The sequence below is a fragment of the Agelaius tricolor genome, unplaced genomic scaffold, assembly GCF_023055355.1.
Source record: "Agelaius tricolor isolate 1412-34295 unplaced genomic scaffold, bAgeTri1.0.p SCAF_2, whole genome shotgun sequence".
NCBI classification, from domain to species: Eukaryota; Metazoa; Chordata; class Aves; order Passeriformes; family Icteridae; genus Agelaius; species Agelaius tricolor.
This window is the reverse complement of record NW_027269262.1, coordinates 14,436,744-14,568,822: the sequence shown is the minus strand read 5'-3', so window position 1 is coordinate 14,568,822 and position 132,079 is coordinate 14,436,744. Positions and strand designations below refer to the sequence as shown.

The 132,079-nt window shown below is 38.7% G+C and overlaps 2 protein-coding genes across 2 annotated transcripts; one reads left to right on the top strand and one right to left on the bottom strand.

The window, feature by feature from the left end:
* Positions 1–10,955: 10,955 nt before the first annotated feature.
* Positions 10,956–85,207, bottom strand: DROSHA (drosha ribonuclease III). The gene is made up of 33 exons (XM_071453586.1): positions 85,144–85,207; positions 83,420–83,539; positions 81,428–82,285; positions 78,936–79,028; positions 77,770–78,001; positions 77,075–77,216; positions 74,512–74,666; positions 71,045–71,125; positions 69,280–69,366; positions 69,086–69,172; positions 66,161–66,232; positions 64,533–64,614; positions 63,290–63,364; positions 59,830–59,999; positions 55,142–55,266; positions 51,347–51,446; positions 48,325–48,432; positions 43,400–43,507; positions 40,919–41,057; positions 40,173–40,233; positions 38,210–38,269; positions 36,168–36,267; positions 33,797–33,899; positions 30,791–30,861; positions 29,674–29,718; positions 26,746–26,903; positions 25,081–25,186; positions 21,392–21,533; positions 20,339–20,421; positions 20,122–20,225; positions 18,033–18,125; positions 17,190–17,236; positions 10,956–14,248 (listed from the first exon to the last, which is right to left on the bottom strand). The coding sequence occupies exons 3-33, from the start codon at positions 82,276–82,278 to the stop codon at positions 14,118–14,120; spliced, it is 4,011 nt and encodes a 1,336-aa protein (XP_071309687.1). The 5' UTR covers positions 82,279–82,285; positions 83,420–83,539; positions 85,144–85,207; the 3' UTR covers positions 10,956–14,117.
* CUNH5orf22 (chromosome unknown C5orf22 homolog) lies at positions 85,208–98,285 on the top strand. Its single transcript, XM_071453602.1, has 9 exons — positions 85,208–85,364; positions 87,792–87,937; positions 89,806–89,955; positions 91,884–92,343; positions 92,964–93,026; positions 94,020–94,141; positions 95,036–95,102; positions 95,691–95,830; positions 97,017–98,285. Exons 1-9 carry the CDS (start codon positions 85,260–85,262, stop codon positions 97,147–97,149), a joined length of 1,386 nt encoding a protein of 461 aa, XP_071309703.1. The 5' UTR covers positions 85,208–85,259; the 3' UTR covers positions 97,150–98,285.
* Positions 98,286–132,079: the final 33,794 nt, after the last annotated feature.

The window sequence follows — 132,079 nt, the reverse complement described above, 5'->3', positions numbered from 1 at the left end:
TATTAGAAGAAATGAGTCTGCCAGGCATAAAGACACACTTTATGCCTCAGACATATTGATAATGCTGTTGAGACTTAATGTGAATTTGTATTTTGAGCTTATTTAGCTCTGGCTGAGTTGAAAGACTTGGTCCTTATTTAAAGTGGTTATTTATTTTCAAAATCATTTTAGTCACTCTAAAGAAAACTTCCATAAGGGAAGCGCTATCAGTCTTTTTAACTAAAGTGGCACAAATAGTATCTTTTTAATGTGGTGCCTATTGTACTTAAGGCTTGAGCTACAATAAGCACAATGCTCTTTCCAATTCCCCATCTAAAAGAAAGGTGATTTTCTTTATTCAAACCTCTTGATCCAAGAAAGAAAGGGAGAGGAGATAAATACAGCTCTTTGTAGTACTGCTTAGAAGTAAAGGTTAATCATGAAGTGCAGAGCTGTTTTTAGATGTTTCAAAATGTAAAACAGATGAATTCACACCTTCCTCATAAATGGGCTGCTCTAGTTAAAACTTTGAGAAATGAATTTCTGGCTCTGCTTCTTTTTACAGAGAAAAATAACATAGTGGCCTTCTGGGGCAAGATCTTATAAAGATTTTCGATGAGATGTATGTGGCAGAAAGAGCTCTCAGAGACAAATCGATATAACTAAGTACAGCGCTCTCATACAATCACGCTGATCAGGAAAACTGGCTGCATCATCACAGGGCTGTCATTTTCTCACTTGCACTGTGTGAGATTGCCTAAGGTTTCTTACAACGTTGAAATCAAACCCTCCAGCTGACAGCAGCCAGTGACAGCAGGGGGTTCAGGGCAAAGGAACTGTATCTTCTTGAGCTTGTGCCTTGTTAAACACATTTCTTTTTCTGACAGACTCGAGATTCCCATTCCTTGGCACCATATTACCTGCACAGACACACTCTCAGGTGGCATCCCTCTATTAGATATTTTTTATACACAAATGTGAGGCCAAAGATTTCAAGGAAAAATACATTCCAACATTTTTTACACATCCAACACCTTTCTTTGTGGTATTTTTAATCAGTCTGTTTGCAAAGAACAGAAAGACAGTACCTCATCTTAAAGTGCTAGGATATTTCTGATCCTCATTTCTTCACTCCCTCATCATCAGATGAACCTGTTCTGTGGTGTTTATTTACTTGGCTCCTTCTAGTTCCATGCTAATTCCCACTGTATGTACCTGGGGCACTGCTGTGGTTTTGCTTTGCTGCTGTTTGGTACAGTCATGTTGGTGCTGCTGAGGAACTGGTCACAGCAGGGCTCGGCTGTTCTCAGTACTGCAAGGAGAAAATGGCAGTTCCCACCCCTACAGCAAACTATAGGTAGCAAACATATGAAGGAATTCAGGTGTAAACTAGTAAAATCAGGAAATGAGGAGCTCAGCCTGCCTAGTCACTTCTGAAAACCCTGTTAGACGTCTACATGCAGGTCTTATATACACTTACATACTGTAAGTATGCAAACCTGTAAACCTGGACTGGCATTCCAGAAGCATCTGAAGGAGGACAGTCCCACTGAATGCCATTCCAGTCTTTCCTAGCTGAGCACAGACTCTGCTTGTTTAAATGCATGCACCAGTCTCACATATGTACACAAGTTATGCAGAACCTGTGCAGGTCTGGGCAGTTTGAATATAAGATATGCACCAGTGAGCTGTTAAAGAAATGGGAACAGAAAGTCCTACTTGCAAAAAATGAAGGCTAAAGATATTTATTTGTGTATGTGTGTGTAACTGTGGCTTAACAATTCAAGCTTGCCACTGATGGACATTAAAAGAAGCAGCGTGAAAAAGAGACACTATCCAGTATATTTTATGGAAATGTCCCTCACAGATTTTTAAGGTCAGTTCTGCTACTTAGCTATTAATCTTAAATACATGAAGAAAAAAAAAATCACATGAAAAATTAGTCAAAATGTTAGCTGTACTGGTAATAAGAGGTGGAGAGCATACAAATTAGGGAGAGAGAAGGAAGAAGAAAGGAACTGAGGGGATCGACACAGGGGAAAAGAGAAACCTAAAGAAGAAAATGAACATTCCCTGTAAATATCTTCAAGGTAACAATGTAAATGAAGGAAGGAAATTACACCAAGTCTCAGAAGACAACAGAAAAAGAAGTAATGGCCATAAGCAAAGAAAGAAAAAGTTCAGCCTAAACATGAGCAAAACTCTAAGAGTAATTAGGCTAGTGAAAAATTCAAAGGTAGCTGAGGTGCAATTAATGCACATATTCAAGAAGGCTGGACTAAAAATAAAAATATGAAGAGAACACATCCATTAAAGTTGAGAGGAAACAAATTTAAACAATTTAAGTTTTGAGAGGAAACAAAGAAGAAAGTGCTCTCTGGCACTCTGTTGGTGATTTTTCTCCACAATGACCTGGTAAACTTCAGATTGGCACAGTGATTAAATTGTGTTGCTTGCATACCTGTTTTGTCATGGTGCCTGCTTGTTCATTATTTCATATTTTCTTTTTCTTTTTTTTTTTTTTTTTTGTGACAACTGACATCAGTGCTATTCTTTTTTTTTTCTTATTTGACTTCTCAGCAGTTTTAATTCAGCCGTAGCATCTCCTCCTCTCATCATTTTGTTCCCTTTCCATCCAGCTCCTTCAATCATTCTGCAGACACAGATGCTGCTTTTGCAGTGAGCACTGAATGCTTGCTCCTTCAGTTGCACTTGCCTCAAATGTTTTGAATTCTGCCTTGTCCTTGTTCTGGGAGAGCCTGTAGCTGTTCAGGGGTGGGTGACTGTTAAAAGCTGTGCAACTGGATGACCGTAGTTCAACATGGCTCTCAACAGGAATTTTCCTCCTAGAGATGTCTGTGTTTCACTAAGCACATTATGATTTAGTTCGTAGCATAGATGCTGTTTCATCAGCAGTATCTCCTTGATGTTTTGTCAAACTGTAAATTCATGCTTTTAAAATCTCACTTACCTGGATGCCAAGGTTTCATTTCAAGGTTCGACTTTCAGCTCAATATAGATGCTCATTAAAGTCAAGGGAAGAACCCTACTGACTCAGATGAGTTAAGAAAGAGACCTTATACTTCTATTCAAGCTTAAGTAACCCTGAACATAAATTTGCTATTTGGATCCTTCACTGTGCAGTCAGTACAACAGCTTCCACTTCTGCTGTCACAGATGGTATTCCAATTCCACGGTCTGCTTTAAGTCCTCACACAACTCTCCATACCTTTGTATGTGAGTGCTCAAACACCCATAACAGACTTACCCTTCCAATTCCCAAAGTCAAGAAGTGCTTCTTTCTGCCTTTCCAGATGGGTGATAGATTCTCATTTAAAAAAGGAGTTGGGCAGCTACATAGCTTTGGTGACCTGTGCCAAAAGAACTTTGTGGTGTCCTAGAAGCTCTTGAGTTTTTCCTGGAAAAAGCACTTGAACCAGAGTTTCCTACAGTGTGGCTGTAGCAAAGAGAAAGAAGGACAGAGCCATAGGCCTGCTATGGATGCAAGGGCAGGCTGGCTAGGCAGTAAGGAGCTCGTGCTTGCCCAGGGACACTGACAGGAGACAAAGGGGAGAGAAAGGAAAGACAAAGTTCATAATCCCTTAACATTTTTCTCCTTATTTTGCCATTCTAAAGTTGCCCTTGCTGGGGTTAATTAACAACTATGAATGCCAGTGCTACAGGAACAAAGTAGATTGCAGTTTTTACCCCTCTCCCACATTTTCCATTGCTGTGACTGGACCTCAGGATGTGACCTCCGTAAATGCTCTCTCATTACTTTTCTACTAATTAGTCTCATTTCATTTATGAGTTATATTAGCTGGGGAACTTATATGGTTTAACACATTAAAAAATAAAGCTTCTTGACATTTGAAAATACTCTCACTTTGGAGAAACTGTCAGTCCTCTTCGCATCTGCACATAAGGGGATGGTTGAAAGAGTCATCTGGGGATAAAGAAGAGTTCTCCTCACAGCAATGGCTATGCAAAGTGTTAAGAAGGCCATGCCATGCTGGCTTAATGTGAGCACTTGTGTCTTATAGCTATATGCCACAAATGTTTAAAACCTAGACTCAACTCATATAACTATGGGCGTTAGACTGTTCAGAAAGATAAAAGAGGTGTCACCCTTTGGTTCTCAGACAAGAAGGGGTGATTCATCCTGCCTAAGCCATGAACTAGTCTCTGGAGACGTGGCTTTCTCTCTGCACTTATCACAGCAGCGGCCTAGGGGGGCCATAGCTATGACTTCAGTGTCTGCTGCTGGTAGGATGTGATTCAGCCTCAGAGTTTAGTGTGATAAAAGAACTTACTAGAAGTTCTTGATTTTGGAACATTCTGTTTTTCTACAGGTGCAACTGACTGCGAGTTCTAGCTTCAGACATGGCCTCTAACAGCTGGTTGTGCTCTCCACCCCTCTGTGTGCATACATGCATGTAAACTGAGGGAAAATGCCACTGAAAATTCAGCCTAGAGCAGCAGAACCCAAATCAGCACATTGCCTCCCCTATGTTGGCTAAAGCACTTAAAAAACCCAAGGCCATTCTGAAGAGCCAAGTACACTCACAGCTTGCTGGCGTTCACCTTTAGCAGAATAACAGCCTTCCATCTGTTCTCCAGGATCACCTCCTCAGAAATTTGACTGGGATTAAGAAGGATTAAACTTCTGATAGAGCCATGCCAGAAGTCAAAAGAGGAGCTTCTTTGTCTCTGTTCACTGGATCCTCTTCTGAAGGGGTGTCTCCTTCAGACTTGCCTTCTCTACACATGCCTCCTTGTACAGAAAAATTGCTGAACAAAAGAAACTGAGTTAAGGTGAACAACTTCAGTTGTATTACAAGTTTTAAGACATAAGGATGTGATCTATTCTGAAAGTCCCTGATGATTTATTTAGTGGGAATATTTCTACATTGTTTCCTTTAACATCAGAGAAAATGTGCCTTTGGAGAGGCACAGCTTTTATCTCATCCCTTTTAAAATCACACCACTGATCTCAAAAGAAAGGCTATGCCATGTCAGAATTTAAAACATTCACCTTATGGCTGTCACCCAAAGTAGATGAAATATATGCCGTTGAGTTTTAAATGACTGCTTATGCTGCCAGTCACAGTCAGATCCTGAACTGAATCATGTAAATTTCCTCTGTTTCCCTGAAAGTGATGAAGCTGAATCTTTTTATACCAGAAAAGGACCTGGCCTTTAAGTTTCAGTGTCTTCCAAATCCAAAGTAATTTTATCCACTTGAATAATTTATCATCATAACCTATTTTTCATTAATTTGACTATGCTCTTGTTCCTCTCAGGCTTGGTACTTACAGCATAGCTCTACTGCGAAAAACAACAATGTGAAATTAGCACTTTCTTACTCAGCAGAACCCTTTCCTGTGAGAAGTCAGAAAGAGAGCTGCTTAACTTACCATGAAAAGTACTAAAATCTCTCTTTTGCCCCTTCCCTGCTTTCCTCCCAAAAGGACCAGTGGAGCCAGGGGGGAGCAAACAGGTCAGAATTTTTGGCTCTTGTATTTATGTGACAGTCAACGAAGCTCCAGGGCCACCTGAGCAGCCTGTGGGTCTCTGGGTTGTGACCAGCATGACCCTCCTGCTGCTGGCAGTGAAGCTGTAGCTGCCAGCAGAGCTTGCAGAGCTGCTGCCACTGATGGCAAGTGAAAACAACATGATTTCCCACTTCCAGCTGATGTGCTCAGCTTAACAGACACAGAAAGTCATGTGTTTAAAATTAATCTTAGGCATAAGGATTGCAGGACAATGACCACACTGGTCAACACTGCACACTGGAAAACAGATGAAGCTGCTGGTTGATGTGCTGTAAAACAAACAACTCACGTGTGAACACTTCTGTACTAATCCTGAGGAATTTGTTTAAATAAAATAGATTCTGGAATCAGATTGGGGGGCCCAAAATCAAGTAAGATTTGGAGACAATTTCTGAAGAAACTGGTTGTTCATACAGAGACCAATAAAGTAACATTGGCATAAGATCTCTCAAGGAAGAGAATACATTTTGAGGCAATATTCCCCCCAATGTATCCATTTTTTTTTTCTACTTTTCCAGGTAAGTCCTTTCTAAAACTAACACTGAAAATTCAAGATTAGTATTCCACAAGAAAGCATATCAATACATTGTAAAAATAGGAACTTTCAAAAGAACTTTGAATTTTTCTTTGCCACAGGACATCATTTATTATAAGGATGCTCTTCAAATTTAGACAGTCTCTAACATATGACTAAGTCTGAAGTCACTTTGTCTGTCAAAAGGTAAAGGGCAAATGAGTTATCAGGGCAGCTGGGTCATCAGAATTCATTTTCTTAGGACCCAATGTAGTAAAAAATATCCTCAGTCTTCCAAACAACTGAAGTCCCAAAAGGCCACAAATCCTAGCCTTGCAACAGGCCAACTTATCCAACACAAAGGTCAACATCATTAAACAGAATAAACAAGCCAATCTGAGAGCCAGATATGACAGATCTGCCTGGGAGGGGAAGGAGTCATGCAGCTGTCTCTCTGGGCCTCCTTCATCTCCACACTTGCACAGTCCCAAACTTCTTTGCACACACCCACACACCCACACAGTTGCCCTCCTGTGTTTCACTCCATACACACATGTGCACACATATGCCTGTACAATGGATGCACGCATAGAACCAGACAAAAATCCCCTCAAAACATGGGAATTCATGAGACAGGCCATTACCAAACAGTATGGAAACAGCATCTGATGAAACTGATCCCTTCTGATCATGTACAGACCTCTGGCCCTCCAGCCTTACTCCTCACTGCCTTGCAGGAAATAGTGTTTTGGTCAGGGGTCAACAACAGATGTAGAGTGGAGAACCTGTTTCTACTTCCAGCTTTCACTACCATCTCACCAGTTTCTGCCAGTCATGGCCAGGATATAAAATCCATTCTCATTTTTCTGCTTGCCTTCTCACCAGCTGAAAAGGCACAGGATGTGTTCCCACCAGCCCTGGTACTGGCACACAACACTCCCAGCCCAGGATCATGCTCCAGCCCACACCTCCACCTTCCATTGCTGCCCTGGAGCCAGCAGCCACCAATCCTCCTGCAGCAACCAGCACACATGGCAGCTCGAGACTAAGAGGGGATGCTTCTCTCTTTTTGTGATGTTTACTCACAGCTCCCTCTACCTATCTATAACACAAAAATCTCTCAAACAATTAATTTTCAAGGAACCAAGGAAATAACTTAGGCACTTTGCAGCCAAGTACTTTTCACAGATGAGAGCACAGCTGTTTGCATGCTTATTTCCTTCTGTCACCACGCTGGAAATGTATCCTGTGCTTAGAGTCATACTAACCTCTAATGAATTTGGTGAGGAGAGACTTAAAAAACTACAGGCATTAGCAGCAGGCTGTGAATCCAGAAGGGAGACCTGCTTTCTCCTGTGTGTATGTATAACAGGGCCACACCTCAGCTCCAACCCAATGTGACAAGGCTGCTGTTCCCACACGAGTGACGCCTGTCACACGCTGTCCCGAGGTGCTGAGCAGTGGCCTTGGAGCTACGAGCTCGAGCTGCCACAGCAGGAGCTCAACAGCAAATGTGAGCATGCTGGCTGTGGAGAGAAGCTCCCACCATGCAGGACCTGGGTTTTCTTTCACTTATTTCAAAATTGCTTTTATAAGCTTTCAGCATGAAGGAGATTAAGTAAAGCCCCATTCAGGGTGCTGTGCATGAAATTTAAAATACCCATATTAATGCAGAAATAAACCAACTACAACATCTAAAGCTAAATGCTGTAAATAAGTGTGCAGTACGAGGAGAGGACAAATCTCAGCTGGGACTTGACAGATTCAGGTTTTGTTCTCATTTCTACCCTTGACCTCTTTGGTGATTTGAGTAAGTCATTGCTTCCTTTCTATTTCTTTCTGGGTCAGGGACTGCCTGTCATTTTGTGTTCATAGCAGCTGGCATGAAAAGCCCCAGTCTCAGTGAAGATCTCTGGACACTACTTCAATAAAACCAATATCTAAATACCTGTTAAAAATAGACCACAGGGAAGCCTTTTTCTGTCCTTGGTAAAAAGGTGTCATGTTGCAATGAGTGAAAATTTCAGATGTATCATTAACTAAATAAATATATACATGCATAACTGCATTTACACCAAACACACACACATTCAACTATGTTCCTAATTAAAATCTAGAAAACTATCACAACTTTACTAGATCACCTCTGTATCTCTAAGATACTAAAGTTTTAGTGTCTCACTTCTAATAGATTTGCTATATCTTACCAATAAGATTTATTTTCTAGCTTTGCATAAAACTCCACTCTGAATGCATTTTTTAAAGCCATCATTATCCCAAGCACACGACACAGAATTGTATTTATGTTACAATGAAACCTCATATTTTTCAGTCTGTATTTGAAAGTAGTTAACATTTTTCAATCCAAATCAATCTGCTTCTCAGCAGTCAGTGCTGAAATAAGCTTTTTTTCTAGTGTTTTCAGCATCTGTTCTGCCTTTTCTTACCTCTCCCTCCTCACTTACACATATAAATGTCCATTTATAAGCTTCCAGCTGAAATAGATGCCAAACTTAATCCAATTGCATAAATTCACAACATAAGCTGCAAAAAGTACATCACTGCATGCCTCAAGAATTCACTGCCTCTCTTAAAACATCTGACAGAATCCCTGAAATTGTACTGGAAAGATTCAGTACTTTGTTTCCACGGATGTGCAGCAAGGTTTTTGCTCTTGCTGTGGGCACTTGATTTCTGATATAAGTGTTGAGGTGTGACTTGCAAGAGCAAAGAGTTCAAGGTCATTTATTTTCTAGTCTCAGCGAGCAAGGCATTGATCTGCTAAGCAGAAGTAAGGGTCAAGGAACCTTGAAATAGAAGATAGTAGTGCTACAGATCACATTAAGAACAAATAAACAATGAAAACATTGAAAAATAATAATAATTAAAATAAAAGTAATCACAGAATCACAGAATTTCTAGGTTGGGAGAGACCTTCAGGATCATTGAGTCCAACCCCTGTTCTAACACCTCAGCTAGATCATGGCAGCAAGTGCCACATCCAGTCTTTTTTTAAACACATCGAGGGATGGTGATTCCACCACCTCCCTGGGTAGATGATTCCAGTATTTGACCACTCTTTCTGTGAAAAATTTCCCCCTTAATTCTAGCCTGTATCTCCCTTGGCGCAGCTTGAGACTGTGTCCTCTTGTTCTGTCTGTTCTTGCCCGGAGAAAGAGACCGACCCCCAGCTCACCAGAGTCACCCTTCAGGAAGCTGAAGAGAGTGATAAGGTCACCCCTGAGTCTCCTTTTCTCCAGCCTGAGCAATGGGAGCTAAGGTAATGGGAAGCTTTGAAAACCTGTTTTGGGCTAAAGCCATTGAGTTCTCTGAAAGCTTGAGGTCTTGTAAGGTAGGAAGTGTCACACTATTTTGGATGTCTAGTCAAGCCCTGGTTGAAAAACTGAGAAAGCAATAACCTACAGATTGATTTTGATTGTTAATGTACACACATCAACTGAGATGGGATATCGGTTGTAAAATCTGACACACTCTGACAGGTAGAACATACATTTAAAATGTTTGGGTTTTGGAAGGAAGCAGACAGCAACACTGAATGACAGAAATTTTAAACATCAAGGATAAAGAATTTTTTTTTCAGATGGTATATTTAATTTTTCTTAATGATAAAGTTTAAAGACACATGTATTTTGACAATGTTTTTCATCACAAGAACAAAAGGTAAGAGTAACAATTTAGAATTATTCAATGAGATCATTAAAAATTCTTACCTTACAGAATTTTAATTTTTTTTATTATAATAAAGAAATTTATAATTGGATACAGAATAGTATTAGCATTTTCAAATGCTGCTGGATGGAGAGATGGCTGCTTTTTGTTTGTCAGTTCAAGTATCCCTCTGGAAACAGCTGCAATACTTGAATTGTAATTCTAGTTGGCAGCAAAAACTGGTCACCATGTCAGAACTGTTCTGACAGAGTAAATGACTGAAGGAAGAAACCTGCAGGGAAGTAACTTTATTTTTTTTTTTAGAAAGAAGTAACTTTATTTTCTTTTTCTAGAAATGTTGGCTGAGCTTGCATCAGTGGGGTCCCATGGGCTCCCCTGACCACCATCCCCATCTTTAAATAAGTAACAAAGCTACCTCCAGTGACAAACACCCACCCATCACTGCAGCAGCACTTCTGGACCACTGATGCTTCTGTCACCAGTGAAAGTTCACAATTTGTCAGCTCAAGAGCCTGTCCCTTGCTAATGGATGACTTTTGAAATGTCTGCTCAAAGTGGAAGGTTTTATTTATTTATTTATTTATTTATTTATTCTAAAGAGGTGTACAAGCAACACACCATTTGGACTCTGGTTTCTTATACTAGAGTCTCCAGTCTTCTTGATAGTTGCTTTCCAAGTCTCCCCAGGAAAAGGCAATGAGGGTGTCAGTGCCCAGCCTGCACAACCAAGTTCTTTTTTCTCCCTTAAAGACCCTCTCAGGCGTGGCAAGAGAATTATAGAAGGCTTGCAAGGAAAATACTAAATCCACAGACTAAGTCATACACTGGATGAGGCATCACTGCCCTCCCACAGACATATTGATCCCTGGCCCCCAGTGACAATTTCATCCTTTTCAACTCTTAGTAACAGAATAGTCCCTCCACAAAGGTGCTGTGAAGAGCAACAAAACGACACGACTGACAATTCCAGGTACAATTGTTGCAACACCATCCTCATCGAAGACAACGCACAGTGGTAAATGATGCAGATGAACAACTCCATGAGCTCTTACAGGGCTTTACAAACTTCCACCAAAAAAAGTTGTTACAAGTGAACCACTTATTTCATTTAAATATGTAGCCTGTATAATCAGAGTCTTTGAAGTAGGGAGACAGATGATCAGGATTTGCCTTTTGATCTTTCCAAATTGTTTTAGCAAGTAACAACTATGCCTGAAGTCTTTTCTGGGAAACTTTATTAGCAACAATGTTTACAACAATCTTAGAGACCAAGGTTCTCTTAGTACTGCTGTTAAATAATCTTCCAGAAACTGAAATCTTACAAAGCAAACTTAGAGTCTACAAATAACATCATGAATTTTATGTTAATTCGATTGAAATCTCCAATCAAATAAGCTACAATTCTATTCAATGCTCTGTCCATATTCACAATAAAAATATTCTTTTGGATTCACACAGATCCCAGTCTTGTTCTCTATTCATCTACCTGTACCCAGCTCGTCAATTGATCTTGCAAGAAAACCTCTAGCTCAGAGAACAGGCTCTGAAGCAAAAAAGGACTGATTTTATCAGTAAACCAGAGACCCCCTCACACCTACAAAGGAGCAGCACAAGCTGCCTAGTTATAAGCTACAGCTGTTCCACTGATCAGCATGAGTGCAATGATAATTTTTACCAAGGCAACTTGAAGAGGCTTCCCCTCCTTGGTGGCTGCTGTAAAGGACTGTGCTCCTATTACACATTCTACACAACTCCTGAAATCAACAGGAACATTCACAGCCACTGCTGTTAGACAGGCCACACACAGAAAGACACTGCGGTTTGAAGAAAGGAAACAGGATTTTTTTTTTTTACTTTTTTGGTCTGAAGACAAGGAAAACAAAACTGCTTCAGGCAATCTTCCTAGCCCACACTTACACAGCAAAAAAGGGAAAATAGCCCACTTGTAAAAACACAGTTATCACCAACACTTTATTGAGGAAAGCCTAAAACTCATTAACTGCAGCAACTGGAATGCAGGAATTATTTTGTTTTTTCCAAGCAATTTCTGGGTCAAAAAAGAAAAAAAGAACAGTCCTAGGTTCCTCCCCCTATCTGATAAATTCAATCTAATTTAATGAAAATATTTATGAATAAGACTGCAGTCTTCTTACAGCTGAAAAGTGGTATTGTATATAGGAATAATGAAAGTAACGTTAAAACTATGAACTAGCAATTCCACCGGGGTTCTTTGGTGATGTCAAATACAATGAAATTTGCTAAGCCATCATACACCTGAAAATGAAGCAATTTTCTATTCATGAAACATGAAACTGGTCACAGTTAAGAGGGAAAAATAAAATAATGGTTTACACAATTACACTTGACCCTCTAGCACCGCACCATTTCATCTTAGTGCTAGAAGCAGATGGGCAATTATACAAAAGAATTTGAAATACAAAAGTCTCGTAGACAGGGGACTTGCTGGTGCTTTTCAAGCTTCCTACTCTTCAGAAGCATTTCAGCTTTTTATTTACCGACTGAAGCTAAAAGAAGTTACAACCACTTCTCAAAAGTCAAATGGCAGCAGCATTCAGCAGAGAGCAGCTCCTTGCCTTTACCATGTTTTTATTCCCTCCATTATTATCACTCTCTAAATTAGAGAATGTGCTTGTTTTTTTTCTTTTCTCTCATCCGCTGAAATGGATTTTAAGCATCAATCCATTAGGAAAAGGCAAATCAGAGCGCTGGAAGAAGTGAGGTAGTGGGCTCAAGTGTAAAAACTCCCCCTTATTTAAGTGCATCTCACATTGCAAGTGTAGAAAGGTATGCTTCTGAAAATACACATATTGATTAGCTCAGAAGTGAAACTTTGGGAAGACATTTGTGCAGCCTGAATTTTTCAGCTTCATTTGGTGTCTACTTTGGCACTTTTGCAATGAAGTGCTTCTCTTGATGTCCACCCCACACCTACAGAGAGGTGTTTCAGACATTCACTGAAGAAGCTGCTTGGTGCAGAGTGGCCATCAGGCAGAAGTTTTCTTCCTTGAGTTGGCACAAATTCCTTGGGCCAAACTCATGCATCCATGCTGCCCCATACTTGAACAAATACAGCTGTGGGATATGTGGGACATGCTTAAATGACTGGCCAAAAAGGATCTTTACTTCTTTCAGGAAGAAAACGCACGGCAAAGGAAAATAAGGGTTCAATCTGTTTCACTTATCAGAAAAGAAAGATGAAAAATGACTCCACAATACCTACCAAGGGACTGTATTAACTGAGAACCAGCTTAATGGAAATGAATGGCTTGAAGCAGCAAAATTAAAAGAACAAACAACACTGATAACCAGTGGGAAAAAATACCAACAGACACAGTGGATTTTTAATTTCTGGTGCTGTTCAGAGCTTTTATAGAAGAAACATGTCTGTCTAATACAAGCCACAGACACCAAAGAAACCCAAGGAAACTGGGTGACTTAAAACTGCACACCACTTTGGGGATAAATTCTGCCCTTCTTTTAACAAAAACTGTTTTCAATCAATGTCTCTGGAACAGCACCCATATAGAGTTTCTAATATACCATTTCACAGTAATGGCCACACTGGTATCTTCCTGTCAAAGAAATCCATTAAATTAGACACCAGCCTGACAGAACAAGAAGCTCAGAAAGAAACTAAACTTGTTAATGTAAACTACATGTACATTCTCTACAAAAACTGCCATTCTCTTGCTTCATAATTATCTTCTCCTTCAAGTTTATAACAGTGATTTAAAAAAAAAACTATCTTCTACACACATCTGCGCCACATTTCAGATGTGACATCCATTGTTCAAAGCAAAACTGAGTATCTCCTTTTAATTACTGCACCATTTTCTGTAAAAAGGGCCTGAACTTTAAAGCTCTGGTTTAGCAGACTCAAGAAATAAATTTAGCTGCAAAACTTAAGTAAGGTACATGCTTAAGTGCTCAGCTGAATCAGTTTTTCATAATACTTTCATCCCCCTTACAGCGGAGTTCATGCAATAACTTGGCTGATCACTGACAACACAGCACTTAGACATAGGAGACAGTTGTTAAACAGCCTTTCCTCCTATTAGCTTTGGAAATTAATACTTTATTACTTCATACAAGACAGTAAAAAGAATAAAAATAATCAACAACTTTTCATAAAAATTAAAAGGATTTAAACCCAAACCTTATTAAAAAGCCAAACTTAAAACCAAACTAAAGAAATACTATATTTGCACACACTTTTAAAGGAAGATATTACAATTTTTTTTTTTTTTTTATTTTAACAGGCACTCTTCATTCATCTGCAAGAAACTAGGTTAGGTCTCCATAGGCCACAGTCAGAGTTATTAAGTAAGTAAATATGCCACTGCTTCTGTGCCCTCCTTTTATTTCCTTGCTTCTTCAGTCTCCTCTGACTCTCTCTCTTGATGCTCTCTTTCCCACCTCAATTCTTTCAACTCTTGTCTGTACTTCCGTTCAATGAACCGTTTCTGATGGGCCATCTGGGGAAAGTTATCTGACACAAGGAGAAATATTTTACATTAATAAACAAACTGGTAACAGAGAAAGCCTCAACTCGTTTTGTTTTAAACTTTGATGTTATTAGAGGTAGGGGGGGAACAATGTTGTTCCCATTTTCACTCATTTATTTCTTATAATACATAGTAAACCAGGACTGTTTCATAAGACTTTGGTTTCTTCATGATTTCTTTACATCTGTTTCTCCTGCTACAAAGCACCGCCAAATCTAATATACTCACAAAAACAAAATATAAAATCCTGGAATAGCAACATGGCCAGGTATTACTTGGATTTTACATTCTGTTCCCTTAGCAACAGGTGGTTGATACTGAAAAATGAATGTGAAACTACTGTCAATGCTGTCAGGGTTTTTTGTCTTGCTCCCACTCCGAAAAGTATGAGCCACTGGTTTCAAGCATAGCACAGATGTTTCCATTATTTTTATTATTGTTTTAGACCATGCAGAATCAACTACATGCCCCACACTATGGCAGGGATCCTAATGGGAAAGTAATAGTGTAGCAAGATGGAATGCAGTTGAGTCTGCTCCTGAAAAAGTTAATGCTTGGCTATGTACCAGAAGGCAGCCTTAGCGTAGTCTAAGAGCATGGATGAGTGAAGACTGCCTGAAACAGACTGGACAAGGCTGAGGTGATGGAGAAGTAGCTGAGGAGATGGATGCTTCTGCTTTCAGGCATTTGTCCACTGGCTGATGTGTAGGTACACATTAGTACTGAGACTGCAAAAACAGCTTATGTAAGTGAACAGAATTGCTCTCACTTTAGTGCACGGCTCACAGAATGTGATGTTTTCTGCATGACCAGGGTGCTGACATCCACATGTGTCTGTGCTGTGGAGACCTGCACCCTCCAGCCAGCCAGAAAGCAAAGGGGTGGCAGAGTATGTGACAGACTGCAGCTGATGGTGAATCCTGCCAGGATCACACAGAGCTCTGGGATCAGCACTGGCTACCTGATCAGTCTGAGATAAATGCAAAAGGTTACTACACTGATCTTAAAAGCCATAAATTTGGTAGATGTCTCAGCAAAGGACTGCTCTCTCTCTTGCTGGCTATTGAGAGAGAATTCAGCTGAGGCTTCTCAGGGAGGAGTACCATGGCACCAAGCTTTTTCCTCTTTTTCCTGGGTCCCAGGCAGCACGGATTCTCAGCTAGAGAATGCAGTGCAGAAGGCCACATAAACTGCAGGAGTTTGTGGTAGAGTAGAATAACTTTCTACTGCTTTGTTTTATTGGCCAGTGAAATTTGTGCCCTTTACTATACATACTACAGGAATAAAAGGTTTATTCATCAGTTATTTACAACTTGAGCATAGGAGAGTATATTTATTTAAACCAGAAAGCAATCTAAACAAATTGGTTTTAAATTGCTGTTGTTTTTAAAAGCACTAGTGCTTTGTTTAATGGAGTTCTGGGATATTTTGTAGCTCATGTGCCCCATAAAATGAAAATCAGATTTTCAGCACCTCCTGTAACATGATTCTTTAAGAACTCAGCTTGGTAGCAACTTATTCTTATATGTTTAGAATGGTAAGAAAGAAACTCATATAATAAATTCATCAGGGCTATCATATAAATAGGCATATGGAAACCACTTTCACTTGAAGTTAACTACTTATGCATTAAAAAACCCAACAAACAAACCAAACCAAACAACTCTATTGCACCACCATATACATAATACAACAGGGCCCTTAAGGGGCCCTTAAGGGTTGTGTAACCTCCATCCGAAAGACAATTAAAACTTGACTGGCAAGGCACAGAGAAACTAACTTGAAAGATCTGTTTGCCCAAATATCTTACATTTTTCAAGTGCTGTTTTGAACTGAAGGGCAGCAGGAGCACAGTCCTCTAGAGTTCTATGGTATTTAAACAAATATATATGTCAGAAGATAGCTGTGAAGTCCTTGGATTGATAGGCCATGAAACTCAGAGCTCTCTTGAGTGGTGATACTGTCACAAGAAAACTCACTCAAAGAAAACTTCACTAACATCTTGCAGATACTCAGCAGAGAAGGGAAGTTACATTTTTCTACTTGTCAAATTTACTGGTGGTGAGAAGTATATGCTTAGCAGATGGATATAAAAACATATCTGAACTACACAGATTCATTGCTTTCTGAAATATTTAAGCCTTTGAATTTCCAGATGCAGAGATAACAGATTAAAAACCTTTGACATCTGAGGAACTGCATGGGTTTCCTTCGAATGAAATGCAAAAAATGGACTTCCCATGTTCTTCTCTATAGAGAATTTCTGCTGCACAAAATGCTTGTAATCTATTTGCTTGCAGGTCACCCACACCTGGCACGTTAACCCAACTGACCAAAGTTATTTAATATAAGAAGCTTGCCCGCACTCATTCATATCTGAGACTACATTTCAATGAAGGACTGCTCCCATGCTGGCTATGCAGCATACAATTTAGAGAGATGTATACACAGATCCCTGGATCTGCAGCTGATATTAACCCTTCCTGACAGATAAATATCCATTTAAATTGCTGGAGACCTGCCTCTTAGATTTTAACCTAGTCTACTGATATCTGGGATCAAATTTTATTTTCTAAGGTCACACTTGGCTCCCCCCGAAATAAAGGACAAGCATCAGAGACTACGCAGTCTTATCTCACTGAATGCATAAGCACGGAAAACCTCAATGAAACTTTACTGCACAGGGTTCCCTTGAAGTTGCCTCCCCTGTAGCTGATCAGCTCCCGTTAACAAATACCTGTTGGGATCCTGTTAACTTCAACCACTACAAAACTGTCTTGAAAGTACTAAGAGAAAATCCTGCTGCTTAGAAGCTGACAGCACTTAACATATGTGTTCTGTTCAAAACTCATCCCCCACAAAATCTGCACCTCACTAAAGAACAAGGAGATAAACTATGAATTCTCTGTTGCCCAAATATCTTACATTTTTCAAGTGCGTCCATTGCAGCTCCCATTTCTGCTTGCTGAATACTGTGAAAGCCAAACAAAAACATGTTACATGGGATCTAAGCTGTACAGAATAAACTAAAGTTCCTGACAAAGTGGACCACTAGTTACGCTTCTGTAATGAAACTTATTTGGAAAACCAGCAGCTTGTAAGTCCCAGAGTGTATGATATATCAGCCATTCCATAAATGTGTGAGCAATAGTACTACAGCTCCAGTAGAGTATTTTTAACTTAGACCATTAATATTAACAAAATATTCCAGTCCACTCTTCACTAAAGCATTTGCTTTTACTTGAGCGAAAAAAAGGAACAAAATCACAGATGCATGAATGTTAAAAAATGCAATGATATTTTTATAACCACCACCAGATTTGGCAGCATAAAATTAGGGTTTTGGGGTGCATGGTTGAATCTTTGAACTCTTAGAACCATTCTAAAATGCCTAGAAGTAGTTACCTCAGGAAAAAAAAAAGCATAATAGGCTGGCACTCTTAACTTGCCAGTGTAAATTGCATAGTAATCCAATAGCAAATACCAAGATAAAGACACTATTTCCTGGAAGCTGTTCTGCAGTTGCTACTCCAGGAGCCACAAACAGTTCGCATTGCCAGCCACCTGGAAGGCAAATTCACCAAAAAAAGCTTAAGATCCAGAATTATACCGACATTGAACCCTTCAGGTATTCCTAAAGCAGAGAAGTTTGAAGAAGACTCTACAGCTTTCCTTTCCTACAGCAGACCATAGAACAGTCTATCTCCATGGCTAGTAATTTTGGACACTGCCACACTCTAACACCATGTGAAGAATTTTTTACTATACCTTGGACCTTTACCACATCCTATTCTTTCCCCTTTGAAGTAGACAGCTACTGTGTATGTCCTGGCATGAGAAGGTCCCACTGTCTGCAGGGTCCTGAAAGAAGAAATATTTAATTCAAGCAGGGAGGATTAAAACACAGAATCTGTTTGTGGCACATAGCTCACCAAGCTTTCAGTCTGGTCAATACATACAGTACAATTAATGCAAAACACAGGGCAAGGGTTGAAGGATGTCTGTATAGATCACATTAACCCAGAGATTACCAGAACAGTATTTATATCAATCACGTTTATTACTCCAGGCTCACTCAGGAGCACCACATGAAAACTAAAACTTTACTTAACCTAAAGGCAAAAATGCAAACTGTAACATGAAGTGTTCAAACACTGTGAAAATACTTGTAATAAAGTAATAAATTATGCATAGCTGTGCAATTGCAAGTAAACACACCCATACAATTATGTGTGCACTAGAAGTTTAGTCTCTGAGAGTTTTGCAGTAGCAAGGTTTTATAAGGACTTTGTATTAGACATGGTATTTCTCTACACTGAATTATCACAGTACAAAGAAATTTTCCATCAGCTTTGAAAAGTTAGTTTTTCACAAAACAAATTTCCATTTGACCTGAAGCCTAGGACATACATCAACAACCATCAGAAAGGGAAAAGGTAATTCCCTAGACGTGCAATAAATTGCTTCTTTTGCAGTTTCTTACTGCTGTCCCAAAGCTCTCCCCACTTTCAGATCAAGTTCTGTCTGCTACCTTATTTCTTTTCAGAAAGAGCACAAATTTCACATCAATTTTTAAAGTATCTAACTAAAGCACTCTATCTCTCCATGCACTGTGACAAGAGCAAATAAAACCTACCCTAAATTTAAAAGCAATAGTACTGACTGCAGTGAAAGAGATAACCCCAAGAAAAGGAATTAACAAGATAATAGGAAGATAACAGCGTAATACTAGGTCTGAGCTGTACTATAAAAATCAATTTATCATCACAGCAAAACAAAACAAACATTTGGTACTTGATATTAAGTGGTTTTTACAAAAATGGGAAATTGTTTTTTATTGAATTCATTCCCCTCAGCCAAGACAAAGCCCTGAACCCTCACACAGAGAGACAGAAGAGTCAGACCTGCAGAGCACTGGCTGCAGTGTTAAGGGGATGGCACTTTTAAGCGCACTGTGTGTCACTGTCACTAAACTGCTACACTGCATTGGAAACCTTACTTCAGTACCTGTGACAGGTGCACTTATACTTTCATTCTTCATATCTTTTTGATCTAATAATCCCAACAACACAAACCTTGAATTTTCATAGCCTTTATCTCTTCTTTGGGGGCTAACATTGCACACTTTCCTACAGTAATTGAATGGATATGGATGCAATATACAGCCTAAGGTTTATTATTTATTATCTTTTTGAAGCAGCTATTATACTATTTAGCAACTGGAAGTAAAAAGGGAGATCTATTCCGTCCAGTTTCAGGTAGCTAAGTGAGGTGTACAAGTTAGAAGGTTCACTGCCCTGAGCTCTTTGTCATTGAACACAGGAAAATTTGTCAGCTGAACCACACAGCAAAAATGTCCAAAACTTGTGCTGCCCTTCAGTGCCTGACTGTGAATGAGAAACAGTGCCTATAATCAGCAAGTGTAACAGAAGGCATTATTATTATTTTTGTATAATAATATCAAGAAACTTCATCTGTTAGTGAAAATGGAGATATCTTGACCTCATAACAAAACAGCCATTTCTTTAACTCTTTCCATTTAATACTGCCATTCCTTACATTAAAAGAAAAACAAATAAAGAATTATGCCAATTAAATACTCCACTCCAAAATAAAAACTCTATTTTTCCCTTACAACTGTACAGGTTAAATGCTCAGTAACCCTTCCTTGTAATGACTTAAACACCTAAGGCTTAGAAAAGGGTATTTTCCATCTTCAGACAAAGACAGACTATAGGGCTTGGGTAATGACAAGAAAAGCAAACTATGGGGAAAATGTAGAGTGACTGATCACATCTTACTCCATATACAAAGAAGATTTATAATTAGCTGGTGTCCATAAGGAGCCTGTTCTTACTTGTAGAGAGGAATGTCCGGCTCTTTTCCTTCTGTCCTGAGAGTCAAGCAGCACTGCTGAAGCTGAGATTTAGGATCATTCCAATCTTGATTTAAAATAAACTCCTGTAGGAAGTCCACAAAGATGCTTTTATGATTGAGAGATTGCAATAAGGGTTTCAAATGCCACAATGTGTTAAAATATAGTGGCAGGAAAGGAGGAAATCGACTGATCTTACCTTTAGCCGTGGAAAAAAGCAAACATTCATGAAAGTGTGAACGTATTCCAAATCTTTATCAATGTACAGGGCAGCAATAAAGGCTGGGGAGAAAAAAAGGTACTGTCACTCTTCCAAGGAGAGCATTATTGGCTTGCACTTTTAGAAACAAGTATCACTGAGTACTTTAAAGCCATATTCAATTACGTTTCAGAGCAGTGATCTGTTGAGGGTATTATCCTGCATACTTGGGGGAAAAAAAAAATAAAGTTGACCAAGAGATTAAGTGATTTACCCAAATCCACCCAGTCATTTAAAGTGCTGGAAACAACACTGCTTCTAATCTCACATTTTAACCAGGAGACCATGAATACTTACAAATAAATCACTACTGGGTTCCATAAAATAATTTAGATATAAATCACTCCTGTTTGTGTGCTATTTCCATTTGTTTATGGGATTTTGCAAAAGCCAAGTGGTCTGAATGGCTTGCAAAACACATCAAAATATACAAGACAGGGATTAACTTTCTTTGCAGAATATTTATCACTGTTTCCATTTCATGGGAAAGAAGGCAGCATAAACTTCCAAAAATTGACTAAAAATAATTTCATTTCCATGTAAGCCTTTCCTCTTGTGGAGTGACCATTTCAAAACCTCCTCAAATGCAGACAAATGAACCACAGAACTATTCACCTGCTTAAGGAACTATTTTGTCTTCCAACAGTGTCAAGAACATACTAATTAAACACTGAAACTGCTGTTAAATAGCTCAACTCAGAGTGTAAGCTTTAACTTTGAACACATGCTTTTGACCTGGTCATCTTGAACCCTCAATTTCTAAGCCTTCAAATTTCTATCTGCAATTATGTCTCCTTCATGCTTTTATACAGACTTCAAAAATCTAGGTTAGTCTTCAAAGATCTGGCTTCCAGAGGTATAGGCATAAATCATTTGGAAACCTGAACATACATTTTTAATAGCGATTTAGGGGATTTCTGATGGCTTTCTTAAACAAGCCCCAAGGAAAAGGAAGTCATTAAGTACGAAGTTATTATAACCAAATTAACTCACATTCCAAGAGATCAGCCAAAGTCTTAGTTCGAAGAGTTACAGGTCTTTTTGTCTTGTCGTTAGTGATGGCAAACTCTTGCATGCCCAGCTCTTCTGCCACCTTGGCCTGTGTCCTGTTGTTCACCAAAGAACTTCTCAACAGCTGCAAAAGAAAGAAGTTCTATTCCTTAGTAACAATTACCCATAATAAACTACAAAACCTAGGAGAGCTGGGGAGAAAAAGTTACTTTTATCCTGGAGGTTTCTCACTTCTCTCAGTTCACTGACATTTAGATTCAGGGCATCTCAAGTGATTTATATAGACACACACTCTGTCACTCTTTCTACTGGAGATTTTTCTTTCTGTTTCAATTCTTCTCACCAATCTTTACTTGTTCTATGGACACATTACTTCAGTATAGATGTCATGCATTTAAAATGCTTCCTTGTGAGCTTCCTTGCAACTATGTACCATGTCTTCATGAGGCCTGTACTTTCTCAGCTAATCTGCAGTTTTCTAGTTTAAGTAATACACAGTTGTGTACATTTTCCCACATAAAGAGTAAGTAAACAATATTCTGGAGTTCATGGAACAGCCCCCAGTGTCCACCAAATAATAAATAAATAAATAGGTGGTGACTCAAACAAATACACATTAAAGCAAGACAGTTCAGTATTTCAGAATGAGCAGATGAGGAAGCTGCTCCATTCCTTTGGCCAAAGAAAAAACACACAGATGGACAGCCTGTATGCACTATTTGCTCTGCTAGAAGGCAGCACAGCTGAGCTGATGCATCCTGGACACAGGTCTGCCCTAAAGTGTTCCACATATGACAAGGTCAAGGATGTGTCATGAAAATACTTAACTTTGGCTCCAGACACATTACTTAAACATAGAGCTCTAACAAAGACATAGAGCTCCCACACAGCTTAAAGGAGTATTTTGGAATTTTAGGGAGAATTTCTGAACCTTTGGAGAGGTCAGAATTTTTCCTGCTTTTTTGCTTTAAATGGAACAGCATTAAAGAAGTTACATCTACTACAGGAGGTAGGAGTGAGAAGTAAAGAATGTCCCCCTTTTCCACAGTTTATGTGCAATCTAGAGTTGAGATGCTGCACACACATTTTTTTCCTTTTTTTGTCTTCCATATCACATTTGCTCAGCTTATTAGATACAAGTTATATGCTACCTGGCTCCAGCATGTCAACTGAGCTTATGAAAAATCAGGATTTATTTGCTGCACTTGATACTTCATCTCTCACAACAGATAAACAAGTAACAGTATGTTCATAATTTGTTTGTCAATGATGTATGAAGCAGATACTCATAACCTGATCTTCGTAAACTAGGCAAACTGTAGATAGTATTATTACCTCTCTCCCTAACCTTTGTTTAAACTCATTTACTACTTATTCCTTATCAAAATTCTTTCCTTTTATGTCCTTAAGATAAATAAACTCTACTTTCTCCAACAATATATAAGTACAGTATCCTAATATGTAACCTATGAGACAGAAGTGCAGTGTCCCATGACAAAAATCTGTTTCTTGTAATGGGAGAAGAAGGATTTCTTTTGTTTTGTTTGCAGACTATTTATTTTTATGGGATCCATAATCATGATTAGTAGTATCATAAAACAAAGAGCAACACATACACTACCCAGTGAATTAGAGATAGAAAAAAAAGCCCAGTTATCCTCTTAGCACTGTGGTTATCAATTTGCTCTATATTAGAATTTGCCTCCTCTAAAAGTGTGATCAGGCAAGAAACTCAATTCCTTTTAATGACACAGAGAAGACACAGTCCCTGTGACTTTCCAACAGCTTTTTTAGAGTTAGTCTCTACACTGGTAACACACAGCCTGCATCACTGCAGATGCTGTGATACATGATATGCTCAACTGGAGCCTGGCTTTAATTACAAAGCAGTTTTTTTCCTAATTCTTCCATCTTCACCCAACATACTACTACTCACGACTGTACCAAAGAATGGATCCATAACTCAGCACTGGAGAAGCTGTATCTTCCAACATTCAACAAAATGTAAACTTCTCTTCTGGTACATTATTTGGCTATCTCCAAGTATGTAGATGAGACTATGTTCTCCTTTCTTTTTCTTAAACATAATTATTTTACAGACAAGCAATCACTCCATACTGGGAAGCCACTGCATTGCCAGTCAAGTAGAGTCCTTGACCAAAATTGCCCTCAACACACCAGACACCATTTAGTTGATGTTCTATTATTACTTCAAATTTAAGTATGTCCCCAGATGACAGGAGAAAGAGCTTAGTGTTTGCAGTTCTCCTCAGATTCTACTTTATCAGCCTCCTTTCTCAGATGTCTCATTTCATTTGTCATCAAATTTAAAAACATTTTAAGATCATTTTCTCTACACATGAACACATCTCCACAGTTCAATTTTATTTTAGGCATTGCCCGCTTCTTTGTATTTTTATGTGTTTTCAGCATTCACTCCACTCTTAACTTTGCAGTTTTGCCTAAAAGCTGAAGTGTGCAACTTGTACTTTCCAACTCACTAATCATTACACTGAGCAACAAAAAGACATTCTAATCACTGTTCTGAGCATTTACACCCATTAACAGCAACATCCCATATTCTTCTGGCCAAATAGTTCTTGCAAGAGTTATAAGAGCACAGATGCCTACATTCTTAAAAGTCATGTAGAAAGCAAAAAACACCACCATATCCTGTCTCCTCAATGGTGCAGAAGAATCCATACAAATATAACTGAAACTTAAGAAATGGTAAAGAAAAACTCAAGTAATTTTTAGTCACAGCATGTCCTTTTTTCTTCCTCTTGTAAACAGCTTTAGCCCAAAAGATTCAAGAATCATATTCTTGATAACACATTGCCTGCTAGAGACTTAGCATTGTCATGCCTTTATTGATCTGAGGGAACCACTCTAAAATTAGGCTACTTGCTACCTCCTAACTTTACCCAGAAAACTTGACTAACATTCCTGATATATGTACAAGTAAACTAACAGGTTGATCAAGTAAACTAAGAAAATTTAGTAAGCCAAAGAAAATCTGTTACTTTCAGAGAAAGCCACAACTCGCCAGCTGCAGAGCTAATCAGGAAAAATCTACTTATACTATCATGCTGTGGTTAAAATAAATTGTTGAAAGGTCTTCAAACTTAGTTGTTCAAAGTCCAGATAAGAGAGGCTAAAAGGCTATAGCAATCAACAGATGACTATAACTATATTAAAATTAAATTCAAAAGCTACCTCAGGAAGTTCAGATTGAAGACAAGAGGAAAAGCAGACTAAAATAAATTGTAAATCTTTTTTATCATGATGTATAATCCTGCCTGTATGCATGTTCAACAGACTAGAAGACAGGAATAAAAAAATGTCACATGATACATCTATTTAAATAAATGGTTTAAGACACACATCTTTAAACAAGAACTAGTCTTGGCCCTCAATTTTATCACTGACATCTTTAAAATTTTTGATCAATTTCACAGACTGAACAGAAATTATTGCAGTGGAGTCATAAATCACCATTTTCTATTCATTGCAGTGCTCATGACTTAAAATTAACAAAGCCTTATTAAGAGCAGTGGTTGCTGAGGCTTCTTCTATTAATCAAGCTCAGAACAATTCACTGGTTGCTCCGATAATTTCGGTCTCCATCCCACTCTTGCTCTTATGGAGAATATGATTGATGGCAGTCTTACCGTTAAGTGCCCTTCATGATGATCAGGGAAATGTATGAATAAATACTCTGTGGCTACCAACTGCATTATGGAGTCACCCAGGAATTCCATCCTCTGGTTGTGGCCTCTGAAAAATGAGACATCAGTGCAGCAAAATCAATAAGCACTCATGAGGAAAAAACCAAAACCAGCATGCACACACAAATTAAAATGAAGAGTGATCTGAAAGTGAGCCTTGCTCATTTCCAAACACATTTAAGACAATTTTTCAGTGTTAATCAGGTGAGATGGAAACACAGCTCATTACAGTAGTAACACCAACTTAGGCAAAAAGCAAAGTGGGATAGCTACAAATAAATGCAATCATTAGATTACAGATCACAGAGAAAATGAAGGAGAAAAGCAGTTAACATCAAATCTGTATTGGGATAAGATCTCTATCTCAAACTTGTTTTAAGAAAATGAACTAATGAATGCAATACTTCAACAGAGAAAAATGTCCATTCACAAGAAAGAAAAGGATCAGGTTTAAACTCATACAAGATCCTGGAGAGGGTAAGCACTGATATGAAGTTTAACAAGGGCAAGTGCCAGATTCTCTGTCTAGGACAACCCCAGTTGTGGGTATAAAGTGGAGAATGAGATGTTGGAGAGCTGCACTGTGGAAATGGACCTGGGGGACCTGGTCAATGGCAATTTGAACATGAGTCAGCAGTGCCCTGGCAGCCAGGAGGGCCAAGTGTGTCCTGGGGGCATCAGGCACAGCATGGCCAGCTGGGAAAGGGAGGGGATTGTCCTGCTCTGCTCTGGAGCAGCCTCACCTCAAGTGCTGGGGCCAGTTTTGGGTGCCACAGTATAAAGACAACATTAAGCTGTTAGAGAGTGTCCAAATGTGAGCAACTGTGATAGTGAAAGGTCTTGAGGTAAAGCTGTTTGAGGAGCAGCTGAGGTCACTTTGTTCAGCTCGGGGGGACTAGGGGAGACCTCACTGCAGAGGGGAATGGAGGGGCGGGTGCTGTTCTCTTCAGGGAACAGGGAGACAGGGCTCAAGGAAACAGCATGGAGCTGAGTCAGGAGAGGTTTAGGCTGGATATCAGAAAGAGGTTTTTCACCCAGAGGGTGGTTTAACACCGGAAAGGCTCCCCAGGGAAGTGGTCACAGCACCAAGCCTGTCTGAGTTCAGAAGTGTGTGGACAACACTCTCAGGCACAGGGTGTAATTCCAGGGGGGGCTCTATGCAGGGCCAGGAGTTGGACTTGATGATCCCAATGGGTTCCTTCCAACTCAGCATATTCTGTAATACTGTTTGCTTGAAAACAGGGCCTGGAAGCTTTGCAAGCAACAGAACACAAGGGCTGTGCTTGGATCAAAGAGTGTAATTTTACTTCTTTTCTCTGCCCAAACGTACCTCCAGGTATGTTTTGCTAAGATCTCAGGAGTGAAGTACAAGTATCAGTCATGCAAAAAGCTCAAAATAAACACCAGGATAGGTCTCTAACACCTTCTACAGTCTTTCCCAAGATATTTGCTACTGATTACTGTCAGAGGTGGCACACTGAGCCAGGTGGGCTGGCTGCTCTATTTCAGGAAATAAATGTAACATAGTTTGTTTACAAACTAGGCAATCTGAAATACTCTAACAGAAGGGCCAACAGAGCTACATGAGGACTCTTGTCATGTACTCACAGAGTCAGATGGTTAAAGCCTACTGTCCTCAGAGTGAATGCACGTGCTAGAAGTCGAACGTGAGTAAAGATGACTCCAATTGCCTCCTCAAACTCCGTAAGCTTTTGAAGAACTGGAGAGGTCTCAATGAGTTGCCTGTCAGTATTGGACTCCTGCAGCTGCAAGAAAAATGAAGTGTAAGTAATGACAAACTCAGACTGCTGCAGAAATTTTCAGAGAAAAGCAAGCATTCTTTAAATCAAGGGCAAAGAATACAATGAACAAGTTCCATGGACAGCTGAACTGAGAAAACCACATTTCCTCTGCCTTTTGGTCTTGAGTAATTACAAGCCAAGGAAAAGATGAGCTCTGATGTATGCTTCTTTAACAGCTGAGGCATTTAAGCCCATCACTTGCATGTCTCTACATGTGGATGCATTGTAGCATAATACAAACTTTCACAAAATATGTACAATTGTATATTTATTTTCTAACATTATCACATTGTTTGCAACTGAGCAACACATTCAAAAATTATTAGAATAGGGCTGGCAGACTGACAGCATGTCAAGATGAGACAAAATCCCAATCAATTTCTTCTACTTCCCTTAAGTATCAAAAATCAAGAATAAATACTTTAAATATGAAATTTAAAAGGGCACACTAACACAAGAAAGTTAAAATTATTGCTTTGGGTCAATATCTTTTTTTATCAGTTTCTTGTCTGATGTCCTTATTGTGATGACACTGTTAAATGCCTTTGTGGAGCTGGGAAATGGCTTAAGCATTTCCTCTACCCATTCTGACCATCTCTTTGGTATAGTAATGTTTTAGAGAAAGAATTACCAGAAGGATGCCTAAAAGAAAACTAAGAATAACAACAGATTTTTAAACTGGCATCGAAATAATTTTTGGTTTGTTGTCTGCCCCTTCTCTATTAATTGATTACATTCAATTTGCCTTTTTTCTGTACAGAGCGTTCAGTTCACACTTTCATAGAGCTACATACCCTTGCACCAAAATTCCACACCTGGGTGATAATTGTCATTTTGGAGTTCAGCTGCATGTGGAGCTGAGACTTTTTGCTTCATCATGCACAGCCCCTTCTATTTACCTACACTGCTTTTTAAAACTCCACAGTGAGTCACCCTTGCATTCTCACAACCAGAGTGCAATTCTGCAGTCTGCTGTTGTCCCTGCTACTTGAAATAATTTGGTACTGTCAACAAACTGCCACCTCACTGCTCATCCTGTTCCCTAGGCTGTCAATGAGAACAGCCTGTACTTGAGCAAAGATCCCGAGGGAAATCTGCCAGTGATCACCATTCCTTGCAAGATGTGGTCATTTCACTCCTGTTCTCCCTTTCTTATGTTTCAGCCATTCCTTTTAATCTGGTAGGGACTGACATTTTTCATTGAAGTTGCTTTTTTTTACTGCTTCTTAAAAAAAAGATAAAATTTTAAAAGCCTTTCCTGACTGTCTTTCCAACAGCCTCTCAGGAAACCCAGCAGACAGAATCATCTGCATTATCATTGCTGTTTTGTCTCCTAAAACTTCCCATACATCTGTGAGGCAGGACTTGTCTTTACATGTTGATTCTTTCTGAGTCCATATGTATCCAGATGACCACTAATTATTTTTTAGACCATTTCTACAGACTTGGCTACTGCCAAATACACAGAACTGAAGACCTATAACTCTGTTATCTTACCTAGGGTTGTTTTTTTTTTTTTAATTGATTGGGATCTCATTAGGCATATTGTTACGCTGATTTTTAGTAGTTTTTAAAAACACCGTTTTTCAGACTAGCTGTGCCAAAAGGCAAGCCCAAGTTGCCTGTGTTTCACCTACTGGCAAAACCCCCTAAGATGGTTTTGGGATGTGGAAGAAAACAATTTTCATCACACAAGTCAAGGTAGTAGTAAGAAATTATATGCTTCCTACACTGACTTGCTAATTTCTAAGCAGAGCGCAAGTCTATGTGAAAGCAGGGATGAAAAGGTTAAAATTAAGTAAGAGAAAAGAAAGAAATTCACAGTAAGAACAATCTTCTTTGGAGCTGTGTGCCACCACGCAGGACAGCTAGTGCCGAATCTCGAAATGTTATCTTCCATTAAGAGTATTTTGTATTTATACCCAGAGGGAAGTGATTGTAAAAATTCTTCACATGCACTGCTTTGTTACTGAAGATTTTGCATGTGCATTCACTGCTCTTTTTGCAGCAACCTTGCACACTCCTGCTTGCACTGAAGACAAGGAGGCACAGTGCAGAGAGGCTCTGAGACTTGCTCTATGTCTGCCCAAGAATTCAGTAAGGGAGAATGGACTGGGACATCAATCTCCCAACTTCCAGCCTCAAACTGACAGCTTGTGAACCTGTATCCTTCGATACATGGAGGATAAGTTAGCCTTCAGACACCTTCGTAATTTTAGCATTTACATGGTATTAAAGTTACTGGAATCACTGAAACAACCACACTATCATTGCATGGGCACAAACACACAAAATCAAAATAGAATCAAATCAAAACTTTTATGGCATTCAATTAATATGCCTTCCTACTATTAAGGTTTCAGTCCTAATTTTAGGTTAAGAAAAAATGTTCATAGATTGTTCTTGCACCCTTTTCCTCCACTTTTGAGAAAACAAACAAGAAGCTGTCAAAACACTACCTCTCATTTGATTTACTGTACAGGCACAGTTATACAACAAACATGAGCCAATGAAAGGTGAATGATTAATTCTCAGCAAGGCAAAAACTCACTACTTATTTAAAAAAAGCAACCAAACAAATCACAAGCCAAACATGAAGGAAAACATATATATATTCCTTTGGCTACTCTTTAGCACAATTTCTGAGATGTCATCACAATGGAAACCTATGGAAAAGCATCCCTGAAAAAAAAAGCAGAACAGCAAAATTTATTACAGAAAGGGATACACTTACTTGGAGTGGGTGTAATGGATAATTAAGCCATACATCCCGCAGGTCCTGCAAACAATGAGAGATGCCTTTAATGCTCAAGGGAGTCATTTAACAAATTCCACAGTACTAAATAAAATGTCATTACTTGAAATACTGAACTATTTCAGATGCTGACTCTGCTTATTGCAAATTCAATAGTGCTGGCAAACTAATTTTTAAAATTGTGTATTTGCTGTTCAAACTGCCTGTAGTCCTCCCAATTAGCTTGTGTCAAAGAGGTGGAAAAATCCTTGAACCACATAAAAAGTGGTTAAAGGAAGAAAAAGATTTGTTTAAGCCTCAGGACTAACTTTATTTGCAAGTACTCCTCAGTAGCAAGTTTGACTTCTCCAAAGGAAAGGACTGAAAAAGAAAAAAAAAAAAATCTCACTTATTTTCTTCTATTTCATAAAGGCTTCTTTCACTACAGCCACCAAGCAGCAAATAAACAGTGACTTACAATAGGCTTCGAAATACTTTTATTTCTAATAAGCTTTGTCATTTCACTGACTTAAAGGAAGGAAAATAATACACAATTCATCCTCTCACCACTGCCATGTGTGTTGTCCCAGCAGTGGGTACTTTCCTTCACCTTTATACAGAACATGTTCTAACTAACAGCCATCTAAGATACAGCCTGATCTATTCTTGCACACTGTAATTGTGCAATTGGCTAAATGCTGAATGAAACACCCTCCTTTTTTTTTTCTCTCCAAACATATGTTTAAAGCTTTTAGGGAAGGATGATTTAATTGATGAAACGGAATAGTTGCTCGACAAGTGCATCATTCCCTCAGAGCCAAACACCTGGATCTGCAGCACCCATTCATGTTTTCAGAGCAGCACTCTGAATAGAAGCTGTCAGGTTTCCCACACCAGCCACCCTTTCCCTACCCAAGTCAAGCAACCCAAAGCACACCTGAGAAAATACCATAATTTTTTTGCCTGGATCAGTAGGGCTTGCTGTTTTAATTCAATTTCCAGGAACTGCATAAAACAGTATTTCTGTTCAGTTGTGATCCTTAAGTAAAACAATGGAGACAAAAGCACATCAAGTTCTTTTTGAACTGGAAATCAAATCATGTAAGTACATAAATACCTTTTCATTGAAGAGCAAACGTCCAAATAATTGTTTTGCTTCTTCTAGGCTTCCCTCTAGATAAACAGCTCCTACATGAGGGGACCAATATGTCAAAGGTCAATAATGCAATTAGCACTCAGAAAATTACTAAGCATGAGAAAGTCAAAGATCTTGGACTTCTTCATCTCCAACACATTCATTTTTAAAAGCATGCTTTCTGTAGCAACACCTGTTTTCTGGAAAAATTTAAAGCACATTAAACACCAGTGTAAATCAACAGTCATAAAATGCAAAGAAAAACCTGATATAATTATATCAGTGATAGAAAATTATACATCCAAAGAGCAAAGTTTATACAAATTAACCTATATTTCCAGAAGTACTTTCCAGTAAACAGCTAACTAGACAATTGTGCTGGTTTAAGCTAGCACAGTGCTCATTTTCTTCACAGTGACTGTACAGGGATACATTTTCCATTTTTGCTGGACAGAGGTTGATAAAACAGAGATGCTTTTGTTATTGCTGAGTAGGGTTCACACAGAGTCAAGGCCTTTTTTGCTTTTGGTATTGCCACACTGGAGAGGATACTAAGGGGTGCTTGGGACATTGGGAAGAAACAGTCAGGACAAACTGACCAAAGGGATATTCCAGACTGTATGACATCATGCTCAGTATATAAACTGCAGGGAAGAAGGAGGAAAGGGTTGTGTTGGGAGTGATGGTGTTTGTCTTCCCAAGTCACCATTATGTGTGACAGGGCCCTGCTTTCCTGGAATGGCTGAACAGCTGCCTGCCTATAGGAAGCAGTGAAATGATTTCTTCTTTTGCTTTGCTTGTTTTCCCCGTGAAACCATCTTTATCTCAACCCATGACTTTTCCAGCTTTTATCCTTTTGATTTTCTCCTCAATCCCACTGGTGGAGGAGTGAGTGAGCACTGCGTGGGGCTTGGCTGCTGGCTGGGGATAAACCACAACAACATTTGCAGATAGGGAAACCCATGAAATGAATTTCAATAACTAACAAACAATTACCATTTATTCTATACTTGCAATAAGATTACATTGCATATAAATGATGTGTTGGGACTATTGCAAAGCTCAAGGTCTTCCTTGAGCCTGCTTCCTTACTGGTACCACAATAATTTATTGTCTGAGCTGGAAAGGGCATCTCTGCATGTCTCAGTTTCTGAAGATCATGTTTGTTTTTTTTTTAAACTTCACACACAGCTCTCTCCACATGTCCATCAGTAACAAGCTCTGCAAAACTTCACATATTTTCCTGTGTACCCTATATACTCTATATCTGCACAGGCACTTCTTAAATTAGTATCAACATTTTGTCCTCTAATGTGTTTTACAGGAGAACTTCTGAAAATCTCAAACTTGTTATTGTAAGCATAAAAGCAAATGGAATACACAGCTACATCAAGAACACAGAGAAAGAACGTGATTTGCCTTGCCTTTCCCTTCCCCTTTGATTCCTCATTAGGCCAACTACTTTCTTTGGACTCTTCAAAGAACAGTTTGGGGGTTTATAAGACTAATCTGGAAGAAGAATATTATGAGAGCACAAAATTTTAAACAATTCCTAGGCAGCCTGCTCATACTTCTGTTTTTTATGTTCATCACAGGGACTTCGTGATGAAGCACCAGACTTTGTAGAAGAGCCTCAAAGTAGGAGCTCCAGACCCTACATGTACTTTTATAGTCCCTTAACAAGCTCCCACATTTTAGCTACAGCACTGAAAAAATCTTATTGCTCAATTAACTTGCTGAATAGCTTTGTATTAGAGGTTAAATAGCAAGCCTGCTCTCTCAGCAAATCTCAATGCTTGCCAAATAGTTCTCATCACTACATCCTAGACAAGCTGAAGCCTATGAACAAAGACACAGATACATATCTAGTGTTCCTCTTCTGTTTGCTTTTTATTTTTAAATTAAAGATCAAAGCATTCATGGAAAGCAAAACAGAGTTAAAAAGAAAACTCTTATTTCTTGATAAGAGGAAATGCAATCTGGCCCAAGGCAGAATTCACAGAACTATTGACAACTCAGCCAGCTATGATCTATTTTTCAAAGCAGGACAAAATACTTCAGGAGCTCGTGTAGTGCATAAAGACCGGTAACAGGGCTAAACCATTCCCACAGCTAGTAACTTGTACAGTACATCTTGATGAATATGAAGTCAAACCAGTAAGACTAACTTGCTTTGTGTACTCAAGCAAGTAAAGGTTCATAAAAATTTGCTATTTAAAATAGAGCTTGTGCAGATGTAACCAATGAGATTTTCACCCTCCTGGCTTGGTAACTGTGGTCAGGCCCTGATTTCCTCTGCAATATAAACCTATAAACCAATGCAGCCAGTCATTAATCTGCATCTTAGTGCCCAACAGCAAATTTGACACGACTCTCCTTCACCCTCTACCAGGTAGAGGGTAGCTTTTTTTACACCAGCCATATTGCCATGCTTTTTACCTGTAAGAAAAATGCAAAGACTAAAAGGTATTTCCTCTGCAAATTCACAGAAGGCTAGCAGGGCACAGATAAAGTAGTCTGGTGACTCAGTTGGGAGTGCCTGGTGCATTCAGAGAGCAAGCTGCTGCTAAAATTCAGGGCTGAGGCTGCAGGTCTGTTCAAGCACTACTGGAAGCAGTGAATCTGCTTATCTTCTGCCAGGCCACAGTGACTGAACTGCTCCCCTGCTCCCACAGGGGGCAGGTGTCAGGCCACGCTGGCACAGGAGAGGTGGAGTTCTGCAGTGACATGAGACAGCTTCACCTTCAGTGTGTGGAAGCCAGGACATGGAAGGTGAGATTTTCATGGTTGTACTACACACTCAATGTGTTTATACATGTGGCATACGTGCAGGAGAGGGGAAGGGACAAAGATGATCCAACAAGCCTTACTATTGCCTACACCTACTGGCACTGCTCAACAGGCCCACATCTCCTCCATCACAGTCAACATGGCACACAGACAGGTATAAAATGTACCTGCCCACACACACAAATGCAAATATCTTACCTATGAGGGCTTCAAAGCAGTTTGCCATAGCATGGCGGAGATCTGACTCCCTGCAAAGGTCTGGACCATGAGCATAGAGCATGAATCGTTCCAGTTCCAGCTTCTGCAAAACACGTAGAAAGAGTGAAAACCATGGCTTTAGAAGTACAAGAGTACCAGTTTAGTCATTCAAGTTCAATTACACTGTCATCATGCAGCTACTAGGTTTGAAGGAACTATGAAGCTTTTCTCCAAAGTTTCAGTTTAGACACAGGCTAAAATTAAAAAAAATTCCTTGTTTATGAGAGGTAAAAACTGGAGTGTGATACCATGGTAAAACTAGAATTATCAAACCAAAAGAAACTGAAGCAGAACAGTGAGGAATAGGAACTCTGGTAGATACAATCCATTGAACATCTGGCTTTTTCCTCAAAGACCATCAACAGGTGGTAGCCTCTGGGAACTGCAAGAGAAGGCTCATATTTTAATCTGCAGTGCCACCTAGCTTCCTTTGTCCTTTCAAAAGTGCATCATTAACACTCTTCTGTTGCCTGAACTATAGTTCTGCTTGCTAGTCAAAATCTCAGACAGTAAGCCAGATATTTTCTATAATGTATGATAATTCTGCTATAGAAATGCAGGCAAGAGCCCCTAGATTCTCTTTACATATCTGTCTTTTTGACACAAAACCACGATTGGAATTTTTAAAGAAGAGATTTATGCATCTTGCAAAGTTTGTATGAGAACAGGCTCTTCCCAGCTGGGTATTAAGTTTCTACTGATTAATTTCTTGTTAACTTTTAACTTCATCCTCCCAGAGTATGTTTGAGAGGTAAAGCTGGAGACTAAGTTGTTTGAGATGCATGGTTTAGACATGTTTCAATTGCCAAAAAGAGTTTTCCATTTTCAATGAATGGCAGCCTGTTCACTGCTCCAGAATACTGTGAATTACAACTGACAGTGTTCCATCACACTTCATAATGCACAGCCACACTTGCTAGAGTCAACATAAGAGTAGAATATTAATTGTTTTATATAAAATTTCAGCTTCTTATACTCATCACTTGCTTCTTAGTTATGAACAGCATTCCACAAGTTCAAGAGAAATTGAGAGGCTGAGAAATATATTAAGAGAACTGAATGCAATATGACACTGCAGGGGAAGAAACCAGGAACATCATACAAGACACATGAGAGGAAAATTTGGAATTTACAGATATCTAATATTTACAGCTGCACCTACAGTTTTAAAAATATTGCAATAAAATTTTTCAAAAATTGTTCTTGTACAATGATAAAGGCTGTGAACAGACTTGAAGAATATATGAGTTTTCCTGATGCAGGTTTAAAAATAGTATCATTAATTCAAATGTCAGGCAATACCATATTTGTAAACAAGGCCCTGATATGAAATGTTTCAATCAATTCATGCTTACCTAAATTAATAAAAAAAGACGTGGAAGAAAATGATTCTGTTCATTGCCTACCCTGTGACTCTCCTGAGAGCTGAGCAAAAAGATGATATGTTAGAAATCCTGCAGTTTTTGCCAAAATCCCAAGATTGGATAAGGTTGTTTAGGGAACTGTGTGATTACAGAGAGGAAAGATTGAAAACTTGAAAACTATCAGCAGCACACAGTGGACACTGTGTGCACATGTGTGGCATAATCAATTACATCAGAAAGTCTCAGACTGTTTCTTAAAAAAAACTAACAAAATCAAGAATGAATAAGGGAATATCTACATATTTATGAATAGATTGAATCAAGTTTATGTATCATATTACCATGCACCAGTATCATATACAGAAATATAAAAAGCTCCATCGTTCACAGAACTAAATTAAATAAAATTCTGAGGCATCTTAATTTTTCCTAGGAGGTAACACAACTCTTCTCCAAAACCTTGTTTAATATACTGCTGACTATTCTGACAGTCTACAGTGGACCTGAAAATGACTGCATAGGTTTTGGAGCAGATGCCATTTTCCCCCCCATATTTTCTAGCTTCTGTTGCCACGTTCTCCCTACACAGTCTATCAGAAATTATAAACAACATGTTTATAAGTTTGATTCTTTTTCTTCACTGAAGTTCTACTGTCAGCTTCATTACTTGTGCAAATTAAAGGCAAGTACAGGCACACCTTCAACAAAGGCTAAAAACTCATCTCTATGCCTGCAAAAATCACTTTTCCCAAAAGCATGCTTTGGAGAAAACAAAGTTTTCCATTATCTTTAAAATCTACTTTCAAACTGAAAAGGGTTCCTGCATCCCCAATCTTGTACACAAAACACAGCAAAGAAAACTGCCTGTCAAAGCAGGTGGTTCCCTCAAGAAGCAGTGCAGACACTCATAGCATGGGTGTCCAACACAGAGGCCCAGAGAGCTGTACCTTAGCCAGCATGGCCAGGTGCTGATTCTGTACGATGGCAGTGCGGTACGTAGCTAATCCTCCTTCCTCCAGAGTGGGAAACAGGTAGTATAAGTGGACACTGGCAAAACAAAAAGCAAACCACATGCTGTTAGTATGTGATTAAAGATGAACCACATACACCTGTAGAGAACTGTGCCCTTCCCTCAGACCCTAGTGGCTAATACGGGTGGTCCCTTCCCAAAGTGGAACTCAGCTTTAAGTAAGGTAAAGATAAAACATCCAAACAATGCCCAATCCTCTCTGATGGGATAGCACTGGCAGCAGAGCAGGAAGAGTGCTGCTTCTGTGCTGGGCAGCACATAATGGCTAAATCCCTGCAGTTCCCTCATCTCAGGTTTCTGTCTAGCAGCAGAGGGCTCTGCACAGCTGACACCTAGAGGATGCTGAGGAATAAAGCACAAGGGAAGCCTCAGCCTTGAGAAACGCCATGCTGTGGGTACACAGCGCTTTCAGGTGCTGCTGCTGCTGCCAACAGGACACCTATCTGTTTATACATGTTTCTTAAAGTACTTTAACAAATGCTAATGGAAACAAAGAACAGAACTCAACAGCCTGGATTTATCAAATGTGTGAAGTCATTATTCCACAACCAAAAAAAAAAAAAAAAAAAAGAAGTAAAAATCACAAGCTTTTAACAGCCTTTAATGGTATTTGTCATCATGCTAGCAAGGTTCTTCATAAAACAGAAACAAAACGAAAGTAATTCACTGATCCCATCAAGATCTGTGTAATGAATAAATGATTTTGGATACTTTCATCTATGACTATCTAACCCATGTCAAAAAAAGTTAACACATAGAGGATTTTCAACATTCTCTAATTAAAGCACTGTATGGCAATAATTATTAAAATATTTTATTAAGCTAGTACACAGGGAGAAAAATGCAGATGGATGCAAGATTATTTAAGGACAAAAACTGCCATAAAACTCAAGGCAATCCAATCAAGCATCATAATTCACAACAGCAGACACCTGAAGTTAAGAGAGGTAGAAAAAAAATCAGATTTAAATAGGTGCTTACATGCTCTATTGAACAAAAATAGAGCTCATTTTTTTTCTGAATCGAGACAAAAGTTAGCTCAGAAAGTGAACTGATGGTTGATGAACAATGACAATGAAAAATGCAAGACATTTTAATCAGCAAGTCTTCCATCTTATTAGCCTGTACTGTTGTATGAGAGAAAAGGCCATGAGTTTTAAGGGCAGTGGAGACCTTTATAGGCTAATAGTTTTTAATATCACGTAGCTAATGGCTAGTAGAGAACAGAGATATAAAGGCAGTTTTGTTGTTCATGTAACAAACTGGCTTAAAGAGCAAATTAGCAGTAAACAAGACTACACCCCTATTTGAAACAGTAGAACAAAGCAGGTGAAAATAGATTATAATCTTTACATTGTGCAACCTGTTTGCCTCTAGTAAGGTGAGGGAGAACAATGGAGGTAACTAATAATATGCTTGTATTGTTCACTGACTTCAGAATACTCAGGCCAGAACTGGAGAAATTTTTGATGAACCATGGAGGTTTTTTCATTACTTTTGAATAGACTGCATTTGTGCTTAACTATTTAAGTTGTTATGGCAGCTACAGCCCTAATTACTGGAAATACAAGGACTGCAACACATTCAACATTACCCATAAATGTTTCTCCCTTGCAACTAGACCAAAAGAACCCATGGAAACAAAATAGCATGCTAGGAAAAAGATCTTTCCTTTAAAAAAAGGGTAAAAAGTTCAACTTGTCTACAGCTGAATAATCTCTAACCCAAACCAACTGCACTCCATGAAAGAGAAACTCTAACTTTCTATTTTGTAATCTTTCTTGTTTTATCATGACCACTGGAAGAATTATCAAGAGAGTTGTCTTCAGGTGAGCAGGTCTAAATATCAGGCAGGACTGCAAACATTCATAGTGAAAGTAGACACTGGAAAGTTCAATGAACACAACACTCTAATAATAACATACAAAGGTGAGAACTGTTGAAGAATTCCCCATTTACCTTGTTAAGAACTCCACCACAGCATCTCCCAGAAATTCTAAACGCTCATTGTGGTTAATCCTGAAAAAGGCATTTTAAAGTTCACCATAACCTAAGTAACACATACTGGTTATTTACACAACACAGTTAAAACAGAAAAAAAATCAGAGTTGATTGCTAATCAGTCAGGATGCTAATTTTTGCAGCCTCCCACACCCTCTCTGGATTACAATCCTTTCCAAAACAGAGTAATAACTATGTGAATCATGAAACTCAGGACTGACACCACCACCTTCAAAATTTCCATATGTTCTGTTCTGAGCTATTGTCAAAGCTTCACAAAATGGGAAAAGGAAGCAGGACTGCTACCTGGCACTGAGGTCAGGTTTCTCTGTCCATCAGAGGGCACCAGATGATTGAAACAAAAAGCCTGTTCCAAGCCTTGTGCATGACGCTAGGGAGCTCTACGTAATTAACTTTAACACCTGCAGGGCAGGACGACCCTGTAGCAGATCGTTGCTACGGCAGAGGGAATAGCAACTTGGATTTCTCTAGCACCTTTAAATGCCTTGTTTTCTGTAACTTCCTCTGAGCTCAAAAGAAAGAATGGCTGCACCAGGAGATGCATCCAAAGATGCCATTAACTTATTAGAATCTTTTATTTCCTGTTTTCTTTCATCACTGCTCCTGATTTACCTTTGTTTTCCATAAAGTTTCATTTCCTTCAAGCCGTCTGCCTGCTTATATTCAAAGGACTAATAAGGGCAAGCAGCTGAAAAAGAATGTGAGCTTGTCTTTGAATACATACAAATTTCTGCTCCAGACACCAAAGCAAGTAAGCAGCACCATTTTTGATTTCACATATGATTGTAACAGAATCAAGGCAATTGCCACAGGATTTTTTTTTTTAATTCAGAAGATTCTTGTCAAGTATTTGGCAGCTTTTATTGTAATATTCACTCCTCCAACAATTATATAATTAGTGTAATTTCTGAAATAGCAGGCCTTTGTTATGGGCTGAAAGAATTCAAGCACTTCTGCTGTATAAAACAGTAGTGTGTGAGCAAATCTACAACACCTCTGTGTGGCAACATAACTGAAAACACACATGTCTCAGAAATGTGACTTTACATTTTTGTGTTATTTCATAAGAATTAATGCAATTTAGCCTTATGTTACCTTTAGAGGATTCAAATAAGCTTGAAAAGGGCATAGTCTAGATGAAACAGCATTTAGGGAACAGTGCCACAATAATTTACGCAGAATTAAATTTCTCCTATTCCCAAGCTTCTTTCAAAATGATGGCTCTTGAGTCCAGCTAGAACACTAGCTGACTAAAATACACACTGCCATCTAGCTCATGCATTTAAGAGATTTCACATGCAACTGCTTCTTGCATTAGCTTTGTGAGCTTTGTGTATTCAACTTCAGCTCAATATGGTGCCTGTGGCTGTAAACCACATCTTAAACTATATTTATACTCACAAAATTCTTAGTGGTCATTTACAGATTATTGCATTAAAACATTAATGGGTTTTGCATCTGTCTTTAAATTGGAATAGTAAATCAGCAAAGCCCATGCTCAGCACCACACTCCTGTTAACAAGGTGCCATGCCAGGAAGGTGCTACTGTGAGAAAACATGATGAAGAATCCAATTTATAGCACTGATAACAACAACAACAAATCTTTATTCTGCAGAAAGCAAAAAGGTAGCCTTTTAGTCCTCCTCATTTCAAGGATCAACAAAAATGATAGAATTATCTGTTAAAACCTTCCTCAGAGATTTTCTGCAGGCATGACCAAACATTTACTATGTCACTGCTAATGGAGGCTCAGCACACCTTCATAATATAAAAGTCAATTCAAAATTACTTTTCACTTCAACTATTTGCCAAAGCTGCTGCCGACAGTAAGTTGGTTGTTTCTATTAAATATCTCCCACTGCAGCAGCTTCCCTATTTGCAAACAACTATTTTCATTACCTGGAAGGAGCTGGATCATCCTGTCCCAAACGGGACATAATATTTATCAGGGTGTTTATCCCTAAAAACATAAACAATGCACTATTAAGTAAACAGACACTAATTCACTTTGAATAAATGTAGAAAACAATTACTCAAAATGTTACTTTGTAATTGCTGTACACAAGATTATCCTGTTATTTACAGGGCTCATTACATAAAGTATAATCCTTACCAATGCTCTCTGCCTAACTGACCACAGTCCCATAACAACATTATTGAATTTCTGCACTCAGGCAGCCAGATAAATACCACCTTTGCATGAAAAGGACATTCTAAACATTACATAAGCAACAAATAATTTACTTCATTATCACTGAATATACTTTAAAAAGGGGTGAGGAATATTTTGCAGCAGACAGACCACACATTCACATTAGTAAGAAACATTTACAAAATATATTCCAGTTTGTTCACCATGTTAAGCAGCAAATTAAGAAAACTGTACTTGCCAAAAATCTAAGCAAATACATCCTCCCATTTATTACCCTTGCTTGTTCTCAGCTCTTTACTTGCTGACTAATTTGCAAAATCCAGTCTTTTAGAAAGACCTCACCAGTGTCTGCATATAATCATTGAAATCTTCTACTAAAGGCATCTCTCAAAAGAAAAATGGCCAAGGAAATGATAATGGAACAAAGGGTGTTCTTACTGATTAAATGTGAGGTAAGAGAAAAATTAAAATGTAAGTGGTGTAAATAGCATACCTTTTTTTCTCATGTGTATATGGTGAACTTTTCTATCTCCATACTTGGGCTGTCGAATCCCACAGTTGGATAAGGAATTTCTGGCATGATCCGGATTCATCCCAAAATTTAAATGATGGCTTGGGTGAGTCATGGCAAGCTATAGTGTAACACATACAGGAAAAAAAAAGGGTTAAATGTATTTTTGCAAATGAAAGAAAAACATTATCTTAGACCAGTAGCTAGTAATAGTTATTTTTCAGTTTGAAGAAAGGTTACAAAGTGATGCAGTCAATCAGAAACTTGGTTCCAGCAATTTAAATGTAGGGTGAGCTATTTCAGATGTCAGAAAGAAGCAACATTTCTGCTCAATCATCAATTTAACTAATTAACTTTCATCATTTTTTTCTTTAAAGAAAAATTAGTTTAGAAGAGAAAAAGCATGAATTGTCAATTTGCTTTAAGGCTTTTGCTTACCAGCTTTGCTGACCTGATTTCAATACATTTGCTTATTTAAAAATATATTCACTCTAACACTGAACTATAAATATTCATATTAAAAAAATAAGTAATTAAAGGAGCTTCTCAACCATCCATATTTACATTACTTAAGTATCTATAAAACTCTCCTAGCTCAAGGAATGAAACAACAACAAGTACATTATTCTTGGCAGAGTTAATCACAGAAGAACTCTTTCCCTCATGACTATAGAGGACTCATTCTTCAAATGGAAGAGGAATGACAGGATTGGTCCTATTTTACCTATGTACCACCAAAGATTACCAAAAGCTTACTCTGCTGCTGACATCACAACTGCAGAAATAGCAGCAGTAAATAGAACTACAGCTTGTTTTTCAGAACTCCATCCTGCAAACTCACAGATTTTCTCCTTCTTTACACATACACAGATCAAAATATTGTGCATGTATAAAAGTATGTGCACACAAAACTTGCGTATAAAAAAGAGAGAACACTGGAAAATGCAAGCTGCAGAAAGTTACTTCTGACATGCATGCAGGACTGGTGCTGCAGACTGAGCAAAGACATTCAGTAATTCATTCAAACATTGTCTGTTGCTTTCTAAGCACAAAACTTAAAGAGCAAAATTATATTTAATCAACAATAAGAATTTCTCCAAGTCCTTTTTAATTCCTTGATAGTATTACTAAATTTGTTGTAATCACACGTTCTGAAATTCGGCTCCATCTGGACTAGATGACACATTACAGCTTTTCTGAATAGATAATTCAGTGTAATCTTTTTTTAACCTGCCTGTACTTTAAAAAGAATATACCATGATAAAATAGGTAACAATCAATGCAGAATTATACATCAAACATTGCCTATGCCCAAGCAAATTACTGATACTATATACATTTTTAAAAAGCTCTTCCTGCTATGGAAAATGTTTTTAGGTTTTAAATAAATGAGTGTAGGGACAACGCATTAAAAAGCACATTTGTTACAACCAAACATGATTAACACTTTATTTTTATGCTCTCATCTCTTTTTGATTAAATTTACTTGTTGGTTTGTGTGTTTGGCCTCAACATTCTGAAAGTTTTCATCAATGCATTTTTATCTTTGACATTAAAACAAAGACAACCTGCCAACAACCAAATCCTAGAAAATGCTCAATGTTTAATGTAACTTGCAGTAGAAAAAAGGCCTGGAAAACAAATCCTAGAAACCAGAGAAGCTGTGAGAAAAGACATTTCCTTAAAATAATTCAGGAGTAAAATCTGTAAAGAAAGACAAAAACTGCCATGTTTAGAAGTTAGTCCACTCGTTGGAGAGAGATGATGCTTACTTTAGAAGGAAGCTCTGAACAGAAGTCCCCATTTTCCTTCAGTAAACTCAGAAAAAAGTCTAAGAGGAAAGGGGCCACCATGCAAAGAACCAGCCTCCAGACGTAATCAGTTTCAAATATGCACTAACATAAAAGGCTGCTTATGTGACATGGATGCATCTAAAACAAGTAAGAACTTCTCCTCTCCAGATCCTGCTCTTGCTTCTTAATAAAAAAAATTTCATCATGTGCTTGCAAAAATCAAGAGCTAAACAGAAGTTTGCAAATTTCTATTCACTAGCTACAAATGAAAAAAAGGGCAATGTTTTAACTATTCTCTTTTGGAACAACTGGCTCTAAACACAAGAAGCAGGGCACATCCACTCATCTGCAGAATAACGTTGTATTCTCTATAAATACCTGGAAAAAGGAACTTACCCAGAAATGAGTACTTGACAGTCTTTTTAGTAACTGCATTTGTCTTGCTACACATTACAAGCAAATCCAGATCTACCATGGGAGCAAAGGTAGGTGAAATATCTATGTGAACAACAGATATCTCTAGAAGTCTCTTGGGAAAACTGCAACTTTCGGAAGATCTGCAGTACAAGCAATCAGGTCCATCCAAGCTGTGACAATGCCATGCACTTCATGAGCTCGGTAATATGGAGAGAAACCAGCAAGATGTTGGGGTTTTCTTTTCCTATCTTACCTGCAGCAAGCACCTATCTCGAAAAGTGTAGCCTATCAATTTGTCCAAGTGCATCAGACACTGATGGTAGCGGACATGGTGGGTGAGGACAGGAAGCATCATTGCATGCTGAAAAAACAAATGCAATAAGCAAAATCATTCAAATTTACTGTACAGAAAATTCAGCTGACTGAGCTAAAAATACAAACACTTCCCAATTGTTACAATTCTAGTTTACTGTTTTGGTTTAAATAAGAAAAAAAAAATCATAGTTTCCCATACTTCACTTACTAAAGCACTTAATCATTTGTTTTTATCTCCACAGCCCCACTCAGACTAAAGAAATAAATATATAAATCCAGTCTTCTACTTAAGCAACTTCAATGAGGTAAAAAAATGTCTTTTTTTACCTGGTCACCTGTCACAGACATCTTTTATGAAAAATCCTTTCCTTAGGATTTTTCCTCCTGAGAAGCTGAGAGGCCTCAGGAACAAAATGTAAACAATGATTATCTGCTGCTGTGGAATGCAACAGGTGGATCTGTGATTGGTCTCGTGGTTGTTTCTAATTAATGGCCAATCACAGTGAGCTGGGTCAGACAGAGAGTCCAAGCCACAAGCTTTTGTTACAATTCCTTCTTTTTCTATTCTTAGCTAGTCTTCTGATGAAATCCTTTCTTCTATTCTTTGAGTATAGTTTTAATATAATATATATCATAAAATAATAAACCAAGCCTTCTGAAACAGAGTCAGATCCTCGTCTCTTCCCTCATCCTCGGACCCCTGTGAACATCGTCACAGTCACCAGTAACAGCAAATTTCAAGAAGCTATGACTGAATCCAACACTGTATTTGTACCTTTTCATTTAACACCCTGCTTCAAAAATGAAGAAACACTGCTTCCCTTCTGCCTCATTACATTAAGGAAGAAACACTTTACACCACTTTAGCCAGCTTTCACCAAACAACAGTAGGTACTCAATTTTCAAGTACAGTTGTGCCCCTTGCTTCACTTCCTTTTGAGGAAGAATTATGGGATTTTTGAAATGCTGTAGTCTGGCACATTTAATGTGCTAAAAAAATATCAGAAAGGTTGCTGTTCATCTAAGAAACAGACAATGTTCTCCTGTTGGGGAAAATATCAATAAAATTGAAAAAAACAACAACTCTATTTTGTAACAATGGCAGTCCCCCTCTCTGAGTGTTTCTAAGGAATTCTCCACTAATATTGACTTTGGATGCATCTGGGTTGAAATAAGCAATTAGTATAGTTTATGAGTAGAGTACTATAGCAAGTAGGATATCAACATCACAATTCTTGCATAAGAATGAAGAGACAAACAGGAGAAATGCAGGATTTGAAGACTTTTATGCATGTGACCATTTGTGAACTAGTTTTTTCTACTTGTTCCTATTACTGACATAACATGAATATATTCAAAATAAAGGTGTGTTTTAAGGGCATTAAAATCTGAGGGCTGTCATAATTAATTCAGAAGAAGGACCATGTATGATTAGAGGAAATGAGTATAGCATGGAGAGAAGCAAGAAAAACAAGCATATGAAGTAGATGACGTATAATTTACAGAATAAATGCTGTTAGAGATTTCTGCAGGTCACTAATGACAGAACAGCAGAAAATACAAACTGTTGAATGTTACAAGATCAAAAATTAAGACTAACTAATGGCAAGACTTTCTGTTTAAGAAAAAGACCATGAAATTCCTGAGAACTAAACACAGGGCTGGAAGGTAATGATAGAATCATTCAGTTTGGAAAAGACCCTTAAGATGATTGAGTCCAACTGCTGAAGTAAACTCCACCAACTAAACCATGCTCCACAGACCTTTATAAATACCCTCAGGGATGGTGACTTCACCACTTTCCTGGGCAACCTGTTACAATGCTTGATAACCATATCTGCAAAGAAATTATTCCTAATATCCAATCTTAAACCCCCTGGGTACAACTTGAGACCATTTCCTTTTGTCCTGTCACATGCTGCCTGGGAGAACACACCATCTCCCACCTGACTACAAACTTCTCTCAGGCACCTGTAGAGAGTGATAAGGTCTCCCCAGAGCCTCCTTTTCTCCCAGCTCCTTCAGCCACTTCCCATCAGACTTGTGCTCCAGACCCTTCACCGGACACGCTTCAGGTCCCTCCATGTCCTTCTTGCTGTGAGGGGCCCAGAACTGGACACAGGGTTCAAGGTGCAGCCTCACCAGTGCTGAGTATAGAGGACAATCCCTGCGTTGCTCCTGTTGGCAACATTATTGCTGATACAGGCCAGGATGCCTTTGGGCTTTTTGGGCACTTGGGCACATACTGGCTCATGTACAGCCAGCTGTTAACTAGGAACTCTTCCCTGGTCCTTTTCTCTTAGATGAAATAACCAGCCAATACGTAAGAAAAAGACTTCCTGGATCTCCAAATGGCAGAGAAATATAAAACCACTCCAAGCAGAATTAGGAAGTGTTATTAAAAAGTTTTAGTTTGTTACCATGTCATTTATTTACAGTTTTTTGGGGGTATTTTTAAAACATCCCTTTTATCTCCATATAAACTATGTGCTTCCTATGTGTTCCTTCAATTAATTCCTTCCTATAGAAGGAATTAATTGAAAAACAACCAAACCTGAAACTGTTTCACAGGACAACTGGGCTTCCCTGCCCCTACACTCCACTATACTGGACAGAAAGAGTCTCCTCAAGCAACACTTAACATTCTTCACACCAATATGTGTGTCCCTGCATTTGAGGACTGAGATACCAAGTTTCAGACTTTTATCAGCTGTGGTGCAGTGAAAAAAGAATTGAAAGACACCTGGGAGCACACAGAAAGACTTAAATTTGACTCTTTAAGTTATATTGACAAAATGCTGCTTTCCTGGCACTAACTGATTGATGGATTGATTCAATCAACACCCATCACCTTGGACTATGGCTATTGAATGTTTCTGATGTTTTATGTATTTATCTCTGTAGAAGACATGTTTTTAAAATATGTATGATTTCAAATATTTTGCATGTCCTTTTCTTGCTGCAGCTAGCACGGCAAGGCAGAGACTCTCTCAAGGGCCTTCAGATAGTGCCCTCATCCCCCAGGACCGCAGGGGCTCCTGACCTGAAGCTGCTAAGGGGAAGCAGGTGAGCTGAAATATTTTGGAATGCATGAAATGCTGAACACTCTACACTGCTGTTGAGGGCTCACCAGCAACAATGGTGTGGGTGGAGAGGGGGAACAGAGGTCGTGTCTTCTCAGCATGGCCAGATCCTGCCACACTGAGTACTACATGCTGCCCAGCTCAGTGGCCAAGTACTACACTTGATATACTGGGTAACCTCAAGTGAGCCTGTCAGAACTCAGACATTTTACACTTTTTTAGAACATTCCACTCACCATGTTTCCTCCCCTTTCAAGCAGTTCATTTCTGAGACAGCAAAGACCAGTGTCATTAGGGCTACATGGAACTCAGAGCAAGTATAAGCTATCACAAGTGACTTAAAAGAGTTTCAATCTTCTAAACTGCAATGCTTTTAAAAGCAGTAATTTTAAATCACTGCACTTGAGCTCTGCCCCCAGAGCTGATTTATGCGTATTTAGTTTTAGTCTTCTTTAATCTGGGAAAAAGCATGTAGCAACAGCAGCAATCTTTCATTTTACAGACACACAGTTGCCTATTCTTGGCCTCTCTAAGAAATCAAATCAAAGGACCTTCATACCAGAACTGGCTGATTTAGATGTTACAGCTGCAGATGGGCACAAAAATTGTGAAACAGCTTTACTTTTATCATTCTTTCGTGTTCTGCTGTCCTTCAACAAAATGAGACAGGATTATTCAAGACATTAGGAGATGAATCACAAAAGATATGAATAACACACAACAGTTTCAAAGTGCCTAAATTGGAAATTTACTCTGTTTACTTAAGCTATAAAAACATATACAGTTCACAATAGAAAAATTAGGGAATGGCTGTGATATGCCTGAGCTATGTGAGGAGATATTGTGCCACTATTCTCCTTCTACTTCTGAAGCAATAGTAGAATCACAAGAAATGTTTCAGATGGCAGAAAAGCAATTTTAGTTACTAGCATTTCTCTCACTCTAGAATTTTCCCCTTTGACTTTTAAGATTATAATGAAATTTCTACCTATACCCTTGCCTAGCAACCCCCCTAATTTATACTCCACATTGTTAAGCTAATATGAAGTTGCATGCATTTAACTCTTAAATAACATCATCAAAGCAACAGCTAAAAAAATAATGCAAGTATATCTCTAGCATAATTATGTGGCTGTTACTACTACTCAAATTTTACTAATACAAAATTAAATAAAAATTGCATTTATTCTTATCATATCACAAAGCTGGTTGCTGTCAACTGCTTCAGAACAGGATCTGACAGAGATATGTTCCTTGGAGATGTCATGCATATGAAACAGAGTATCTGAAAGATACCTTTCTACTGAGGCTCACCTTAAAAGGTAATTGTGGCAGGGTTTTAGTTTTTTTTTTTACTTTCTTTTAAGTAAAAAGATATTTCTTCATGCTTTGCTGTAAAACTTGGGGTGTTTTTAAAAGCTATCTAAATAGAAAGATATAATAAATAAAAAATATGAATATAATAAAATTATTAAAAATATAATAAATTATATAAAACCTGATTAAGAGTTCCACACTAGACTCAATATTTGGCAAACCTCCAGCCTCAAACTGGCCATTCCTAACCTCTCTCCTTTGCACTAATCAACCCCTAGCAGAAAATTTTAAATTACCCTTTTTGCGTGTATAGAAGGGGTGGACAGAACACTAGAATAGTTCCCTAGATCAACAGATATTACTGAGGTACTCATTCCCATTTGGTTCCTCAGTTTAGAAGAAACCCTTGCAAAGGTAAATGGCAGCTACCAAGAATGAAAATGCATCTCTCCGGTTCAGTCACCTGGCAGACATCAGAGCGTATCCCTGTTTTCCAGAAGCCCTGGCTGCTCAACTCCACAGTCACTTCACGTCTCATTGTGTTCTTCTGGCGAATTTTCTGCAGTGCTTCCTAAGCAGGGAGAGAACAGAGCTCCTGTGAAGAGCTTGCTACAACAAAGCACAGCAATGCACACACCAGCATGTTCACAATACTCATGGTGAGGTTCAGTTTTGGCCAGCAGTTTCTAAGGCTGGCACACATCTGATAACTCCCAGACTGGCAGATGTTTTGGAATACAGTGTAGGCAGGGGATTTTGGTAGACCAAGGAGAGAACAGAGGTGACTACATTTTCTGTGCTGCAAATGACAAAACAAACCAGTCCAACTCATACATCTAAGATGATACATGAGTAAGAAAGCTAATGTCCCTATAATGAAAGAACTTTCTTTACCAGAGGTACAAAACAAGCTTTCCATTCATGTCTGTCACTGTGAGTACTCCTGGTCTGAACACTCTGGAGGAGCAAAACAGGCTTTGCTTTGTCATCTTGGCTACTTTGCAACAGTTCCTGTTCAGCAATGTCATTCTGCCCAGTCTGGGAAAGGGGTCAGCATTCACCAGTCCTGGAGACTATGCTGATTGCAATCCACCAATTTTATTTCAATAAAAATTATTAAATATACATTTTACCTTGACCACTGGCTATTTTGGTGGTGTGCAAACAATTTGTCTCTAGAAACCATGATAGGGTTTCTAGAGACATTAAATCACTAAAAGATTTTGACAGAATCATTGAAAGAAAATATTTTCTGTAAAAATGAAATGAAAGAAAAACAGATAAAATAAATCAGCCTGGGATTAGAATCTCTTGGTTCCAATACTATAAGGCCCTGGGGTGTGCAAGCTCTCCACAGAGCATGAACTAACCCCTCAGTGCTCTGCCTTCTTCAGAACACAAAGCTCTTCAAAGCTGCAATTTATCCTGCCTCTCCTCATTATAGGGAACTTGCTCAAAGCTGTCTCTTTCCAGCTCCCAGTTTGAAGCCTGTGAGCATGCCTGGGCAGGAAGAGGCTCTGTTTTCTGATTTGCAGAGACTCACAGAGTAGTTCCAACAGGTGCATCTGTCCAGACACAGATTCATCAAACCTCAGACACCTCAGTAAAAAGGTGCCTAGGGCAGGACGCTAGATAGCCCTGGCTCCTTTTATATTCAGTGAAGGGGATAAATGGCTTCAAAAATGTATTTTTCCCTCCACTGACTTCAAAGTGAGCCTTCAGGTCCTAATTTATGCACCTGCTGTAAATGCTCAAAGTTAGGTTAGAGGAACAAAGCCCCAGGCATGGCCTTGTCACAAATAATATCATTGTACAGCCTCACAGTGGTGGATGACTGATGGCAGAGGGAACAGAGATGCTGCCAGAACTGCACCCCTTGTGCATTGTCAAAGGTGTGTCATGGAGTTTTCCTGAGAAAGGTGCTACAGTGTTTGCCAGACCTGGCTGTATCTCAGTCTGACTGGCTCAGAAGCACTCCATAATACATGATTCATAATTTTTAAAAGCCCCTGTACAAGTCAGGTACAGTCCTACAGCTCCTTCTGAGTTACTGACGCCTCTACTGACAAATATATAGATTATCCTCACATAAAGTTTCTGCTTCAGCCCTGTATGCCTCCCTCTTGGCAAACTACTTGTAAAACTCGTTATCTGAGATAATACAGTCTAGAAACAAAAATCAGCAGTCCCCAGTAAGTGCTAAATAACGAAGGAGCATTTTATCTTCTGGAGCAAAATATGATCACCCCCTTACAAACAATCCGCTACAATTTTACAAATGAGCTATCCATTACCCCCTAATGAAAATATGCCCATAAAACAATGATCTTCTGCTTGCTCTGTGTGTAGTTGCAGCAAACAAAATCACACTGTAAGGACAGTGATTTTTTTTCCTTTACAACTGCGGCACAGTTCAGTCACAATGTTGTGGGGCTTTTTGACTTTTTTTTCCATTTACAAGTAAGGAAGCCAAGGGGTTATTTAATATCAGCATAAATAAAATGTTTACTAACACTTGCTCACACAACAGCATACTATGCTTTGCAACAATGAAAAAGATCAGGTGCAATGTCATATGTATCAAACACTTTCTGCAACCAAAAGCAATTCCAAAAGTGCAATTTCTGAGACTTCCCCAATAAACTGGGGAAGTCTCAGGAATCACACTCCATGATTCTCAAGCATCATTCCCAAGCTAGTCTATGATTTTATGAATAATTAGTGTTTCTAATGAATAAATAAAAATACAATACCACTTAATTAAATACCATCCCGTACTTGATAAGGTAATCTCTCCTCTGTGTATTCTTTACACAGGCTGTCAAATTAAGAGTGCCCAATAGACATGCACCAGACAAATTCAAAGCTTCAGTCCATGGGTTTATAGAAATAGGTTAGTTTAGGCTATATTTAGGAGTCTTTGTTTTTCTGCTTTTAATTCCCAATTGGTTGAGCATCTGCAGTTACGAAATGCTTACTGCTCATCACTTTGCAGGAAAAAAAACAAAATGAGAAAAATATCTTGTATATCATACAACAACCAGATGATTTCAAGTCAAAGATCCTAAGCAATGTCACTATACCACCTAATAAATTATGGTCTATGCACACACGTGTGGCAGTTTTTATTTCAGAAGAGAAATGTTTAAAATTATGAGCCAGTTAAAAGTACATTATGAAATAAAAAGTCCTTCTCTATGCTAATTCTTGAAACCATTAATGGCAACAGCTATAAAGAAGTTATGGTTCCATAACAATAATTTCTATAATTGGGTAAAAAACTCTCAGCAGTTTGACAGCAAGAAAAAAGGAAAGAACCTCCATTCAATAACAAGCATAGATAAAAATAAAATCTGTTTTAAGAGTCTGGACAGGAAATGTTTTGTAAACAATTTCTACTCTTTCCATAAACAGGGCAGTCATATGGCTTTATGCCATCCCAAATTACAATGCTCAATTATCAGTCATAGGAAGGTCCAGAATACCTCTCTTTGTGATAATTTCTGTTTATCAGCCTGTTTGACTTTGGGACTATTAGCCAGCAGGTGACGCAGCTTCACGTAACTCTTCCACAGCTTTTGGTATCTGAAGGACAAAACCAGAAAACAAGTACTTTGGTCAGTGAACCGAAGTCTCTCTCTCTCCCTGTTTGTCATTAGGAACACACCAACTGCTAATAATGTACACAACGTACACAAAGAATGTCTACAAGCATCTCTTTGCTACAGAAACACAACAATCTCAATGTAATTTCTGATAGGTGACAGTGCCTGGGTAGCTGCTCCAGCAGGGTGGGCCAGGAAGCAGAGAGGAGGCATTAGTGCTCAGAGTGAGGTAAAGAACAGCAAAGATCCAGGCAGACCCCAGGTCTCCCAGATACCCACCAAAGGGCCACCTCTGTATGCTGAAAAGACGTGCCCTTAACTCAATTCAGGCAGGTGAAAACTCCTTCTCCACACGGTTTACCCATCACTCACTGCAAAGGAGTAGTACCATTCCCCAGGAAGTGTCTGTCCTTAAACCAGCTCAAACATTTTAGTGAAGCACATAAGGAAGAGCTCTACAAGTCACATGCAACATGAAGTTCCTCTGTGAAAAGTGAAATGAAAGTTTTGTTCCCTATGGATTTCCACTGAATGGAAAGAGCAATTCAAGTTATTTCTGTGATTGGCACATACTTAAGTTTTCTGGTTTTCTCCAATCATCTAGCCTTTTCTTATTTTGGCAGTGTCTAATTACACGTGAACCCCAATTACAATGTTTTCCTTGGTGGGAGTCCCACAGTGATCTAACACAAACTTTCACCAAATTTGTAAGAACGTACTCCATTTGGAGACCACATCCCAACATTATATTCAGCTCCAATTGACCAACAGCTCCAAAAGTTACAATGGGAGGAGCAACAAAGAGAACCGTGACACAGACTCTGTGTCCTTAGTGTTGCCATCTCATTGCAGGGGTTCCATACTGTTATCTCCTACCACAAGAGTTTCATACCTGCTTGGTGTTTCTCGTGGGCAGCTCCTCAGAGCACTGACTCTTTCTTCTTCACAAAGGAGCCAACTGACTCCAATTCCTCTCTCAACCAAGCCACCCCACTCTTTTACAGCACTCTTCTTCTCATTGGTTACAGCTGTGGCCTGTTAAAGTTAGGCCTCTTCCTAAGCTTTGATAATAGGCCCAACTGCAACTCCTTAGGGGTAAGATTACTTCCTACACTATCTTTATTTTCTTATATTCTATTCCCCTACACTTAGGAAATGTGGACCCTGTCCTTAGGACCCTGTGTCCTTAGGTTTTCCTTGTATTCAGGACAACTATAAATCAGACTTTGAATAGGAAGCAGGGAATTAGAGGCCAGAGGAAAGAAGTTTACCCAAATTAATTTTTACACGTATTTACATTATAAAAGACAATCTTCCCCAACAACAACTTAGAGCAGTTGTTTTATTAGGAAGTTTTCATGTTAGTGGCTTAGCAGTCAATGAAGCAGCAGCTCTTTTACTATTTCATAATCTTCCCAGCATCCTACATTCACAGACACATAAACAAATCTTTTCTTATTGGCATTTTTTCCCTAGCTATTTCTCTGCAGCATTCTTGAATGTATACTCTCTGCCTCTGGAGATACTGATATTTTTTCAGTCTACAAATACATCTGAAATGGTCAATACATAGATTTTTCTCATGCTCCATTCACCACACTTTTGCAATCTGCAGAATAGCACATCTATTTTTGACAAATCACCATCCAAAAAAAGAAAAATTAGTTAATGAACAAATCAACCAAAACAAAAACGACAAATGCCTTGAGGAAGTTTCAACTCAAAACCAAGAGCCCGAAACTGTGATCTACAATTCACATTTTTCTGCAAGTATTGACAAGGGTGAAACAAGCTTTGTTATTGCAATTAAGTTTGAGAATTAATAAACATATTACCATTACAAAAAATTCTCTATTAGAACACCACAAAGAAAAGACACATTAGAGGAAAATCTCTTCTGGGTGCACATACACCAAAGTTAAGCCTGACATTCATGACAGCACCACAGAGGTCTTTCACAAAAAATGCTTTGTTACTTTGATAAAATAAAACATACCTATGTTCTGTAAGCAGCTCCAAGGTTAAAACCCAAAACAAAAATCAAACACATGACTAAATTTTAAAGAAAAAAAATATGTGTGGGAAGAATAATTTTTGTCTCTTTATACTATTTTCAATGAAAATACTAGAACTTTACAGTTAGTAATAAACTCAGCATCAAAGTAGAGATAATTTTTACATTTTTGGGTCTAATTATTTCCTTTTTATGGACAAGAAAACAAAAAGATAAAAGAGATATATTTTAAAAATAAAAGTGATGATCAAAGCCAAAAAACCCCATTTTATTATCTGGATTAGCACTCAATATTCCTACTTCCTGCCATGTTGGATTTAAAATCCTCAGCAAGCAGTTGCAAAACAATATAACTGTCATACATGCACATGAGTGTTTGGGCCTCAAAACTGCAGATCTGTTGAGCATTTTGCACATAAATCATCCTCTCTTTCTACATTTTTGTTTTTAGTATTGTTGCTGTTAACTGTTTATTTTCTTGCCTCATTGCTGTTTCCAGTAAATCATTCTTCTCTCAACCTGTGAGCTCTGTTTTTTTGTGTCTCTCAGTGGAAGGGGAAGGGAGGAGTGGGTTGTGGTTCACTCATTAGTGGGAGTACTTAATTGGGAAATACCATTTTTAAACTACTGCATTGAGGAAAAAGACAACCTTAACTACACATACACTAGACAGGCTTTATACTGTCATAAAGCAGAAAGCAGATGTCCCAATCACTGGAAGAATTCCCTGAAATAGTCAGAGGTTAAGAAAAGAACTAGGAACAAAATCCAATCATCACTTTTGCATCCCTTCATCAATCCACAGTAAAACAGTATTTCTTGGTCTGCCTGAAGTCCTGATTCCCTCTCTACTCCTTCTCTACATTCCTCCCAAACTCTAACAGGATATAAAAAGCACAGAAAAGAGCTTCCAAGAGCTTCCAAGCTAGGAAACACTATGTAGACATTATCCTTCAAAGCACAGAAAGAGATGATTAAGTAGGATATAGCAGTATGCAAGAAACAAACATCATGAAGTAATCAAACAGAAATGGCTATATTATTCCATATTAGATGTGAGACCTGAAGAACATCTAATTAAACAATCAAGCAGCAGCTCCGAAATAAAAATCATTACTTTTGCATATGATGCACAGCAGTACTGGTGAAGTGATTACCTGAAATCTTCTCCCTGTCAGTAGCATAAGACTCAAACAGTGATTTGAGAAATTTTAAACATCCATTCATGGCTGTTTAACAAAATTACCTAAATACATCCTCTAGCTCATAAATCTATATGCTACAGACATTAGGAAGCTTGGGTAACTACTTTTGCTTCTCTGCCTTCCTGTTACACTATTCTGTCTCTGAAAACCCACCACTGGCCTCTCAGAGAAATAACATCGAGCTTGAGAAACCACCTTTTGCTTGACCCAGAAGAGCTGTTGTCAGGTTAAAAAGTTTCATACCACACATGCATGCATGATTATTCAGCAGATCCTGAAGTATTCCAGAGAGAAAGTTACTCCTCGTATTTTCTAACTTGCAGGAGCTTGTGTCTGATATCATAAGTGCCAAGCTTTATACTGGACTCAACTAAGCACATAACCAAGCCCTATTTAAGGCACAAATGACAACAGTAATGAGTTTCTGAAGAAAAGAAAGAAAGAAAAGCATCTTACTGAGGATCTCCAGCATAACTGAGTTGTGCAGGTCGTATCCCAAAGTGCACAATAATAGGGAAGGTAATTACATCAGGATTGAATTGTTCGCGGTCTAGTTGATCAATACGAACTGAGCTGGGTTTCTAGGAGAAAAAAACAAAATACAACTAAATTGACAGCAGCTCCATGGAAAATTTACTGCCTCAAGCCCACACTATCCAGGAAACATGAAGCAACAACATTCCAAACTTGGTAAAATGCACATTAAACTAATCATTAATACTATTATAAACATTTGGCAACAACAATAACTGAAACAAAGTTAATTGACCTAACACTCAAAGAAAAAGAACCAAAAAAGGCCTTTCAAGTTTAAACATCCGGAAATTTACTTTTACTATTTCCAAGAACTTAAAACAACTTTCTCTGGTCAAGCATCACACCAGAAATAAAAATTAGGATTAGCATTCTGGCATCCAAAAACCCACATGCCTGAGCAGTTTGCTAAGATCAGTTTACCTCTCCAATTTTAGTTCATGATTTCCCAAAGCAAATAAAGGCATTATTAGATCCATTCAATCACACTGATTAAACAGTATCAACAAAAATCTGTCATACTACTCTCAGAAAAGGCTCCTAGGCTGATGTGTACAAGGAGGAATATAGTCTTGTATAATGAGGAGACTTTTGCCCTTTTAACAGTTCAAAACAGAAGTTCTTTTTATTGGTAAAAAGGACAGTGCAAAAGAAGGCAACTTCAGCTCTCTGAATGCAGAGAGTAAGTAATTGCTCGTCACTGTGGCAGACATGCTGCTCACAGAGCTTTTGATCACTTACCCAGCATATTTAAAAACTCAGCTGAAGGTGCACAGTTTGTCTCCAAGTAAACAACTTCTCCATTACCTGTCAAGCTGCTTTGTAATGTGCCTGCTTTCTCCCCGCTTTGCAATCAGCTGGATGAGGCCAATATATTTTGCTTGTCTTAGGTTTCAGGAAAAGCACCTTACTTCTAGTTACCTGCATCTCAGAACGTCTCATTTAGCACTGTAAAGACGCGCTCAAAGATGAGTTTCAGTGTTACAGAAACAGCTCTCACCATTCTCTTCACAAAACAATAAAAACTGTGTCAAGAACAAAGCTTTTACCCTCCAAACCACCTTGGTAAAACTGTTCACAGGAATAATTTTCCGCACGGAAAAGCAAAGTCAATTCTATATATGGCAACAGTTCAACCTATTCTAAAAAAAAAACAAACTTACTTAAATGCTTGGCTTTAAGATAAAGAAATATTTTCCAAGGGAAAATGCTTATCAGCTTCCCTTTAGACAAGATGACTGAACATAAAGTTACATCTCCCCAGCCAAAAAAAAATAAACAGAGGAAAAAAATATTTATATTAGTTAATAGTTAATTTACTTGAATTAGTTAGTTAAAGCTGATGGTTTCACAAAAAAAAAAAAAAAAAAAAAAAAAAGAGAAGAGGAGAAGAGAATAAAGGTCTTCCCCACAGCACTTCTTATAAAAAAGCATTAGAACAAAAAAAGCCCAAAAGAAAATAATGGGCAAGATTTGTACCAGACAGAATGTTGTCCCCTAGACAAGAGCTTATAAGTCCTGATTTTTAAGGATTAGTTTATTTTTAGGGGGCTGTTTTTCATTTTTTTGGAGATTGCACAAAACCAGCTTGAGAAGTTTGTCTCCTCATAAGTTGTTTGTTGGTTCTCCCTACCCTTAATATTAAATTGAGGAAATTCTCCCATCTCTGTACCCCTTAAAAAAGCAGCCTTGATACACCACTCCTTTGAGAACCAGGTCAGCAAAATATAATTAACAGAATTTTAAACAATAATTGTACTCAACATACCAATTATACTCAATGCAATTAAAAAAATACAGATACAATTTAGATACTTTAACATGAAATACTCATAAGTGCAAAAAGGACATCTTTCACTATGCATGTAGCAGGGTCTGTGTTAAATGTGTGACCTCAGAACTACTCAAAACCAGATTCCTCTTGATTTCCATGACAGTTCCTTGCAGTTGTCAATCAGTTACACAGCTGTTCACAGAGAGCTGACAGCAACGAGGACAAAAGAACTTCTCCAAGACCTAATCACAACTGCTCCCTCACTGACAGCTATGAGAGGGGTGTAGCTGGGTTATGCTTTTTTATTTCATCATGAACACCAGCCTTCTCTCCTGTGCCCTTTCTGAAGGTTAAATGAACAAACAGCAACATACAGAAACATCGAGTATAAATTGCACACCAGCAGACAGGATGCAAGCAAATTAGATGTTATTCTTCCAGAGCTTTATCCCTGTGCTCTTTTAAAAGTGCTTTGATAGACTATCCAATAATCACAACCTTGCCTTTAAAGTCACATCAAAACCAAAGAAATTCTAACAGAATAGAGGCCTGTTATTTTTGTTTCCTACTCCAAATCTCATCAATCAAGGCTCTGCTGACATTAGAACAAAACATGAAATAGCATGCAGATGCAGTACAGAAGTATATTAATATATACGTATATCTACATAGTAGATATTTTAGGAATCAATATTTTAGGAAGAGCGAAGTATGAAAGATGACTAAAATTTGTGAACTTCTAAGTCTATTCCAACACAAAGTTTCATTGAACTAATGAAACACCATAAATAAGCAAAATAATTTTAAATAATGCTGAAATACTTATTATTAGCTTATTAAGTTAGTTGTTTAAGTAGGATTCATATCCTATTATAAGTTTTTTCCCTTCTCCACATTGCACATATATACACCTCACACTGAAAAGAAAATAAAACACACACATAAAACCTAGATTTGATCACAAGAGGAATTATTATTTCTGAAGAAATGCTGTGCAACAAAACAAAATTCAGTGTTTTTACGTTGTTGTTTCAAGTGGATGTAACTGAATTGAAGAGCTGTCATTTTCTGAAACAGTTTCATATTGTCTCTCCAACAGAACTGTTTTATCTTCTAATGCTGTAAAATGCATAGGTAATAGATTCATACTCTGTTTTTCACTTACATTCATAATCAGTGCAGTATGCTGCAATGTACAGGAAAAATCCACAAACTAAGAAGACAATCTTGAGAGAAAAGACACGTTCTAATGATGCCATTATAACATGACATTTCAAAGCACTACAGATTTCTTTTATGCTTACACATTTTGATGTCCACACGTCTCTAAAGACGCTGCCTTGTAGAATGCAAGATTTGCCAGTAGAAAATCACACAGGATCTCAGAATTAACGCCACAGCTCACAAATCACACAGACACTTAGAGTTCCGTGACACAAGCAAGGAACGCATATGCGTTCCTCCATGCTAAACAAAAAAGGGAGTTTTCAGCTAGCTGAAATCAGCATATCTTCAGCAAAATAACTGAAGTTATGTCAGGGCATAGCATTCAGACACTGACAATTGTGGACAGGCTTGTACCTTGTATCACAGAAACCATAGGCAAGTTAAGGCTGTTGAGGTTTTCTAACAACTTCTATTATGGGATTCTGGTTTAGCAACCATTTTAAGCAGCTGAGGCAGAATTTTCCATAGCGAGGGTTCATGTGTATTTTTGTATTTCGTGTTTCCAGAAACAGCCTAATTTTCTTGTTGTTTCAAAAGTTTTACTTCACTCAGAATGAAATCAAGGAGAAAATTATCTGACCCAAGTTATTATTAGCTTATTAAGTATTTTACTTATGTTATGCTGCCATACTTAAAAATGTGAACTGGAAAAATTTATTTAGCATGTCACTCTGACTGCAGTTTGGGGACGGGTTTTTCAGTAAAAAAAATTAGATTCCTTCTTAGGCATGGTACCAAGTTACACTTTTTCTTCAGAAACTAAGAATTTGTGCTATGAGCAAAGGAGGAAAATGAAGTCAGAAAAAGAAAGGTATTACTACTGACAAAGCTGCGTGTCGGTCTCAAATATTAGGTCCAAAATATGCCTCTAAGATACTCTTTTGCAAACTATACAAATACAATCCTGCAGTTTTTAGTGGACATTCATCTATTCTTGTGACCCACATTTCTTAAAAGAATAATGGGCTGAATTCACATACACACCGGAGTTGAAAGGAGCTGTGTGCAGAAAACAAGTGCTTTAAAATACCAATTGTTCCAAAAATAATAAGGCCACAGGGGTTTCAAACTAGGTACTGAAAATTATTGCATGCATTAATTAACGTACACAAAATTCCCAGTATGAGTGAGAGCAGCACAGAAACAACGTGGAAAAAACTACATGGGCAGAAAACACCTTTTCCATATTCAAGCCAGTGTTTGGACAGCACACATTAAACAGAGCTGTCAATAGGGGGTCAAAAGAGGAAGAGGAAAGTAAATAGCAAATAGTTACTATTTCTCTGGTGCTGTGTCTGAGAAAAGAGAATGAGATCATGCACATAAAGAATGTCTGAGAAAACAGGAAAGTTTTACACACATAAAATATAGCTCTTCCTTTAAATGTGCACATTGAAACAGTGCCCATCTGAAAATATACCCTTTAGTACAGCAGCAGAGGGGACAATTCAGGGTTAGAACCAGTCAATAAACTGTTCCTATTGCAATCTGCAACTGCCACTAGTCACCTTTTTCTGTTCTATTTTAGCCTGTAACAAACTCTCTGAAAGAAGACATGTACATGTCACTGGATTGTTCAAAAAACCAAAAAATTATTTATTTGTCCTACCATGCCAGGGCTGGTAACGATCATCCCTTTGCATTCTTCTGCATATTTCTGCCATTCCAGTTCTTCCCACTGAAGCATGTTAGCAATCTCCTCTTCAGGCACCAGAGCTTTACTGCATCGTAACAAGTAGAGAAGAATCTGATGCATTGAGAGTACTTCTTTTCCTCCATCTTAAAACCATAAATAAAAAAACACATTTTAGAGATTCATTCCTAAAGCATGAGCATAAGAGAAAATATGCAGAACACAAAGCATTTGTATGAACAAAATAAAATACAAAATGCTTATATGATTTGACAAATATGAAGGCAAATGTTTTATTGATGAATACTGCTCACACATAAACATAATTGCTAAACTAAAGCAGTAACAGTAATGGTGGCAAGAGTAACAGTTCCATCGTACTGTAAACTTGAAGTTCCTAACTTGCCTGAATAAACTTTAAAATGAGCAAGCAGAACAATCAGATATGCTGTCCAGTTATACCTTCCTTTTCACAATTTTATCATTCTTTTCACAACAGCAGTTAAAAAGCGTTTAGATGTTAGGCAGCTTTTTTAAAGTACACTCAAAATTTTACAGGATACTTCTGGATGAATGTAGTAAGCTATCCCTGCACTTTAAACTCATCTGTAGTGCTTACATGCCATAACTGCAGTAATGAAGACTAAAGAGCCTCATGCTGTCTTCTGTCACTAAATGAATCAAGGGCATGTGAAAATTACTTAATACCTCTGAGTCCCCAGGAAAAATGCACAGCACAGGCTGCTTGTAATAAAAGAAGACACCATAACCTGCCTGGCTTCAGGTAACCAGGTATAGATGTGAATATGCAAACAGGGAAGGTGAGTGATGGTTCTGACAAATCACCACTCAGTGATCACTCAGACCACTGACTATTCAAATTCGCTAAGTCTGCTCATGTCAGTAAAAATTTTGACATACATCTCTCTAATTCTCTCCTTTAATAACAGGGCTAATTTGCAGCTATAAAGAATCTTTGCATTTCAGCCCCACAGAACACAAATGCTGATTTCCCTCCCTCAAGGAGCAGACACAATAGAGTCCAGCCACTGAGTATATTCTCTCTATCACTACACCCACAAAAGAGAAACGGTGACACACCAGGAGTAAAACCTTAGAGCAATATGGGGGATGACACCACAGCACAAGGAGTGTGATCCCAGGCATGATGGAAAAGCCTTGCAGAGCTGCTGCACAACAGCAGCACTGTGTAAGATGATGTCCTCTGCAAGGTATGTAAGGAACCAAGCCCTTCTCTTACTTCTGCTGGGAGTACAGCACTACTGCACAGAAATGATGACAAGCAATGGTGTAACTTGGCCTCTCAGAACAGCTAACTCACCCAAACTCCAAGATGGAATCTTAAGTGGGGAAAATACACCCCAAACTTCACTGAAAATAGAAAATACTTCTAAATAGCTACAGGGACAGATTTTTGAATGTGAAAAGTTTTCCTTCAAATTAAAGGGGGACTCCACTTACAAGACTGCTCTCTGTCAACAACTGGATTATACTCTTACACAAGAGGTAGTTCCCACCCACCAATCACTAAAATGTAAGTGTATCCTTACCCATGGAAGATTATGTACAGGTTGCTACAGATGGCTGTGCCAAAGTCAGAGACTCTTTCTATATCAGAATATGCAGTACTTGGGACCTCAAATGTGTTTTTCCTAGGCTTTTTTTCTCTGAATATATTTATCATCATAAAAACCTATGAAAGTGAATACTGTTCTGCATGCTGTGCATCTCAGTAAACCGGATATGACTAGGTCAGAGCTACTCCAAGGCCTGTGTCTAAGAAAATCCACACAGAAAACCTGACATCCCAAACCTCATTATTTTTAGACAATGTTAGGAAAGTAAGAAAGAAAAAGTAGAAGGGATGGGAAATCAGCAATTCATTCCTATCTTTAAAGAGAGAGCTGATGGATGTGTGGAGATCTGATGCACCAACATCTTCTTTGATTAGACTTAAGAAGTGTTCTGCAAACACACCTGAAGGAAATAGATTTCCACTCTCTGAAAATTAAAAATCTTCAAGGATACTTCAAAAAATAATCAATAAAAAATGAAAGCTTGATTAAAAAAAACCTGTCAAAAAGATGCTAAAAGGCAACTACATATCCAGGAATATCAGAAAAAAGACATTTTTTAAAAAGAGTTAGAAGGCTGGGGACCTTAAAGAAGAAGCAGCACACATACACAGGAATACATATTACAGAGACTTATCTCTCCCTATCAGTAAACAACCCAACAGCACAGAAAGAGCTAACTTCTAATCTAAAATTAAAAAAAAAAAATAAATCAGAATATTAAAACCCTGAACAGGAAAGCACCCTCAAGCTACACAAACTAGGCAGGACAAACTTGTTCTCATTTTGTGATGAGGTCAAGTTAATCAGCCACATGTGGCTTGATAGCTTATTTTGTAAATTGCTTCAGCAAAACCAAATCAATGTTTGCTAGCAAACCTCAGAGCTCTGCTTCTGATTGAGTACTGTGTATCCAGGAAGGAACAACAATTAGAAATAGTCATCTAGCCATCAGTACTCTCTACAGTAACAAGCCAAAACTCATTTTGCACCAGCTATAATTAATATCCCAATAAAATTTCAAAGCCCAGACCAGAAAACACCTCCAGGTCACAGCCCTCTTGATGAAGGTTGTTCCTTATTTCATCTGCACCCTAAATCCCACAGCTGAAACACATCCTTCTGTCAACACCCTCCTGGAGCCATCACTGGCAGGATCTCAGCAGGACATTTTCAATGGAGCCATGACATTTACATCAACTGAAAGTCTGTCCTGGTGTCTTAGGACGCGTTAAATGCCTACGTAAGCTATCCACTCAAAATGAGCGCAATGCTCCACATGGAATCTTGTCCTCTGCTGGCAGGCCAGGGTTGAACTGCATAGGAATGATAGCTTTTGTCTTTCACTATTTGCTACAAGGTCTAAGCTTGCATTAGGATAAAGAAACTATCAGAAATACATGCTTGGGGGTGCCATTGATGCTGACCCTTGCACATCAAGAACTGTGATCTAACCACATGGTACCCTGAAGAGCTGGGGCCACATGAAATGTGCAAAATTAGATAACAGCACTCCTCAAATGTCATAGCTCCATCACAGAGCACGCCAAAGGAGAACCCAGTACTGCCTAAAATGACTACAGACACAAAAGCTGTAAGCAAGACTTAGCCTGCCCATCTGAATCCCAGTTCTGAGTAAACCATCCACACTGCCATCAAGCATTAAAGACTTCAGGCAGAAGCACCAGATCTCTGCACTGACTGAACTATTTGACTTGCAATAAAGGTTTTTTTGTGGAGGTTTTTCTTCTGGGGGATAGGGTTCATTTCTGTTTTGTTTTTGGTTTTTTTATAAGATTTTTAGATCTAATTTGTATAAAGCTATATAATACAAACATTACCTGGGAGAAATCTCACAAACCGCGGCATGAAGTGGTATCTGGGACAGGAAATAGAATCATTTTCAAGTGAAGGACCTTAAATACGAAAAAAATACAGAAAATTTATGAACAGCAATGTATTTGCAAAAGGAGAACAGAGGCAACTTTGCTGCAGATAAAAATCAATGAATGGTGATTACATTTGACAGGGCTTAAGTTTCAATCCAAAAAGTAACAAAAAAAAACGAAACAGAGAAACAACTTGTAGTGAAAGCTTTCACACAATTTAAAAGAAATCTAAATAATTTAAAAATAATAAGAACCTAACAAAAAACCCATTACTTTTAAATAAAACAGTAATAGAAAAAAAATGGTTTATATAATAAATTAATTATTACATTTAAGTCTTACAGGTACAAGCACAAGTTTATCTCTTCCCAATTAGTGAGGTGGTTTTTGTTCACCATAACAAAGAGAACAAGGAAATTTCCACAGTACTGTTTTGTGAGGTTTTTTTTTTCACTTTCCTATTCATTATATAAAGCTTTGCAAGAAAATAAAAACTAAACCTGTAAGTACCTGGTGTTAAAAAAAGAAAGAACAATCAGAAGCAGTGACAGGAGAGACAATACTGATATTAGAATATATTTAGTATATATATTTAGTATCAAACCAAAGGCTGCACAAAATCTATTAAACCTGTGTGCTCCTCTGCTTAACTACATAAAGTCCAGAGTGCAACTCCACAGACAAAGTCAAGACACCCTACAGATACTGAAATGCAATTCCTCTAATACTCTCATTTCTCTTTTAGACCATTCTCCCTTGTTGCGGTCTTTGCAGAAAGAAGCATTTTCATCTTGTCAAAAGACACAAACATTCAGCTATAATGATAACCTTAACTCTCCACAGTTGTCTGTATGACACTGCTTTCTGAGTTGACAGCAGAAAAATACTGTATGAGCAACTTGTTACCTTGTAAAACAAGAGAATACTCTACCTGACACCTTGACTTTCAAAATACCATGCACATGATACTGTGCAATATTAAAAATGCAGTAATATTCACTGATTAAATATAAAAGTTCTGGATCAATTCAGTTTATTTGTGAGACTACAGTGCCAAGTCTGTCCATTTTCATTGCAACAGCTCACACTATTGAACTCTAATTTCATCTTCTTGAAGAATAGCTGAAGTTTGTCCCTCTCATAGAAAACAGCAGATACATTGCTATTTTGAGGACCCCCTCAAAGAGAACACTACCTTTAAGATTCCAGTCATACAATTCCAAAATATCTTTGAATAGATATGAAGAGAACAGTTCAAGGCCTCTCACACAAAAATTCTGGAGAAACAAAAGAACAGAATAAAACTATAACTATATAATACTGCAATACAAATAATGCCATTCATATATAGTTAAATAAAACACAATGAAAAAAAACAGTGTCTTCACATCTGCCAACCACTAGATGCTGGGTTCTGTAAACAGTATTGATATATTTGTGATCATCTACTCTAACGTAGCACAGTGGTCTCCTCAGAAAGCATTGTCAAGAAAGAATGGTATTGAATCCTTTTCACTCAATGTCCAAATCAACAGTGTAGGCAAAAATTATGAATCTGCAATAATCTGCCAAGCACTAAAACCCCTTCCACCTGAGCAAGCTAAGAAGATGACACATTTCTGAGAAATATTCTTTTTCATAGTTCACTTTTTCCCACATGCTCATAATAAATGTTTATAAATCACAATCTGTGGTATCACGATCACTTCCATAGCAAGTATGAGTACAACACAAATTGAGGATTATGACCTAAATAGCCAACAGAAGAAAAAGAAAAAAGATGAAATGGGGAAAAAAACCCCAAAATCAGATTCTTTGCATCAACTGAAGAAGTGGCTCCTTCAGCAAACAAACACAGAAACTTTCCTGAACAAACAGAATCAGGCCAGATTGATATAAATTATGCATGTATGATATTGGCCGTAAATTCCAAACTCAACACCACAACCTCTTTCAAAAATCATTTGTAAAGATAGTCTGCAAATAATGCTGGAGCCATTTACCCAGAAGCCCTCCCAAATGGTGACTTCCCTATTTTGCTTGGTGGCCATTTGTTGTTTCAGTTCAAGATCTGCAGACAACATAGTACATTCACTATCAAGAAATTAATTGCTTTGATCACATTTTTCTTTCTGAGGCATTTCAGGGCTGTTGCACAAATTTAGATGCTGTTGAGCAACAGAAAAGGAGAAAACTAGAAAGAAAAATGTAAATATATATGACTAAATTAAATACAATCTTCATAGTTAATATGCAGAGGTGCTTCTGTACCCCATACACACTGTTCCACTGCAGCAATTTACTTTGCAAACTGGCTTGACCGGGCATTAATTAGTAATAAAAAAAACCCCACCACAAACAGATTATGAAGTCAATGTGCTTTGTTTGTAGCCACAGGAAATTTGTTTTGGCAACAGCTTATATTAAGTACTGATAAGCAATCTTCAGAGCTTCAAACTCCTGATTAAGTTTCAGCTCCGCCATTGTCTTATGCGGTCCTGGCAAAGAAGTACCTCCACATGCCTTGTTTTTGTCAGATATAAGACAAGGGTAATGCCTACTTCAATTTACAGATATTGCATATAACTTAAAATGAAAGGAACCTATGATATAAGCACTTCTTATTGTTTGATTTTAATATATGATAGCCTAGGTAGATGGATTTATGCTAGTACCTATAAATTCAAGTTCTGTTTCAGCCACTTGTTCAGAACAGAGCCAGTCTCTTAAGATCTCAAAGGTGGGACACTAAAGAGTTTAATCCATGAAACATATCAACAACTCATAACCTACTCTGACTTTTAGACTAATTTTCCATCTTACCTCAGGCATCATCTCCTCAATGAAATGAATTGTATAGTCAATGTTAAACCTGATTACTTTGCATAGAGGAATCTGGAAGAAAAGAGAAAATTTTCAGCATTAAAAACTATACAGCATCAAATGTATTGTTAACACAATTTTGTATGCAAAGGTACTACTGTCTGCTGAAAAGGGCCCTTACTAAAACAGCTGCTTTGGGGGATCATGCAAAGAAAAGAACACAAGCATGTGTAAAGGGAGTACCAGCTCTAGCCTTCACCTCAATAATAAAACACAGTGCTGACAGGAGGGATGGTGAAAGAAAGTTAAATAATGCCATCTACTGGAGATGAAATTTTCTTTGGGAGAAAAAGTATGCCTGTAAACCTCTATCTTCCCTCAATTGGATATTTGCAAGTGAATTTGTTTGTGACACATCATGTCAGATTGATAGAGTGATCTGAAAGCAAGATGATTTTAGCACACTGCCAATTGTGTCAGCGGTACTGTCTTAAAATGCAGTTTTAAGTCAAATGCGATAGCTTAGGAATAAATTGCAGTTTTATACTAAATTCATGCCATAAATATTCTCAACTTCATAGCAAGCTAGCAACTAGCTAGCAAGACAAACATTTAATTCCTTTTTTCACCTTCTTACAGTCCATAATTTGCTGAAGGTGTTTCATTTTTTTAATAGGATTTTCTGAGAAAAAAAGCTAAATTCCTAAAAGACTACAAAAATGCCTAATTTTCCCTTACATATCTACAGCTCTTACCAAATTTTACTACTCACTGGCCTCAAAGGTATGAAAGAATGTTAGAACAATTCCATGATCTGTGAAAGTGAAGCAACCCAAGGTTATTTTACATTTATAAGCACACAAATAAATATCTGAACAGTGCTGGGGTTGCAATGAAATAAATGTACATAGCTTAAGTGCAATATTCTGCTTGCATCTTCTTACAGCTCACTGTCCAACATCAGACTATTTTGTCTACAAAAATCTATTGATATCTACAAAAATCTATTGATAGATTGATAAATTACAAAGTTGCACCAAACAAAACTGCATTTCTTACAATTTGATACGGTATTAAATGTGAATACAAAACCCTCCCAAAACCTTGGAAGCTAAATATACCATTTAGAATCTGAGCAGATGAAAACCTGTCACACTTAAATCAGTGAGGCTTTAAAAAAAACACAGATAGATTGTTTACTTACTAACACATAATTTAAACTAGAAGCTGAATACTTTAGAGAAGTGACCACAACTAAGATCTCCTTGAACTGGAGTTCCATGTACACAAGCAAATACACTTAAAGGAGCACATGGTTGGTACTGTAAAATTGGTTTGGTATTTAAATATAAAAATAATTTTTTCTACGACTGTACTAACCATTTTCCCTAATACTTGAGCTGCTCAATTATTACTCAATAATAACAGTACAAATTCAGTAATAACCCTAATTATGCAAACTTAAGATTACATACTACAGATATTGATGTTGGTGTTCAGATCTCTATTTTTACTACCTTTTGCTCCATTTTACCAAATATGTTCCGAAGTGTCCCTCAAAGAGCAGGTTTTATGTTGTATGCCAAAATCATCTCATGACATCAAGGGATTCTTTCCAAAGGGCTTTATATCTGTTATTAACAGGAATTGGCACCACAGCGTGGCTTTGTATTCAACTCTGTCAAAAAGAATCATTTGTAGCTGATCACTTCCCCTATCTGGAAATGCATGTAAACATGCATTTTACAGTAAGCTTAACAGCTTCACCAACTACTCATATCAAAGTAGAGTTTTCCTTGTTGCCTGTATATTGAAGATTTCCATAACTCTCTGCCTTCCTGTCATACAGTAGGCACAAAAACTTTAAAGATAGGGGATCTCCTTATTATTTAATGTGAGTAAAACAAAACTTCTCCTTTTCGCTCATTTGCAAAGTGAAAACATAAAGCCTTGAGATAAATTTGCCTTGAACCCCGAGGCTGAGTTAATGATCCTGGGTAGCAGTGCTTCCCATTGCCATGCCAGAGGCTGAACTCCACTCTCTCACTGACTTCTGAACAAGATTCCCTTCCCCTGACTACCAGAAGTGAAGGGTTATCATATCCATTATGTATGTTCCATCCTGTGTTGATAACCATTCACTGAGTTGTGGCACTGGTGAGGTAGCTAGTAATAGGTATAAAAAACATAGAAACTAACACACACTGAACTTTTTGAGAAAATCTTGAAATTACCAAGATAACAAAAAAATCTTCAAGTGTACTGAAATTAGGAATCTGCATATTTTCCATTCATGTTTGGCTAACTCAGCTTCTATTGGAAAGCAAGGCAGTTGGGTACCAATTTTCTTGTTACATGTGCTTTCAAAAGACAAAATTAAAAACCTGTACAACATATCTACAACTTTTACGAAAAATTGTAACTTGCTAGATCCTGAAGAAGCTGAACAGCTGTTACAAAGTATTGGATACATCTCAGTAAGTTTTAAGAGAGAAAACCCTTTAGAGTGGATCTCTGAAAATTTCTTTTGTCAGTTAAAAGGAAAATCTTTTTTTGTTGCTATCGCTATTTTTTAAACTTTGCCAACTTAATAAACCCACTCAGTCAATTTAAATTCAATTAGCAGTCTTGGAAAGTTCTTCCATGGTTTAATTCACTTCCAAACCATGAAACACATAAAAATATTTCTTCAATGCACATCACAGCTTCAGTCACAGTTCAAAGACACTGCCGACCACAATCAGTCAAGACAAATACCTGAGATTCATTAGTACAAATATCTTTCCCCTATGCCCAGTGCTGGTAAGATGTTTGTAGCATACATGTATTGTTGTTAGAGAGATGTTTTGCTTCAGGGCAGAATGAGCACCTTCTAAAGAAATCCCCTGTATGAAACTTAAAGTATGGAGCAATGGCCATACTTACGTTTGTCAGCGGGGCGTGTGCAAACATGGAGAACCCTTCAAAGATATATTCATGGTCATCATACTCAATAACAGTAGGTCTGTCTGTCTTAAAAAAGCAAACAAAACCACCAGGGAGTAAGCAAGAAGCACTATGACTTCTGTCACAGAAAACAAAATCAAAGTCCTAGTTTGAATTATTTATAAAGTACTTACTAAGAAATTTGTGGGGGGTGACACAGTAATTCGGTAGTGGTATAGTCTTCCAGCATTGTTGGTCATGGGACGACATGGTTTAATGGGCTTAAAGAAAGAGATAAGTAGAATTATGTGTAGAGTCAAGGCAAATTTAGATTAAAAGAGAGAATAAAGCATTTCTAATAACCATGAAATATGCATTAGGAAAAATTAAATAAAAGCAGGTAGTCATAATTAAGCATTCTGGGAAGGAGGAAAGTGTGGCCTTATCTCCATTTTCACATTAAGAAATATTTTTAAAGCTATTCAAAAGCAAAAAGGGGCTTTTTTTTTCATTTAAGTCTCCATCTCTCTTACGCAGAACAGTTAGCTGTTCCAGACTGATTTCCCCTCCTATATAAATCTTTTTCAGGAAACATATTTTAAAAGCTCACAAAGAGGAGCCTGGACATCACATGAGAAGATCTGGAAGTACATCATCAAGATAGACAGGTATCAGCTCATTTGCTTGGGGGAAATCTGAGGCCTGAAGAGAATGGATTAGTCTAGCATCACAGAGGTCGCTCTGGTAATACCACTCTTATCTCCCAGGTTGTAATGCTTGACTTTGAGATCCAAAGGCAGCCAGACACCTGTGATTTCATGTTTCCTTCCAGCTTGTTCTGAAGCAGTCCTGTGTAAAGACCTAAACCCTTCAACAGTCAAGACAAAATCACTTTTTCATATGCCCTACATACAACTTGCGGTTCAGAGGCTGCCACCAGCCTGTTTGGAATACACTGGGAAAAAGAATAAAACCACTGCAGTGAGCAGGGTACTCTTCTGAACTGCAGGACAAAAGCTGGCCTGCGGTGATGGCAAGACAGCTACACCACTACGCTGCTCTGGCAGTAAGGAAGGTGGTTCTTCAACCCCAAAATAAGCTTCTCACAAAAAAGCTTCAACAAGGCAGCTGCAAACAAGCTAGTTCAAAAGTAGGCAGTTCCACCTACTGGACACTGTGAAAAGCATTATATCCAAGAAGATTTTGTGAAACCTCGGTATTCTCAGATGGCATTGTTCCAGGGAGCAGCTGCCTTCATGCAGCAAGTTTTATATATACTAGTTTTCGCCTCCTAAATTTTGTTCCTTTTCAGCAAGAACCCTAGATGCAACATGGGGAGGAATAGATCCTGAACTGGAGAAATTTATAGTAAGCTTCAGACCAAAGTGAATTTTCTGAACTCAAATAATTCACAGAAATGTTCCTAACTCCTTAACTGCAGACAAAAAATTATTTCAGTAAATATACATAAGAAGGCCAACTGAAAAATAAAATTTTTCAAGAGAAAGTAAAAAGATAAGCAGTAAAGCCTACATGCTAAGGTAAGAATGCCTCCTGACAAGCCTCCTGCTTCTTTCAGCAGCAGAATTATTATTTACTTTGCTTTAAAGCAATCACTTCACAAAGTGGGCCCTTCGCAACACAATTATCCACTTGAAGATAGCAGATCTTTGATCACAAGTTCTATTAACACAATCATGTTTTAGAAACTTAAAAAAACCCCAAACAATCCTAAAGCTAAACAAACACAGGCAAAAGTTTTCTATAGTTTCCAGGCGGATTTCACTACCAGTATTGCATTTTAAATGTGAGGTTGTGCAACTAAGTGATTTAAGGTTGCACAAGAGGTTTTTTTCACTCAGCCCATAAATCATGGGAAAACCCCCTCAAATCAACCCAAGCAGGAGTATACAGCTGCAAGTTTGTATTCATAATTGCAATCCTTAGAATTACTAATACCTCTTCACCAGGATAAATGCCATGTCTGATTCCTGTTCGCCGGGCTTTAGCACTGCATTTGCACAAAGGTCCATCATTCATCTGTCAAAAACAAAATAGGATTCTGGTTTTATCGAAAAGTGGTTTTGGAAAAGTATGTTGGTTTTAACGGCCTGAGTGCTGATGCTTCTAAAAGCCTGTCATGCTTAGATTAAGTAGATGTTCTTAAGCCAATAAAACCAAAAACACTGTAGTATAATGCACAGCAGCATCAGAACTCCATCACTGTTTCAGAAGCACAAGATGGAAAAACATTCTCAGCAGAATTCTACCACCCTGCTATAATATACCTCTTTTCCATTGCTTATATACACAAACAGCATGCTGACTGCCTAAAACAAAATTTAGGTCCTAACATGCATGTGTCAATATTTACATGCTGAATTCTCCATATTCAAATAGTTCTACTGAGTTCTCTGATGGAAAAATCCATCCTCAACTAAGCCCTCTGCCATGGAACAAGGCTATCCTCTAAAATGCAGGCCATTCAAATATTTTACTTGGTGCTTTAAAGAACTGATGGGAACACTTCAAATCCATCCTGTGAACAGATCAGTAAAAAAGATAAATATTTATCTTTAAAAGATAAATACCACTTGAGTATTCTGTATGGGTGCGTCAAGCACCTATACCAAAAAGGGCCAATGCAATACATCATAAAGCTGGTGTCTTTCTTTTCACTTTTATGACAAAGATCAATGCAGACTATCAACTACTGCAACAGCCTTAAGCTTTCTGCTCTTACATTATGCTCATTGCAGAAATCCAACATAAGAAGCCCAGAAATAAACCAGAAAAACAAATTAAGTTCCCAACCCCAGTTTTTAATCAAAGCCTGAATCCAAGAAGTTAAACTTTGTTGCAGTCATCTTTTCATTAAAAATCCTTCCTTAGGATTTTTTTCCTTCTGAGAGGCTGAGAGGCCTCAGAAACAAAATGTAAACAATGATTATCTGCTGCTGTGGAATGCAACAGGTGGATCCGTGATTGGTCTCGTGGATGTTTGGAATTAATGGCCAATCATGGCAGAGCTGGCTCTCTCTCTGTCCAAGCCACAGACCTTTGTTATTCATTCTTTTCTATTCTTAGCTTAGCTAGCCTTCTGAGATGAAACCTTTTCTACTATTCTTTTATTATAGTTTTAATGTAATATATATCATAAAATAATAAATCAAGTCTTCTGAAATATGGAGTCAAATTCTGATCTCTTCCCTCATCTGAAAACCCCTGTGAACACCGTCACAAAACTTCTTTTAGCCTTAGAGAAAAAAAACAACCAACCAAACAATAAACTTGCAATGCAATAGAAAAACTAGCAGAACTTTCCATGCTATTACAAGTAGTCTGAAAATATAAACAGCATCCACGGTGGAGCTAAATGGCATTATCACATGTTAGATATAACATGAAGATACCACAGGAAGGAAGAATGCCAAAACCACAGTCATTGTTAGCTTTAGGCAGCTGGGATAGGAGGGATGCAACCTTTAAGTTTTGATGTTAACCTCAGTTTCTTCAGACTGGCACAATGTGTATGTGCAAAGTAACACAAGAAGCAGGACACTTCCCTACTCCTTTGGAAACTTAGTCAGCCAACCTTAACAATGGAGTGATGTGACAGCTTGTTCTTGACACAGTTTTTCCCATTCTCTTGAGACCCTTAAGGAAAGAACTGGTTCAAAGAAATAGAGTCATGCTCACAGGCAGAAGCATACTTTCTCAGTGGCTTAAGACAGAAGAGAATTAAAAAAGCAGTCAACAGCTAATTGTTCATCAGTGCTCCAAAAAGAAGCATCTACTGAGGCTATTTAAATAATCATCACGTATTTCTGAAAATCTCATCCTTAATTCTTAGAACTGCTCAGCACGAATACAGCCTCCAGTATTTCAAACACACAGGCCAAAACTGACAGAGATGTGAAGCAGCTGTAAAGCCCAAGACTTGAGAAGCAATCACATACATATCTATCTTGTCCCTAACAACACTGCTCATAGAAAAATAATGCAGAGATTGCAGAGAGCCATCAGGAATTGATGGTAAAATGATGGTGAGAGAACACAAATTTACATAGGCAATGCCTTCTCTGACCAACAGAGCAACACAAACAAGCAGATCACATTTGTAAGGCAACAGCCACTGTGGTGGCATTGAATTTAACAATTTATTTTCTGGCAACTGTCAGCACTGCTGGAGATTATCCAAATTAACAAACAAGCTTCTCAGATTGAAGGGTGGGGAAGATCCATCCCACAAATCTAGTTCCATGTCAGATGGTGTACCTGTACATGTCAGAGTGCATGGCAATCATTCCTGTTTTACTTACTGACAGAAAGCAGATAAATACCTATAAAAACTTCATAAAATGTTTTCAAATAAAATCTACACAGAAGTAGTAAAGCACTGACAGGCTCACCATGATTGATTTTAGCCTTTTCAAGAAAGATCAAGAGTCAGTCCCAAGAAAGTTTTTGGTAAAGTACGTTTTTCAGCAGGAAATTCATATACCAAACATTCCCGGATCTATTCCATCTACAGTCATTTCACTTTTTTTTTCTGTTAATATTCTTCATAGAACATTACTTTGAAGTGTGCCCAAGAGCTACACAAATTTTTCTGTTAAATATCTGAACAGTTTGCTAATTTTGTTTTCCATACAAATAAAAACAGCTAGCTATGCTCAATCATTTTTTAACTAGAAGCATAAATATGAATCTGTAATAGAATATTCAACAGACTTTTGAATTACCACAGTGGCAATATGCATTCCAGTATCTCTTCACATTATGATTTGTTGCATGCTAAACTCATACATCACACAAAGTGACAGAAAAATAAATTTACTGAGGTGCCACATGAAATGAGAGAATAGATTGTAAAATACTTAAGTAAGAAAGATGAAGATAGTGGATTTGCAAACAAAAACTAGTCTTCTGTGCAATGTGTACATTCAAAACAGCACTTCATGAGCTCAGCAATTATATTTAATGAGAACTACAATCTCCATGCAATTACAAAAGAACCATTAGACAAGAAATTAGAAGCATTAACTGCATATTTAAAACATTATTTATCATTATGAGCCGAGAGCTTAAGGTGAAAAATTTGTAAAGGATGTAAACATATTGCCTTTTCTTCAGTTGTGTACCTTTATCTCAAGGCTAAAAGGACAGCATTAGCATATTGTTAGCATTCAGTTTTTATTAACACTGTCAGACATAATTCCAACTGAATAATCCCCAAGATTAATTAGCTGGAACCACACTCTTGAAATCAAAAGTGAAGTGCTTTGAAGATGAGAGAGAAAAGGGAAAACAGGAGTAAATAAAGCATTTTGAAATAGAAGTCACTCTGCATGTTTGACAACAAAATTTTCAATGTATTGGGAGAGTGACCTTTGGACACCCAGTACTTTTCCCTCACACCCTACCTGTCCGGGATCATTGTACCACAATTCCTCGTGGAGACGATCAGGGTGTGCTTTTTTACGCTTAATTTCCGCAATGACGTCAATAACATCCGAATCTGAACTGCTGGAACAGCTGCTGTCATCTTCGGAGTCACACTCTGACTCACTGGAGCTCTCTGATTCACACAGAAGAAATAAAGATGGCTGAAAAACACGTCCACATGCTCTCTTCTCCATAGTAATGCACTTTCTATCATGAGTTAAAGTCTGGAGTTAACATTAAAAAAAAAACAAAAAACCCACACAAAAACCTTGATCTCAGTATCTCTAATCTCCTGTGGTACTGTGGAGTAACTCCCTTTCTTATGCATGAATTCTAGTCACTCATTTCCACAGATATCCTCAGCTCCAATTAAAATAAATGCCTTCACAGCCAAGACATTTACCAGTATGCAAGTAAAGCTTATTTTATTCTTGGACTAAAAGGCAAAATTTCTTCCTTTTTTTTAAGTTTTGACATAAGAGCAAATATATTACTATTCAAATACTGTGAAACTATGATTTCAAAGTACACATTTTTACTGAACATAAGACTCTTCTTAGTTGAAAGAAAAAGGAGAGAGAGAAAATGAGAGAACATCACTAGGAAAATGTTTCCCTTTTTTTTCTCAAGATGTATTTTTACACGGTTCATAATTTGGCATAAGGTGTTATTAAAATACATCCTTGGAACACATGGTTTACATAAGTCATCTATGCCCAGCTGAAATAGTTTCCTCACAAAGTATGCACGTGTATTCCTACAAATAACTAAAGTTTTAAAAGTTCTCTGATATACATCTGATTAATACTAAAGTCTATTTTCAGGTGCAAAACCTGAATGCATGGAAACTGTGAGAGTAAGTTGGAGTTTCAAGAGACTAATACAGAACCTTTTGATGTAATGCATTGAAATTATACAATCATAGTATGGTTTAGGTTGGGAGGAGCCTTAAAGACTGTTAAATTCCAATCCCTTTGCCATGGAGAAGGATACCTCCCACTAGACCTGGTTGCTCGGTGCCCCATCCAGCCTGACTCTGAACATTGCTAGGGATAGGAGATCCATAACTTCTCTGGGCAACCTGTTCCAGTGTCTCACTGCCCTCACAGTAAAGAATTTCTTCCATCATCTGCCTTTCATGATCTAAAAGTGCTCCTAAAGGGCACTGCTATCCCACTGAAACACATGATTGCTGCTAACACAAGCCAGAACAGATACAGCCTTTACTGAAGTACAAAATAAGACAAACTACTAGACCCTACATGGCTGTAGGAGAAGCTGGCACGGACACCAAGTTAGCCCAGGGGAGCAATGAAGACATACAGCCTTAGGGTTCTCCAGAAAGAGAGGAAAAAAAAATGCAGAAGTTGCCCTTGGCTCTATCATATTTTAGCCTGGAGCAGCAGGCTTTCTTCCTCAGAGATCTAAGGAATGAGGGCTTTACACAGGTATGTTGAGTGTAGCAGCCATGTCCTTGATTCATTCACACATGAAAAAACACCTCCTAAAAAACCCTACAGTTAACTTTGCTAGAGATTCTTGAAGGAGTTTAAATATATGCAAATCCACTCTTCAAAAAAATGTGAAGAACTCCTTTACAAAAGTAAGTTCACATTTTATTTCATCTGTATTTAGTTTTTTGCTTTCCTCTTCATTGCATCTTTTTATACCATCAGCACGTAACCATGTAATTATGCCTGTATTTCAGCTTTGGAATTTTTGATATGCGACTTTTTAATGAGTTACTAAGATGAGACCTGAGAGTTTGAAGCAGCTCACCTGGCCAACACGAAGCAATATTTATAAAACAAACCCAACAGATTATCTGAATTATCATGCTATGCCTACAAATTTCTTGAACTAAGGCAACTGACTAAAAAACACGCTATGAAACACTGAAATGCTGGAAGTATGAAAAGAACAACAATTTTCACAAAACAAACCAAGAAAAATAGCTTTCACTGACTTCTGAGGAGACAAATTGCTATAAAAACCTCTGCACTGCTAATTCAACCAGTATTTCCCCAGTACTTGATGCTGCTGGATTTTCACTGTCAGAAGATCCATATAGGTGGAACAAGATAATGCAGATAAAGTATGTTGTGAAACTTCTGCAGATGTCTGACCATACTAAGCAGAGTTGCACAACAAAAATACAATACTGAAGAAAAACTCAGATGTTTGCTTTTACAGCACAGTCTATCACCACTACTCTTGCTCACTCTTTAGAAGTGTAAAACCAGGAGCTCCTTAAAGCCTCTCATGTGCCATTCTCTGGACTATCTGATCATGCTCAGGGTGCTTCATGCCATGGAAGAAACTAGCATTTGGTAGTGCTCAATACTCCCTATTTCCCCCTAGGCTTTCTGGGTAAAGAATCTAGCCCTACTTCAATCAAAAGCTACAGTAAAACTCCCATGGATATGAAATACAAAGGAGGGATTTAAAATTACTTATCAACGTTATTAAATACACACAACTGCCAAAACAGGTTGACTGCAGATTAGTCCATTTCAGAGCTTTGTCATCATTTCAGCCTACCTAAATCTTCATCCAGCTTAGTTTTTGGTGGCTCCCATGGTGGCCTGGCTGCTTTGGCCTTTGCCTGTCGCTTTCCTAACTCCTCATCAAACTTTTCATACAGATCCCGGAGCTTGCTTGTTCCTACCACAGTAGAGTCCCCCTGTTAATAAAAGAAATTATAACAACAACAGAACAAAAAAAGGACAGTGTTAAAATAGCACAAGTCAACATCTATCAGCATTTCATGAAAAAACCCAAAAAGGTGGGAAAGACAGATCTTTCAGTGAAACATGGGAACACCTAATAAAGCTTTAGCATATTATTACATTTCTTCACCAGGTGAACTAGCAAAGAAATTATTTCATTTGCTGGTATAGCACTTCTAGCACTTCTCCGAGTTTGCAGGAATATATGGTGCTTGAGGCATTTTTGCTCACAGGTTAAACACAGTGTATAACAGGGAAAAAATAGATCTTTCCCTCCTGAAGACAAGAAAAAAGGTATGCCTCTTCCATGTACCACTTATCTGAATGCTAACAGACAGAAGGAACTGATAAAAACAGAGAACAGCAACAAATGAAGCCCTAACAGGGTTAAAATACTGAGATGATTGGGAAGAGAGAAGAATTAAATGACACAAAATTATGATCCTGCTGAGGGGTTCATATTATAAAGGACTGTCTGCAGTCATTTTAGAGTTCTCGCTGACATACCACTTGATCCATAGGGTCATTGGAATAATAGCTTTCAGAATGGGTACAGCGAACCCAGACTGGCTTAAGCAATTCCTCATCTTCCTCTTCATTTTTTTCTGATGCATTCTCTTCTGATTCTTTGTCTTTGACAGCAGTATAATTTTTCTCTTTACTGGAGCTCTGGTTCTCAGACCACCTTTCTCTGTCCTCCTCCCACCGGGTTCTCTTTCTCTCTCTGCTTGGAGACCGGCTTAGTGGGAGAAAGCAAACAAAAGCAATTCGCTTTATTATTTTAAAATGAAAACCAGTTTGCTTCAGATCAGTAAGTCATTCTATCATATAAATTGCAGCAAAATCTAGTTGTCATTCCAGTTTTTAAAGTTTTTTACTTTTGCACCATAAAGAGTACAAGAGTAATTCGTAGTTTTGAACTACTATAAAAATGACTTAAAATTCGATGTGCTTTTTATTTTAAGCCATGTTCAATAAATAAAAAAAAAATACATGCCATTTTAAATTAAAATTCTTACTTGCATTCTAGGTGAATTTCTTTTAAGTTAGGAACTCATTGGTAAAAACTAAGTCACATCAGTCATAACTGGAAGTTACAGTAAGAAGTTTCAAAGCACAGCCCACAAACTATTGGTTTGACAAAAGCACTTGAGTTTTATTAAAAGGATTCTACAGAACCAACACTTTTGTTACTCTAATACACCTTAGAACAACACAAGGTTCATCACAAGAGTAATGCTTTTGAAAGAGGAGTAAGGAAACTACCTACTTTTTTTATCTCCTCTGCCTACAAAACCAATAATTTTGCAATATTTTTAACTTTCAGAAAGGAACAGCCTCTAAAAGATAATCTAGAGTGACTCTAAATATAAGAAATATGAATATAAGAAAAGCCTCTAAAAGATAACCTAGAGTGACTCTAAATAATTTTGGTACTTTACAGACTAGAAGACTTAAGAGAAAGTCTTTAGGATACAATAATGAAACTCTCTGTCTCCAGAGATTAATCCTGTTTCTAACTCTACAAGTTCGTGAGATAACTGGCATGCATCAGTAGATTATTAATTTAAGACATTCATTTTTTCTGGGTTTCACATGCAAACACAAAAACCTCAGATGAGTGGATGCACCGAGCCTCAAATGCTCATGAGACCACATGCAGCCTTCCTTACCTTCCTGCTCTCTTGTAATCCTTTTTGTAGGATCTGTCTGGTGATGGTGATCTTCTGCTGTCACGGTGACGATGCCTCTCCCTCTCCCGCTCCCTTGAAAAGTTCAAAAAATGAGTTAAATGAGAAATCTGGCATTTCATACATTCTACACCTGAAAGGAACACAATAGCAGCCTAAGATCATGTTATACAAAATGACATCCACATGCTGACTGCTAAAAGCCCAGATGATCTTAATACTGACCTTCAGGAAACTTGTAAAAGACAGTCAAGCGTCCATGTTCTCCACCTTTGTCACAAAGCCATCTATCTCAATACTAGAGTTAATTCACACCATGCAGAGGTGACATCTATGAATTCCCCACAGGACCATTTTTCCTCTTCTCCTGTTATGAATGGCAAAGCAGCTGAGGGAGCTGGGGTTGTATGCCCTGAAGAAAAGGAGGCTCAGGGAAGACCTTGTTGCTCTCTACAACTGCCTGAAAGGGGCGTGTAGCCAGGGGAGGGTCAGCCTCTTCTGCCAGGTAACAAGCACAGAATGAGACAGCCTCAAGCTGCACTAGGGGAGATTTTATTTGGATTACAGGAAAAATTTCTTCACTCAAAGGGTTATCAAGCAATGTAACAGCTGCCCAGGAAAGTGGTGGTATCATCATCCCTGAAGGCACTTTAAAAAAATGTAATGTGGCACTTAGGGACACAATTAAGTGGAGGAGTTAGCAGCATTAGGTTACAGGTTGGACTTCATGATCTTAAAGACAGTTTCCAGTTTAAATGATTCTATGAAATTACTGTATTTATTAGGCAGGAAAGATCACACAGGCAGGTTTTATACTCTGGTAACAGCTGGTAAGTCATTGCGCATCTGTTAAAACTTCTAGTCTGCTGATACACTAGGAATTATAAACAGCTGCCTCAAGTGGCTTGGTGGGTTAACAGAATGAGTTAAAATTATTCATGAACATATATATATATATGTTTGTTTCCACGCATATGAAATATGAAACAATGCAAATTTACAAAGCAAAAAGTTCAGATAAATTATCTATTGTTTTTCCCCAGCCCCATTTATCCTTGTTTGTTGGTGCCTTGTTCAGACATGGATTTCCATCTTCAGAGAGAGCATATTCTATGCCATCTGACTTGCTTGAGAGACAGATGCTGCACAAAAAAATCAACCCCAAGTCTGGCAACCAGTTCTGAATCAAAATAAGTAGATACATTATCAAGTAGATCTGGAAGCTGTTGGTCTAACGCAGCAATCCAAAAGTGTTTGAGAAAGAAGCTACTGAAAACATGCATTTTTAAAACTTAAAACTGAAGCTTGAAATTATGCAGAAAAAAGGAGAAAACTACACAAGCACGTTAAACAGAAAAGGCCAGTGCCTTAATGCCAGTTGCATTCAGTTCCACAAAAATCCTTTTTCAAAAATCAAAGTAAACTTACTGAGTGTGAGGCTTGTGTGGTTTTTTTTGAATGCAGGTGTCTTAAGGTTCTGCAATTAAGTCTCTGCATATCTAAAATCAAAGGGGCTTCATTTACGCAGGCTTTATGTATAAATTCATGTTCTACATATGCTATGAAAAAATTCCGAGCTTTTAAAATTAAGAGCATGTGATCCAGGAACCCTGATAAATACTTTACTTGCCAGTAGCTCTTTCACTATTTTGGCAAAGCTCATTAGACACATAAAGAGCTACAAACAGAACAAATCCAAGATATGAGAAAGATTTAACTGATGACGGTTTGCTCTAAAATGTGCCACAGCAAATTATATCAGGTCAGCCCATAATTTCCAAGCTATTTGTGTCCATGAAGAAGAGGGAGAGACATTACGTGATAAATCCCAAAGAAGTAGTGCACACTCTGAATGACATCAGTGAAGCCTGCAACTCACCCATACTCATTTTCAACTCAGTCCTCTTGAGATCATGGGTTGGCTTGCTGAGGTCTTTACTCTGAACACAACATGCTCTTCACCAAAACACCTAACTGCAAGTATTAGCTATGGGCCCCTATCAGACTATAAACCTCACCAAATCAGTATTCTCTACAAATACAAGGCTTACTGAAAGAAAGTAACACCTGGCACCCTAACTCTGGTTTCTAAATCTTGAAATCTGAAGTGCTGGGGGTTAATTGTTTGGAAGACTCAACCTTCCATAGTTTTAGAGTGCCAACTCTATTTTCCTGCTACAAGCGCATAAATTTCTAAGGTAAATATGTTGAGCACTACTCAACAATCCACTCAGTGGGATGCAAAGAAGCTCTTGTTTGAAAACTATCTCCGTGGACAAGAGCAACAGGTCTGCCAGCTCACAACCGTGAGGCAAAGCAGTGTACCTGGAAGGTGTCTAAACAGTAATTTTTCCATGACACCTGACTACTGGCAACTTGCCGAGCTAGAGGGACAAACAAGGGTAAGGCAAGAACATTGATGCAAACACACACCGATGATGACATCTCCCCCCCGGCAGGCAGATAACTGTTACCTGTTTCGCTCGTAACTTCTGTGATGAGGCGATATCCTTCCTCTGTCATAATCCGTCCGGTGCCGACTGCTTTCCTGCCTCCTCCTATCCGGACTGCGGCCGCGATCCCGACGATCCCCGTGGTTAGCGGAGCGGTGCCTGTCGCCGTGCATGTGCCCGTGCTCGCGGTGCCGGTGCTCATCGTAGTGCTTGCTCCTGTCCGGGGAGCGCCGCTCACTTTGGGACTTCTCTCCCTGGTACTGCCCCGTGTGCCGGAAGTGGCTGCTGCCGGCGCTGTTGCTGGCAGTGCTGCTCGGGAAGGAGCCGGAGCTGTGCTGGTAGCTGTTGAAGCTGGGCGGCGGGAAGGACTGCTGCGAGTAGCCCGCCGAGTACACGGGCTGGTAGCTGACCTGCTGTGGCATGACTGGCGGCGGGGGAGGGTGTGGTACTGTGGGGGGAGGCATCATGTAAGGAAAGGTGCTTTGTCCAGCAGGTGTTCCTGGCACGGGAGTGTTGCTAGGGTTTGGCACTGGTGGAGGAGTGGGAGGGAAACATGGAGGCACTGGGAAGCTCTGCCGCATCTGGTGGTTTGGAAATGGTGGCCTCATGGGACACTGGCTGATGGGATTTTGTGTGGAAGGGGGCACTGGAGGAGGATAGGGCACAAAGTCTGGCCTGGGAGGCATGTAACCGGTGGCGGGAGGGTTGGAGTAGGTTGTTGGAGGGGCAGTTTGCTGCTCATACTGGTACTGCACGGAGGGCTGCTGTGGGTGAAGCTGCCGCAGGTTCTGAGGGCGGTAGGTCTGTGCTGAAGTTCTTGCTCCTGGTCCCCCCTGGCCACGGGGACATCCTCGCCCAGAATGGAAAGACATGGCTCACCTTTATTGAGGAGAATAAAAATCCAGAGTCACACAGGTTTTGTAAGATGTCCTCAATGCATCTGCAGGAGCTACTCCTGAAGTGCTGAAACTGCAGTTTCCTTTAACAGAAGCAGTAAATGATATCCACTTTCACTGGGAGCTTTGTGCTCCTCAGACCTTTAGTGCAGGCTATTTATGCCCCTTTTGACTCCTTCAAGCCTCTAATCCATGAAAGCATTTATGTCTTTAAGCCAGAACCCAAGCTAGATCATGCTTTACCAGTTGAGGCAATGTAATTCCAACAGATTATTGTTATGATGACAGGTCAATGATACAAGCACCTCCACTAGTACTTCGACACTTTGATATAAAATCTTTGGATACCCCACACCAAAGAAATCACTCATTACTAATAACTGCAGTGGTCATACAAAGTTGCATACAAAGAGTTCTCTCTCGAGCACAATTCCAAACTTTGGGCAGAATGACTTAACTAACACCTCAGTGCATGCCACCTGGCCCAACAAATCATGTAAATTTTAAATTAAATACTAGCAATTTACACTCACTATTGAGTCCCCAATGTACTAAAGGACTGAATTCAACAGACTCTTCAAAGTGTTTTAAGTGAGGTAGTTATATTTTTGTGGAAAAACAGGTTACACATCTTATAGGTTATGAAAAAAATCATGTAGACTGTGCTATTCTTTAATTTCTATTGAAATAAATGATTCCCAAGAAATCCCTCAACAGCATTCTTGGCCCTGCTACCCTTGAGAAACTATCACTGCTTAAAGTACGCTTAAGTGTTACTGAAAACTAGGCATGTATTTAAGGCATTAACATTTATAAATGAAAGCACTGTGCTTCATTAAAGTTTAAATTGATTCTTTAATAACAACGTTAAGTTTCAAAACCTGAAAAAAAGGGGAAAAAACACTAAAGAAAATCTATGGCTGGAATGGAAGGAGAGGTGAAAAAAATGACCTAAGCACTTCCAGAAGTCAAATCCTGTTTTCCGTAAGGGAAAGCGAGAAAGAAAGGGGAGACATACACACACACAATTGGAAAGATCACCAGAAAAAGAAAATAAAGCCTCCCTTTCGCTGAGGCTTTGCTGATGCTGAAGTACATGCACAGAATATTCTCCCACCTGCTATAGTGCAACATGGCCGACCTGGACTGCTCAGAGCACCACTCTCAGCTGCATTCCGGTGACACTGCAGTAAAAGATGTAGCACTTGCTGAGAGAAAGTAGACAGCTTCTGGTGAACTGGAGGGAGAAAGGAAAAGAAACACAGGGGCAAAGGATTGATATTAAAGAGGAGGAATCAAGAGGACTCTTCACATGCAGGGCTTAGTGGAAGCCACTGGAACTGGTAGTGGTCATTCCCTCTCCAGAACAACCAAGGGCCAATGTGAGTGAGAATTCCACACTTTGAGGAGACAGCAGCCATGATGGTATAAAGCCACTTGTTCCTTCCAGTCAGCCTGTACCTGTACCTGCTCAGTACCCTCCAATATTGCAAGGGCTCTCAAAAAAAAAAAAAAAAAAAAAAGCCACAACAAACCAGAGGAGAAAAAAAAAGAAAGTCAGTGTCCATTTTGCGTGGCAATAGGGCACCCCTTTGATATTACTAATTATAACCCATCAGATGCTGAATTAATTTTGCTTTGGTTCTCCTGTTGTGCTCTTACACAACTCAGGCTTGCAAAAGAAGACTGTTCTAGACTTTGCTAACATTCACATACACATTTTATTTAAACAGGCCATACCACAGTGCCTTGTCTTTAGGTGGGCTCCTTTCTAACATGTCACAGCATTCAAACAAAGGGTCTTGTTTATCAGCTCTCAGATCTGCCTGCCACCAGAGAACTGCTCTTGTTCTACCACTTTATTTCAGTCCTTCAGGGATGCACAGTATCACAACTGGAAAAAAGATTCAAGAAGACAAGAAACTATTTTACATGCCCAAATTATTTTAAAGCTCCCTCTGCTGCAAACTCAAGTACCATTCAACTTTAAATAAAAGTTAAGTAAGTTCAAAAACACAGAAAAGGGCAAACTCCCCTTCCCCTGTCACCTAAAGAGGAATTTTATTGCACTGACGGGAGCCATTACATTCTAAAGCAGCACTGGTCCCCTAAAAAACAATGAATAAACTCGCCTCTCCGTGCAGATGCCCTGCTGAGAGCAACAGGGCACTGACACATGGACGAGAGAGCACTGGAGAGGTGACATCATCAATGTCTGTAAGTGTCTAAGAGAGGGTATCAAAGAGGATGAAGGCCGGCTCTTCTCGGCGGTGCCGTGCAACAGCACAAGAGCGAATGGGCAGAAACTGATGCACAGGAAGTTCCACCTGAACATGAGGAAGAACTTCTCTAAGTGTGCGGCTTCCCGCGCACCGAACGGATTCCACAGAGAGGCAGCGGAGTCTCCCTCACCGGAGACATTCAAGAACTGTCTGGACACAATCCTGGGCCATGTGCTCTGGGATGACCCTGCTGGAGCAGGAATATTGGACCCGACAACCCACTGTGGTCCCTTCCGACCTGACCCATCCAGTGCCACCCGGCCTCACCCCACCGCCGCCTCCCGACGGCCCGGGGGCCGGGGCACGGAGGCGCTGAGCCGCCCCCGGCCGGGCCCCGCTCCCCGTTCCGGGCTCTGCTCGGCCGCACGGCCCCACCAGCCCGACCCCGCCAGCCCCGCGGAGCCGCTGCGCTCCCGACCCCGGGACCGCGCTCTCGACCCCGGGACCGCGCCCCCGCCATGCCCAGGCCGCGACCCCTACGGAGCCCCGCGAGCAGCGCGGAGCGGCCCCAAGGCGGCCCCGCCGCTCCTCGGCGGGCAGCCCGGCACACCGAGCTCACCTGGCGCCCCCGCCGCCGCCGAGGCCAGCGCCGCCTGCAGCGCCCCGGCTCCGGAACAGGAAAGCGGTGGGAGGCGCTGCGGGCGGAAGCGCCGCCCGCCCGAGGGGAGCGACGGCATGAACGGAGCGGAGCCGGGGCCCGGCGGCGCCTCCCGGCCCGGCGCGGCCTCCCGGCGGCATTACCCGGCCCTGCCCGTGTGGGTGGTGGAGGACCACCAGGATGTGAGTGCCCCGCGCTGGGCTGCCGGGCGATGGGGACTCCCCCGGGTGGGGCATGGGGAGCGGTTTCGTTTGTTCTTGTTCATGTGAGTCTCTTGGTGAGTTGCTCCGCGGCGCGGATGGAAGCCAAGAGAAGTGCCCGGTGCGGTCACCGGCGGCCTCCCCGGGAGATGCGCTCTCCTGTCTTGTGTGCGGGTTCCCGGGCGCTTCCTTGGGAACGGCCCTCCTCTCCGCAGCCGCATACAAACCCTAAAGCTGCCTTCCCTTCCGCTGCTGAAACCTCAATGAACTTGAGCGCCCAGGTGACCTGATTTTCCTTCCCGATTCAGCGACTGAGCTACTTATTGCCATGATCGCATTTTGACATCTTTTAAAGCACTCATTGCCGAATGGTTTTTTGTCTTCTTTGTATCATTAGTTGCTGTGATTTAAAAGAGATAATACCTTAATACCTACGCTACCCTGCAGTTATAATTTGCTAGCTATTAGTGGGGTGCTTGGAAACTCAACCCTACCCAGTGTATGGCATATCAGCAGAAGATAAGTAAATATAATCCCATCCCAACTAGTAGATTGACTCTCACTTGACGAGAAATGTTAAAAATCTGGAGCTATGGTTTTTTTTCGTGGAGTCTTTGAAAAAGGGAGTGAAGGAGGAATTGCTTTTGAACTGCTGCATCTGGTTTTTCATGAGGTTTTTTATAATAGCATAAACTGAGGCTTTAATCCTAAAATAACAGATTCTTTACTAGATTCTTTGCAAAGATAAAATATTAATGTAGTAAATTTTATTAAAGACAATAATTTACAAATTTAAGTACTTTAATACAATTCATTTTTGCTAAGACTCAGTGAATATGTGATGCTGTGATAGCTGGTTTTTCATGGTAGCCAAGGACTTAGACTGTCACTGTGATAGGAATTCTGACATAATTCCTCTTAATGATCCTTCTTTGTTTTAGTCTCTATATTTCTGGTTTTAATTAGCTTAAAGTTCTATTAATACTATAAATTTAATTTAAAAAGTTTTCATTGTAGGAATGTGGATTAATTTGTCTATCTTGCGTAAAACATAAATGGCTTTTTGTCCCAAAGTGTAAGAACTTCACAGAAAATTTTATATCAGCCTTGCTGACAGTGATGTTCCTCCAGAGCAAGTTGTCAGTAGCTGCATCATGACTGATTAATACTAACAGCTGGGTTGAAGGAAATTTTGTTCTAATCCAAATCAGGAGAACTTGCAAGGTTAGAGAACTTACAAGTCTCTCTTGTCTCTTGCAATCGGTAGTTGTACTTACCTGAGGTAAAGCTTCAATTTTAATTGTAAATACTGTTTTTAATTGTAAATACTGGTTGTTTAGTAGGCCAGATTGCTTCTTTTTGACAAAGAAGTAAAAGCCATGGGCCAGGGAACCCATGTTGGTTTTAGTCTTATTTTATCTACTATTGCGATAATATACATATGTTTTATGGTTATGCCTATGCAGTGTGCAGGGGTTGTCATCTTAATCAGTTTTATGCCAAAAAAAGTAGCTCAGTTGCTGTGGTAATGCAGAGGTCAGACATAATTTTTGTTGCTTCTTACAGTCTTCACATTCCCTGTATAATAGGGCTGTGATTCACAATCCTTGTTGGATTTGCTCTGGTAGCCAAGGCAGTTGATGCCTTCTAACTGTGGAAGAGAGTCTGTGTACTGCAGCTCCAAGAGGAATCAGCCATCAGTTTTCTCATTTTTACCACCCTGTGCTATTGCAGTTCAGTGGTTTGCTATGCTGTAAATTGGTGAGTTGCCTCATCTGTTTTTCACACTTCTGAGTGAAGAACTTAAACAGGGAATAAAGTTGGGCAGTTGAGAAAGGTAGTCTCTGTTGCAAACAGTCACGGAGGGATTAGGAATTAATTCTTCAAGAGGAATAGGTTTAATGGTCAGCTAAAGTTTAAATCATGGTAGGGTCAGTTTTCAATCTGTATCAGTTAACTTATAAGGAGCAAACTGTTTTTATCTCCATAGCACCAGTGCATGGTGAGGAAGTTTTATATCATGGAGAAAGAAGGCAATGATCTGCAGAAGAGGAAAGGCATTCCTGGGTCTTAGTTGTAAATGGAAAAAAACCCTCAAACATCTAGGAATTGAGTTGAATGGCTAGTGAGAAGAGCTACTGCAAACAAGACTTCCTATAAAGAAGGAAACAGGGTGTAAAGCTGTGATTCTTCAGCAGTTTTTCATCTGGAACACTTGGACTTATAATGATTACTGTTCATGAGTTGTCTTGCCACTGGACTTATTTCCCATTTGTATTGTATTCTGTCTCCTCCCTCAAATCCAAATTCTAAAGGAATAAAAGTGGTACTGGTGGTTTTGCTGCTAAAGCTGTTGCATTTTTCAGCCCACTGGCTATCATTAAAATGTTTTTGTTTGTGTTGCTTTAGGTGCTGCCTTTCATCTATCGTGCCATTGGTTCAAAGCATCTTCCTGCCAGTAACATCAGTTTTGTTCATCTTGATTCCCATCCAGACCTTCTTATTCCTGTGAATATGCCTGCAGACACTGTATTTGACAAAGAAGCTCTTTTTAGGTATGTCCTGGGTACTGCATCAGAGTAGACTTTAATTCTTGCTGCCTTTGATTCACAATGGATATTGCTGTGACTGCCTAGGAAGGATGAACAAAAGAGATAAAAGTCAGATTCAAGTTGTATCTTCTGTCTTTTCACTTTTGCTGAAACTTTATTTTTTAATGGCAAAAGTTACCTTGCCTATCAAGCAATTTAAGATGTATGAGTTTGCTTTGCATATTGGCTCAACCGTGTATGATGGTGTTATCCCAAGTGGTTCCTCTGGGTAACAGGAAAGCACACTTGCATGCATGCTTTGTCTGAAAAGCTGTAGTTATGAAACAGTCTTTCTCTTGTCACACTGAAAAACTGACTTTGAGATTGAAATAGCACATCCTTTGTTGGCATGCTGAATATGTGAAGTAGAACAAGATGTTCCTCTTACAATCATAAAAACCACTATTTTCCCCCACCTAAGGTAGATAGGTAATAAGCCACTATGATCTCTGCTATTGTCTTGCTCTTCCTGTTTTAAAATAAATAAATGTTTATTTTAAAATAAATATTTTTAAATAAAATTTTAAAATAAATAAACAGTATTTCAAATACTGTTTGCATCAGTATTATGGTGATTTACAGCAATTACAAGCTGATGCATTTGATATACTTGAATCACCTTAGCCAGAGTCAATATTTTGTTCTCTTTATTGGATGAATAAAAGGTTTTGTGGACTCTATCACAAAATCATTTTATGCTTTGGGTTGGAAGGAACCTTAAAGATCATTTAGTTCCAACTGCCCTTCCATGGGCCAGGACACTTTCCACTAGACCAGGTTGCTTAGTCCCCATCCCACCTGGCCTTGAATGCTTCTGGCCATGGGTTACCTACAACTGTTTGGACAGCCTGGGTGGCGTGTCTCACCACACTCACAATGAAGAATTTCTTCCTAATATCTAATCTAAACACACACTCTTTCAGTGTAGACCCTTGTCCTATCACTGCTTGCCCTTGTAAAAAGTCCCTCTCCAGCTTTCTTGTAGTTCCTTTTGAGGTATTGGAAGGTACCATAAGGTCTCTGTGCAGCCTCCAGGCTGAACAACCCCAACGCTCTCAACCTGTCCTCACAGGAAAGGCATTCCAGCCCTCTGATCATCTTGGTGGCCTTCTCTGGACCATGTAATTGTTATGTGGGGGGCCCAGACCTGGATGCAGCACTCCAGGTGTGTGGTTTCACAAGAGCAGAATGAGGGGAAGAATCCCCTCCTGTGACCTGCTCATCATGCTTCTTTAGCTGCAGCCCAGGATACAGCTAGCATCATACACCTAAAAAATGGGGTCTTGATAATGAGGAAAGATGCTAATCCTGTGGATGTGGATTGACTCACTGTAATTATTGGGATGATATTTAAAATACACTTGGAGCAGTTTACAATAAAACAGTCTCATGAGGTCAGTTTGAAGTTATTTACAACAATGTTGATGATGTTCCTTGCATTTTCCTCTCATGTATCAAGAGATAAAGGGCATAGAATCACAGAGTCAGTAAGGTTGAAAAGGCCTCTAAGATTATTGAGCCCAGCCATTAACCTAACACTGCCAGATCCAGCACTAAGGAGTTTATAATCATAGTGCCATGCTAAGAGTGAAGCCAATTTCACTCTAGGTCTGAACTTTTTTATACCTACTACAGACATTCTTGGTTTGTCTTATGAATAAAGATTTCCCTCTTTTTCTTTCTTTGTTGATGTTACCCTTACATGGAGTACTAGTTTTAGATGATTTGCATGGGGGCCTTCAAGATGTGGAAGATGTTTGTGGTGTTCTTGACCATTTTTATTTGTAGGGAAAGTAACATTGCTATCTTCTGTCTTTCTCTACTGATTACAGTGAATTAAGTATTGAAAACTGGATTATGCCTGCTGTTTATGCTGGCCATATTTCTCAAGTAGTGTGGCTTCACCCTCGCTGGGCTCAGCAGATCTCGGAAGGGAAACACAGTTTTCTAGTTGGGAAAGATGTATCAACAACAACGATCAGGTAAATTGTCTGCTGACATATACTAGTAATATAAAAGCCATCTCTATAGCTTTTCACTGGAATTTTTTTGTTTTCTTGGATAAAGATGAACATTTAATTTGTATTTATAATTTCCTTAGAACCTAATGCAGTTACACTTGTATCAATTTAGTCTGTGGTCTAACTAGTAATATTGTTATTTGGTATCAGCCATGACTGTTTTTCTAGTATGGGGTGTGGTTTTTTGTTTGTTTGGAGTTTTTTTGGTTTTTGAAGTTGATCTAGTTAAGCCCTGAAACAGGCACTCAGATAGTGAATTCTCCATCATGTGATAAAGGACAATTCACCTGAGCAGCCTCACCTAGCTTTGAAGTCAGTTCTGCTTTGATCAGATGATTGACTAGAAACTTCCAGTTGTCTCTTTGAATCTTAATTATTCTGTGATTCAAGTTTGAATCAGAGCCCCTCATCACTCTGCAGGATGCAGTCCATAATAATTTTGCATTCACCATATTCACAGTGTTGGGATTTTGTGCAGCCTTAGGGGATATTTGCAAATCATGTCTCTTGTGAGCATAGCAAAATAAATCTTTTGAAGCAAGTTTAACGGAAAACAGCAGAGAAATGCTTTGTTTTACCACTTTAAATAAAACACTTAAAGCTCTACAATTCTGAATCTGAAGCCTAAAGGGAACCTAAATGATTTTTTTAAAATAGCTAGTGCTTTCTGTTACTTTAATCATGTAACCAATATATAGGAATAAGTCACGATAGTTGAGTAGCTCTCTCACTGGTGGCCTTAGCAGTCATGAAAACAACATTTCAGACTTCCTTTTGAAGACAGTTGGGTTCATTTTCTTCAAGGTTCTAGGCTTACCAAAACCATGAAGGAAGAAAGGGAAAGAGTTCTCATAAATACAAATGTCCTAAAATTTTGATGACAACAGATGGATAGGCAATAGATACAGCCTCATCATTTGTGGACACTAATGCACTATGAGCTCATGGTGAACCCTGCAGAATTTCTGGGAAGATGTGCTGTGATTGCCTAGTCAACAAGATGGGGTTGTAATCCAGCCCCTGACCTTGACAAACTGAGGATAATCCATCCACAAGACACTGGGGAACTGAACTTCAAATCTCTCCTGCTTAGGAAATGATTTGTCTTTGTGGTTGATTATGGTGATACCCTGTATTCAAATAAGGCCTTACCACAAGCCAGCAGTTCACACTTCTTAATCTTATTTGTAATTTGAGTTTATGATGATTAAGGCTTAATGTACTGCAATACAGGTTGAAAATCCTGTTCTTTAAATTTTCACTGTAAGCAGAAGTTTTAGTGTTGCTTTTGGTTGGTTAGTTGTTTTGTGGGATTTTTAAGTGGATTCAATTGATAGTTAGCTACTTATCCTCTAGTTACCATGTTTAGGGAATGCGTTGGGGGTAAAAAATAGTTAAATTCTACTTACAGATTCATAATACTGTACTTTCACTAAGTAAATATTTATGCATTTCAGGGCACTTTGCAAACCCAACTATCATAATTTTCCCAGAAAATTACAAAACAAGACAAAATATCCATAGCTTTGCAATCTTATGTGCCATAGTATCTTGTCAATTCTGGATGTTGTCTTCAAAATGCAATTCAATTTCAAATTAATCTTAGTAGCACATAAAGCATTATCTTTTTCTTATCCATTAAAACTTTGTAGGGCTATTATAATAAATATAGAGTGAATTTTAATATATTCCACAATAAAGAAGTAGAAAAAACTTTAATATAATTTAAACCTGAGGATTAAAAGAAATAATTTTGTCTACACAGTTTTATGGCTTTCATTAGCCATCAAACATCTATTCATTCTTCTCTGGGTCCCTAAAGTATAAAATGCTTTTTCCTATGCTCTTTGCCAAGATGTGTATTAACTGGGATTTATTGTCAATTGTAGGGTTACAGGCACAGATAATTACTTCTTAAGTGATGGTCTTTATGTTCCTGCTGATCAGCTGGAAAACCAGAAGCCTTTAAGTTTGCATGTCATTCTCATCAATCCTACTGAATCATCAAACAGCGGTGAAGGAAGTGGCGAAGTAGCATCTGCTAAAAGACTGAAGCTAAATACAGATGACACAGCAAGTGCCACTTCTGCCTCTTCAGTGGCTCCTTCTGACTTTGATCACATCACCCAGAGTGTGAAGAAAAAGGAAATGCAAAATGCAGGTGCCCTGAATGGGGCAGAAACTTTGGCAGAAGACTCAGCTTCAAGCCGTCTTAAAAACAGTGAATGCCCAATAAGGGACATTGCTAAAGATGTCTGCCAAGTACTGCAGAAGGGGGATGCATATGTTTTGGACATCGACTTAGATTTTTTTTCAGTTAAAAATCCATTTAAAGAAATGTACACACAGGTAAGTATGGAAATTGAGTAGCCTCGTACCACTCACCAAAGAGTCCCAGCCCCAATATTTATGTCTATGGAGAAACTCTCATCTAAGCTAAATTAGCAGATTAGCTGATCATGGTTAATGATTCATGGTAATATTTTGAAGAGGTATTTCCATTTTAAAGAAGTATTTCTAAGGGAATGTATGTGGTAAAAAATTTCAACCACCAAACAGGAGGAGTTTCTTACACTTGGTATCGATATTGAGTGTATGTTCAAACTCAGGGATATACTCAACTTCTGCTTTTTGCTTGGGACATAAAAGCTATGCTTGGGTTCCCAGAGATTACCTTCCAAATACCCGCAGCAAGATTCATCGGGGGAGATGATAGCCTTTGTCATTTTTTACCCTCTATAACCTGTGCTGAGAAAGCCATGATGGTATCAGGAGACGGCCTTTCAAAAGGCACAGTAGTGTTGATTATCCAAAGAGTGGTAGCTTGTCCTAATGAAAAGCTGTTATTCTCATTATTGAGAATTTTGTCTGCCATACTAGAGTAGGGAAATGATCTTTTATTGAAGGCTTTGAGGATTGGTTTTCTCATTTGAAGAGTCATTTTCTTACTGTTTTTTTCTTTTTCAAAGACAGAATATGAGCTTTTGCAAGAGTTGTACAATTTCAAGAAGCCACATAAAAATGCAACAGAGGTATGATGCTTCCTTGTGGAACGTATGAAGGAATGATTCTTTTTATTTACCCAATGAAAATGAGTTACGACAACAGGAAGGAACCTATCAAAGGTGCTTAATGAAGTGGTCTCACATTAAGCTATGCAGCCAAATGCTAATCAGCAGCATCTTAGAATTTTTTTTCTATTAAATGTTTTGATTGAATATGTGAATTGCATAAATATTTAGTAAGAGTGTCAAAAATTGTTTCTGTAAACAAAACGGTAATTGGCATGGAAGGAATGAAAACCTAATAAGTCACCAGCAAACTTGTTCTTTTTATGGTTTAACTGGGTTTAGGTGGGGTGTTTCTTTTTTGGTTTTTTGGTGGCTGGTTCTTTTTTTTTATACCTCCCTCCAGGCTCTCCCGTTCCTTCCCTTGTTGTTCTTTCATGATTGTCAGAGCTGTGATGAATGTGTAACTGGTATTTTACCTTTTTGTTCAGTTGTGGAAAGGATGGTATTATGCTGTACTTTAAGTCCTGCAAAAAAGTACTGTAATGTACTTTTCATTTTATGTGCTGTGTGCTTCTAAAACATGGAAATACAGGCTTTCATAATCTCATCTGAACACTAATACTGAGAGATTCAGCACATTTAATTATCACAAATAAATGAAACCTAATTAATATGTGTGAATAAAGAAATGAAGATATGTTGAATATTGGCAGATAGATTTTTATGTTTCTTAGTTAATCAGGAATAAAAACAGATACATATTTAAAAGGTGGCTTTTTAAAATTTGTAGTGGGAAAACCAGGACAAAGTGAGATGATTTATTCTGAAGGTATAACACTTTCTGCAGGCATTTGTTATGATCCTCTTGAAAAGATGTGCTGTAGGAATGAATCAGTTGTTTCTGATTCCCCACTTCCAGTAGATCAATCATTACAGAAATTAAATCATAGGTTAAGTCATGATGTTCTTAGCTCTTTTTTTTCCTAACATACTTTTGTTTATGCTTATTTAAAGGAAGACTTGCTGGATTGTGTGGAAAACCGCGTTCATCAGCTGGAAGATCTGGAAGCAGCATTTGCGGATTTGTGTGACACTGATGACGAAGAAACCCTACAGAAATGGGCTTCATATCCTGGGTAGGAGGTTTCTAAGAGGCCTAAATTGCAAATAGAAGTTTGAGAACTGATTAGTCCAGCATTTTGATAACAGAGAAGGAAAGGATCTCTGCAAGTATACGCTTTTTTCTTTAGTCCTAGAGGAGAAAGAAACAAAACAAAAGGAAAGGCAGTCTACTGTCTTCAGTACTATTGTAAGCTTTGGAAGCTCAGTCTTGTACAGATCCATGCAAGTTTTATTGTCTATGGATGGAGGCATATTTGGTGACTAAAACCTTGGTCATCAATGTGCAGCACAACTCTCAAAAAAGGCAACAAACCGAGGAGGACATGGAGAAGCAGTTCTTTGGTGCTCCCAAAGGTTCTGCTTTCTTTGGAAAAATGGAAAGTAATGGAACTGTACCTGAGCAAGTCTCCATTAAACATCTGAACCTGCATCACTCTGCTTTTAAACTAGATGTTTTCACATGAAAAGTTTTCAGGTGAAAAAAGACAGGGAAAGTCTGAGCTTTTCCTTCATAGGAAAATCACTCATTTTCCACATCAAATGCAGCAGTTACTGTACAACCTCTGTAACAACAGTGACAAGAAGTGTCTCCTATAAAGTTCATAAGACTTTTCAGCTGCAACAGCTTCTCTGCAGATATACCCTAAAAGAAGCACAAGGAAGATTTGCCAGAGGCAGGTATAAATATAGGGACTTTATAAGAAAGACCTGGTGAAACAGTACAATAATACTGATAATTTCTATTTTTGCAAGTGCAAGATGACAGAGGAGCAAATTTCCTTTTCAAATCCTAGGCCATCATTTCTACTTCCTTCTTTTTTCCTCACCTTTTTTTTTTTCCTAGCCATTTAAGGTATATAAATGTTTCCAACTGTTTGTAAAAAATTTTGGTTTTGTTTTAACTCCAGGATGAAGCCACTTGTTCAACTAGTTCACAGTTTGAAAACCAGGATGGAAAGCCCAGACTATGAAATGGTAGGTGACAAAAGCAGAAAGCAGACAGATGTCAAAAGCATAGCTTCAGCAGAGAGGGAGAGAGTCATACTTCCTTTCAGACTTGCTTCTGAATTCAGAATTTCCTCTGATTTTGGTAATTTTCCTCAGGTTTTATGTCTTATTACTTAGACCAGGTTTTCCTTTCAAAGCTGCTAAAATTTTAGTCTGCTTGTCTGTCTATATTTAGGGAACTTTAGTGTGATCTCCCAGGACTGTGATGTCTTGGGCTGCATCCTGTGAATGGAGGCTAAATTTCACCAGTCTGTTGGTTTCCTTTGTAGAACTTAAAATAAGGTACCTATTTATAACGTATCACAGCTATATCATCTTCAAGGGCTGCAGCATACTCTGAATTCATAAAAAGAGTTACAGTGTACTGGAGATAACAATCCATACAACCTCCAGAATTTTACTTGTTTAAAGAACAAGCTGGGGGGAAAACCCCCCTGTGTGAAGAGGTACAAGTTACTTGACGGGCTAGGGATGGTATCCTTAAGACTTTCTACATGCATAAGTATATCAATAATTCATCAACAGAAATGAAATCTCTCCTTAATTTACCCACAGGTCCATCAAGCTGGTCTGACCTGTGATTATGTGGAGCTTCCTCACCATGTTAGCACTGAAGACGAGATCGAAGGCCTCATACAATCCATTAAAGTTCTACTGACAGATCTGCCCAAGCCCACACTGGTGACAGTTGCTCGGTAAGACTGCTCAGATATTTTCACTTCAAAATGTCCGGACTATGCTTATGAAGCTAAATGATCCTGTCAGCATAGCACTAGTTCTTTTAAAGTGGAAGCCTGACAGTGCTTCAGCACAGGTTATATAAGGGCTGTGTTGAGGCCTTGTGTATGTTGGGATTGATAGCTGTCACTGGAGTTCATACATCTCTATTTGTGTTACTTGAGCTAATTAGGGCAAAGGTGGCTTGGGCTGAAATCCCACCTTCCTTACTCTCTTACTCTAGGGTTTGTTGTACTACAGATAGGATTTCTTTTTTTCAGTGAAACTTTTGTTGGAATGAGTTTTCATCTAGTAGACTAAAAGGCATTTATATTCTTCAAAGTTCTAGTAAAACTTTATTATGGGGTAAAAGTTAGGCTTCCAGAACTGTAAAGGTTTTATTTAGAATAACAGAATGGAGTTTGAAGCCAGAGACCTGGGAGAACCAAAGAACTGGCCTGAAAAAATCTAATTTGAATACCACAGTGTGCCTCTTGACAAAATATTGACATTTAATCAGTCAGAAATATTAATTGTGCTCTTAAAGCGCCAGCAACAATAGCAGAAGCTGATATGAAACTGGTTTTGGCAACAAGAACTAGTATGGCTAATGCCTGCAAAAAAATAAACTCTATTCCCTGGGCCAATTGCAGGGTTATTATCCACTGCTGTGGAGAAACCAGAATCATCTCTGTAGATCTTAACAGATAAAAAATTCAGGAAACCAGTTTTTACTTGTATCTGTTTGAAGTTCATTAATAGATACTGTAAAAAATGCTATATGCTGTGTATTGTGAAGATGTTTTTCAAATTTTCCTGCCTACTTTACCAGTAGCATTTCAATTTCTTAATCTAAATTTTCTATGTGTCCTTTAATTATTTAATTTCCTTGACCTTTGATTGCCAGGGTGTTCTGTACCAGTTTCAGGAAGAAAGTAGAACAGGAAAGATTAGATCATGTTCCTGATCTGCTGCAGACTTTCTATTAAACTTAACATGTAGTGCTAAGAAGCACAGCACTATGCTTCAAAGGGATACTGGGAGGCCAAACTTGCTACAGTTTGAAAGAAGCTTCAGCCTCACCACAGGGCATTACAGGGTTATGGTTGTGATATCTGTATGATATCTGTATTCTCATGCTTTTTTTCTTTTTTTTTTTTACAGATCAAGTTTGGATGACTACTGCCCTTCAGAGCAGGTTGACATCATTCAAGAGAAGGTTCTCGATTTACTACGTTCAGTGTATGGCTCATTGGATGTGCACTTTGATTACTCAAGCACTTCATCTTCTTCCTGACCTTTCTTTGTGTGTTGCTGTCTAGTGCAGAGGATTATTTTAAATTGTTCATTAGCTGTGATTGCAAGGGGAAGACTGCTGTTATTTCAGCAGGTGGCACTAGAACCCAAGCTGACCAAGCTAGGGTTTGAGTTGCATTGCTTTCTCCACATCGGCTGCATCTGAACTGTTACCTGTTTGGCTTTGTTCAGATTAGTGCTGCAATTCTTATTTTTAATGTTTTGTTTCGTGAAATTGGTGCAAGAGAAACGACTTTTTGTCTATAAATTGAGGGGTTATGTCCCATTTCTTTGTGTCTGTAAAAGAAATAAAATACATAATTTCTTAAAATGTTTTTCTATTATGTATGTTTTTTTGTAATTTGGTAACAGATTTGCTCCTGAGTTGTATTATGTCTTTTAAAAACTGGTTTTAAAAATGCCCTTAAAATTGTTGGTCTTTGTAGTGATCTTTCCTCTCTGTTGTGCTGGGATGACCCTCTCATTTCTCTGGAGCAGCTCATAGCTTCTGGCCCATCCATAGAATTTCATTTATGTTTATTTTCTGTTTCACTAATGTCTTATTTTGCCTTAGAGTATTTTATTGGTGGCTTAGATAATATCCCTAATGTACAGACATTGGGCTTGGTATTTTCATTTTTACATTATTTTGAGGATAAAAAGTATGTGTGCATGTGCATGCTTTTATGTTTTAAATCCTGTAAGGAATTGATGGCTTCTTCAGAAACAAAGATTTTGCTTCTCTGAAGTCAGCAGCAAAACATTCTGTTCCAGGTTTTCACTCATTTGGGTATTGCTATTTAGGAAATAACAGTTTCAGAACTACTTAACTTAGAAATCAATATACTTATAGAGAAAACTGGCACTTTCAGAGGAAAAAAACCCACAGCATTTATTGGGAATGAAACTGAAACAGGAAAATGCTACCTAGAATATGGTCTTTTATTATGAATAAATTTTGCTTGTAGTTTCTTCTGAAATAATGGAGTTCATTTGCTAACTTTGCTTTACAAAGACTTTGTGCACTTTTAGAGTTTTTTACTACTTCTGTTGTTGGTAAAAAAGACTATATTATAGACTGTAAATATATCATTCCTTTAAAATATTTGCTCTAGTAGAATAAATTCCATGACCATGGATCCATTTTCTTTGTGGCTTTGTGATGCGTCTGTCACAAGGAGCCTTGGAGCCAATATCCTTAATACTTCATCAATTATAAACAGCCATACATTGCATGCAGCATTGAAGTGCAATCAGGTTATATGCTGCTTGTGGAAAGATTGGGTTTTTTTAAAGTCATGGTGGGCTTTTCATAAGGTTGTAGAAAACAAAAAACCCATGTGGGGCATGGCTGAGCCCCTCTTGGGTGGGCAGGTGCGAACCTGTTTTCCTTGGGCAAAGCCAGGGCAAGGGAGGGCAAAATGCTGGTGGCAGCCAGGGCTGAGGGATCCAAGTGGGGGAACTTTTAGTATGGACCAAACCCAACAGTGCCTGCATCTCTGCCTGGATGCTGCTCTGGGGTGCCTTGTTTGGTGAGGTAACAAAATTAAACTTACTTCCTTGCATTTTATCTGTGGTCTTGTGGTTGTTCCTGTGCCCTGCCTATGCTGGTTCATGCACATGTGTTCACAGTTTTGCAGGATCAAAATAACATCCTGAATTGTCTATTTGTTTTCCAAGTTAATTAAGAAATCTATCTTTCAAGCATAGTTTTTGTTTATGAATGTCAAATTGTTATCATCTGAAATATCTGACTAACACAGACAGTGTATGTGCCAGAAAACTCCAGTCTCACATAATAACAAAACATTAATTTCTACATTAAGGACATTTGCAAGGTTGTTTTTTACTTTGATGAAAAGTAATCAAGCCAAGTCAGAAACAAGTGTCTCTTATTTCTTTCTTTTGCCCTATAGGGCTTCTTTATTAACCAGATGCACAAATCCTCCTTTCTCTGTATCTGCCTCATTTTCCTCTCAGATTATTTCAGAATAGTGTATTATGCAGAACAAAACAGTGAAATCACAGTGCATAACTCCTCTAATCAGTGCTGCAAGGATGGGACATGAAGGCCCATTAGAAATAAACCCACCTGAGGATATTAGCATAGCAGCACTGTCTAAGTCAGCAGCTTCATATTGGCTCTTGTGTCTAGATGCCTCTGCCTGCCCTACTGCTCTCTTTGGCAGCACAGGATGCCCACACTGGAGGGCATTTGCAGATATTCCTCAGTGGTAGAGATAGTTCTGTTGTAATAGTGGCTCAGCTTCCAAGATGCACCATCACCCTGAGCAGCCACACACGCACATTTGGTGCAGAATGAAATAGGGCCTTAAACCAGATATGCTGAGCAGCCTCTGCCTTCCCTGTGCATCGTCAGCTCTGCACCCCAGCTGCACTGTGGATTACCAGCTTGTCACTTTGGAACAAAGTGAGCTTTTCCAAGAAGAATGAACAGGGGATGAGTCAGATGGTGGAGGTTACTGTGTTCTCTGTTACCATTTCTTCCCCTCCTTGAGGCTTCTGTCTCAGTGTCTGTGGCAGCTCTGTCCCTTCCTGTCTATTGGTAATGATGCTGTGAGTCAGTCGCCCTGGCCTTGGTCAGAGCTGGACTGTGGGGGCTGAAGAGTCAACTCCATAAATATCTTCTTTCTGCTGCTACTGAGGAAGAAGAAGATATTTCTCCAGCAAGATGAGTCTTGAGGGATGAGACCCTTCGCTGGAGGTATCTAAAAGATCTGCATATATGGCACTTAGGGCTATGGTTTAGTGGTGAACTTGGCAGTGCAGGGTTAATGATTTGACTCAATGATCTTAGAGGTATTTTCCAATCTAAACAGTTCTATAGCAATTTCTAGGAGACCCAGAATATGGGTCCTTTCTCCTTATCCAAGGAACAGCACTGGAAGGTCCCCTCCTGTCCTGTTTGATGGCCCCTCTTGTCCCCATCAGTGCCACAAACCCTTTGTAAGTCCCAACCCCATTCTCAGGAGGAAGGATGAAAAACATTCATTTTCTGCCTTCAGCTTCAATGTCTCTTGCAAGAGGAAATCTGTCCTCACAGCAGAGGTGCAGCTCCCACCCCCAGTGTAGATAGTCAGGAACCCAGTAAACGCAGTCCCAGCTCCTACTTTGGCACAAATTCCCTCACCGTCATCAGGTTCAGCCACAGACCAGTCCTGGGAGAGAGGCAGAGTGGCTTAGTTTTACAATGACCCCAAGGGAGAATCATATCAGCCTCCCAAAGCTAGTTTTAATCCTTACTTGCCTTTGAGGCTGTAGACCCACTGTCTGCCCTGCTTTTCTGTCGCAAGCACAGCTCTGGAAGGTGATGGGTCCCTTCACTGGTGCTCACTTCCCTACAGACTTAAAGGGACTCCCAACTCCTCCCTCTCTCAAGTGAAGGAGCTCTCATCTGCAAAGGAAAGCTTTACACACTGTAGTCCCAAGCATTCAAGAAGTGGCTCTGGTCTGAATTTTTGTCTGGTTTTGTGTAGTGGTTGGGTATTATTTTTACAGTTTTATTGCAATTTCCTTTGAGCTTGAATTATTTCAAACAGGGGTACTTACCCTCTCAAGGAAGGAGCCATCTTACTGGAGAGAGAAAAATCATTCCAGCCTTCCCTTGCAAAATGCTAGTTATGTATTTTCAACAGCTTCCATGAATGTCCTGATGGTTTTGCACATCTTCTACCACAGGGGATTGCACTGTCTGCTGGGCCGCATTCTTAGGGATTTCATGCCTTTAACAGAAGTGTTAGCATGCTGTTTTACTCAAGGTCCTTGCCAAAACAAATAAGTACTAATTTGTGTTTGTCTTTCACTGCTTTACAGAATGAGGTCGATTGCAAACTTAGGGCTGGGTCTCCCAAAACAAGGCTAAAATATGTCCGTCTCTTGCCTGCCCTAGGCAGTACTAAATCTTATATTTATTTATTGTATGATGTCACAATGTACAGTCAATAAATATCTCCCAGCAGAGTTACTAATACAAATATTATACTGAATATCGCTGTACTACATTATTTTCTAGTGTTTATGTCCTTTGTACTCTGCTTGCTACCCAGCATCTCTTCCAGCATTTCTTGTAATTGCTTCTAAACATGCTTTGGACAACACAAATTTGATAAGACTCCAAGGCATACAAAAGCCTTCTGGAACACTGTGCCCTGCACCAGGTGGTCCTTCCCTGCTGCTTGATTTTGCTCAGCTCTGAATACTAATGGTCAAGCTAACTTAAATCCCTGACTTTAATGTATCAAAGCCCACCTTGGGACTTTCTTCTTTTTACTTCATCTTTATTTATTTTCTCACTCTAAGTACAAGTCACCAGCTACCCAATTCCTACTGACACTAAATGTCTGATATCATTTGTGTAATTCCAGTTGCCCAGACTCAGATGCCCTTGTTCCAGTAAGATCACTAGCTTCTCTGAGTTACTCCCTACCTTAGCTCCAGGCCAGTCATTAAAATGAGATCTGGGTGATCCTCCTCAGTAAATCCTGATTTTTTTTTTTAAGTGGCATTTTAGGTAAGTCTGTAACTAAAGTCAGAATATGGATGCACTTTTGTTTCTGTACCTCTTGGTGCTCTTTTATTTAAATTAATATGGCACTGCTCAAACCTAGCTCATAAAAGTTCCTTAGAAGTACAAGTCTAAAGAGGGTGCACTAGTGACTTCCATTTCCCAGATAGTCCAAAAGTGTTAGTGAATGTAACAATATCATGTCAGACGGAAATACTTCACTGATAAGGCTTTTAGTTTCCTTGTTTATAAGTTGCAGTAATAGAAATACATTTGTGAAATACATTTGTAAAATACATACGGTACTCTGGTTCTTACAGGAAATTTGACAGAATGAAATCTGCAGATTAAAAGTTCTGCCTTTGATAAGGTTATGGATGCTGCTTCTTTTCTAATAAGTCACTCCATGTATCATTAGACAGTACAGGAATCCAGAAATAGTTCCCTTTTCTCCCTGTTTCTCAGATTTCAAGGAGGCTACCAATTCTAGTAACAAAACTCTATTCCCTCCCGTCCCAGCTACTCATTCTTGGATTTTTTAGATCTACTTCCTTGCCTTGGTTCTCTCCTTTTTTCCTTCTAAGCCTTTAATTCTTGTGCTATTTTCTCACTCTAGACAGCAGATCAATACTAAACTTTAAAAACACATAAGGCACAGAACACTTCTATGCCCTGAATGCCTCATTCTTTAAACCATAACCTTGTGCACAATGCAGAGCAAGTGACACTAAAATCATCAACAGGAAATCTTACTAAGAACTATTTATACAGCCATGCTGCTCAAGCCTGTTGCCAAAATATCCTCATAATTAGGTCCAACAGCTGAAATGAAGGACAATTCAGTGAACAAAATACCAGGGACTGGCCTCATGGAGAAGAAACACTTTTGAAGCACTGAATGCTATTGGGGATGAATTCCCACTATTATTTATTTTTGCTGCTGCCTGTGATTCATCAGGTTTCTAAGGAAATCCTGGTAAATGCCAGCCACAGGCCAATAAATGTTTGAAATGGGACTGGAAACAGAAGAGAGTCTGATCACTTTAAGATTTTTTAGGAGAAAATTCCAAATATAAATGTGATCTATAATCCCTTTCTTTTGTGTCTTACATCTTTTCCCAACCTGCCAAAGATACTTCCTCAAATTTCCATTTCTCCCTTTTGTAGTTTGCAGTCTTATTTTTGGTGCCTAATTTTATAATTAATAATTTGTAATAATTGTTTAGGTAACTAGAAAAATTCACCTCTTCTTTGATTCACCAGCAATAATGAAACATTGGCATTTTTATCTGTAATTTTATTAATCTATAAAAATATTTCATACTGGGTCGGTCAACATTGTTTATGTTTTAAATGTATATGCTTCAATGTGGAGCCTAATTTTTTGTATGATTAAAGCAATGTATGAATATAAGTATTTTCATCTCAAAATTTTAATATATTAATTGAAATAAGATCAAAATGTTACAACTTGCATACTTCAGAAGAAAAATAAATTTAAAAAAAAATATCCTAGCAGTAGCTAGGATATATAAGAATAAGAGTATGCCTGGGGCAGCTGACCTGAAAAGGCCAAAGGGCTATTTCATAACACTGAATGTCATGCCTAGGATATAAACTGGAGGAGTTACACAGAAAGGAGTCTGACTATGCTCGGGGACAGGCTGGGTATCAGCAAGCAGGTGCTGAGCAATTGGATTGTGTATAATTTGTTTCAATTGGGTTTTAGCTCGCCCTCTTCCTCTCCCTTAGTATTATTGTTGTTGTCATGATCATTATTATTATCATCATTAAATTATCCTTTGTTATAATTATTAAACTGTTCTTATCTCAACACAGGATTTAATTTTTTTTTCCAGACTCTCCTTCCCATCCTGTCATGGGCAAATGGCAGCACATTAGATATACAAAGAAAATTATCATTGTATTGTATGGCATATTACTAATCAATTAAGACAAGTAAATATGCAATTTAACTTGTAAACCTAGGGTAGGTATGACAAGTATGTCACCAATGTCCTTAGATAGTTGGCCATAGAAAACATTTTAAAGAGTTATCAACAGCTCATTGCTCTCCGATCCTAGAAGAATCTGTAGCTAAATTCCATAGCTGGAATCTGTACAATGCAATCCCTGATGAGTACATCAGTGTGTACCTGCAACTGTACTTACCATCTGTAATGATACAGTGCACAGCAGTGCATCTTTTATTAAGACTAATTTTAAACATACATCAATCTTCATCAACCTATACTTCACTGAACCTTCACAATCACAGTGAGTGTTCCACTGAGTAAAGGAAAAAAGGAAGAGGGAAATGTAATTCCATTATTTATCATGTTTGTTACTAGAAAATGTTTGTATCTGTGGTTCTTTGTATTTGTGATTTAGCAGTGAAAACACAGGATCTAGAAAGTTGTTTGTGAAAGATGACGACTAAGTGCCTTTGACATTATCTCAAATTTGTTTATGCTGTTAGAGTTCTCCCCATGGCCACTAGGACCAATGCTGTGGCTATGCTTTGATGGTACAATTTTGATTTTCAGAATTATGTATTTCCTGAGGCTGGAATAATACTAGATGCAATCAGTCTGCTGGTAAAGGTCAAGTTGTATACGTATTTCTTTTTAAACAATGATAGCTATAGAGAGGGAAAACATATTTGTTTTCTTTAGATTATAAGAATGTAAAATGAAACACAAAGTGAAAACAATGTGTTGTTTGTATTTGGCACGTTGGGAAAACTGATTTTCCAGTTGCAAAGCATAAGCCTGAGGAGAAATTTCTGGACAAAACAATTTTCTATGTTTTCCCAGGAGCAAGAATTCAATGTAGTCACACACACAAGTCACATTGATACTTGATGAGGCAGAAAAACAATCCCAGTTTTAGTCTGGAAGCTTTAATTACATCATAAACTGAGGAAGATTTCAGGACAACAAAAGATGTTGTTGGTGATTCTCCAGTCCTGGAAGGAAAAGACAATGACGGACCTACTTACCTGCCCGGTGTAATAAACCATCATGTGAAAGGATGTGAATGAACACTTTAAACCCTATTCATCCATAGACGGAAGACCAAGAGAAACAATTTGGTCTGTAGCAGAGCTAGAGAAGTTCTCAAAATGTGTAGCCTTCTAAAGGAATGAAACATCTATCACCGCCATATGGTGGGACTGTGTGTGACTATTGTTCTCCATCTTCCCTTTCCCCAGATGAGTGCTGGCTGGTCCTTTTGATCTTCTTCCAGTAAATTCTGGAGTGGATTAGCAGAGGTAAAAGGGAAATTCATGGATCAGCAAATCCGAGTATTTTGGAACCAAAGACAGCTCCAGAATATCTGCAGCAGGAAAACACAGCTAAGGTCAAGATCAGCAACAACACAGGCAATGGACATAGCTGTTCTCTGAAACACAGGTTGCCCAAGATAAGATATTTCCATGCAACACCGAGCCTGTGAAAAATACATGCCTTGATGACACTTATCTGTGAATATACTTTTACTAGGTTTGGAGGTTTTCCTAACAATTGGAAAGATAGATGATAGAAAAAAATGTGAGCTCTTAACACAGTGTTTTCCAGGTAATCTGAAATTGATGAGTTTCACATTGCTGGAGATTGAGAATAAATTGTCTGACAGTCTGAGAAGAATCTTGGGCTTTTTAGCAACAGCAGCAGCAAAGGCAAAACCATCTGAATCAGCCCTTTACTGAAGACAAGCTATTTTCTATGGGTTAAATGAAGATCATGACCAGCATGATCCTTTTGCAAATTGAGCCTTTTTTTTACTTTAGAAGACTATTTCATTGGCAAATAAAACAGCTGCTAAAGGTTGTCTCACCAATTTGCCTTGCAAAGTGAAACCTGGAACTTCAAGAATTTAAAAGGGCTGGACATTGCCTCCTACAAAATTAAGTAATCAGTAATATGTATGTACAGCAAATTTCATTTCCACTAGTTTTTAATTGCACACTGAGACAAAACTTAGGAAGAGATCACCAAAAAAACCCCAAAAAACAACAATCTTTTTTTTTATTCTCCTGGAATATTAAATTGTTGTGCTAACTTATGTCAGGCTTTCCTCTTTCAGCCATCTGCAAGCTTCTAGATCTCTAAATAAAATTACTTTCTTTGCTCTTATGTGATCTTATACCTCTTTGCTGACTTGAGGAAATGAAAGGCTTTTCACTGGCTACCTTAACGCTTCGTTTACTTTTGCTTACAGTGCTCAGTGTGCCATTTAGCACTGTCTAGGTATGAAGTAATTGCAGGCATTAAAGCACCTGCTGTAAGGGCAACAGCTGCTTCACCCAGTGAGTATAAATTTTTTCTTTCTGTTTCCCCAGCTCAGTGTAACTAGTTATAGCTCTCTTTTTAGCTTTTTTACCCTTCATTAAATGTGTATATAGTTTAACATTTCTCTGATAAAAAGGAAAAAGCATATTAAGAGTGGTGACAGACCTTTCAAAGGAGATGCCCCAAGTCTGCTTCTGCTGGGTAAATCATATAATTGAGGGTCTAGGGAGTCCAGTGGGTGAATTGGGAGTTGCACAAGGCAGAAGTGGTTTTTAGTGGCTGTAACAAGTGGTAGCTGATGAAGAGGATGTGTGACAGTGAGAAGGGAAAAGCAGAAGAGGGTGAAGAAGCTGTGGTGTGGGTCTCAGGAGCTGCTTGAAAGTCAGCTTCCTCTCTGGTTGAGTGCAGTGAGGGGCAGAAAAGACCCTGACACTGTAAGCCTAGGTATGCCCTACCAGGAAAAGTTCAAGGTCAGACTGGGTGTGGCTCTGAGCAACATGAACAAGTTGAAGGTGTCCTGGTCTTTCCAGGGATGTCGAACTAGAAGGCTTTTAAAGGCTCTTCCTAACCCAAAGTATTTTATCATTCTATTCCATGAGGGAAATTAACATGAGGCTGTTTCACAAAAGTTTTTCCTGTATTTGATAGTTAAGACACTTGATGTCATGTACCACTAAATTCCTGGTAGAAAGGAAAAATGAGCTATTGTTTGCAAAATGCGTGCATTGTGCCCTTGTCACTGAAATCTTTCTCAAATTAATTATATCTAAGTGAGGTTTTATTTCCTGTACTACTTCATCATTGTTGGTCATAAATTGCTCTGCCTGCTTTTCACGTCCTTGAACAATGGCATATACTCTTCTACTGATCACTAGTTAGGGGGATTGGCCACTATTTCTGAAGTAAAAGAACTTCAATCATGCAGAGACTTGGCATATGAAATCTTCTGATTCCTGATGAGGTTAAATCGTACTTAATGTCTGTCTTCTCAGGCAGAAGCACTTTAGTGTACAGTTTATAGCAGGGTAACACAGCCTGGAAGCCCAGCGTACTCCAGACTCTCCCTACATGAGCTTTCAGGAACAAAGAGATCCCAAACACTGAACAGATAGAATCAAGTTGTTTCACTGAGCCTCAGAAGAGGGGGGAGAACTGTTAGGTCCTCTAACCCAAGGTTTCCCAGGAACTAGCCTATTACTACTAACAAGAGTTGGTTCAACAGGACCAAGTGCAAGTTCCTACACGGGGGCTGGGGCAATGCTAAGAAAGTACGTAGGCTGGGTGGAGAACGGATTGAGAGCAGCCATGGGGGAAAGGAATAGGGGGTGCTTGTGGACTAGAAGTTCAAGGGAATATTCCATATAAGTTCCATGTCTTACTTCCCTCTGCTGACAGCTGTCCAGGAGGTGCTCCTTAGCTATGAATTGAAATGCCAGTGAAGTAATAAGGGTGAGAGTAAGAATATCTATTTCACATCAGACAGAAACCTCTACAGGTCTGCAAAAATACATTACACGTTGAAGTCTTTACTTACTAGGTCTTACAGACTTTTCTAGGGGACTTGTGAAGCAGTGTCGGCTAGATGGAGAAGGCTCGACCTTCTCAGAACATCCCGGCAAGCTGGCCAGCACCGCTTGCAGCTCAGGGGGCACTGCCCCAATAGCAGCGCTTCGGGGCAGCACCTGAGGATAGCACCCTGAGTTATAACAGTGGTGCCTCCTTGTGCAGGACACGGCCGCGTCAAGGCTTCTGCCGGCAGGAATAAAGAGGGCGCTCTCCAGCTGGGGTATAGTCCAGATTTATTGGCGTCCCAGGGGAAAACCAACAGCCCAAGACAGCAAGGGGGTGGTTGTTACAACTTATAAAGGATGAGGGATACAGGGGAGGAGTCAATCCTTGGGCGAATAGGGGTACAGGGGAGAGTGGGGTACCAAGGGTATCATTGGGTACCCCAACACCAATGGGAATAACATAAAGGAGGGGCCCTGGCTCCCGAGCCAATCACTCACTGCTCCAGCTGGAAGATTCTAGATAAAAACGTGGGAGCAGAGAGTGACAGGCAGGGACACCGGGGAGGGATACAAAAAAGATACCTCGGTTGCTAGGGCAACTGGGGAGGAGTTGGGATAACAGACAAGTGCAGGGAGGGGAGGGAGAACCAGGGCAGAACCATTACAACACAAGGGGGGAACGGAACAGTACAACTTATGAGAATACAACACAACAGACCTGGGATTTCTTTAATTTTTTTGAAGATTAGGATGCTTACCTTGAGAAAGTGTTTATTCATCTTGTTTCCTCGCGTTGCTCGTTTCCCTCTGGACGTAAATGTCAGTGAAATACATTTAAGGGAGATTATTCTGAGTGAAATTTCAGGATGTTTTTAGAAAGCATTATTTCTCACTAAGTATACCAGAATTCTTTGAAAGATCCTGGGAGATGCCTCATTGTCCCAAGAAATTTTGTCTTGGATTAATCTATCCTGGTGTATCTGTGTAAAATGGTGAAACTTTGAGAGTTTTGAACCCACCAAAACAGACAAGGAAACTCATCAGGAAATATGCTAGCTTTCTTATTTTTTAAAATATGTGTAAGTACTGGTTCAGACTGCGTTTAGCTGAAATGGCTCAAGAACTGGGAAAGAACTGTCATGATGTAAAAACATTTTGCTAGGAAACATTTCTCCTGGTACCCACTTATTGAGGCAATTGTCCCCGCAGGAAGTAATGTCTTCAGACACAATTTTAACATTCCAGGTTAAACAGTTCTTGTTATCTTTGTTCACTGCTCAAGAGGTTCTCATCTGAATACTTTTGAGAATAAAATTATACTAGAATAACAGTGGCATATTACATTCAAATAGGAATATTAAGAGTGTAGAGTAGCTTGAGATTGCACACAAAAAGTGATTTGCTCTTTAACATTCATTTAATTTTCATTGTTATTTTGAAATCCATCTGTACTGAATCTCTCCTGTGGAGACAGGTTGAATGAAGCTGGCATTTCTCAATTCTACAGTTACTGTACCAACTTATTCTCTTCTCCAAGATAAATTATCCTTCAGGATGAAGAGAAAAGTGCTTTTAATGCTTACCAGTTGTAGCTCAGTTTCAAGTAAAAGCAATTTAAAACTTCTGTTACACTTTGACCCAGAACAAGTATGAAAATGTTACTGGAACCCATAAACTTGATAGAGTAGGATTAAATCTTCACAAGAGAAAGAGAAATTCAGGTCTGTGTTGCTTGTTTGAAAAAGTATAACATCCAGCAAAAGGCTATAGTAATTAAATATAAGAATAAAAATAGAGGTGGGTTTTATTTCCAGAAATATATGGAAGGGAATAATATTTTTAAGATGTGCTTTTGGGCTATAGAAATAGAGAAAGAAGAGTGTACTGCAGAGAGAAACTAAAAATGGTCTATTTTCACTCTTCTTTTTGTAAAAGCTGCTGCTGCGTGTGAATTGCCTATTTAATTGGCATTAAATTTAGCAGTGAACTTTGATTTCTCCAAGGTATAAATTATCATAGTTCTTATCCTGGACAAAACAGCTTTGTGGATTTTGTTCTGTATATGGTTGTACATGCTATCTCAAAATGTGATATGCTTTCTGAGTTTTGGAGCAGGGCAGCAAGTAGGAGCCATGTTGGCTAAATCAGAATTTGCTGCCATGTGGATAGGAGTTGACTCTGGGCATAGTGTCTCTAGCTCCAAAGGAAAAGCAGTCAGACATCCTGGAGCTGAAGGCTATTTCCCAGGCTAGAGGAAGTTCCCAAGTGCCATGATGCTACCGTGTTAAACCCTCAGGAGGGTTCTGATCTCTATCCTTACAGCCTCGATTGAGATTAACAACTTCTGATCCTGCAATTCTTGTTTCATGAAACAAAAAACGAAATGAAGAAGGATTGAACCAAAATCTTTTGAAGTTGTTTTTGTCTTACTATGCCTGGGGAAAAGTTGCTTAAAAAAATTGCTGTTCAAGTTCAGATCTCCCAGTATCCAACCTGCCAGGAGGGCTATGATAACTGGCTGCAGTTATCTTTGGTGAACAGGGTTTTCTTTATTTCTTTCTGCTTAAAAAGTTCTTCAAAATATATCTGTCCACTGTTGCATATCCCTGAAACATGTGTGATAAACATTATCTTGCTTTAAGAGTTAAGCAGTAGCTGTTGCTCTTGAAGATAACATGGTGTATATAAATCTGGAATCTCAACATTTCTGTGCACACCCTTTCATTACAGTAAATATCTTCCTCTCTCAAATCTATGAAGTCTCCTTTCTCAATTAATATTCTGTCTTCATTTCAGGAGTTGGAATTGATTATCCTTTTTGGCCCCTTCCAATTCAGGATGTTCTATGATTCTTTCATAAGTAAGGAGAAATTACGGAGTTCAGAAAACTGCCTCCACAAAATCTGAGTTTGGCTGTGCAGATCTCTAGCCTACAGTCACAGATACAGTGTCATATTTCTTCATCTAATTTTATCCTCTGTCCACAAGAAGTTACTCTCTACTTTATAGGAGTTTATGTGAGCTGAAACTCTGCCCACAATACCTTTCTGTTTAAAAGCTTCTTCACAAATTATCATCTCTTACTGCTACTTCTGGGATTTTTTTTTTCTGAGTACATTTTAGAAAATTTTTCAGTTATTTTAATTCTAGTCCTTACAGTAAAGCATATGGTTCAGTTGACTAAAAACCATTCTGCACTTCAAACTGCATTTCTTATCCCTAAGTGCATTTTTTTAAGATGTGTACTCTGCATGTTGAGAGGTCCACCAACTGCAATAGGCAGAACTGAAAGCAGTAAGTGATGGATAAAAGTTGTAAAATGGTTAATTTGCTTATATGAAAGTGAAAGGAAATGTAACGTATACTGTCTGTAGCCATCACTCTCACTATTGCAGCATAATAATTTTTTTGGTTATTGCACAGAACTTAAAACTCAAAGTCAACGCTGCAGGCAGTAGGTGCACTGAACATAGGAATGTAATATACATGACATTAGCAGTGGCCTATAAGTAGCCTCATTTAAAAAATTACTAGGTATGAAATGGATTGTTCTTTCTTAGGTATAATGTTCGAGTAACAGAGTGGTATTAACATTCACTTTGGAGGACAAGACATGACTCAAAAGTTAATTGACTGTTTAGTAGCCTGTTGTATTTGAAGATCTGAAATGAATTTTCCCTCACACTTAATGAGCTAGAGTTTTTTTAATTGGAAAAATATTAGTTAGTTCTCCAGCTGTTTATATTATAAATGCCCAGGGCCTGTCCTTGTTTAATTTGTTATGTTCTCATTTAAAGTTCACCAGAATGCATTTTAAATAGTGACATCTGAATCAGGGGGGAAATAAATAATCTCTTGCAGAAGATTCTTCAAAGACTGAACAAAACCAAGTTGCAAGCCCTGACAAAACTATAAAGCAGACACTAAGGGCAGAATATTGCCTATGGGGGGGGACAGGTCTTATGTCAGAGACAAACACCAGAGTTTGAAAAAGGTTACTTATTCTCTATGGAATCTATCTGAAAGTTTTCTTGCAACAGAAAACATATCTCTGGGATGCTGCAGTTGTTATTAGGTTGGAAGGCCAAGGGGAAAAATTGTATTTTGGTTGTATTCCAGTGTATTTCAGTATAAGTCTAAAACATGTCTTTGCTTCTGTTTGTCTTGTAAAATAAAAATGTCTGCAAAGTTTCTTTTTTCATTGTCTTAACTTTGCAAATGTTCAGTCGGGGTTTAAATCTGAAGGTAGCTAAAATATATGTGAAATGCTGTTGAGAGGAATTGATTTTTTGCCACCTGTCATCCAGTTCTTTCCATACATCATTATCTATTACAAAAATAATTATTTACAAGAACACCTCAAAATTCTTCTTGGCTAGGACAGACACCTGTAATTGAAACTCATTTCACATTTTTGGCTCTTGATAAAAAGTGGTGGCATAACTAAAGAAATAATCAAAGTTGTCAGAACTCCAATTAATCTAAATTTGTAAATTGTGCTTCATAAGTAGAAACTTCAGGGCAGACTTTCTCAATATAATCAGGGCATTTACTTGATCACAGACTAAATGTATGGCTTTGATTAAATATTCACATGTTGTGGTTCAACATGTGTGCTTACAGCAGAAATATCTGAATCTTTAAGTTTCTGTATCTTGTTTTATGCCCACATGTTCTTTTAAAGGAAATGTACACTGTTAGTCACAGTGTACATTAAAGAGTGACTGTGTTTCCCTCTTGAGTAGAATCCCCAAGCCAAATAAGTTCAGAAATGCTATGGACTTTCCAAAGAAAGTCATAAGAACACATTGAGTAAAAGCATACCTCATTAAATTTGCGGTTTCTGTCAACAACACAGTAACACTGTGTGTCCATTCATGGCCCTGATAACATTTATAACTTTCCTGAACCAGTTGATACATGCAGTGAAGAGACTGCATAATCCCTTTCTTTTTACTGCATTACCTGCCTTAATGTGGATATTTTTGAGCAGCAAACATGGATGTGATTTTGATGGGCTGGAGTATGAGTTCTTCAGCACCCATTAAAATGCAAAATAATAGATATTTGGCTTCAGTGAACAAGATCATTGAAGCCAGATATCATGAACAGATGAACAGGTCATCTGTTTTGCAAGATATGCATTCCCTTTAAAATTACTGTGCTTTGTAATGCTTTGCTTGTAGCTGTTCAGTTGTGGACTTAGCTTCATTAGTTGCTTTGGAGGGAGTAGAATTCCTGCCTGAAAATAATTTAACATTTGATTTATAGCAGAATCACATATACTCATGAGAAACAAAATTAGCAGTAATCCTCAGAGGCAGCTCAGTATGAATTTGTAATTTTTATTTTTTTTTTTTGTGAGAAGATGATGGCATGAGTTCAAGAGCCTGTTTCTAGAAAATAATAAATTGATTGTGGTATTTGTGCATAGTGGAACATAACTTTTCACCCATCATCTCCTTGACAGAAAGAGCTGTGTTGTCTTTATTCGGTCAGATGTCAGAAGCCTGAAGCAAGAGGTTCTAATATACTTGGTATAATTTATTTATTCAGAAGTAAGACTCTACATTACAGTACTTCAGTGTGAACAGACTGAGACAGGTCATTCCGTTGATTTGTTTTTCCAATCGAGAAGAAATAACTGTAGGTCAATATACTTCAGCAATGGATGAGCTGACTTCTTACTGAAAGAAACTACTCAGAAATGAGAACCTGAGGCTTGTTGAATAGATGAGTCTGAAACCTATTTATTATTTCTGCAGGCCTCTAGCAGTTGTATTTGATGTTCTGCTGTGTGGTGATTTGTCAATGCCATGACAATTGCGTAACACTTTTTGGATCATCAGATGTAATGTATGTATTTCATCATTGCACACAATGTACATTGAAAAGGAAATTGTGATATTACAATGCATTGAGCATATCCAATTTATGGTAAAACAAATTACTCTAAACATACTTGCATCCCCTTGTAATCTAATTTTACAGCTACCTTTGGGTATGTACTGAAAAGTATCATTAAAAGAAAAGGGAAGAAAGTGTTCAGCTCTCACTATGTTCTCACATTTCAAACAGTCTTTTACAGGGACACAAGGAGGGTGTGTGATATGCTGCTGAACTTAAAAAAATACTCATCTTTCCAGGATTGCTTAAATAAATAGTAAACTGTAAATCTATTTAAACATAATACTGCTTGGCATAAAAGCATAGAAAACTGCAACATGAAACAGATATAAACCAAAACTATGAACAGAGGCAAAATATAGCAGAAATAATAAATGATATCTAAAATGCAGATTGACAAAGATAATGGATATATTAGAGCTTCTTTTCCATGTCCTGTGGCACTTGGAATTTATAGTATCCCTGGCTGGTGTCTGAGAATCTGAAATAGTAATGAAATGTGTGGTACATGTCATGTGGCAGCAGTGTAAATTCTGCAAATCTCATGATATATTGACTGGAATATGTAACCTCAAGCAATTATCATGATTGTCAAAATGTCACAAAGGAGCTTAAAATTTATCATCTATAAGTGCAAGTTTATCTGACCTTGAAAAGTTGAAGTATGTTTGGACTGAGAACTTAACAGATCAGTTAACTAAAATTTTCAACATAAAAATGTTGTTGCAGTCTTTTCCAAGTGTCTTCATGTGGCATGTTGTGGCAAGCAAGGGAAAAAGGCTCACCCCAAAAGTCTATTCATCAAGTATCTCAAATGTACTGAGACAGGGTATTGTAATTTTTTTTCCTAACTTCCTGTCTGAACTCTTGAGGTATGTGTCACTCTCTCAAAAGAGTAATCAAATGCTGCAGTTTGGTTCATGTTGTCGCCGTGACATCCAAAAGTACTAGCAATTTCTAGAGCTTCATGGAAAAGAGAAAAATCCTGTGTTGATGTCTCCTTGTCAAACACCTTAGATCTAGGTATTCTTTTGCATGAGCTGGAGCTCCCTGCCAAGGCTGGAGAAGAGCATGACTGATGATTGACCCTATTATTCGTTAAACGTGGAAAGTTCCATCATCCTACCTTTAGTATCCTCAGGTTTCTGACCAGAGGTGGTAGAAAAGAAGCCATATCAACAACTTCAAAATAAAGTCTTTAAGAACCAGTATTGACGTTTTAAAATTGAATTTTACTGTTACTGTCTTTGGTAAGGAGTTCTTCTCTTAAACTTTAGTTGTCTGTACCATACTTCTGAAGGTTCAGGGTCAAAACCTGATTGAAATGGGGCTTTGAAGTCAGGAAGGAGGTTTTATAACTGCATCAGAAGACATAACCTTTGAAGAGATGAAAGCAGAATATAGTTGCTTCTCATATACCCTGACAACACTTCAGAAGTGGTATTGAGTCCTTTTTTGTGTAGGGCTGTGAAGGAAGGACATGTACCTCCCACCACTAGAAGAGAGCAGTGCTCTGAGTGTGTTCATAGTTATGCATTTTTAAAAGTCTAGGATTTTTCCCAGCAGCAACTTCTGATAAATCAAGGCTAAATAGAGGTATAAGAGCCTAGTGACTAGACTTTTGCCAAACTGACATTTGAAGAAAAGCACGTGATATGATTAAACTATCTGAGGCATGAATGGCTGTAAAAGGCAACCTTTGACAAGTCATCAAAATTGGTCTTGTTTTCTTGCATTTCTGAGGGTGTAGCTGTGATGATGAGGAATCAAGATTCTGAAGGTTCAATTTCCTTCTGCATATTCCTCTTGAAGCTCTGAAAACTGGCAGTAAAGTGCTCTCTGTTAACACCTCACTCAGTTCCACTAATGAACAGACTCCCTACTTCCCAATAATGGTTGCTTAAGAATCAATTGATTTGGCTTCACAGTGATGCATTGTGCTGCTGCAAATTCTACCAGCCAAGAGGTTTTTGGCAGCTCCAGGCCCTGAAAATCTAGATATCTTTGTAGGACTTTCTTGACAGTTCAGAGTGCCTCAGTGAAATGTAACAAGCTCTTAAGAATTGTTTAAATGTCACACCTCTGTACAGTAAGTTAGAAGTCCAGTGGAGCTGGATATAGAGCTGTCAGTTTACCACAAGAAATAACATCTAAGATTTATCTTTACTGTTGAGATCCAGATGAACTATAGAGTACAATACTTCTTAACCACAAATTAACATGACTTCAAATTCAGCAAAACCTGTGTGCTCATACATTTGAAAACACTTCCTGTACAGCTGTAATAATCTGTTTTCTTGGTTTTAGTAGCATTAAAGTCAGGTTGTCATGTTTAACTTTTCTGTACAGTGTTTAACTTTTCTGTACAGTGTTATCCTTATATGTGTGTGATAGATAGATTTTAAAACCTCTACCAAAAAATTACTTTAATGAATGAATTCATAATGATCTAAAAAATCAGTAAATGTTACACAATTAATGTCCTACAATTGTGGATTCTTATGTCTTCTGTTCAAAAAGATTCTTATGTCTTCTGTTATCAAAAAAACCCATATTGAGAAGAGTATGTAAAATTGTTATATTAGTGACCTAGTAAATGTAATAACAGGTGTTAATTTTAGTGCAAACATGATTTTTAATGCTGAGGGATATGATACAAAAAGTGCCAAACCCTCTAGTTTAATACTAACTACCACTTTGGTTAAATGCTCTAATGGGGATAATAACACAGAAGACAAGACCTGGGAAAAGATTGTGAGCAATGGTGTATAGTGCAAACCAGATTCAACTGTACTGGAGATTTATGGCTTCCATTAGATAAAATTTCTCAAGGATACAAGCTCTCAGTCACATGGTAACAGTGGAGCCAGTGACTTTCAGGACTCTGCTTTGGGCTGTGCTTGTGTCAACAGTGTTATGGTTCAAACCCAACCAGCAACTCAGCACCATGCAGTTGCCTTCTCACTGTCCCACCAGTGGGATGGAGGAGAGAAACAGTGAGATAAAAGTGAGAAAACTTGTAGTTTGAGATAAAGACAGTTTAATAGGCAAAGCAAAAGCCACATACGCAAACAAAGCAGGACAATGTTCCCTTCAACTGTTCCCTTGGACAGGCAGGTGTTCAGCCATCTCCAGGAAAGCAGTCACTACCCTCTGGTACTAGTGACTTAGGAAGACAAACACCATAACTCCAAATATCCCCTCCTTTCCTCTTCTTTCCCCAGCTTTATATTTTGAGCATGATGACATATGGTCTGGAATACCCCTTTGATCATCAGGGATGATCACAGCTGTCCCAGCTGTGTCCCCTTCCAACCCTTTTGCACCCTCAGCCTCTTCACTGGTGAGGTGAGGTAAAAAGCAGAAAAGGCCTTGGCTCTGTATAAGCCCTAATCAGCAAGAACAGAAACACATCTAGATTAGCAACTCTGTTTTTAGCACAAATCCAAAACACGGCTTCATACCATCTACTGTGGGGAAAATGAACTCTATCCCAGCCAAACCCAGCATAAACACCCACTGTGTAAATGCTTACTCTGAGTTATTTCACCAGATCTACATCTCTCAGGTTAATCCAGGCAACCTGTATTATAAACACACAGATATTAATAAAACAGAAAACTGTGGTGTTCTTTGTCATTACTAGCCTCTGTCTGTCTGCTCAGCTTCCAAAGGCACAGACACATGGATCACAAAAATATACTGTAGCAAAGCTACAGTTTGATAGCTGAAAATCACTTGAGATAAAATAACTTTAAGTCTTCAAATCATAGTCCTTTGACACTCTGAATCACATAGTCATAGTCAACAGGTAACATTTCAGCTGCTCTATAACTTCAGAAAGATGTGAATTTACTCTGGCTATCCTGTACATCACTGCCCCCAGCCACTGTTGCTTTGTTGCTCTAAAACTTCTATATATGTAAGTAAATGTACCTGATACCTGTCTGACACAGTTAGAAACAACAGGCAGTTGGTTTTTGTCATTTGTGGTTAGTTTGGTTTTTTAATATTTATCTTCATTTCAAAAGACCTTACATTATTCAAGAAAAGCTTTGTATCAAATCTTCAGGAAACTGAATTTTCATTATTATTCTTCCCTGTTTGTTGTTTCTTATAGAGCTTGGTGAAAAGAGACTCAGGGGTGAGGAAAACACTTTATACTCCAACTTCAAACACCACTCTGAATGCAAAACTATGAGAATTTTCTTCAAACATCTACAGAATTTGGGCTAGCCATTTATCTAATAGATTCAAAAGAATTGCCTAGCTAGGGCTTAAACATGCTCAGCTGAGATACCAAGTAAACCATTACTCTCAGAATAGATAAGGAGTACTTGGTAATTCTTCAAGCCTATGAAGAAGATTTTGACATATCAGGCAAGCACAAAGCTTATTTCACAATGAACAAAAACAAAAATCAGTTGTCACAGAGCAGTAATGGAAGTGCAGCTGCGTCTGGGAAAGTATAAAACCAGAAAAGCTGCATTGCAGGAGAAAGAAATTATATGCAAGTAAGATGGACTTCACTTTAAAGTCTGGTAAGTTCAAATGTGAAAAATGGCGTTGGTTCTCCAAGCTAGTTCTACATATTTACCTTGAATAGATATTCTAAGTGAACCTTAGAAATTCACATTATAGATTAGTCTAAACAGAGAAATGGAGACCCCACCAATAGCTGACTTTTCAGTCTCCGCAAAATGAGTTTCCTGTGTGCATCGTAACGACCTTTCAGTAAACATGAAGATCTGGGAACAAAAGCTGCCTTTGTTACAAAAGCTTTGTTACTGTGCGTCTTCACTGCACTGCAGCACAGGTGATTCCAAATACTTCTTTTATTTCTGGCAGTCAAAGTTTATCTGGTTTATATTGAGAAACCCTGCTGATGGTGGTGAACTCTCATTAAGACCAACATTCGCTGGAGTTTAGTTCTAAAAGCTAAATTCTCTTGCCTGCATTATATTTAATATCTGTATACCTGTTCACGTGGCAACATAGGTCAGTTCACAAGAGCTAATTATTTCAGGTTCAGTGAGATGTCAATGGTCATGCAGGGCTATGGGTGATTTACTCCTTATCACATAGGCTGAAAAGCAGGCGGAGAGATTAAAATGAATACATAGGCAACTGAATTGTTAAGTTTTTCTGAAGAGTCACCCAGAAGCTGCAACTAAATCTATGAAATATTAATCTTGTGAGACTTAGCATGTTCTTCCTATCCCAAAGGCACCACTGGAATTTTGACATCCTTCACACAAGTCTCTTGCTGAGTGGTTGCTCAGGCTTAGTGCAGCCTACACAAATCTCCAGTGGATTTTGTGGCACCAAGCTGGTAAACAAGGTTAGAAGCTGAAGTGCACACATTTCCTAAATTGTCTACCTTAAATTTACCAGTTATCTAAGCAAACAGAAAGATATAGAGGTAATGCAGGGTGGGGAGGTGTATTTTATATGGAGATTTTGTGGTGTAGTTTTTGTCGGCTTTATTGTTTGGTTGTTTGTTTGGTTTTTTGTTTTTGTTTTGTTTTGTTTTGGTGTGGGGGTTCTGTTGTTTTTCTTTTTTTGATTGGGTAGTTTTGGTTGATTTTGTTTTGAATTGTTTTGGTTTCTTGTTATTTTTTTTAGGTGCTTGTGCCTTTTTGTTGTGGCTTTGTGGGGTTTTTTCTTTGTTTGTTTTGTTTTATTTCTTTTTTCTTTTTTTTCTTTTTTTTTTTTGTGGCAACTAAAATTAACAAGCTTTTGTTTTGAAAAGTATACAAGTCTGTATTTTATGTTGAGATGCAATGCTGGCCACAGCCATACCCCTGAATTGTGAGTTCATAGCTGAGGCACCCTGGTATTTCCAGCTGGTGCTTCTCCCCACTGCTACAGCACATCCCAGGAGATGGCAAGACATCCACAGCAGGAGAGGACCCATTTGCTTCCATCTGGCATCATTCTGGATGTGCACCCTTGCCTTGTGCCTGCTACAGGGTGGTGAGTGCAGGTCTGGTTGACACACTGCAAAACCCTGCAAAACAGCTTTTTCAAGTCTGCTTTCTTTAGGTTCTTAGTTAAGTAGAAAACTGTTCTTCTTCCTTTATCTCAGTCCCTTGGAATTGTTGTTGTTTAATGCTCTAGCTCTAGCTAGACACAAGGCATGGCTTTGTGAAGTACACAGTACAATCACATTGCTTTTCCCTCCCTGAGCTGCACACTGGGAATTCCTGCAGGCACTTATCCTGTAGGGAGCAGAAGCAAGACAGAGGTGACTGCACCATTGGCTGGACTTCCTGAGGCAGGCAAGTCACTTCATGCTTGGGAGATGCCTTGGAGCCCCAAGCCCTGCTCCTGTCCCAGCCACTGGCCTCCCTGAGTGCGAGGCTTGGCCTGGCACCCACCACTCCAACATCTCACCAGGACATTGGGAGCCCTGCATCTAGGGAAGGCCAATGTGATAGCTGCAGGGGAAAAGGCGCTGAACTGCATCCCACTAAAAAGGATTTTCAGGAGGAAGACCACATCCTTTTTATTCTGACACCTTCCGTTCTCCACAGATAGGAGTTTTGTTAAATCTTCCTAAGCAAGTCAACTGTCCTAGCTCACCATCATTTCCTTCCTCCTGCGTGGATAATGCTCCCATGGACCATAATATGCGACTTATCATTCCATTGGAAAATACACTCAGATGGCTGTGGTTGGCTGCTTTGTTTCCCTGCTTTCTCAGAGTGGGAATGACTGTGCTTTTTCCTTATAATTCAGAGGGAAAACCAGAATCAGGGGAAAAATGCCATCCTAACAGCTTTCCATGCCAGCTTGGGGAGTGGGAGGATCTTGGCTTCAGCACACCTGGGCTGCTGCTCTAAATCCCCATGTGGGAAACTCATGAGTTGATTGATCCACAAGAGAAGTCTGATACACAAAGTTATGGCTCTGATTTTAAAATCAGGATGAGGGAACTTGTTGCTATTGTACTTCATTATCAATGATTTCAATGGCTGTTTGTTTTCTCTCCATGTGGGTTGCCTTTTAAAATGAATTGCAGTCACTGAAAACACACACACACAAGTATTAAAAAAAAAGAATTTTCAACTACTGGCCAAAGGATGTTTATATTAAATAATAATTCTTGATTATCCCGAGATTAAATACTGTGCTTGGTGCATGCTGATGCAAGCTGAACAAAACAGACTGTTTAACTGCAGTGGAAGAAAAGGGCCAGTAATTACACCTCCTAAATGAAGTGCTGTCAGCCCAAGTTACAGCTTTGCAGCTCTTCCAAAATCCTCAGACTCAAATATCCAGTTACTATTGACTCTTTGATGTTCTGAGCCTGCATTCCAGAGTGCCCAAACTGCTGAAAAGTAATTGCTCTGCTTTTGAACTGTCTCAAAACCACTCTACTAAAATCTCTGTTTACTTCTAGTATTTAGAATCATCAGGTAGCTCAACTAGGAAAACAACCAGAGGACAAATGTTAAACAGCCCCTATTTTGCAGAAAGGTATTGAGAAATCCTCTGAGATGAGATTCTATCAGTTTTATGTTCCACTATGAGAAAAAATATGCCCGATTGACCATCTTCCTTGTTGTTTCTCAAAAAAAGGTTTTAGGCTCTCTTTAGGACTAAATTTTCAAGCCTAGTGATCAGAAAGTCAAGTATCACTTCTCACAGTAAAAAAGTAGAAAACTGATGGATTGCCATCTCTCATTTTCCAGTAAGTATCCTTCCAATGAGTAAACTTTATGGACTTCTTCCCAATTGTCCTGAATTTTTTTGCAAAAGAGTCACTTGGAGAGATCTGTTGGAGCTGTTCATTAAAGGAGTATTGCATATTAAAAGTTGACTTTATAAACAGCATTAATGTATGCTTGTAATACTTCAGTCTAGCTAACAAAATGAACTATTGCAAAATGATTACAAGAGTTCACAAATGGTTTGGCTTTTTTTGTCATTTATGGACTCAATGTATAATTTTGTTGATGTATTCCTTTTGCTTTTAAAACTTTGGACATGATTGGACATGGATCATTGTACTACCACAATGATATTGTTCATGAGACAATGATAGAAAATCCAACTCCTATTGCTGATAAGCCTCCAAGCTTCTTCTGTGACACCTTGCTGGGCAGAAATGTGTTAAATTGCATGTTTCTCTTCTTATTTCATCCATTTTGGAGTATTACATCAAATAGTTCTGGAACCTACAATGTGTGCTCTTGGGCCTGAAATGTATTCTTTAGCTCTGCTGCTAGAGCACAGGTTGAAAAGGAGGAAAGAAGGAAGCAAAGGGGGAGAAATTAAATGTATTATATGTATGTAAAATATATTTTTGTCCTTACTGAAATTCATAATGACTTTACAAGGATAATTTTACTTTCATTTATTATGCAATTTTATATAGTTGACACAGATTTACCAGTAGTAAGTGGATATATCCTTTTTTATCATAAGCATACAATTTTATGTGATAAATAAATGGAAGGACAGGGACCAGAATTAATCACAGCTGTAAAAATGAAATGAGCATGTGTGTGATGCATATTTTCTCATTTTTAGACAGTTATTGTTTGATATGGTTATTATAATTCTACATTGTACTGGGAAATTCAGTTTCTTCTACCAAAGATCATGAAAATCTGCTAATAGTATCATGTACCAAGAGACCAAAACGATTCTTTCCTGCTCAGCTAGTAAATATGTTTGAAATGAGTTGCCTGTAATTGTAAAACTTGATATCAGACTATCAAGAAGGCAATATATGGTGAATTGAAGGAATATATGGGGAGGACATTGATTCTTTGAATAATTGGACTTTAGCCTTTACAACTAGTTTGTAAAGCTACATGTAGAAAATCCATTGACTGTATTGCCTCAGTTAAGGTTATATAGTCTACTACTGTTCATAGAAAGTTACTACTGTCTGTACAGCTAATGTGTAGCTATTCTACAGCCTTTTTCACTGTTGCTGAAACATGAAAATCAAGAGAAAGAAAACTTGCTGATAAAAATATAGGTCCCATTTACTGAAATTTTGGGAGAGCAATGTCCCGTATCCTTTATTACCATCATTTGATCTGTACTGCATCAGATATAACAGATTTTTAAAAAATGCAGTTGCTTCTGTCAACCATCCTGAAGTCTTTCATAATCTTCTTCCCTACCTTTTGTTCTTCTTCAGTTGCATTTTAAAAAGAAAGGAATAAGATACCATATTGATTTTAAAGGATTGCAGTTATCCATTTTTAACAGTTTTAAACTGAAGTTAGCTCAGTAAAAACCCTCATTTGTTGCTATGTGCTAGGTCAGGAATAATATTTTCTTTTTTATGTCATTCTTTTACTACCTAAAACTAAACTGACTCTACTTGTTACAATGTCTTAGCCTGCATTATGATTCTTTCCATTGTTTTCACCCAATAAAATATATTTTTAATACATTTCTGTATAATAAAGAAGTCTGCCACACCAGTTCAAACTGTCTACAAAGCATCTCAGTGGCAAACATAATGCTGAAGAATGACTTTAGGCTGAATATGTCAGTATTTTACTACAGGCAAAACTCTCAAAGGGCTCCAAAATTCCACTTTCCTAACCACAGAAGCAGAGAGTCTGACTTACCTAAGGTGTTGGCAGAGAACAAAGCACATGAGCAGCAGTATGAATGGCAATAACAATTCCCAGCTGATTCCATTCACTGCCAATGGAAAGATGGACATGATAAAGCATTAGCAATTTTCATCTGTTAGCATATCTAGTGTTTCATTCAGAATTTCTCTCTGGGGAGGGAAAATGTGCTGGAAATTTTCTACAATTTGCTCACTTGCCTTGCTACACACGCAACTGCCTGATTGACATTCAGCTTGGCTGCAAACAGAAATGGTCATTTATGTGAGTGTCTCATCTGTTTGCAGATGTGACCCTTAGCTATGACTTTACATGCAGGTTAATGTCATGCTATGTAATGGAAAATGTTCATGCAGCCCAAAGCTCAGCTTTTCAGGCCAGGACAAAATAGCAGCTGCTCATGTTTGGAAAGGTAGTTTTTGCAACCAAAACAGACAAGCGGTTTTCTCTCTCATACTTGCATATTAGGAGGAGACAAGATTTATACAACATGAGGCAATTTTAAATTGAGAGTAACAAAAATCAGATTGGTCATGCAATTCCAATTAATATCTACTTTTAATTCTTACACAAATTGTATCTTACCTTCAGCAGGACCACTGGCTTGCTGTGGCTCTTGTTTAGAATATTAAAAAAGGAGTTACAGTGGAAAAATCTGTTGGACACAGTTTCTACTTTCTACTCTGAAGGTCCTCATTTTGCAGCAGAGTTCCTATAAGGTGTTTGGAAATTTCTTCAAGTATATGTATTTTTGTGAATATTCACTAACAGTATGTTCCCTGTATTCTATATGACTAAACTGATGCAGCTACATTAATGCTAACCTGAGATTCTCTAGAATTAAGAAGATTTTGAGCAAACACAGAACATATTTTGCATATTACAAGTGTTCACAACAGTACCAGAAGTATAGTTCCTTAGTTGGAAGGCAGTTGCAATTGTTCATAGACTTCACCTTCAAGTCCAGTTAAGTAAATAAAATGTGTAAATAGTGTAACAAATTAGATTTTGCACTGAGAGGGATCAAAGATGTACAATACTTTCAATACTTATTATTCTAGCCAGTTCTTTCTGGATGTTCTACATCAATACTGATGGATGCTTGAGGACATATCACCCGGAAAATTCTATTCTCAACAGCAAAATCACATAGCTCACTTATAATTAAATCTGCTCAATCAAGAGCTTGTGGCTGTCCTCCCAGTAAAAAGGAACAACCCTGATATGAACAATATATGTTGGCTGACATTTTCCACAAGTGCTATCAGAAGGTGTTTTAGAATTTGATTGTGCCCAGCACCAAGGATAACAAGAGCTTCTCTATCAATATATTATCCACCTACTCAACTGACACCCCTCCCCTGGAATGGTGCATCAGCTGTAAAGCATGAATTATCCTGATTTCCCTTAGAGTATTTACCTTTAAGTTTATTTTAATTATATATATATATATTTAAAATACTACTCCCTTTTATACAGCAGTCCTTTTTAAAATACTACCTAAAATAGAAGATAATTGGAAATAGATCAGGAAGCAAAAGTAACACAAAGATGATTGCCAAATATTATTTCTTCTATATGCTGCTAGGGTTTCAAGTAAAATTCAGTTCAGAATATTAGCAACTGGGAAAGCCAAACTTCTGAGATTAACTTCACTGTTGCAGCAGCTCTGTGTATGTTACCATGGAAGCATATTTGGGAGGGAAAAGGCAGCTGGGGACAGGGAACTAACTCTCTCAATATAGTGGAAAATAACTGTTACAATGCTGATCTCCTTCCTCTATAAATCTCTTTGCAAGATGGTAAATCCAGACCAATAACCGCTTTGTGATTAGCTGCATTCATGAGGGCAATAATCAACCAGCTGTCTATAGAATTGAGCTCATTCTATAAAATGGATCTCAGACAAAAGGCTCACATTTGGGCCAAATAGGAAAAACCACTCTAGCAGAAAAGTGCAATGCTATAACACAGGGAGAAAACAACATGAAATGACAATTTAATTGGTGAGGCACTCTGGGCAGGGGTGGGTGGAGGACAACATCTGTACAAGACGGGAGCAAAAGGTGCTTTTGTCATTTGATTGTGTCTTCTCATGGTTTCAGTCAGCTTTGATCTTCACATATATAAAATTATATATATATATATATACATATATGAAATTTTATTTTATATATATATGTATATATATACACACACAAACACATATATATATTAATAGTAGTAGTATCTTAATGTTGTGGGGACTTCATACTTGAGATAAATTAAATTTAACCTGACAATTAAGTGGGTATTACATAGCTAAAGGTGCAGAAGTACACTTTGCATATTTTCTTCAAAAATACAGCAGCACTTAGACTTTTATGTGCTTTGAGATGACTCCACTCCCAGTCCAATGGAACTTTGAAAAGAGTTGAAAAACACTTGAATTACTGCTCCATAAAAATGTTACTGAAAAATTCAGTTTTGATTTGTACAGGTGTATCACATTTCTCATGTATCAGTAAATGCTCACTTATCCTTGGGAGGTGCTAAGTATAATTTCTTTAGCAGGGCTATTTTAGCTTAGCGGTAAACCTTACCACTGCTAATCTCTCATTTTATAATCCATTATTTAAGCATTTAGTCAAGGGGTTTGACTAAATGAGCCTTACTTATTGGAAACTATTTACTTTTTAAAAGCCTTTTCCAATACAGTCCTGTTGTTTGGAAGTTGCAAAATAAGCCCATTTTTGATTCACTGTGTATGTTATCAGTGAGATGAAAGTGATAACGGTATGTCAGGGCTGAAATCTAACCAAAAGCTGAAGAATTTATGGCAAAGGACAGAAGTCTAATGCTTAATTTCCATCAATTAATCCAGAGTGTATGTAGTATCACCCTGTGCCAGCAGAGACTGATGTATGTTCCTCAGTAAATCTAATCACCCATCCTAATTAAAAAAGAAAAAATAAAAAAATTCTCCTGTCTATATCTTTTATTCAAAAGAATAAAATGTTTGCTTGTCTGGTCTGAAAACAAGACTGAACTTAAATAACTAAGAAGAATCACTTTTATAGCTTCATCAAAAAGAACGAACCTAGGCAGCCCATTAGCAAAGACAAATGAATAACAGGCCAAAACTTAAAAGAACTGAAATAAAAAATAATCAAAAGAAAATTACACATTTCTCTCCCTACCTCTAATAAACATAAGAGTGAATAGCTGATGAAGTTTTGAGATGTTTGATAACTCAGAATATCTTTCTACCTTAATTATTGTCTCTGTTCTGAGGTTTTGTTCCACAAATTCTGAGTCTGTCCCTGAAGCTGAGTTAGGGGTCCATGTGGCTCATGGCATTATCTGCTCCCTAGGAATTGAAAATGAACTTTCTAGCTGGTGGCTGATGCCCAGCTATCTTAATCAAATCTCAGGTCACAAACTGAGTACTGGCGGTCATCTTGATCAACCTCCTGCTCAAAGCCAGGACTGCTGCTGAGTCTGGACCAGCTGTGGCTATATCTAACCAGGTGTTCCAAAGCTTGGACGCGGGAGATGCCACAGTCTATGCATAACCTCTTTTTGTGCTGCACTACTCTGTCACTGAAAAGCTTTTTTAAATCTGAGCCTGTGAAGTAACAGTTTGTGACTGCTGCTTCCTGGTGTATCATTTGGTGTTGCCAGGAGACATTTGGCCCCATAATCTTGGTTCGGCTCTATAAATAGAGCAACATGTCCCTTATCTCCCTCTCAACAAGTTTAACCAATTCAGGTCTCTCCACCTGTCCCTACAAGACACTTGCCCACAGTCTCTGTCCGTCATTCTTGTTCCCTGCAGGACCTTTTCCTATTTCTCCATATCCTTTTTGAGGAGGGAGGCACATGACTGGTTTGCACTCTGCCAGGGCACTCTCACCAGCGCTGAGCAGAGTGGGGATAAAAGCTTTCCTAAGCCTGCTGGTCATCTTTCTCCTAATAGAGCCTGGAGTTTGGTTTACATAATTTGCACTGAGCTTAATGTAATACATAATAAACTGAATAGATAAAAAAAAAAATCTATATGGAAAACAAGACAGGAACTGTAAGCAGCTGTGTGAAAAATAACTGGGATAGCAGTTCAAGGACAAGAGACGGGTTTGGCAGGAGTTTCAGCTAGATGGAGTAACAGTGGCATCTGTGCTCAGAAAGTGACAGGGAAGGTATGAAACAGAAGTGAGAAGACTGAGGAATACACTGAGATGTGTTATTAGAGCTCTTTTGATAAAAATTTACAAGAGGCAGCTGTTTAATTTGAGTGACTCCTGTTCAAATCATGAAAATGTAACCAAAACCAAGTAGATTACTCAAAACATTCTCCATACAGGAGGTTCAGCTTTTTTTAACCTGGAGACAGACCACTGAAATAAATGTCTTCAATACTTTGCCCTTCTGTAAAGTTACTAACTACATGATTATATTGATTTTAGGTTGGGCTCCATTTTGATGCCTTCTATTCCTGCATTCTCTTGTGAAGTGGTTGAAATAAGGACAGAGACAGAAAACTCACCAATTAATATCAGCAAAACAGACTCAACTTCCGGGAAATTAATTTAATTTACTACCAATCAATTCAGTGTAAGATAGTGAGAAATTAAATCTTAAAATACCTTCTCTCCCAGCTTTCCCTTTCTTCCTGAACTCAACTCCTTCAGAATTTTCTGTGTCCTCCTCCTCAGTGGGAGAGGAGTACAGGGAATGGGGGCTCTGGTAAGTTCATCACACGTTCTCTCTGCTGCTCTTTCCTCCTCAGGGGGAGGTTTTCTCACAGTATTTCCCTGCTCCAAGGTGGGGTCCTCACTGGACTGCAGTGGATGTCTGACCCACCATGGACTTCCATGGGCTGCAGGGGCACAGCTGCCTCACCACAGTCTGTACCATGGGCTGCAGGGGAATCTCAGCTCTGGCACCAGCAGCACCCCTTCCTCCCCCTCCTTCTACATTCACCTGGGTGTCTGCAGAGCCGTTCCTGTCACATATTCTCACTCTTTTCTCTGGCTGCAGCCATTCTGTGCTACTTTTCTCCTTCTTCAATACATTATCCAGAAGTGCAACCATGATCAGGGCTTGGCCTTGGCCTTGGCCAAGTGGCTCTTCCTTGGAGCCAGCAGGCATTGACTCTATGAGAAATAGGGAAAACTTCTAGCAGCTCCTTACAGAACCCAGCCCTGTAGTCTTACCACCCCCCCACTATCAAAACCTTGCCATGCATCCTACTGTGATGTAAAATTAACAAAATATATAAAAATATCCACTCCTCCTCTCTTTTCCATTTCTACGTAACCAAAGATGAAATGAGCAATGCACAGATTAATAAAAGTCCGGAAAAGAAAGGGAGAAAAGTTTGAACCCTTGAAGTGTGAATGTGGGATGATTTTTTATCCATAGTTCCTGTTTAGTGTTATGCCTAAGGTTTGTGTTGAGCAGAAATCTGCCCAAGACCATGGGTGACACAGGTATTGGTAAGATTCATGTTTTCTGTTTAACTGCACTGAAGGGTTAAGGGTTCTTCTACCAGAAAAGTGTAGAAGGTGTTTTCTGGGTCATAGTTCACCATGCATCTCTACTGTCTTACCAGAGCCATATATACATAACTTGTTACCCCACAGGAGAAAAATATTCAAATAAGCAGTCATTGACACTGTGAGTAGTCTGATCCCACTGAATGCTGGAACTAAAGAGGGAGCTTCTAACACAAAATATTTGCATTTTTCCTTTTTTGTTTTTGCTGCAGTAGTTTTTTCACCCATCTGAAGCCTCTTGAATATTAATCAAATGCTTTTGCTTGACAAATTCAGTGTTATTTGAGCTGGTTATACAGAGCATGATTAATCTTCATTCACATTTAGTCAAGAGTTGTAGCTAATGGTAACTGTGGCATTGAGATTATTAATTTATGTTTACAAAATACGAATCAAACAGCTTGATTTTTCTACCAAATCTCATACTTTGGTGCTAAGAGTTGTTTGATACTGACAACAGCTGAAGCCAGTCAGGTAGAGATGCTATTATTGTACTTCTTTTTATCAAGATTTTTTTCTTTTGCTACTATCTAAGTCTTCTTGCCTCTTGATGCAAAATACCACCTGAATAAAGAAAAGGTAGTTGAAAGTTCATGTGTAGAGTCTAAGACAAGACAGCAAATAAACACTTAGAGATTACTCAGGAGAAGTGAGACAAGACAGCCACTTCTTTCCCACTTGTGTATGGAAGGGCCATTGATTCCAAGGAGAATTATGAGGCAGGATATGAGCGAGGCCAGTGAAATGGAACTAAAGCCTTAGAGGGCTCCTTCCTCTCCATGGTGCCAGTGCAGAGACAGAAGATGGAAAATGAAGAAAATTTGGTAATATAACCTTCCTGGTGGTACAGAAGACTGGGTGATTTTCAATATTTCTCTGTATAACATCATATCCACTTAAGTTAGCCTGTGTCTCTGCACTGTTATATGAAGTATGAGTGTTTATCTGAATCAGGTCATACAAAGTTCAACTGTTCTCTTTCAATAGAAGAAAAACACAAGTAGGTAGAACTGTATTGTTACATCAGATGAAGCAAGAGCAAGATTAACAATGAATACCTAAAACAGGACCAGGATGTGGGTTTCACATAAATGGCACAGTCCAAGAGCATGTTGTAATGAGTTGTAATGAATGAGCAGAAGCATTCTGCAAGTGAAACAGCACAGTCCTTTACAGTCCCACATTATCTTCTTTTCCAGTTGCTTATATGGATGGCAGTGTACCAGGGCAGAAATTCATCTGTACTTTCTCGAATACACAAATATTACATTCTGCATGCAGAGTCATGGAAGTACTTGTCTGAGCACTGCTGACAAACCGCACACCGTATCTAATACTGCAAATGTTGTAAAGAGTCCAAATTGGTTTGGTACTTCCAGATTTCTGGAGATTGTGCTAGCTGAATTAATTTGAAAGGGAAACTCCTTTTTACCTTGATACAGCTTGCTGAAGAGGCACTGGGGATGAGACTTGGGCAAAGAAGCAAAGCCTATTAAAAATCATTAAAATAAGCAGACTTGATGAGAAACATATTGCTTCTATGAGCTGATGAGAATTCACTGCGTGAGAAGAAATCTGATAATGCAGAAGATGATGTGTTCTTAAATGGGAGATCAGGAGTCTGCCTAGTGGAACAGGTGATCAACAAAATTTGGCTATTAATCTTTGAAACTCTTCTCACTTTGAGAACAGTTTTCCATATGTGAAAATGCTTCTCTGCATGGCCCATCAAGGTGGAAGTTAAACCCTCTGCCCGCACTATGATAGGGAACACTGCAAATTTCTGTCCTGGTTTCAACTGGGATAGAGGTAATTTTCCTCTTAGTAGCTGGTACAGGTGCTGTAGTTTGGGCCTAGGATGACGGTAGAGTTGAGAACGTACCAAAGCTTTGGCTGTTGCTTAGCAGAGCTCACCCTAAGCCAGGAATTTTCAGTTTCCCGTGATCTGCCAGTGAGGAGCTGCACAAGAAGCTAGGAGGGAGCATGGCCAGGACCCCAACTGACCCCAGCTGGCCAAAGGGATATTCCATACCACAGAATGCCATGAATAGTGTATAAACTGGGGGAGATATTCAGATAGGCGTCTGATTGATGCTGAGGGGCAGGCTGGGTCAGCAGGTGGCAAACAATTGTGTTGTGCATCACTTTTTTTTCTTGAGCTTTATTTCTCTCTCCTTTTCATTAAAAATATTAGTATCATTTGTAACAGTAGTAATAGTAGTACTTCATTTTAAAGCATTCTTATCTTTACACACAAAATTTCCCCTTTTCTTTCCTATTCTACTCCCCACCATGAGTGTGGTGGAGGGTGTTTGAGCGAGTGAGAGGCTGTGGTGCTTATTGCTGACTGGAGCTAAACCACAACCGTTTCTCACCTTGCTTCTTGAAAGTGCAATCGGGGAGAAAATTTACAGGGAAGAAGCATAGTTGGGTAAATCAAATCCTTTCTGTATTGGATCCTACTGCACAGCAGGATCCTTTTGCCTTCTGCTTATTTATCACACTGCTCTAACAAGAAAAAGATGTGTTTCCCTCAGATTGTATATGTTTGGGAAGGAAGGTCAGGTTAGTTCAAGACCTGAGATTTGACCATAGACAGTTCTTGTTACTCTCTCTGCTGCCTGTCAGCCTCCCTAACCCATGCTTTCTTGCAGGAATACCCATGCCCTGCCTTTGCATTTCTGACCCCTGCTTTGTTTTTCCCTCTTTGTTTTCTCTCGAGAACTCACGCCTGCAGTTTAAACTGGCAATTGCTGGACTGCAACCAACCCTGGGCCCCAGCCATGGTACCAGCCCCTCCTTAACCTTGGCTTACTGGGGCATGGTGGGGCTGTGCCTCATGAGAGAGGAAGATATGGTCCTGCTGGTTTTGGCATCTGCTGTCACAGCTGGCCTGTGCCCCATGGCTTGCACTTAACTCTGACACTCACCTGCTAGCAGAGATATTTGTGTGAGCCTGTCTTAACTGACCTAAGCAAAAAACAGAGGAATTGTTTCAAATGGGAAGTCTCTGGTCATTTGTTTCTTCCTGACTGGTCTAGTTTAGGGGAACAGTGAGCTCATCATATGGAGAGCAATGTTCCCTTGGATGAGGAAAGTAGGTGAGCAGCTGGTGGGGCACTTGAGATGAAGATGTCTTCACTGGCACATCCATGCCAAGAAGATGTATCCATGCCCTTCTCCTTTCCTGGAAGAGGGTGGCTTCTCAACTGCTGATTAACCCAGGGCACTCAAAGCCAGCTGGGTGTGTGGGTGGATGTGTTCCCCAAGTACCAAAATCCCTGCAAGCGTGTCCAGAGCTGCTCTCAAGAGAGCCACTTGATGCTCTCATATTTAGAGCTGGCGTGGTGATGCTCTCGCAGTGTTTAGACCTAGAGCTAAAGGTCCTAGCACAGGTCCTAGGTGTTCCTCAGTATCTCCCCTCAGGGTCCTTGTCTGGATAATATGTCTGATATATCAACTCATTACTATGTCTGAGATATCAACTAGAACACACAGCTAATCAAATGGAGCTGGGGCTCATTCTTTTTCAAATCACCTTTTTTAAGCAT

Bases quoted from the DNA above. Each gene is read 5' to 3' on its own strand.
- DROSHA (XM_071453586.1), bottom strand. From the start codon at position 82,278: ATGTCTTTCCATTCTGGGCGAGGATGTCCCCGTGGCCAGGGGGGACCA. The intron at 69,367-71,044 runs GTATTAGTAATT...TCTTTCTTTAAG, and splicing joins GCATTTATCCTGGTGAAGAG to CCCATTAAACCATGTCGTCC. The intron at 40,234-40,918 runs GTATGCTATTTA...TTATGTTTTTAG, and splicing joins TATACACATGAGAAAAAAAG to GGATAAACACCCTGATAAAT.
- CUNH5orf22 (XM_071453602.1), top strand. From the start codon at position 85,260: ATGAACGGAGCGGAGCCGGGGCCCGGCGGCGCCTCCCGGCCCGGCGCG. The intron at 89,956-91,883 runs GTAAATTGTCTG...TGTCAATTGTAG, and splicing joins GTATCAACAACAACGATCAG to GGTTACAGGCACAGATAATT. The intron at 95,831-97,016 runs GTAAGACTGCTC...TTTTTTTTACAG, and splicing joins ACACTGGTGACAGTTGCTCG to ATCAAGTTTGGATGACTACT.